Consider the following 144,179-nt stretch of genomic DNA (forward strand, 5'->3'; position numbering starts at 1 on the left):
GCTCTGACTATGGCACATTTGATCTGTAGTTTAAATCCCCTTCAGGAAGAGTTGTGAAGTGTGTATGTTAATACAAAGGAATGATGTACACATGTTTTGTTGTTTGCATTTAAGTGAACATTTATATTGTAAGAGTACAGAGAAATTCAGAGATTAAGAATTTGAAGGAGTCAGAAATGTAAAGGGGAGGAGTTCAGACTAATTGTTAAACTACCCCTGTACCGACCTTTTGTTATGCCTGTGACTTCTAGTTTTCTTATCTGTCACTTAAGTAATTTACCCATATGTACTCTACATCATACCAAAAACTTCTATTATAAACTGACTTTTATCAGCCACTGTGCCTGCAGTAACGCTAAAGTTTCAACTGGGCAAATAGCTTAATCATGCATTGCTGAATATTACTTTACCTGTTGTACTGCTTTTCTCTTTACTTCTGGTTTGCCTACATCTACCTGCTGTGCAATCTTCACAAGTAGCTGAGCAGTTTCACTGATCAAACACAGGTACTACAACTTGTGCCTAATAAACGTGAATCCTCAGGGGTCCCTGAGGACTGGTGTTAAAAACACTGTTTTACATTGACTCAAGTACTCTATACTGCCAAAACAGTTACTGGCCATCCTTGTGTGTTGTCCTGTTGTATCTAGCATATCAGCAAATATTTGTGTCCTGTTGTTGCATTATCTGTCCTTATTCTCGTGGATCCCTGGAGAGTAGTACATCCAAGTCAGTCTATAGATTAAACTAGTATTTCATCCTGCCAACCATCACCTGAAAGAATGGGGCCCAGACGTAGACTGCACATGGGCCCATAGTTGCCTACTCTCCCGCATCCTGCCGGATACTCCCAGATCACTTTCTAGTCCCCCACTACCCAGATTGTAAATCATACATCCTGGATTCTTCACTGTAACTCAACTCAGCCTACCAGGGGACCACCAGGAGCTGCTGAGCAAAGACAGTAATTTTCTGCAGTCACTTTGTCATATGCTTAAAAATTTGAACAAAGGACAGTTCTCTTGATAACAGATGTCCTTTGCGGTGTTCATTATGACCTGGGCACATGCGCGAAATGTGGGGGACCCTGGGAGGGATCCTATTGGATAACCTTGGATAAGAAGCCCATCGGAAAGAAGCCTGGTACATACAGTGATTGCGATCAAACATTTTCAGAGGTTTGACCGTATTTTTAGTGTTGATGCATTCCCCCAGAGACTAAAACTTCCTCACCTGATAGCACTGCACACATATCTTTAGTAAGTGTAGATGTGTGGGTAGCTATTGTGTGATAAGTAAGGAATGTTCAGTAGTGGTGGAATCATATCAAGTGCAACAGTCCAAGTTTCTGTAAACAGGAATTAGCCTGCTGCTGTATTTAAGTTCCCATGTGAACAATGTTGTATGACAGAAAGCAGTAATTTCTTGTAACTGCCCTGGAATACGATGACTGGTATAAATCTGTCAACTTTTGTAATCACACCAATGATATCCAGACAATGTGACTGTAATAATTTTCAGAACTCTATATTTAGATGATAAACACAGTTAATAGTGTTCAGTTATGAGTTGAGTTGATTTGATTACAAGGGTAACTACAGTACATTACAAGAAACTGGGTTACATATTAAGGGTTACATATTACCTTCAGTCTAGTTACAATACTTGACCAATTACCATACTGTACTCTACATCTAGAGAGATAAAAAGTTGTAGATATAAGACTTTTTATAATACTAACAGAAAAGCAAAGTGTCTGCTTTTGTCTATTTTGTCACTTGTAGTCCTGATGAAAGTACAGTAGCTGCTTTCTGCATTTTACATTTTTGTATATTGACTTATATAGACCCTAGAGCTAAGAAGTGTTCAACAATATTAACTCACCATGTGACAAATAGCCCCATGGTAAAATGGTAGACGGGAACCTAATCAAGTCATCATCTGTGATGGATGTCAATAAAACACTAGTTCCTTAAGGAACTGAATGATTGCACCTCTTTCAGATGAAGAACTTGGTTCCCATCTGCTTTCTTCATCATTTCCTAAATAACTCTCCTGTCACTATAATACAAATTACATCCAATACATCAGTCCCAACCTAAATTTGGAGTCTTGAGTATAGTATCTGTCCTTAGACTTATATTTGTCTCAGAACATGATGTCTGACACAAGCTTGCAAATTGCTTCATATACACATTTATAATTATTATTACAGTCAACCAACATATATTTGTGGGAAAATATATGTCAAGAACTCGTGCGGATACAACATTACCGTTTTGTTTTAAAAATACATTCTAATATCAGCAATGTATTGTTCTAATCGTAATAATCCATGAAGCTTGCTTGATGTATTGGTTAGCATTACTGCCTAAGGTCTTGGCTTCATTCCCCACGAAAGCACTAATCGTGTGGAGTTTATATGTTCTCCGCATGTTTTCATGGGATTCCTCCCAGAATCCAAAAACATACTGGTAGGTTAAATAGATTCAGACAATGTGTGTGTGTGTGTGTGTGTGTGTGTGTGTGTGTGCGTGTGCGTGTGCGTGTGCGTGTGTGTGTGTACATGAGGTAGGGAATATAGATTGTAAGCTCCTCTAGGGCAGGGACTGGTGTGAGTTACTGAAATATTCTTTGTAAAGAAATATGTGAGCTTGATAAATAACTGTAAATAAAATAATAAATAATAATCACCCCACCTTCCAATTGTCACCTTGACCTACTGCCGATTCACTAGCCTAGCCTTATATTTTTTTGTTTTCACTTTTTAATTTTTTATTTAGAAATATAAATCCTCTAACTGCTATGGCTGAGTGGGGCTTAAAAGCAAATCCACCAATCACTGGCCACCATGACAAGTGGGTTTCCTATTTGTGCTGCATCAAGAGACCCGCTGCAACATCACAAGGTCGTGTGCACTGAACATGACAGGGATACGGCATGGCCTTTTCAGAACCTCTATCTCCCTGTACCTGGCTCAGAAAAAAATTAGGTGCACTCTCACTTGGAAAGGGAATGTCCTCATTTTTAAATGAAGGTGCAACCGTTATTCTGAATTTGATTATTTTTGTTATAGGACTTAGCCTGCTTTCTATAATGGTGCTAGATAACCTGTTGGTTAAGATCACTATTCACTAAAAGGGCAAAATTTACTAAGCGGCGGGTTCTACACCCGGCGGTTTGTCAGTGGTTTTGCTATCCGCAGATTTATTATGGCCAAAACCGCTGCAAACCCGCAGTCAAAATAAATTTTAGAATAGAATAGAACAGGGCGGTCATTTAGAAACCACCGCCAAATCGCCACCAAACCGCTGGGGTTTAGAACCCGACGCTTAGTAAATTTTGCCCAACATGTCATTGTTTCTGTCTCTTTCCCGTAACCTCCTTATCTTGTCTCACAGCACTACTTTCTTGTGATGATCCTGTTGCGTGGCTTGGCAACGAGAGATAGTTGTGACATAATGCAGGTATGCCATCATTGGGGGAATATCCAGAATATGGCATGGAGCATACACTGTATATATATAAACCTTTATATTTGCTCATATCCTGCACCAACTTTAGTGCTTAAACGATGTCTAACATATACTGTACATTAACCTGTTAGTAACAAATAAATACATTATTTTTTGAGTTTACAGTTCCTGAATAACAGTTAGGATTCACTCATTTTCCATTTAGATGTACAAATTAGCCCTTATACAGATGTTTTTTCCTCATACATCTAGCCTCGATATGCCACACAGCGCGACTTGCCTGGCGTGAGTGAGCTGCGAGGTCCCGTGCTACACTGCTAGCACCGGGCATCATATTTTTTGCATCTTTTTTTGCAGAAAATGCTTATGTCACAGTACGATGCAACTAGGATGCACCAGCAGACTGTGCTGATTAATTTGATATTTGATATTCGAATATATCTGTATAGTGTGCAACTGAGCCTGTATAGGAATTTGGAATGAAAAAAGCTGCGGCCACTACATTGTAGCACTTCGTATACAGGGCCTGATTCAGAGCCGGACGCTATTTGCGCTCGCTCGTTCAGAAAAAAGGTCCGGCTATTTAAATTGAGCGCTCGCTCTTTGCGGTCTGTTGACGCCTCTATGTCTGAGCGAGTGAACGAAACATGCGCTCGCTATTTTGTAAAGATGCCCCCTGGCCGCTCGCATCCTACGTCATCTCCGCTATTTATTTGATTCATCGAGTACATCGAAAGGCGTCTGAACTGCTCGCAGTGCTTGTGGTTGGATTTTCCTACCGCAATCATGCGAACAGTTGAGGCTAAGAAACAACCAAGTGACGTGGTCGATGACGCTGCTTTGTTAATTATGCACACCCTTAAAACGCACGCCTGCGTTCGGATCTCCACTCCCCGTTTTCAAGCACCTTTCCCTGTTACCACCCACAAACGCCTCATCCTGTCACTCAAATTAGCAGGCACTCGCTATTTTTCGAGCGCTCGATTTCCGACCGCAATGACTGGTTGGCGCATGCGCATTACGACCCATACGCATGCGCAGTTGTGCGAACATCGCTCGGAGCGAACGAGCGGCGCTTACGAGCGGCTCTGAATCAGGCCCACAGATTCAGAGACTCAGGTGCACACAGAAATACAAATGTCTCATATCAGATTAATCAGCACAGTCTGCAGGTGCGTACTAGTCACTTTGCTTTGTAACTTATACCACTTTCAGACAGAAAAATCCCTAAAACCTGTGTTTTTCCCGTATCTTTCAACCCGGGAAGGACCCGGGAATTTGCTCCTAACCCCCTTTCACACAGCACATAATTCCTGGGAAATTCCCAGGTCGACCCCTTTCACACAGAACACAGATTATCCCTGCAATATACAGTGTGTCATAATAAATGGACTGCTTTTATGGCACACAGAGATGAGGTCATGAAAAGTGCATCCTGTGCACCGCCATCTCAGCCAATAAGCGCTGCTTACTATGCCCGGAGTAGAAAAACCCGGGTCGGCACCTTTCAGACAGCCGCCAACCCGTGTAAGACCTGGGAAAAACCCAGGTAAATACCTGGGTCGAAGTACCGGGAATCAGGTCCCGTGTTGACCCTTTCAGACAGAAAAAATACCTGTGTCGACCCGGCAAGAGCCGGAAAATTACCGGGTTCTTTTCTCTGTCTGAAAGGGGTATTAGACACATTTTTGGCAAAAAAAATATGCAAAAAAGATGCCCAGTGCTAGCAGTCTCACGGGACCTGGCACGCAAAGAGGGGCTTTTTAGCGCAAATGCAGCAAAGATGTATAAGGACATTTCTGTAATCTGTGTATCGCCAATTTACCTTTGAATTCTTCCAAATTATATTGGTGGGAATCGGTATGAAATTCCCGGCAGCGCCTGGCCGACAGATGAACAGATCCCGGCAGCGGCAGCCCGACAGCGCTGGAAATCCCGATCGTCCTCAGGTAAGTAATAACTAACCTAACCTACCCCCCTAACCCTCCTTAGGGGTACCTAACCCTAACCTCCCCCCCCAAGTGTCTAACCCTAATCCCCCCTCTAAGTGCCTAACCCTAACCCCCCCTTCCCCGCTGCCTAAACCTAAGTCCCCCCCGGTAGTGCCTAACCCTAACCCTCTATCCCCTTAGCCTAACCCTAACCCTCCCGAGGGGTGCCTAACCCTAAGTCCCCCCCGGGTGCGCTAAACCTAACCCTCCCCCCCACGGCTGTCCGCTCGCGGCGCCCGGCATCCCTTTGATCGGGATGACGGGCGTCTGTCTCCCGGCGTCGGGAAAATGACAGGCGTCTAGATATAGACGCCTGTCATTTAACCCAAGTCTGGATAAAGCAGTCGGGAAGCCGGCTGTCGAGATCACGTCAGCCGGTTTCCCGATTGCATCCCTATTGGTGTATATGTTTCATTATCACACTTATGTCCTCAAGAGGCCTCAGACCACGGAGACTATGTAGTCAAACTGAACTTTATACAGCACTATAAATTCAGCATCAGTTTAATTTTTCAACTGGTTTCCACAGTTCCAGTCTACGGGTAATAGTTATCTTGTTCGTGGAAGATTAGTATGTGTAATTTACATCTAAAAAAAAAGATCTCTCTAGTGACAGAAACCCCTTTAAATACCTTACATTTCCATCATTTACAGTTCAGTATACACAGGGCCAGATTAATGGGGGGGGGGGGGGGGGGGGCGGCAGGGACGGTAGTCCCGGGGCCACCACAAATAAGGGGTTCCCACACCCACCAGGGGTTAAAGTGGGCCGGAACTGAAGACGGAACCAGTTCCGCCTCCTCCGGCCCACCTAACCCCGGCAACAGCAGGGAGGCTCCATTTGCCGGGCCCCAGGCTCCTTTCCTGCAGCGGCAGCCAGAGACTGAAACTCACTCCTGAGCTATGGCTTCCGGCTCCCGCAGTGTGCAGTGCACTATGGGAGTGACGTCATGACGTCTCTCCCATAGTTTCGAGGAGCGGCCAGCCGGATGGACGTGCGAGCGGGGCTTAAGGTAAGTAGTGTGTTGTTTTTTTGTGTGTAAGTGTCTTCACTACAGGGGGCACTACTAACAGGAGGCATTACCACAGGGGGCATTACTACTGGGGGCACTACTACAGGGGGTACTACTATTGGGACAACTACTACAGGGGGCATTACTACAGGGGGCACTACTGCAGGGGGCATTTCTACTGGGAGCACTATTTCAGGGGGCACTACTACAGAGGTATTACTACAGGGGGCACTACTACAGGGAGTACTACTTCTGGGGGCATTACTGCTGGGGCACTGCTACAGGGGGCATTACAATTGGGGGCACTACTACAGGCAGCATTACTATTGGGAACACTACTACAGGGGCATTACTACTGGGGACATTACAACAGGGAGCATCACTACTGGGGTAGTACAATTGGGGGCGCTACCACAGAGGACATTACTACTGGGGGCACTACTACTGGGGACACTACTAATGGGGGCATTGCATAAGGGCACCACTACTGGGGGCACTGCATAAGGGGCACTACCACTACTGGGGCCACTGCATAAGGGGCACAACCACTACTGGGGGCATTGTATAAGAGGCACTACTACTGTGGGTATTATGTGTATTTGTATTGGGGCACTACTACTGTGGGCATTGTGTATAAGGGGCACTACTGTGGGCATTGTGTAAAAGGGGCACTGCTGTGTGTCATAACATGAATAAGGGACACTATTATGTGCTGTAATGTGAATCAGCGGCAGTATGGGCTGATTCAGAGCCGGACGCTATTTGCGGTCGTTCGTCCAGAAAATAGGGGTGGCTATTCAAATGAACCGTTCGCTCTTTGCGGTCTGTTCACGCCTCCATGTCTGAACGAGCGAACAAAACTTGCGGTCGTTTTTTGAAAAAATACGCCCCCTGGCTGCTCGCATCCTACGTCATGTCCGCTATTTATTAGATTAATCGAGTACAACGACCAGCGTATGAACTGCTCGCTATTCTTGTGGTTGGTTTTTGCTACCACAATCTTGCGAGCAGTTCTGGCTATAAAATAACCCAGTGACGTGGTCAATGACGCTACTGTATTAATTATGCACACCCTTTTTGACCTTTAAGCACGCCTGCGTTCGGATCTCCACTTCCTCGTTTTCAAGCACCTTCCCCTGTTACCACCCACATAAGCCTCATTCTGTCACTCAAAATAGCAGGCATTCGCTATTTAGCGAACAAACGAATTTCGGCCGCACTGACTGGTTCGCACATGTGTATTGCGATCCTTACGCATGCGCGGTTGGACAAACATCGCTCGGAGCGAACGAGTGGCCGCTTACGAGTGGCTCTGAATCAGGCCCTATATGCGGTGTAATGTGGATAAGATTGCACAACTGGTGACTAATATCTCATGTGTGTGCCTATATGTGTTTTTTTTCCTGTGGGTGTACATTGTGTGTTTTTTTCGTGTGCATCTGTTTTTTTCTTTCATGTGGAACCCATGGGCCCTATTTCACAATGAGACAAAACCCCTTTAGCACTCACTAAAGGGGTTACAGTATGTCCTTCATTCAGTATTTAACAAACAGCGCTAAGCTTAGCTTATTGCTGTTTGTCATTGTACCGCTTATGAGCGATATGGTCCCCATTGCGCATACCCCCATTTCGTCCATATTTATTAGGGGCCACCACAGATCTTAATCCGGCCCTGAGTATACAGCTGTTATTGTTTGCAAAGCACATATATCATCAGTGTCCTTCCATGAGTTAGCGAATACTACCTATAGTTCTTTCTTGAGATAAAACTAAATTATTCTGGCTGTGGTTTGTCATCTGTAAACTTCTGGCTGTTGGGAGCGTGCATGTGAGATCACATGATTATGGGTGCTCCCACAGTCAGTGCAGGCACTGCTTATAGCAATTTGGGAGGCTTTCCACCTAATCTCCATCAGTTCTTGCTAGGTGGCAGTCTCATTCCTTAGATATCAATAAAGTTTGCAGGTCATAGATTCCTACAAACTTCTTTATGATTTGCTCTTGGAATAATTTTTGTTGGATGAATTGTCTCCTTTTTGTACATTATCTCTCTGACAGTGAGTTGGTGAAGGCCAAAGTCTTTAGAAGTCGTTTTGTAACTATGGGGGTCATTCAGACCCACTCGCGATCGGCAGTCCGCTCGCAAGTGGGTCGATGGTCCCCACTGCGCATGCGCACGACGGAGGGAGCTCCGTCGTGCGCATGCGCGAGACCCGGCGAGCGAAGGACTTTCCATCGCTCGGGGTCTCGCACCAAAGGGGGCGTGCTGTCGATGTTGATTGACAGCACGCCCCCTTTGGTGGGCGTTCCGGGGGCGTGCCTGCCAGACGGAGGCGTTCCTATGGGAACGCCTACCGTCTGAAGCCGGCCCCACTGACATCACTAGTGATGTCAGTGGGAGTGATTTTGGCTCTGATAGAGCCAAAATCACTCCTGGCCTTGCGGTTGAGAAACCCGACCACAGGGTTTCTCTCGCAAGTCCGATGGTCGCGATGGTCAAGACCATCGCGACCATCTTGTTGGACGCTCGTATATGCTGTGGGTGGTGACCCACAGCTATACGAGCGTCCGGGAGGACGCTCCATTTTAATGGAGGTGGGCCCTGATTCAGAGCGAGCGCTCTGGTCAGAGCGTCCGGCTCTGAATCAGGGCCTATATCCAGACTGAAATCTCACAGAATACTTCTATCATTGTAGCATGATATGCATTCACAGATCTGTGTGGTGAAGACAGACTTTGGTAGTGAAGACTCTGGTTTTTTAAATAGTCCAAACTCATGACACTAAGGGGTAAATTTACTAAAGTGAGAGTTTTTAAAAGTGGAGATGTTGCCCATAGCAACCAATCAGATTCTAGCTATTATCTTCTAGAAGGTGCTAGTTAAATGTTAAGTAGAATCAGATTGGTTGCTATGGGCAATATCGCCACTTCTAAAAACTCTCACTTTAGTAAATATACCCCTAATAATCACCTTATTTGGACTGACTGAAATTCCTAGTACTTCACATACTTTTCCTGACAATAAAAAACAAATGACAATGAGCGTGGGGAGGAGTGTGGGGAGTCATTGGCTTGGCAGCCATATTGTGAGGACACGTTTTCTGTGGGCTCTGTATGTTCCTGAGCTTTGTCTGCGGCCATCTGGATTTTTCCTGGTCTAAGCAGCTCCCATCGTCCTGTGCTTCCCCTCTGGTGTTGTTTGATGCTAATATCTCACCAGGGCAATTCTTGGGAAACATTGCCTGGGGATTTGGGCCTTCACATTGAGGTTGTTCATCCTTTATCTGAAAACATAAATAAAACAGCAACAGTATTTGTGATCCTATATAATATTGAATTGTGGAAATATGAACTTATTTCACATATATACAATAGAGAGCGATACACTTCAATTTTAACATGTAATTCTGCATGATAAAACATTTGCAATGTAAAGCAAAGTAACGTTAAATGTGTTTAATTATACTAAAGACCTCTAATATGTGTGCAGGTAGTCAATGTACTCCCTAATTTGAGTAAATATAACAAACCACTAGGCCATATGCAGTTAAGTGTTTTAAAAGTTCCTCCTCTCATTAGTTTTGTAGATGTTTTATTTTTTACTGGTACATGTAACATTTGAGTTTTATTAACAGACTGATGTATCTGTTGAATCTGTCTGAGGTAACCCTTGCGGTACACAGCCCTGTTTGAAAGCCCAGGCTTTATATTAATGTGCTTTCACAAGCCCTGGGGCTGGTTGTTATCTTCTAGTAGCAGTGCTTTGCTCACAGCTAAGAGAACCAAAAACATTCTGCTTTTTGGTTTCTGCATCTGGCCTGTTCATAAGACACCTCCATTGTCAGATAAGAGGTATCCCTGAGGCTCAGTGTTAATACATGGATGATGGCTTATGTTCTAGCAGGGTCCTTGATCATGTTTTTTACTGTTTGTTACATCTTAAGAAAAAAAAACATGTTTTGTTTTTGCCCTTCAGTCATGTCAGAGATACAATATCAGCACAATTTTCATGTTGCGAAATAACAAAGCCACTGTATAAACCTTCTAGTCGGATTTGTATGAATAGCAAGAGACTGTATAAGATACTGTATATGTGATGCTGGCGTATTTGGTCCATGTGCACAATTCTTGGTCATATTTGTGCTTAACTTTGGGCCTAATTCAGAGATGTATGCAAACCTGATGGTTTATGTAGTTCTTTGCATACACGCGTGGCCCCTCCCCCCCCGCATTGCAGATATTACCGGCATTGTAAAGCAGGAGGCGGGGCTACAATAATGCTGTTCAGCACAAATCGCGTCATCGCTTCCCCTCTCTCCCCGGATCATCCACTTTTCCGTTTTAAGTGGGTGCAACCAGGGGGTGGCGGCCAATCCAGGAGACTTGCCTTCTTTTGCGTAGGACCGGGAGCATCACACGATTTTTGGGAGCCTCCCAGCCTGTCCTGGTATGTGATCTGCACATGCACAGGTGACACACAGCGCACGTGCAGGTCGCATTGTGCGAGGTCACTTGCAGTGCCCTTTACGCCATTAGGCAAAGGCAGCATAGCAAAAAACACCCGTTTTCTGGTCGTGCAGAAGCCAAGGGCTACGTCTTTGGATGCAGCTTCACTGGCTTCAGCAGCATGAATTCCCTGGTCATCCTCAGTAATCTGAGGGTTACTCAGATGAGCGATGTTGCGTCTTTGGATGCAGCAGTGGATCAGAGAAGCCGACAGGAGGTGTCTATATGCACAAGAGACCTCCTGCAACATTAGTATATTACCACACTGCCGCTACGTACAAAGACACTGCGGTTGTGTAATTAGAGTGCATCTCTGCATCAGGCTCTTTGGGTCTTTCATAGTGATAGTAAACTCCTTGGTCATTACCATAACAAAACTAGATATAAACGAGTCATGTAATCTTTACCGGCCTAAGAAGAATCCTCTCATAATCAGCATCCCCCTCCTTATTAGTAACTCCTGGAGGACACCACCCATGTTTAGTGCCTCCTGACTGTATTTGGGCCACCAGCTGCTCTCCACTATAACTGGCCCAAACATGAAGTGTTGTTTACCATCTTTCTTAAAATACCACTTAAGGCACTTTCAGTAAAATTTTACTCTAAAGCCGCGTATCCACTACACGATAAATAGCTATATCAATTTTTTTTAATTGTTTGAATGCTTAAATAACAGGGCATTCAGGAACACAATTTTAACATAGCTTGTGGCTACATTTATCTCGATATGCGGAATCAATGTAATTTATTTAGGAGTGAATAGGCCATTATTGTATTGTCTGTTGACAAATGAACATGGTAAGAAAATGAATGCATATGATGATAGAGGTGATTCTGTTCCTAATGCACAGATAACGCTCCTTATACTCAGCCATTGCGATATCCCCTACTTTAAATGGCTGAAAGGATCATTTACAATCTGGTACAAAAAGACTGGAATATTTTCAAGCAAGTTAATATTTAGATGGAAATAAATAGAATGTAGGTGCAAAACAGTATCATACATGGTGGTGGTAAATTGCACTCGTCACCGTCTCTTGTACTGTATGCAATTACATAAATCTGTCCATATATATGTGAGAATGTGTGTAGGGACAGCGCACAATAAACTTTTCCTCAAATTAAAATAATGAATAAATAAATAAAGTGCAGCTAGTATAGTGATAAAGTCAAGTGGAATTCACTAGTCCTTGAATTAACAGTCACTGATCCTTGAATAAAAGGCGGCAGCAGTCTTCTTGGGGTTCCGTTTGACCAACGGTTGGAGTGATTCTGGAAAAAGTGTTAAAAATACATGCGCCTGATAGTGTAGTATTATTGATTGGTGAGAATAAGTGCTCAAAATGATTGTGCGTACCAGAAGAAAAAATCTTTAAAGCGTATCTGAATCTCAGAGGTACAGGGCTTCCCCCTGGTTGGGGTGGACAGGATATCATCTGCATCATCACAATTGGGCAAATATTTAAATGTGCCCGTCCAGTTGTGATGTCAGTGTCGGCGGTTCCTGCCGGACCATAGCTAAAAGGTGTGCACAGGCCTCTGTCAGTAGCACTATCACTGCCCCACAGCCCTTACTTCTGGTTACCAGGGTGCCTGGTACAGCACCCTGCAACCAGGATCGCTACTGCAGCGATGCTCCAAGCAAGCACCCTGCAGTGTGCAGCTGCTCTGGAGCGACCTTAGGACGCCCCAAGTCAGTGCTGGACTTACTCGTGCTGCCGGTCCGCCCCCTATATGTGATGTAATGTAATGGCAAAAATACTCACATAGAAACATGGGACAGACAAGGAAGACAGACCGTCCTCAGCTGTGGGCCCCATAGTTATGTCAATTGGTGGTGACACCCGGTGTCGAAGCTACTGACACCTCACGTGTGATGATATTGTGTCCATGCCCTCTGCTTTGCGCCGTTTTGGGGGCATGACCATATGTCACCTCCCGTCCCTCGTCACGCTGGGGGTTTTCCCAGCGCTCTGGGAGCCCTCAGTCTCTCCCTGCACAGTGTGGATGACATGCACATCACTGCTTCAGCTCAGCTATTTTGGTGTCACCCCCTCAGATTGTGTCACCAAGGTGCGGCCTGAACCTTCTTAGTGACGCTACTGCACCTATGGTAGTTACATCCTTGGTTTTGTGCATGTCAAATAAGATTGGTCTTGTGCATATTAGACTAATGAAAGAAAATATCTGGTTGGTTGCTATGGATTACGACACATCTGCTTGCATCCTCATATTAAATGTACCCATTGTCAACATTCAGTGAAGGCAGCCATTTTGTTGGCTAAATTTATATGCATGAGAATGCAGTTTCTAAGCTTAGTAGGCACTACATACATCACTGCGGCCTAATGCTGGGTACACATTGAGATGACAAATCGGTCAGAAGACCGATCCACCGTCAGATCGGCCGATTGGTAAGCTATACACCAGGGGTGGGGAACCTTTTTTCTGCTGAGGGCCATTTTGATATATATAACATTATTTGCGGGCCTGGTCCAGGCCACACCCCCTCCATGTGACATCACATGGGGAGGGGCCACAATTGCCGTTGATTACAGCAATGCCCGAAGCTGTAAGGGCAGTGGTGTGACCAATCTGCTGCATAGATTCTGGCTGCAGGGTACCATTCTAGGCACCCTGCAAGCCAGATGAGGCTAGCAGATAAAAGCTCTGAGGGCCAGACCAAATGATTCCGCGGGCCTTATAAGGCCCCCCATCCCTGCTATACACACTTACCAATCAGCTGCTCAATAAGTCTGAGCTGACAACACAACTGGCCGGATATTTAAATTGCCCGCCCAGTTAAGATGTCAGTGTCGGCGGTCCCTGCAAGTGTGTACCCAGCATTAGACTTCTGTCCTATATGTCATTGGTTCCTAGCTAACTGAATTTAGCAATAACTGGATTAATATTCCGATATATGTGACTGGTGGATTTTACATATCCTTTTATTAATATATGTGCAATTATTATGTGATATTATAGGCTTCAATAATTAGCATAAGGAAAGGCTTTAATAACATGTTTTCAGATTAATATAAAATGTGTATAAAACAAAGCAAAGATAAATAAATAGCCAGCCATACTTAAAGTTCACATAATCTCTTTAATACTGCGTAATACTTTTTCTTTTTAAAATACAGTATTTTTGAGGTAGACCATCACAGCTCAAGAGCATCCCAACATTAAAAAGACATGAAATAAATACTTCATGTACAATACTTTGCAAAATGAGGTAGAAATGGTTACAGAAGGTATGACACGGTCAGATGAGAACCTCTACATTAAACACAGTACCACTTTTTGGGAATACACACTTCGGTTGCTGTAGAGACCTGCAGCTCATTTAGGAGCAATGAAATGCAAAATATTGGAGCAGAGGACAGAGAGTGTGCACAGACGTGGGGAGAGAGGAATTGTTTGTTTGTTTGATTGATCTGATTTAGTTATGAAATGGGAAAGTAGACTTAGGATCTCTTGCAGCCCATTAGGCTACATCTACCTCAGGACTCTGTAACATGCATGTTAGCATTTTTACATGTAGCTGCATCCATGACCCTGCAGAACAAGGCATGCATCATCTTCCGCGCAAGGATGCAGCGACTTTCAAAGACTAGCAAATACAAATGGGAACATTACATAAAGGTTCAGGAAGACATGCTTTGGAACGTATGTAAAATGCTTAAAAAACAAACCAAAAAATGTCCATAGGTATGTAAATTAATCAGTCAGGAAAAAAAAACATGGCTGCTCACAAGCTATGATGATAGTGAAATGTCCTATAGACTGCCTGTAGTGAAGTGTTTTCTATTGACTATTTAATTTTTGTATGAAAAAGGGTATTTACTAAAGGTATCACTTCTAGTGGATCACTCCTGCTGGAGACAGTTAGTTCAAAGAGGCAAAATATTCTCTGACAGAGCGGCATAATTAGCTGCTGGGAAACTTAAGTTAGTAGATACAGCTTACAGGGTGCAGTACACAGCAAGTTCATCATAATTTATTGTACCATGCCAGAGTTCTAATGTAATTCCTATGTATATTTCTATTACTTCATTTTAGAACTATGTGAGTCATATAAACTACTGGGTGCTCTTTGGAGGACAGTTCCATAATTTTGTGAATCCAGGTTTGGACAAAATATCTAATTTTTGATCTACAACCAAGCATGCTGGGAATTGTAGTTCAAAAGAAACAGCAGAGATATTTTACAATCAGTACGCTCCATTAGATATACTGGCTTCAATGGAATACGGTCTGAATTGGTAAATTGTCAGTAAAGTTACAATATATAATGAGTGGTCTCAAGACCATCCACCACTTTGCAACTCAGTGATGCGGCATTCCTGGTATAGATCTAATATTTACCACAATAGAGACATATTACACAATTTCAGAGTCTTAACTTACACATGGTTCAATTAAGCTAGTTCTCTATACAATTGTAGGATATATTAGTATCACAAGGGTGAAAAAATAAGATATGTTGACATCTTCAGATCTTCTGTAACAGATTTTGCTGAAATTTTATTAGCATGACTCAAGAATCCTGTGGGTTAGATTGCCATCAAGCCATTTCAAGTACTGATGGTAATGAATGGCAAGATATGTCCTTTGTCTAGGATATACCACAGTTAGAGCACTTTTGTTAATGTCATTAGCCAGGACGCCATAAACCTAAACAAAAAAAATTAAATACTGAACCATTACAAAAATGTCATCTAGGCAGAAGTGATTCAAACATTCTGTCCCTCTCAGATGTTTGCAGTAAATTATAAAAGGACACTGTAAGGCGCATGATAAGGAACATAACAGTGCCGCAATTCAACTAGGAATATTAGGAAGTGGGGAAAAGCTGAAGACGGTGAGAGTGCATGTCTAAATTTTTATATAGCATCTCCAGTTGCCAGGATTACTATTCAAAATAGTAGGTCAACATTCACGTCATAAAGGGAATGAATTCCCCAAATTTTAAGATGCTAACCAAGCTGAGAACAAACAAGGTAATAATGTCAGAAGGTGGGGGCAGGAGGGACCATATAACAGATTTAGCAGCCTTAGCCCTAAACAGTTGGAAATAATTACATCCACAAAGAGAGTATTGTTTGTAAGTGGTGTGCGTCGCACACTCGCCCCACGAGTAACACAGAAAGCTTGTATTTCAGTGCCAGATAAGCCTTTTTCTGCCGGTGGAGAATTCTTTATTTTGATGCATTCATTTCCTGAGCCAAATCCAAGGCTTGGGACACTATTACAGAGCTAAGTAGAATTTACTGGCTGTGTATTATGCATTTGTTGGTGCTTGTAGAGTGCTGAGGAAATTACTAGAGAGAGATGTATTTGTGTGTGTTGTGCAGGAATCTCAGTTCTAACAAAAGTCATGTTGTATTTCCAAGACTGAAAGGTTACTCTAGAGCATCTGAAGATTTACAGGATGGCTGGGTACCACTACAAAGTTTTAAAAGGCCACATTCTGTTGGTATGTTCTTTTTGTATGCATTATCCTTGTAAGTGTGAACTCTATCTACTTATATTTAAATGCAGCTATATTGGAAAACAAGAAGCTCTACCAAGAAGTATTGTGGGTTATAGGTACTCAGGACCTCATTCAGAGTCGGTCGTTGCGGCCGCATGGTCGTAAGGTAAAAGAGGCCGGATATGCAAATGAAGTGCTCGCAAGTTGCGTAGTTAAGATGGGATCGTTAGCTGGACGAGCGAGGGGAGGATGCAGCCGTAAGACTAAAAATACGCCCCCTTCTCGTTCCCATTACACGTCATCTCCGGGCATATAAGGATTAATCGAGGCAATCGGGAACCATCGGAGCTGGTCGTAGACCTTAAGGTTGACCATACCCTCTCTTAAGCGATACGATCAAGTCAGTGTAAAAACCTCCCATTTCACATGTGCCATGACACTACTTAGTTAATTATGCACTCCCATAAAACGCTGTTTGCATAGTCAGGCAAGCCTGCGTTCGGATCTCCACTCCCCCGTTCACAAGCACCTTCCCCTGTTACCACCCACAAACGCCTCATCCTGTCACTCAAACTAACGACCTGGCCAAGTTGTAGGAGAGAGCAATTTCTGATCGTAATAGCTAGTTTGCGCACGCGCATTGCGAATTTTACGCATGCGCAGTTTAGCGAACATCGGTGGTGTACGACCGTGCAGCCGCAATGACAGACTCTGAATGAGGTCCTCAGTCCTTCTATTTATACTAGATGCCCTGCAGGTTTTTATTTCTAAAAGCCACCTTGTGTTCATTGTATTTCTTTGGTTTGGCAACCCCTGCTTGGAACAAATAGTTTACAATACTCTGACACAGAATCTATAATCGGACAATAGAAGCACAGTTAATGGGATTTTATTTCAATAGCTAATACAGTGAGTACAGTTTACTATACCTAGGCAAATGCCTTACTAAAAAAAGGACCGAATGCAACAGGCTCCCATTTTATCGCATATTAATGTAATTATCTGTGATCAAATATAATCTTACTCCTTTTGTTCCTATTGCTCTAAAATCAATATAGATAATTTGCTAATCCACTAAATTCAGTTTATATTGCTTTTATGGGCAATAAATGGTTAATTATCCACTGTTTATTATAGTAGATTATTAAGAGAGTAGCCAAATAATTGAAAATTGAATGCAATTGGGGTTTAAGAACGTCCTTAGTGAGAGTACACATAAAAACTGAATTACCCAGATACTAAAGTGTACAATTAACAAAATATTTGATCTGGATTATTGATTATCCTTCCATCAGTTTTCATGAACAAAGAATGTGTCCACTGTAATCTCATATGGTCATATAATTCTTTGAACTGCAGATGCATTTGTCAAAGGCTTTTACAAGCCAGGATAAATGGACTGGGCATATTTCATCTGTCTTCTGAATCAGGGGCTCTCCAAAAGGTACCGCTAATGCCCTCAGCTTCTTAATGATTAACTACAACAGCTGTCCCTTGCATGTGAGAAAGACCAGTGTCTTCACTAGAGATCAATGAGACATTAGTAACAGTTGAGGAGTCCCCAGGAACATTCCTTTAGTTGAGGTAGTTAGGACAGGATGAAGAGACTATGGAGCAACATACAAGGGATAGGTTCCATGCGGATGAAGGGCTAGTCAAACTGTGGCACCATAGTGAAAAAACCAGAAGTGTTTGGCAGTGCGAGATTAGCGCTGATGGAGAGGGGCACAATTCATTAGCACAGAGCAATCATAAATATTATATATATTTACCATGCTGTAATTAGGTCATGTGAAAGTGCAAGGAGACATAAATTAACACGATAAGAGGTCTGTGATGGATTTATAGCTGTCTTGGTTTATTTGTGGTTAACCACTGAATTAGGATTGTGTGGTTTTTACTAATGTGTCCCTGGCTGCAAAATAAAAAGAATTAGATTTAAAATATAAAATAACCAGATTACATATAGATATTTGAGAGAAAGTGAACCTCATTACATTCACAAATATACAATTTAAGCCCCTATGCCATAGAAGGTTTTGGAGATTTTCAAATGTGTCCTAATAAATGGAGACTGTGTTAGCTTTGCATTTACCAACTATGTTATTTTGTTGGAGTAGCTACAGTAGGTATAGTATTCTGGTTATAGAAAAACAATCCTTTTTTTCAGGTAAACAGAACAGCTAAATGTGGCTCGCAGGCAGGGCTGCCATCAGAAATTGGGAAATACTGTCAAAACAGTCGTGGCCCCCCTGGGGGGCGCAGAGGTGGGTGGAGCTACACTAGGGGGTGGGACACCAATTCGTGAGTAAACCAGTTTAAATTCTCAAAGTTTCTGATGTAGTTATTATAATAAAATACATTGAAAAGCCAGATCCACATAAAATACACTGAAAAAGCAGGATCCACATAAAATAAATACATTGTAGTAGCCGAATCCACATAAAATACATTGAAAAAGCCACACCCACATACAAAGCTAAGGAAGGCTGGCTAGACTGGGGGGAGAGGTACAGGGCAGAGAAGGCTTGCTGGACTGGTGGGGGGGGACATGGCAGAGAAGGCTGGCTGGACTAGGAGGGGGACAGGGAAGGCTGTCTGAACTAGGGGGGGACAGGGAAGGCTGGCTGAACTAGGGGGGGACAGGGAAGGCTGGCTGAACTAGGGGGGGACAGGGGAGGCAGGCTGGACTAGGAGGGGACAGCGGGCTGGCTGGACTAGTGGGGAAAGCACAGGGCAGAGAAAGCTGGCTGGATTGGATGGGGGCAGGACAGGGAAGGCTGGCTGGACTAGTGGGGAAAGCACAGGACAGGGAAGGCTGGCTGGACTAGGGGGGAGGGAGGAACAGGGCAGGGAAGAATGGCTGGAATGGGGGGGGGACAGGGCTAGGTCAGGGATGTAGTTAGTACCTGGTTTAGGATTTCTTCAGCTGGCAGCGCTGGCGCAGGCAACAGCATCAGCACCGACGGAATTTCAAATATGAAGAGAGCAGTACTGCACTGGCATTTCAAATATGGCGCCGGCTACGAGCCAATCACAGATGGCAGACAAGCAGCCAATCAGGAGTGGCCACTCCTGATTGGCTGCTGTTCCGCGAGCTATGGCTGGCTCGCGACTGGCACTGTAATTGACATGCCACCGGTATTGTATCAATTCTACCTGGCTGCCGGTGCAGCACTGCTGTCATTCGGGTCCAAGACTAGAGGCCCAGCGGTCCTCCCCCTGATGGTGGCCCTGCTTCCAAGTATGCTCTATATTCTAACAGGATGAAGTGTTAAATTGCTTTCTTTGTGAAATACACATATTCCTAGTTAACAAAATATTGTAAATATCAGAGCTGTGTCATAGGTTAAAATAATCGGCTAAAGGGCCAAATCTGGCCACTTGGTCCATGGGTTAAATCTTACTCCAACCTGGCCACACACATGCGTAGCTAGGTTGGACAGATTTGGATGTTCAGCAACCAGGCCATGTAGCCGGAACTAAGGGAGAGATGAGTGCCTACAATGATTGCAATTACAGTTATTTTTTTTTCTGCTAATTTTCATCAAATGTTAGTGGATTTCAGTGTGGTTTCGGTTCTATACATGCAATTATTTGAGGCCAATACTGATTCTGCTACATGTACTATGTTAATAAGTAAGCTATACATGGCTTTGTTTTCTAGTATGATATATGCTTTTTCATTTACTGGTAACACTTTCATGTTAACAATACATTTCCTTTGAGAATGACCCCAGACCACCACCAGTATAATAAATCACGTCATAATGAACAGGAACATTATTTGAGTACAACTAGATGGTATTCCTCGTATTTTACAATACTGCCAATAAACATGGACATTAGTTTGGCATTCTTTACTGCTAATAATATACATACATTACATTAAAACCTATTCAAAAGTTGTACTGTACAAAGTGAAATTATGAGCATCTTTGGTGTAAATCAAAATTAAAACAAAGTATAATTTTAATAATTTTGCCTCCAGATTGTATTACAGAGTAAGCTGGGAGACAAACGATTATGCACTATAAAACTAATAGAACTTTCTATTACAATATTTCAAAATATTATTCACTAACAAACTTTGGTTTAAAGAGAACACATTTTCACATGAAAATGAGGCATACACAAAAAAGACAAACAAGACCACCAGTGATCAGTAAACAGTTTGTAGGCAAGAATGTACACCACATATAGCAAATATGGATGCACACTACTGTGATTTGGCTTTCAGTGTAAGAATGAATGGTAACCTATCCCTAAAGGACTAAACACTTTGGTATATGACATTCTTAATTACTTATACACTAAAGAGTTCTTTGGTCATTTAACAAAATGTTGCTTTTAAACATGTTTCTAGTAAACTAATAAAATGCAACAAGTGATAAATAAATTAAAAAGTTGCACCTTTATTTTTGTGCATAATATGAATCAGCATGATCTTTAATTGTACTAGTTTCCTACACAAAATGGAGGCAGCTAATTTGCTCTCTAAACCGATATTCATGAAAAGGTAGACTACAAACTAGTGGGAACTAGTGACCTTACTTTGTGCCTCGTGTCTCAGTCATACCACTAATTCCCAGTGAGTCAATAGGCTGAATATTGCTCTACCCTGCACAATGGCAGTCTCCAATGTGTGAAGGTGACCAGTACATTTTAATAACAGTTCACCAATAAAGTGTAACTGCATCTTTTTTGAAGTGTAAAAGATAATACTGTTGGGTAGAAGGACATACATTAAATGAGAGGCATATATGAACCTAGAGTAGCTGTGGGTAATATGGAGGTATTACTCTGTGTCCAGTAAGAAAACAAATGTATATCACAGCTGTAAACATTCATAACACAGTAAGGTTGCATGTGAATTTGTGACAAAACTTGAAATGCAGTAACTATCGTCCAAAAAGTGGTACTGACAATGTGTTCCAACCTACCGTGCTATTGACACATTTTGAAATCACATTACGCCATCAACACTACAGTAACAATATAATAGTAATTAAAACAAAAAAACTAAAAAACAGAACAGAACGGTATAATAACCTTTGTGGGACATTTTTTTCTTGATAACTTGAGTGAAACAATTGTGAATACATTCAATCCTGGTAACAACTTCAAGTACTTTTATGGTCTCTAATTCAATTGATCTTCTTGAAAACATTTGAGTCCTATAAACATTCTTTTGAAAATAAACTTTTCCTGAGTATTTAGAAATAAACATGAAAAACATAAAAACAAGTATAATTAAAAAAAAAACACAAATGATTCCTCAACGTAACTAGCAGTGTAGTTTTCTTTCCATCCCTTCTTAGTTGTTGGTTCTTGAGCCTTGTATGATGCAATCCATCGCTGCTCCTGGTCACCTAAGCTATATCAAGTGTGAATAGGGCTCCCCAAAGTGCCATGAAGGGGCTATTACTTTATTCTGTTTAAAAACAAAAATTTACAAATGAGCAAAGAGGCTGAGGTCAACCAGTGGAATCAAGTCCTTGAGATCATGTTGCCCTCACAGAACATCTCAATTTCTGTTTACCAACCTAAAGTTGCACCGCCATTATCTGGCAATAAATAGAAGATATCCTGAGTACAGTGAAGAGCTACTTTTTTCTTACAGGTTTCCAAATGTGAAAAAAAAGAAACTAAACAAAAACGTTGAACTTTTTTTTTCTGAGAAACATTCAATGGAGTGGATATATCTATACAAATATGTATATATATATATTTATATATACACACACATATGTACTGTAAAAAAGATGCCTGTTGCTTGACATCAAATTGTCACATTTAGGTATAAAGGAAAGAAAATCTCTTCTTCTTCTTAAAAATCTCCACTCATGTTGAGGACTCAACACACGCACTCACAAACAAAAAAAAAGAAAAACCCTCAATGCAACAATGCCAGTGTAGTGTCAAAGTGTTCAATCAGTTTCATTCCACAGTTAGTGTCTTGAGCCATACATTTTATTCCATTCCACAAATAAGTCTAATTGCTTTTGAGTGGTACCGGCTCGCAGTTTACAGAACACCCCCTCAAAGTCTTTGTAGGATGTTGGTTGCAGTTGACCTGAAATACCATGGAGATGATTGGCTCCAGCTTGCTGGCAAAGTTGAATCAGCTCATTTCCAGAGTAGCCCTCTGTGTGCTGGACCAGTAGGGCCATTTCCCTTTCACTAAGGCAGTAGTTTTGTTGAGCCAAAGTGTGATGTAGGATTTGCCTTCTTGCAAGATTATCAGGAGGAGCTATGTAAAATCGCTTGGCAAATCTATGGTGAGCAGTTTCATCAAGGTCATCTGGCCTCTGTGAGGTCCCAATAAAGATTATGTTGTCGTCAGATGAGGTAGCTATGTTATCCAAGAAAGAAAGAAGTTGGGACTTAAGATTACTCAGGTGAGCATTTTCCTCACTGATATGAGCAGAAAGTAGCAGATCAATTTCACTAATGAAAATCACAGCAGGCTGATGACAGCTTGCCATGAAAAATACAGTTTGCAAAATCTTTTCACTCTTGTTCTTACATTTGGAGACAAGTACAGCACTGCTAACTTTAAGGAACGTGGAACCTAGCTGGGTTGCAATGCATCTGCTCAGCAGAGTTTTTCCTGCACCTGAGGGGCCAAATAATAAAATACTTTTTGGGGGTCTGTTTGCACCAGTATATGCACCAGGTCTTAAAATTGGCCATACTAATTCTTCTTCAATTACAGCCTTTACAGATACCTGGCCAGCTATGTCAGTCCACTGCACTGGAGGTCCACAGTCCACAATTTCATTATTGACGAGTTCCAGAACTAGGGGATCCATGCTTTTCAATTGATCTTCAGAAGGGCTACAAAATACTGCCGGTTTCAGCCCCGAAATCTGCATTCTGTGTGCAAAAGCGTGACCTTGCTCACTTCTCCTTTCACCATTAATTACAGGTGGTGTGAACTTACCAAATGCTTCGCTGGGTCTCAGGGGCCCCTCTTCATTGTAAGTTGGTGAGATCATTGCTTTAATCGACTGGCTGCTATACTTTCCTACTTGTTCTTCTTCTGTTGTTCGTTTTCCAGGTTTAAATGGGGCCTGAGGGGTTTCACCATTACGATTGAAGCTACTGCCTCTGCATTCATTTGGAACACTATTAGACATCGGAAACGATGAGTCTGAGGTAGTCTTTGGTTGTTCATAGCTGTATTTTCTATATCTGCTCTCACTCTCCTCTGCTGCTGCCATGTCAAATGCTTTCCTTTTCAAGGAACTTGACTCTGTGCTGAGAGGAGTGACTGAAATTGGTGCTAAGTTAGAACTTTGGTAAGTGTAAGCAGGGACCACAGTTGGTCTTGATGATGTTGTATGTGGTGGAAGGGGTGTGGGTGCAGCAATACCCGAAGGCAGATAACCAGAAGGATGTGTTGGATGCATTCCCCCATATCCAGGTTGGTTTGGGTAGCTGCTGGAACTATAGTTGTATATTGTGCCTGAAGAGCTGTATCCATGAACCAATGCTGGTGAAGCATGTGCTGGCTGAAGTCCTGAGCTGTGGAGAGATGATGGGTGGCTTGGTGGAAGTGCTGCAGTGGGTTGACTACAATATCCAGATGGAAGGTATGTACCACTATAAGTTGAGGTATAATCTTGATGTGCCACAAGACCACTTGGTGGATTGGGTGGTCCACAAGTACTGCCAGGGTAAAGCGGATCAGGAAGGTTGCCAGATGCTATAGTTGGGCTACCCAACCCAATATGTCCATTGCCTGATTTGGAACCAGCCAAACTATCATGTAAGGAGTTTACTGTATATGAGCTATCAGACCCATGTGACATCTGCCATGGTTCAATGTCACCCTTCTGCCCGTTAACAGGCCCAAAAGCTCCATCTGTGTAGGTACTTAGTGAAGCTCTCTCATATGTTGAGTCTAACACCCCCGAGTATTTCTCTGCATATCGTTTTAAAAGGTTAGAAGCAGTCAGTGCAGATATATCGTCATTTGCCCAGGCATAGTTTATATTGTGCCGATTACTTTGAAACACATCAGATTTGTGTGCTGGAGATGAAGTAGTTGAAGAGACATCAAGATGCTGCTCTGGCCACTGGTTAAGGGGCTGGGCATGCTCTGGTGTCCAGTGCATCTTCAAGAGAGCTGAAATGCAGAACAAAAAAAACAAAAAACAAATAAAGAAATGGTCTTCCTTCCACTAGCAAGACATGCAGAGTAAGCATCTGCTGGACTTTAATCATGCAATTGGCAACCTATGTTTTTCAGTACTAATAAGAGTAACTACACATATTCATTTTACTAATTACTTATGCAGGTAAAGCAAAATACGCACAATAACAAGAAAAACATACAAATTGGGTGTACATGTGAAAATGTGCATTTAAAAGTCTAATAAAACAGAAAAAAAAAACTTTATAACTGTAAAACTTTTAGCATTTTCTGCATAGTAAATTCAAGCATCACTGTTACACAAAAGTCCAGCAAAATGCATAATTAACATGTCTTAATGGTATAGAAAAAAAATGCGCTTACCCATTAAATCAATATTTATTTATCTGGTTGAAGTGCATTTCCTGAGGTAAACAATCAGCTTCTAAATCAAATGCACTTTGGAGTCAGCTGAAAACCACAGATCTGATGGAGAGAAGAGAGAGGTATTGCAATATTAAAAACCATCTCTAAACACTTTGCCGCTTTTGCAGTGTATTGCACATTTGCCATCATTCATTAAATTGTGCCTAAAACAAGTGTTTTATAAGACTGAACAGTATACAAGCTAACATGAAAAATGATATCACGTTCTGCTTTACCATCTTAAAACCAGAACAGCCCTGTATTAGTGGGATCATACGAAGGGCTCTGCACATTTTCTGAAGGGAAGCAAAAGCATAACAATAGCAGGAAGCACATAATTTATATTTAACAACTTTATATCCTGATCTAGCTTTAGCGATTACTTGTAACTGCAACAGTCAGCCGTAAACAACACACAATACTAATAAAGAAAGAAGTTTCTATGCACAAGGATTCATTCTGAGAAGGTCGAATATTTAAACATTTGTAGCAGTACACACAGTACTGTAATGTTACATAGCTAAGAAATAGGAAGAAAGCGTAGGATTTACACTTTAGCTCACATTCATACGGAATAATATCTATTTTCTCTCAAATCTATTAAAATAAGTCTTTTTTAAAATCTAATAAGTAGATCGGTGTGCTATTAAAATAATAGTAATGCTAATTTATAACATAAGGTACACCGACTACATCATGAATAAAATATAAAAATTAAAGTGGCTCATCCCTTAAGATTGTAAGCTTGCGAGCAGGGCCTTCCTACCTATATATCTGTTTGTTATTACCCAGTATTGTTCTATTAATGTTCCAATTGTAAAGCGCAACGGAATATGCTGCGCTATATAAGAAACTGTTAATAAATAAATAAATAATGGAATTATTAAAACCAAGTTAACAATGTAACTTCACTATTCCCCAAATATTCCAGAACAGTGCGTCAAAATGTAACTTTCCCATCAGTATAAAACAAATTTAGTGTTGGATTTTTGCCCGTGGTGTTTATAGTTGAGTAAGAAATGTGTTTTTGGGGGTTTTTTACACAAAGCCTTTCAAAATGACTCGTGTGCGATCAATTCATACACACTGAACAAAGAGAGTAATGAAAGCAGCATGTAAGAATGTTAATCACACATCAATGTCTGCAGGATAAGTAACTTTAATTGCACAATTTTTCTGCTGATCAGTTTCCCCCCACAACTGATGAACAGAGACAAGATTGAAAGACTTGCTGAGGGCAAAACAAATTCCAAAATTTCAGTGCCTGCAAGAACCTCCCCCCTTCACGTCTGTTGATTATATTACAGGCACACAGATCTTTCCCTCACAAAGTATTTCTTGCCCTCTGGCTACTAGAGCTGGCTTTCCCAACATCTGCATGAACAAGTCCCACTGGAACTATTGTTGTCCTTCTGTGTATTTTCTCTATTCGCCTTTTTCATAAAGACCATGGGGGATAGTCAAACTAAAGGGGGTTGGGAAGCACCCGTGTACTATTCACTGGCAGTGTAGCTTTTAAGCTACTTTGTGGCTACAGCACAATTAGATTACCTAATGCTTTAATTGACTTATACAGCATCACAGCTTCCATTTTGGATATCAAACCTACACAAGAGGATTTAAACAGCAGCTCTGTGAGGCTTTATCCAGAACAGCCGCCGTTTACTTGCCATTATTAAAAGTGCCACGGATAGGTAAACGGTCATTGCTGATGGCAGTCTTAGCCGAAAAGATCTTTTTTCATGAAAATGAGGCCAGGTTTTTCTATTGAAGCTTCCTTCTGAAATGTGTGATGGTTTAAAGCACAGTTAAATCTTTTAGAAAGTGCCGTCAATGGTGCCATAGCCAGAACAGCAGAGACAAGAGAATTGCTTTTAGGAATTGAGGAGAACTGGGGCCTCGCTGCAAATTACAGGGGATCTGCAAGGGGGAAATCATTGGATTTCATTGTATTTGAAAACCTTGCAAAGACCGTAATGTGTTACTCCGATTTCTCCTGAAACGCCACAACAGTATTTAGCCTAGACATGTAATACAGGCAGAAAATAGCAAAGAGTAGTGGTATCTTACTTACAGACAATTAATACGAGATGCTGGCACTTGGGAGCCCAGCGGTCAGAATCCTGACGCCGACATCCCGACAGGGTTAGGATACAGACACCTAGGTATCCTAACCCACCCCCGTCCCTAACCTAACCCTCCCTGGTTCCTGAACCTAACCTCCCCCTCCCCGCACCCTAAACCTAACCCTCCCCCCTTAGCGCCTAACCCTGATCAGTGTTGGGATTCCGGCACCCGCATTCTGACAACCGGAATCCCGTGGTCGGGATACTGACCGCATCCCGGTACAAACACATACAACGTTTGAATCCTGCGATGCCTGTAGGTGGCGTTCTGTGGTTTACTGTGAGTGATTTCAAAAAGCTGTACAAAATTTCTAAAAGACATCTCGATATACATCTCATCTCAATATAGTATGTTGATGCTGGTAATAGCTATACCTTGTCCAAGTCATCGCCCTTTAATCTTCTGGTTGGGCTTTAGTTATGAAAAAAATACTTTTCTGAAAAACATAAGTCATCATAAGAGTTCAAGATGAAAGGAGCTTTCAGTGAGAGTAGAAGCAAAATCAAGAGTCTATAACGCAAAAATCTCAGCTGACAGTACTCCAGAAGATTGGAAGCATATTCATCCTCTATGTAGACGTGTAAAAGTAATGTAATTCTGTACAAAAGACTCTATGGACATTCATGTTCTAGACTTCTAATCATGGCTGAGATCATGCAAGGAGCAACCTCTGATTTTATCTAAAAATACCACTGTGCCTTTAACAGCATTTCCCATTTGCTCCCACTAAAATAAAATTCACTCTCCACTTTGTACTTTTTTAAAATGTTGCTAGGTCAGTCAGTTAAAAACAGCCATGTAAATGACACATACTGCATGGCGTAATTAGTTCACATACATGCTGCATGACTGCACAGCATTAACTACACACCAATAACGAGCAGGATTTTGGCATTCATTCATTCCCTGGCAGCAGACTAGAATATCTTCTAACCACTCATGATTCATGCACTCCAATTAGGAATCTATTCAGCAGATTCCTTCACTTCAAATTGCTACCATTAGCTTGACAGATGACATAGCTTTATAAGTTTATATCTATTAAAAAAGTTTCAGGAGGACATCTATGAAGTGATATAGGAAAGGCAGCTAAAGACATGAAACAGAAGCGAAAGAACAGGGGATAATAACGGACTTGGCTTCCCCCACTCACAACAGGTAATTAAATCAAAGTGTTAAAACCTCGGATGTTATCGTAGAAGAAATTGAAAAACAAATTCCTATATACCAGTATGAGATGCAGAGAATAGTAATTAGTATGTTGCACTAGGGGCTAGTAGTCTACAATATAATAATAATAATAATAATAATAATAATAATAATAATAATAATAATAGAAAAAGGCAAACTGACATTATTAAATTATAACTCTGGCATAGCATTGGAAAGTGGGCAGGGGAATACTGCAATACCCCAAGGACAAAAGAAGGCCCCAAGCTTATGCTGCTTTATCATTAAAAAGTGTCACTTGAAATAAAGAAAAAACATTAACAACTCTTGCTGCCAGTTCTGCCATTCTTTCATTGTGTATGGAGGAAATACATCGATCTCATACTGTAAGTGGCTCCCAGTGTATGCTGAGCTAGCTGCTTGCTGATCCAGAACTAGGAAACGGCTGCGCTGATAGCTCTGGTTCAATGTACATAGAGTATAAGGCAGGCTGAGAGTCAGTGATTTGTGATCTGACCATATCCTGTTAGTGCTGCAAGTTATCCCAACTAAAGGTCTCAATGGGGGTGATTCAATTCAACGTGAATTGAATAGCGCCGGGAGCGAGCTCCCAGAGCTATTCAATTCAGTGCGCTGTGTGGTCGGAGAATGCTATTGCGCCTTAACAAGGGTGTTAAGGCGCGTTAACCGGCATTCTCTGGCCAAAGGGCTGGGCACGCGGCTGTTAGCGCCGCGCTAAGCAGAAAAATAACTGCGCGCCCGGCACTTCGGTCGTATTTCTCCTCGCATCCCCAGGGGGGAGCGAGAAGAAATCCTTAGCCGAAGCACGCCGGACCGAACGAGGCAAGTCCCGGGCGCCCTCAGCGTTAGCTGCGTGGGGGGATTAGAGTTAGGTTTTGGGGTTAGGCACCCCCGGGAAAAGGTCAGGGTTAGGCTAGCATATTGATATATTGATTTATTTAACAGATGTTTATATAGCGCAAACAAAATCTACAGTGTTTTACAGAGAATATTTTGCCATACACATCAGTCCCTGCCCCAGCTAACAATCTATATTCCCTACCACATGTATACACACATACACACTAGGGTTCATTTTTGCAGGGAGCCAATTAACCTATCAGTATTATTTTGGTGGGAATTGAACCATACTTGCCTACTTTTGAAAAAGCATTTCAGGGAGATTGTGAAATCAACACCTACTGTATGAGTGCGGCGTGTCTGATCTACTTGTTGATGAAAACACACTAATGCTTTCCAGGACTTGCTCATGTATTGTGTTTTACAAGTGGTTCTATATAAGTGGCCACCAGAAACATTATTTGAAAATACATATAGCCACAGAGGCATCACTTACCTGGGAGACACATCTTTTGTGAGCCGTAGGTCCGCTCTCTCAAAAGGGGGCATGGCTTCATGGAAGGGGCATGGCTGAGATCCACAAAGTCACGCCCCCTTGAGTGTGTTGATCTTGGGGGCGTTACTGCCTCCTGTTCTCGGCACACAGTGGGCTTCCCCAGCACTCCTGCAGGTGCTGGGGCAGCCCACAGTTTCTCCCCTGCCTCTCTCCGTGTCCTGGTTTCATGGTGACACCATCCGAAGGGGTGACTCCAAAATAGCAGAGCAGCTCTGTTATTTAGTTGTCACCCGCTTGGATGGTGTCACTCAGTGCGACCCGCACCCCCTACTGACGCCAGTGTGTAGCCATAGGGATCATTGTGCCTTATAACCAATGCAGGGAAATGGGACTGATGATCCCATTTGAATGTACATATATCCCTGATTTCTTTTATTTCCAAGTATATAACAGCTAGGGGGTAAGGTGCAATCAGGGGGTAACAGGGGGTAAGGTGCAATCAGGGAGATTGCTAGACTCTTCAGTAAGTCAGGGAGATTTCTACTATTTCAGGGAGTCTCCCTGACATTCAGGGAGAGTTGGTAAGTATAAATTGAACCTAAGACCTCAGTGCTGTGAGGCAGTTATGGCAAACATTACACCAACCATGCACACCCTCTTATAGATGTGTCTTCACTCATCTTTGCTGCAGCTGCACCAAACAGCCCCTCCTGGCACACCTGGTCCCATGAGACTCTGCTAGCACCGCATTGTGACTAGGACGCACCAGGAGACTGTGCTGATTAATTTGATATGCGACACTTGAATATCTGTAAGGGACTGAGCCTCCCAATCAGCATTTGAAGTGCTATGATGCAACGGCCGCAGCCTTTTTCCACACCAAGGGCAACATTTATCAACAAGTTTTAACATTCACGAGTGATAAAAATTTGTTGCGTATGATAAATGGTTCTCCAGCCAATCAGCTCCCAACTGTAATTTTTCAAACAGCTGATTGGCTGGAGCACCATTTATCATACGCACTGAGTTTTATCACTCGCTACGAATTATAAAACTCGTTGATAAATGAGGCCCCAAGTTCAGTTTTCAGTCTCAATTGCACCCAGATATACAAGTGTATCAAATGAATCAGCACAGTCTCCTGGTGCATCGTAGTCGCATCACATTGCGACTTAGACGCAGTCTCGGCAAGAAAAGAAGCAGAGTTTCAACGGGACCAGACGGTTCACTCACGCCAGACTTACTGAGGCTAGGTGAGAAAGGACACATCTGTAGCTCCCACTGGACAAATAGGATCAGTGTACATGGCGATGACATGACACTCCAGCCCCACTCCCCTAAAAACACCCCTCCACATACTTACTTACATTCTAGCAGTCCCCGCTGGGATGGGGATGCCAGGTCAGTGCAACAGGGAGGATGGAGGCGGATTATGTGGGCGGCCCCGCCCCTGCTTTATATTGCCTATATTACCGGCATCACAAAGCAGGGGGCGGGGCTACGATGACCCGATTAAGCGCAAATTGAGTCATCGCCCCAACAAACTGCCCACTTTCACATGCGGGCACAGGGAACAGCAGAAAATCTGGGAGACTTGCCTACTCTTGCAGGGTGCCGGGAGCGGCATCCGATTTTCGGGAGGCTCCCGACAGTCCCGGGAGAGTAGGCAACAAGGGCTGGTACTTGCCACTGAGCGAGCAAACATCTCCCAAAAGTCAGGATGTATGCCCTATATACCAGGGACATGTGGTCAGGGGAGGTCATACTCTTTCCCCTATCATACTACCTATCATGCTCCCGCCATTGACCTCACCGCACGTCACTAGTATATAAGTACAATGAAACAAAAACAAAAATATAAAGAATTCAGGTGCTTGTGCTGTGCTGTATTCAAGGTCAGTATATAGTATTTTTCACATACCTTGAATCTCTTTTCATTACTTTAATGGGATAAAGCATGTTGGTTAGTTTAAGTGAGAAAATGTATTTTACAAAAAGAAAACTTGCAGCTTGCTTTGCCCTCTGCAGTTCATGTTTGTTTGAAGCTGAAAAACAGGTGCAATATGTTATTATTAACCTTTATTTTTTAGGGTCAACATATTAGGCAGCACTTTCGAGAGATTTTTTATTTTTTATTTTACGAATTGGTCTATTGGACAGTAAATATTTAGCCTGTTTCTACAGAAGGAAATTCTCACTGCTTTGAGGAAGGGTCAGCACTGGTTGAGTGAATTTATATCAAGGGGTATATTTACTAAAGTGCGAGTTTTTACAAGTGGAGATGTTGCCCATAGCAACCAATTATATTCTACTTAACATCTATCTAGCACCTTCTAGAAGATAATAGCTAAAATCTGATTCGTTGCTATGGGCAACATCTCCAGTTCTAAAAACCAACACTTTAGTAAATATACACCCTACCAGTGGCGGCTCCAGATAGTGGGGCTGCAGCACAGTCCAAAATTCAAATAGGGGAGCCACACCAACTGTCACCCCAAGCACTGCGAAACATCACCAGGACTCAGTGGCAGTTGGTGTGGCTCCCCTACTTGATTTTGAACTGTACTGCAGCCCCACCCTCTGGAGCCGCCACTGCCCCCTACCCTTTATAATCATCTTTTCCAGCTGGAAATACAACCCTTTTCTGTCTGACCTAGATGGATAACTTATCCCACCCATACTGGAGGTAGAATTTGAGTCACAACTAATGGTTGATCCATCATAAGTAACCAGATTCTTAGCATTTATGTGTTAGTTGTGAGCATCTGAGTATCTTACTCACCTACAACACATTTTGCTGATTCAATTTTCAAGCTACCAGTGCTCTCAGATTGAGTTTATTCCCAGTATGCCGGAATACCCCTGAGAAAGCATAGATATCCTGGTCTATCACCTAGGGGGGTTAAAATGCACATGCACAACCTGAAAGTAACAGGAATTTATTTTTTTTAAAAAGAGGCCCCTTAGGCTTCAATAGCCAATGCCACCCAATTATGGTGTTAGCTGGTGGGCACAAACTTCATGCATGCGGCCACATTGCAGCCCCTAAAAAAAACTATGGGGATTGCTGTGCCACGGGACCACTCTTTGCATACACATGGGGCTCCATATGTATATGAGAAATATCCATAATCATCAGACCTGGCAACAAGGGGGTGTAAAGGGTAAAGGGTACACCCGTGCCGGGCACTGAAGTTCTGAGGGGCCCGAGGTGATCGTGCCGCTGTCCACTCGGGTATGCAAAACAAAAATGGCTTTATATAATTTTTTCGGAGGGATGTGTTTGTTGTGTGGAGGAGAGATCAAGGGGGTTGAAGAGGCAGGGTGCCATAGATATCAGTGTAATGGGCCCCAAGATTTCTGTCCCCTACCCAATCATCAGCAAAGTATATTTACAATTAAATAATTAGTTCTCGTCCAGTTTTATGGATGCACAGCTATGGTGTGTAGTGGCCTAACAATTCCGGACACATCTTACATGAGGATATATCATTGACAGCACTGACACTGTGGGAGCAATTCAATTGTTTTTTAGTCTGCTACTTTTTTAAGTCACTAGAAGGAGCAATTCAATTGTTGCAACATCTGAGCGTGATAGTCGACGGCACCAGTATTTCTGCTTACTGCTTAATGTGTGAGAAACCCTTGGTTAAGGCGCCCAGCAGTTAGGGAACCCTAATCAGGACTTTAGACGTCTTTAGCCATTTTACGAGGCTAAACCCATCTAATAGGGCATGAAGAGGGTTATAATTAATGGGCGCCGTGAACAATTGAATTGCAAAACTGGGTGCTCATGAAGAGGGCAATAATTCATGGGTGCCCAGAACAACTGAATTGCAAAAGAGGGCGCTCATTAATAATTGCCACCCACGTAACAATTTAATTGCCCCATGTGAAGTCTTCAGCACAATGCACAGTAATCTTTTTGAACAGATATGACGGGCTGTCTTAAATTGCCGTTAATCCCCTAGATTCATTATAAACCTTGCACTTGCTATGTTAACCTTTAACTGGGCAGGTGGGTAAAGATCATGTAAGTACATAGGTGGGATGCTCAAAACACCCCCCCCCCCCCAAAAAAAAAAAAAGTTGCATGTGATACTTTTGAAAATAGATGAACTGTACATCATCTATAGATTCACTAGACTTTAAGAAAAAAAAGTTAGAATAATCAATTTTGTAAAATAAAATCTTTATTCTAATGTCTTAGAAATTACAACATTTTTGAGATTATAAAATCACTCAACATAATTAGTTCTTGTTCGTATGACATCGTACTATAACGGGAACTGTAAAGCAAAAATATCAACACATTACACCAAATTATTATAATAATCAGAAAATTTCAATACCAAAAATAGGATAATATACCTATGTACCAGGAGTGTTCACAGCACCCTAATCCTAATTTTACTTCACAGAGAAAAAATTATAGCACGTACAATGGCAAACTATAACCTCTAATTGAAAAATGGACAGTAACATGGCAATCAGTGCTGCCAAACACATTTCAAAATGATCTACAATGTAAGATTGTGAGTTGCCGAGAGCATCCCACATACACAGTTACAGGTTAAAGAATCCATCTAGCAGTCTCTCCTCCTGCACTGCTATGTGTTATATCTAATTGCACAGTGCATGAACAAGATTCATTCATATGGGAGGGTTTTATTGACCAATCACCTTTTTTCTAATTATTAATGTGCACTTATTATTTAACTCATTGTAATAGTCTGATGTGTTTGGGCCCAATTCAGAGTTGTACGCTATGCCGATATTGATGGGTATGAGCGATTATCGTAAACTGCGCATCTGTCACAGTATATTAGATTTGTCACTTTAAGTGACTATGGCCCTGATTCAGAGCCGGACGCTCTGACCAGAGCGCTCGCTCTGAATCAGGGCCCACCTCCATTAATATGGAGCGTCCTCCTGGACGCTCGTATAGCTGTGGGTCACCACCCACAGCATATACGAGCGTGCAAAATGATGGTCGCGATGGTCTTGACCATCGCGACCATCGGAACTGCGAGTGAAAGCCTGCGGTTGGGTTTCTCAACCGCAAGGCCAGGAGTGATTTTGGCTCTATCAGAGCCAAAATCACTCCCACTGATATCACTAGTGATGTCAGTGGGGCCGGCTTCAGACGGTAGGCGTTCCCTTGGGAACGCCTCCGTCTGGCAGGCGCGCCCCCGGCACGCCCACCAAAGGGGGCGTGCCGTCAGTCACCATCGACAGCACGCCCCCTTTGATGAGACACACCAAGCGAAGGAAAGTCCTTTGCGCATGCGCAGTGGGGAACATCGACCCACTTGCGAGCGTACTGCCGCTCGCGAGTGGGTCTGAATGACCCCTAATATGCTCACAGTGTGATTGACAGGCAGTGTTGGGGGGTGGTAACAGGGAGAGTCGGCAAATAATGATGGCGTGTTGCGACCGGTTTTGGTTGGCGTGTCACATCCTGTGTCTGTGATTCCTATATGCAAGAAAATGGCTCCGCCTTCTCATTTCCCTCAGCCATTCTCTGTGACCATAAGATTACTTAGAAGACCGACAATCAAAGGATCTGCAGCCGATGCTGCGTCTTTGTACGCAGATGCTTGGATTTGCAAAGCCGCAGGTGGACGTCTCAATACATTCCTCGTCTGCGACATTTGCATATATTCGCACAGCAGCTGCATACGGTATAGGAATGGCATTAGTGTACAACTCTAAATCAGGCCCACTGTGTCTGCTAAAGGCAAGTTACCAAGTACCAAGTATACTGCAAAAAAGACAGATGTCTCTAGAGATGTTAAAAACATTTTTACAGATGTGTTCTCAATTCGCCATGTGGTTCAAGACGCCTGGCGTGAGTGAGCCGGACAAATGGTGTAGCGTAGTTACTTTTTCTTTACATTTGCAACTTATTTGCACCACAGATGCAGTAAAACATTACCCAATCTGTGCCAGAGACGCCGTGCTGCGACTTTAATCGGACAGGAATTCGTTTTAAATACTGTATGTCCAACGCTACAGATATAGCACATCAGAACTTGGCTTGGATAAAAACAGCGGCCTCTGCATCGTAGCACTATGTATACAGATTCAGACTCACTCGCACATAGATATACTGTATGAGTGTCGCTTAGCAGATTAATCAGTGCAGTCTTGTTAAGCGGTTTTATGCATCACATTGCAACGAAGATGTATATATGACTGAAAAAGGCTGTTTGTCACGACAGCAGCAATAGTGTATGAGGACACATCTGTAGACATCGTTATTAAGATGGAGGCTAACGCTCTAAACTGCATGCTGATTGTGCAATGCAGAAGCATTGAGTTATTATTTCCTCCTGGTAGGCTCTCCTGGTATCGTCAATGGGACAACTAAAAGGGGGTATCCACTTGTAGATGTACAAACGACAGCACAATTACGACATTGCAATCGTGCTGTCGTTTGTATAGCTAATGATGTGCCTAGACTGAACGTTCACTCGTTCAGTCCCGGCACATCCCTCATCCCCGCACATGCTGAACCTGACGAGATCGTCAGGTTGACCTGCATGTACGGGCAATGTCGGATGTCAGAAGCGACCAGCGGGCACGCGCTTCGCTGGTCGCTTCCGACCAAAACATGCCCGATGCATGTACGATGCATGCGCAATTTGCAAGCGATTGCACGATAACGGTGTCGTTATTGTGCAATCGCTTGGCTAAATCGCAAAGTGGATACCCCCCATAAATCAACATTTCATACAAGGCATTACTAATAAATCCATGCAGACAAATAGTGTAAGTGGCTATTGTAGAATGTAGTTAATGGATCGATCAACAATACAAATACAAGACATCTTTTGACTGACTCTTGGTAATAGAGAGAAAAAAAAGAAGTACAAAATTAGAGACAGATTTAAGGTAAGTTTTCAGGGGGGAAATAATAATAATAATAATAATAATAATAATAATAATAATAATAATATATTCTGGAAAAATAAAAATATATTTCATGGTGTGCCTCTAGCTAATAAATGTAAAATAAAGGTAATTTTTCAGTATTATATCAAAAGAAACTCATCTGTCCCATGATAACATATTATTGAAAGTAGAAAATGTATCCCTAACAAAGTATTAAACCATAAATATAGGTTTGCTCATAGAGGTGTACTGTAAACTGACAGTTTTGAAGGGGTTAAAGATGGGTATTGCTCATACTTGCCAACTTTTGAAATAGCATTTCAGGGAGATTGAGAAAGCAGCACCTATGAGAGCGGTGGTAAAGTGGGCGTGTACTGCTACATCTGAGGGGCGTGTCATAATACTGACTTACATCCAAATGTAAATGAGCCCCAAAGCAGTTAGTAAGATCTATTTGTTGATGAAAACACACTGATACTTTTCAGAAAATGCATTTTAGCCATAGGGATCATTATGCCTTAACCTATGCAAGGAAATTATACTACATAATGAGGGTAAGGTGCAATCAGGGAGATTACTGGACTTTTCTGGAAGACTGCTGCTATTAACAGGGAGTCTCCCTGACAATGAGGGAGAGTTGGCAAGTATGGGATTGCTTATATAATACAGTAATTATCCACTGATGATGCAATGATGGTTGTTGTAGTGTTTTTTGAACATGATGCTTACAAAGTCATCCAAATTTCCAAGGGGCATATGTATGAAAATTATTTTTTCTGCATATGTATTATACGAGATCACATTTTTTCAGATTTGTATTGCATTTTTGTATGTGTTATTTGTTTGCATTGTAAGAACGCAGAACAGTTCTGGAACCATGGAAATCAATTGAATTGCGATAATTTTCATATGTATTAAACTATTTTTTTGCCTCATGGGTTCTATAATTATGGACATGATCTCAATGCTTAATCTGGAGCAGGAGGAGGTTTCTTGTAACCGTATCCTATATTGTTAATGTAATTATAAAAAAAAACAAATCTAAAATTGTTAATTACATATTTTATTAATTATATATATATACACACACACACACACACACACACACACACACACACACACACACACACACACACACACACACACACACACACACACACACACACACACAGAGAGGACTGGACACAGCTTAAACAAATACTGCCAAGCATGTGCAGAAATTATACTGTCATGGCAATTTCCTAAAGTCACGTGCCATAAAAATCCAAAAAAATGTGAGAAAAATTTGAATACAGGAAAATAAACCCGCAAAGGCTATAGTTTATCGCATTTTCATTTAAGCCAGCTCAACAATGATATACATATGATGAAAAAAATCTAATTCAGAGACGTGATAAACAGGCGTTAAAAGTCTGAAAAGTACAGGTCTCTTGCAAATAATGATACATATGCCCCCGAGTGTTATTAGAAATTGCTTTCAAATGTTAGCAAAGGGAGGGGCATGGAAGTGCCCTACATGGTTCACACTACGTAACAGAAAGCCAACCAAATTATACACATATTAGAGCTAAGCATTGCAAGGATCACTATAGAGCTGTGGTGATTGTAGACCGTCTGTGCTTACCGTCATTAGCAGTATTTAGACACACAAACACAATGAAAAAAAAACCTGAAATAAATCAGAACAGCAGCCTGACAGGTGGACGAAGAGTTGCAACGCCTGAAAAAAGTGAATGAGTTGTGGAATAGGACAGATGTTTCAATGCTGCTTCTTGGCAGTGTGAGAAAATGCCTGCCCAGTGACCAAATGGCATCTCAGATTCCCACCCTGGCTGCTTGTCCATTATCCGTGGCTGAAGACAAAGGATAGATAGGAGGAGGGGAGGGGTGGATACTATTGTTCCTTGGGGCTCCTAATTATGGAAATCTTGTTAATCTATTCAGCAGCGTCCTAAACTGAGCTTTTGTTCCAGGTTCACTCAACTTGGTGCTACTGCTATATAAGGGGGATATCAACAAATCAGCGGAGAAAGGGAGGACATGTTCTAACCAATCATCTTGCGTCTCCATCCAATGTCCAAAGCATAATTCAGGATACAAATATTTACACAGTTGCATCAAGCAGTAGATATCCCACTGGACCCCAATGCTGTGCGGGAAGTAGTCAGACCTTGTTAGCAGTATGTCTGATGCTGGACAGTCATTTTCAGATGACAATACAATTTGTGAAATGGGATTACTGGATGGAGGCATTTAAGGGTAACAAGGTTAACAAGACATGACAGAAACCATGGACATCCAATCGTGCCACTTGCCAAATTGGTTTTCTAAAATGAAAGGATCCAAAAACAAAGCTCTTATTGTAGTGTTATTCTCTGCATATTCAATGATCATTTGTACATAGGTATATACCACTAACATTCTATTTTATATATGTGTGTATATATATATATATATATATATATATACACACACACACACACACACATACATACACACACGCACACGTACACACATATATATTATATAAATATATGAGCAAGGAAAGATGGCGCCACTCAGCTTCCTGTGAACAAAATCATCTCAATTTATTCGGACGTTTTATAAAGGATATGACCGAAACGTTTGAATAAACTGAGTTGATTTTGTTCATAAGACGCTGAGTGCCGCCATCTTTCATTGTTCCTATATTGGGGATTTTATCCCATGGAGAGCACCAAAGCACTAATCGGACTTTATTTTTAAAGGAGTGCCGGGAACTTGCTACATATATATATTAACCAGCACTCATAGGGGGCGATTTGATTGTTTTTTGGTGCCCAAACTAAATGGGCGCCTAATGGAGCAATTCAATTGTTGCTCCGTTTGGGCGCCTGTGTCGCATGTGTGAGGCCAAAAGCTGTGTATAGCAGCTAACCCCGTCTAACGTCCTGCTTGATTGCACATTTTTGTTTGCTACCTCAGGAGACTGCGAACAGTAATGTGTCTAATAGCGCCTGTGGTCTGAATGGAGCAAATTGTGAATCCCTCCATCGGGTGTCCATTCATTTAGGCACCCTATAATTTAAATAAATTGCCCCCATATAGTATAAAATAAGATGCACACGTGCCCTCCACACTATAAAAGAATGAAAATATAGAACACAGAACGGCGGCACTCACGTGACTTGTTGGATGTTACATGTCCTGTGAGGGCTGCCATGTGTTATGTATGTATTTATGTATGTAATTTATATATGAATATATGTATAAAACAAAACCACAGGGCGCTGGACACTTTGTCGAAACACTTTGATCATTTTAAATGTTAGTCAAAGTCCGTGTCCCAAATTTGATGTGGATTCGCTTCTTAGATGGGTACAATTAAAATTGATAATGAAAAGCTCTTGTTCTTAAATCAGTAGTAATGTCCCAGATATGGAATGAAGTTCTCTGGAAAAAAAACCTGCTCACCAAAGAATCACCCAGACAGACGGCCAAATGGCCATGTATTAGTGTATATAAGAATAATTTAATTCTTTAAAATTGTGCACAAATAAAACAAATAAAACATTGCTTACATCATATAAAAAAGGTATATAAAAAAGGTATGTTAAGCATCAACCCACCAACACCCTTATTGGTGTGAGCTCAATGGCAGGGACCTCTTGAATGGTGACTGGGTATGACACTCTTAGTCCGTCGCAGAGGACTTCTTCAAGGGTATTATCAGAATGCATAAATATACAATGATACCAGACAGTAATTATTTGCACGTTTCACTGGAAATAATAAATATAGTCCAGCACATATAGCCAACTAAGTGATTCCGGTGCAATCGTCTATTATATATGCACACACACATATGTACACAGTGTATATATATCCACACACATACATGCACACATGCTACAGTAGATCAGGCACACACACACACATACAGTATATATATATATATATACATATATTATACATACATACACACACATATACACACGTCCTAAAAGGAGCGCATGCTTTATAGTTTTGATTACTTCTTGCTCTAGCCATGACCACAAGAACATGGTTAGTAAACAAACATTGGATTTTAAGGGCCAAATTCAATTAATTACGACATTGCCACAAATTGCTCAACTTGGATACAAATAACCGTGTTAACTGCTCGCGCAATGTAATTGTCCTTTTTCCATGTCTTAGCACGTTACTGAAAAAAATTATAAATTTTTTTTTAAAAGATATGAGAGAAACAGGATAGAGATAGGAGGGTATGTAGGATGGAGATGTGTTGTGTGCTCGTAGTGTGGTCTGTTTATACAGTATATGCATTTGTAATGAGAGTGGTGTATGTTTATGTTAGGTTGTGTGCCAATGTATGTCCAGAAGCACAGATGTTCAAATCAGGTCCAAACTGCTCCAAATCAGCAATAATCTGCTTCACAGCAGCCGAATCTGCACCAAGGGCCGGACTGGGACTAAAAATAGGCCCTGCAATTAAAGCACACAGGTCCACCTCGTGTCAGCATCTGGCTCATGGCATAAACTCCTCCCCTTACTATTCCTGACTCCTCCCACTTTTAGTCTATGCTCTTACAAATATAATTCATATTAGAACAACATACAAGTGAAAATCATTCTCTGTATTAAAATACACACAACACACATCCTGCAGGGGATTCAAATATGTGCCATAGTCAGACATTTAGTATTTGGTTGGTTCTGTTAGGTAAAGCTAGCACTACATTGGTGAAGGTCACAGACAAAGAAACAGCGTTTCCAAATGACCAAGCCCTAGCTTAGCAATTGTAGAAGATTAGTGTTCACTGTAGGAATTTTTTAGGGCAGGGGTGCTGAACACAGAGGATGACATCTGAGCACACCGAAGCAGAGCCATAACTACACATTTTGGTGCCTCCACCCATAACTGTAGCAGGGAGAGCGCGTTCCGAAAAAAACAGGTGTGGTCTTGCTGGGAAGGGGCATGACCACATAATAGTACCCCCAATTCAAATGACGCCACACAGCAGTGCCCCTTTGTCACATTACACCGCACAGTAGTGTCCCTTATTTACATGACGTCACATAGTAGTGCCCTTTTTTCACATTACACCACACAGTAGAGCCCATCAAGGGTGTCGGAACAAGTGGGGGGGGGCAGCTCGCACCCCCCTAAACATTTGAAAGGCACCAGGGAGCAGACTGGTGCAGTGGCCGAGGACCGAGCTGTTCCACCCGGTCCCCTGTGTACTCTGCACTGTCTGCAGCATCCAATGCCCACAGCCCTGAGCTCCCACACTCAGGGCAGCAGCAGCCTCCGCTCAATCAGAGAGCAGCGTCAGCGATAGGCAGGAGTCTCATTGGGGTGGCAGTTGGGAAGCCAACGGACGTAATCCCGACCGCCGACTTCCGGACTGTCTAATCCCGGCAAATGTCTAATGACAGGCATCGAAATCCCAACGCCTGTCATTAGACATGACGCCGGGAGCCCGACGCCCGGCATCCCGATCGAAGGGACGCCAGGCGCGGATAGCCGCGAGGGGGGTGGGTTAGGTTTAGGGCTCCCGGGAGGGACTTAGGGTTAGGCACCCCCCTGGGAGGTTAGGGTTAGGCTAAGGGAAGGGGGGGTTAGGGTTAGGCACCCCGGGGGGAGGTTAGGGTTAGGCACCCCCCTGGGGGCCTTAGGTTTAGGCGGCAGGGAAGGGGGGTTAGGTTTAGGCACTTAGTGGGGGGATTAGGGTTAGGCACCCCTAAGGGAGGGTTGGGGAAGGGGATAGAATAGGTTAGCAAATACTTACTTTAGGACGATCGGGATTTTCACTGCTGCCAGGATGCTGGTGTCGGGCCGGACATGCGTACAGCGGTTAATGATACCAATTCCATCTCATTGTGGGCTGCTGGGACTCCTGGACAGCCATGTCACCAGAAGGTGTGAGGGACTGCATCACGATGTGGACACAGCTCAGTTGCAGCAGCCGGTAGCGTTGCGTCGTCCACCCAGTAGGTGCCATGGCGGCCCAGCAACAGTAAGTTGGAAGGAAGGAGGGGAGGGGAGCGGAGGGGGGGGCTTTCGGAACAAATGTATTGCCTCCCCTCATAAAACTGTTCCGACGCCCCTGGAGTACATTCACATTATGCCACACAGAGCCCATTCCCGTTATGCGACACAGAGCCCATTCCTGTTATGCCACACAGTAGTACTCCATTATGCCACAGATTAGTAGTACCCCTTCTAACACATTATGCCACACACAGTAATGCCCCTTCTAACACATTATGCCACACAGTAAAGTCCCATGCACATTAAGTCACACATAGTAATGCCTCAAAACATTATCCCACAAAGTAACATTATTCCACTCCCCTTCCCCTGGTGTCCTGCCTGCAGCCGCTTACCTCTCTCTTTGTGCAGCAGCCTCAGTCTGTGTTCCCCCTGTGTGCTAGATCAACAGGTGCTGGGCCACCAGCCAGCTCCCCAACTTGCAGAGTAAGTCCAACCGTGTCACAGCCATGAAAGACAGCGCCGTTGTCATTCAAATTCTGGCAGGCACTGTTGATTGGCTGCCAGAGCCAGATTATAATGAAGGGTGCACTGTGTATAAAGGGCTGCGGCTGCATTCCCACTAAATTCGTGCTGATATGGGCTGCCCCCCCTCGGCGGCACTGGCTAGACAAGCCCATCTGGCCATCGGCTGTTCTGGCATTTGCCAGAACTGCCAGATGGCCAGTCCGGCCCTGTACTACTCACTCAATGCTGATCCACTGCAAATGGTTGCTCTCTAGAGGCGGGAATAGCAGGAACACCCATAATAGCAGGAACACCCACAACAGCATGAACACCCACGACAAGTACAGTACAAGTCTCGCTGAGTTGGGCTGGTGACGCGTGACTGGATTGTGACTTGAATTTAATTGTCCGGGAATCTAGTGCACACATCATGAATTTAAGCCACAATGTGCACTAATTGACTTTGGCCCTTAGTGTTAATCCATTTTTTATTGGTAAAGGTGGCTAAGGGAGGATGAATATAGTCAACAGCTGCAAAAGTTGAGCTCAGGGTTTGGAAGTATTTGAGATGAATAGTCTGAGTAACACCTAGTGCCGATGATGATTTTGATGGTGCGCTGATGGTGGAGTGTTTACAATCACTGTCGCACAGTCCATGTGGTCTAAAAGTGGCCATCTCAGCGCTTGTGCTCTGCGTCGCACGCTGGTGCACAAGGGAAAGGCTGAGATTAGCATTTGCATATTTCTGCAAACACTGTTAAGACAGTAGTTGTATAAGCGAATGCATTAGCGTCAGTCTCTGAATCAGGCCCTAGGTACTTAGGTTTAGTATTTGGTGCAAAGTCTGTAACATGCTAAACAAGCTATTTGGTGCAATTTGAGGACACTTCTGTATGAAGCAGACAGCCTGTTGCAACTTCAGTGTGACAGTTATAGTAAAGACATAACATCAATTAAGTTAGTTAACATTTTCACAGGTACTGGTGCAAACTATACCTTGTGTAACTACGGTCTTGCACAGCGCTACTTTATATAACGGAGAATATGATCTAGTGCAGATATGATTAGAGACAGTTTGATTACTGCAACTACAAAACAAATTCATTCTATGAAGCATTGGTCAATACTTTACAGATTTAACCAATTTTCGCGTAACAACAGCAGTGATTATTTTTCTTCTATAAACATCATTTTTGAAGTCAGAATGTATTGTTTAAATTCACAACTTTCAGAAATCTGCACGAACCAGAGTTTAATTTATTGATGGTGTGACCACACAGATTTTACCCTCATCATAGCGATGTATGGGTTAATACAAGAAGGACAAAATGATTATCCATATGGCATCTGGCTGACGTATGCATTGTCCAAAATATACGGGCTGGCAGGATGCAGCTTACTAAGAGCATGCATTTACAAACAGGTGACAGTGCCTGGACGTCAAGCCTCTGACAAGAGTAGCTCGCCCATCGCTCTCCTTTCCAATGACCAGGGGAAATAGAAGGGCTGTCATTTAATTGACTAAGAAGTGACCTTTTTTTTTATTTTATCAAGGATCCACTGTATCAGACAGAAAGACACCCTCGTTATAACACTCCTCTTTGGAGAACATCCAGACAACACAGTCCAATGATTAAAAGGTAGAAAAGCTAAGAGCTTGTTTATACAGCCTCTGAATCTAGACTGATTAAATCCCATTTCCCAAGAGGAACGGTAAGAGGGAAATCGCATCTTTAACCCACATACTTAATCTTCTTGATAGCATGCATCCGTGGAGTCATGCACAACCATCTGATTCTTTGACAATTTGTCTCCGCAGTATGGCCAGAGTCACGGACGCCTGGGATATGAGATCACCCCTGCTGGGTGTACTTGTAGAGACAGAGCCAGAGGGAGCCACCAGGGTGAGAGGGAGCACCAAGCCACAGCTGGGAAAATTATAACCCTTTAACAACTGCAGCATGGGCACAACAGATATATTACATGTATTACAGCCCACCAGGAACAGCAACAAGTTATTAAACAGCAGTCTTTATATATAAATACAAATATTACACAGGTTCTCAAACCCGGATCTCAGGACCCCAAACAGTGCATGTTTTCCAGGTCTCCTCACAGAATCACAAGTTAAATAATTATCTCCACCTGTGGATCTCTTAAAATGTGTCAGTGAGTAATGAATCCACCTGTGCACCTGCTAGGTGAACTGGAAAATGTGAACTGTTTGGGGTCCTGAGGACAGAGTTTGACAACCACTGAAATATTCCATTCTCCAGGCATAAATTAGGTAACGCACCGTAACTCCACAATGCATGAAGGCTGCAATGATACTTACTGCTGGCTTGGTGCTATATTAATTTATTAATTACCTCTCTTTAGTTTGTATCCAGTGAAGTAATGAGCACAACATCCACTTTCCGGGAAGTAGCAAGTACAGGCTACTAGAGTTCAGCAAGTATTGAGAGTAACAGGACAGACAAACAGTCTGGTTCCAAACAAAATACTGAGTTATAAAATAATCTACTCAAGTGATTTTTGTTATATAATTTTACAAAAAAAAAAAACAATCATTTTTTTTAATATTTATTCACAAACACACACTCAGGGAAAGAACGACATGGAATGTAGTCTGAACCAATGATTATATGTACTGTAAACATTTTCATCAGGGTGCTCATTAATGTGGCCCCCCGGTCAGGCTATGAAGGGGAATAGGGTACAGTTATTCAACTTATTGAAGTAAGTACACAGTCTCACTTGCTCTCTCTCTCTCTATATATACATATATATATACATATACATATATATATATATATATATATATATATATATATATGCCATTGTTTTGTACTGATATATTTTGTTGCAAGGGAAATCCAGTCTAATTTAGCTGAAGGCATGATGTAGATCTTGGAAGTCACTAGTAGTGAAACTAGAAATGCCTACTTATATGATTTACTGTTATTTGTGTCACCTCCCTTATACTGTATACTACAAGTTTCTACTGCCAGTGGTTCCATTTTCTACTGCCAGTTGTTACATCACTTTTATCGCTATTCCCTGCTGTTCTTTCATACCCACTGTCCATGGCACCAGCATGCATATGAAATAGCTAGCATGCCAATGTATTAGTATAACATTTATTTATATAGTACCAACACACTGCAGATCTGTACAATTGGGGAACAAACAATATAAACCAGTGTTTTGTTTCCCTATGAAAAAGATGCCAGTAGACACCTAAAGTTATCATTTGGTACAAGATTTATAGAGCGTCCATAATCTGTACTCGTACTCAGATGCTTATTTTATTCATTTTTTAGATTATTTCACAGATTTGTTCCTGCTGCTTTATCTACTGTAGTTATAAGATTAAAAAAAGTATACAAAAAAGAACATGGTCAGGTACAGTGTACTGCTGAGTACCATGAGAAATAAACAGCACAGGATATAACAGAAATAGTATTACTGTACAGATAAAGTGTTAAGAGGGACCTGATTGCAAGCTTACATTCTAAAGATTATACATTTTAATATATGACATTAACAATAGGTCAAATTATTTTAATATTAGTTTTTAATTTTCCGCTAATAGTAAGCATCCACGTAACTTGAAATTAATGTCTTTCTTTGACAAGAGTTGAATGATTATGGACTATAATGGGATAGGCCAGCTAGATGATTACTGTATGTAATATTCTGCACACCACCTATAGCTAGCTTATGGACATGTGTCTATTGTAGAGATGAGTGGGTTCGGATTTACTCGGATATACTCGGTTTTCAAAATGGCATTTTATCGGCTATCATGTGTGTTTTGGATAGCCAATAAAATAAATCAGAACAACTAATCCGAACTTGCGGTAATGTGGCGATAAGAACCGAATAAATCCGAACGCGCTCATCTCACTCTATTCACACTGCGCTGCCCTACAAACGATAAGAACGGAGTTAGAAAAACTGAGCAAATATAACAAAATTTGATTAGGAAGAAAGTGTGTGGCTCATTCACTGAGGCAGAACAACATTTCAATCTTGTGTCAGGATTGAATTCATGTTTCCCCTTGGGTGTCATATACTGTCGTATAACAAAGTAAGCATGCTGTTTGAAGAGCCCAGCATGCAGCACTTCTGCATTTAAGAAACCAGAGATCTGGAATTTTGAAACAATTCTGAATGGAGGATCAGCTATGTATCATTGTTACAAATCAGCAGAACCAAGAATAGAGATCTGTCGACCGATAATAAATACCGGTAATCCTCGTTTGAGAAGCGTGTAACTAGAAAAAAAAATTATACATAAATTGAAAAGGCAAAACAAAACTATAAAACATTTATAGCATGCCGTGTTGTAAAATATGCAGCAAAGTTTTGTATTACTGTATAAATAACAATGTGTGAACAAAGTGATTATTAATATTACGAGGAATAATATATGCAGTAAAACTGCAATAATCAGAATAGGGTCTTTTCTGAAAAAGGAAGGGTTTATAATAGTAAGACAAATAAAAGAAACTGATGAAGAACGCAATTAATGTACAAAGCATCATACATGATAAATGTAATAACCCAGTACGGTAAAATGAGAAGAATACACCCTAACACTTTTATATGGTTACGGAACTTCTCATGGCTTCTATGATTCTTATGAATGAAGAGAGACACTTATTTGTTTTTTGTACAGAAAAACTGATTTGCACAATTTGCATTGAAAGCTCCAATGGGACAGTGATCTACTGTAATTAATATTATCTGATAAGTGCTGCATAATAGGCTGGTGTTATACAAATAATAATAATAATTTGACAGATATCATCACAGCTAGCAAAGGCTGTGATTATAGAGCTACTAAAATTCACAATGGTTAATGAGTGAGTATGTGTACGTACAGTAAGAGAGGGTTATTGTAATAACTGCATTAAACACAAGTCTGTACTTTCAAACGGACTATACTTTGAATTCAGACTATTCTTTGGCTGTCTGACCCTCCAGCACAGGAGGTGTGAACCTTGGTTAACACACACCACCATTACCACTTTCAAATTCTATAGTATAAGAGACTTTGTACATGTCACGCTTGCTCATTGCTCTAGAAAAGCTTACTTTTTCCGTTATTTCTCTGTATTCAAACGGTCTCCTGCTTTTTTGATATAGTCCCAGAGACTCCAGTATGCAAATGAAAGGTAACAGAGCAGCATTCTAGAACAAAAAAAAATAGAGAAGGTTAATTGTCGTGGGGAGAAAATAGAAAAAGTAAGAACAAAGTTGTTTTTTGGGGGTTTTTTTGAAGACACAGACAGCAAGACAGATTTAAGTGTTATTATGAAGAGAGCAGTGTATTTGTATATAGTGATAGATGTTTGCTTCCAGAATCTCCTGTTCCTCACTCAAGAATAGATAACTCAATAACCACAAACCTTATGCTCACATAAACAAAGGTGATCGTCCTATTTTTGTATGCATTAATAAGCAACATATTAAACAGGTTTAAATTCACAAGCATTAAACATACACTTCTGTACTATATTTACATTTATTTCCATCATATGTTTAATGTTTATTCCAGAAGTCAGGTGGTCTTTTCACGTAGAAGATTGCCGAGCATCAAGATATCGGACGCAGATAATTGGGCAGCATATGCTTCGGAGCTAGAGATTTTAAAATCAAAATTCAGCTTGAAAAATTGTTGGTGGAATTTTAAATCATAAAGAAAAGTCAATGAACAAACACTCAAAAGAAAAAAAAAGGCATTACACAAAACATAAGAGGAGATAGTATTCCCACAGCAAAACATAAGTCCCTCAACCTATTCCCAAAGCAAGACCCTAAAGCCAAATCAGCGCTGTCTATGTCCACTCATATATCAAATAGGGAGCAGCTGGACATCACTAGGAAATAGAGACCAGCCAACAGGCCATTCTCCATCTGTGCTCTTTTAGGAGCCATAGTCCAGGGATGGGAAAATTAATATGTATCAGCACTGATTGAAGACAGCTGAGCATCCCCCATCTGTTCTCCCTGACAGGGAAGATACAGGGAGACTAACATCACTCATAAAAGAGACTTGCAGTGCTGATCTTACAGAATATCCATAAATGTAACTCAGTGTTACACACTCTGCTCAGAAGCCATGAGTGTTTCATTTGATTCCCATCTATTTCACAGAACCAATTAGAATGATTTACAGTAGTTCGCTATTAAATCATCTTTAAATCAATTCTGTAATTTTTAAAAATATATAACAGCTAAAATAATATAAAAGTTTATTTAAGAAAAATAATATATACTTAGTTGTATGTAGCCACTGTGTAGAGTTAGAACTTTAAAAAACAATTGCTGGTGGAACAAGACAGGAGTAAGTCATGAAGCTCCATTCTGACAAACATGAAAGACAATATGAAAACAAAGAAAACAACATATTGTATTGTAAATATAAAAGTACGACTGTAAAAACAAAAAGAAACATAATTTGTTTTAAAAATTTTTATTCATTGCAAAACTAAAAACACATTTGTTATAGTCAAAAAGTAAATAAATATTCACTCTGTAAAACAACTTTGGAAAAATAAAAATAGAGTTTATGATTTATGAAAATGGCTTTCAGGCACAACTTACTAATCATGTATGACCAGATGAAAATATTACACTTCTGCTTGTCAATCAAGTGTTTCTTATCTGAGACATAATAAAGACAGGACACAAAGGAAAAGGGGATTGTACAGTTTGCAAATCACTTAAAATATTAAATACAACCAGGCAGGGCAAGTGCTAGGTTGTTCAGCTACCCCCCTGAAAACTATAAATTTGCACACTCCCATTCCATTTTTATATAAAGCAGTGTTCTCCCCAGAAAAAAATTCCAGCCGGGTGGTATCAAGAAGTAGCCAGGTGGGGCCTTCGCAATAATAAAATGTTGTAAACCCTGCTATAATGATTTAAACAGTGTCCCCAGACTGGCCCCTTATTCAGTGCCCCCAGACTGGCCCCATATGCAGTGCCCCCAGACTTTCCCCATATGCAGTGCCCCCAGACTGGCCCCATATGCAGTGCCCCCAGACTGGCCTCATATGCAGTGCCCCCAGACCTTCCCCATATGCAGTGCCCCCAGACCTTCCCCATATGCAGTGCCCCCAGACTGGCCCCATATGCAGTGCCCCCAGACTGGCCCCATATGCAGTGCCCCCAGACTGGTCCCAGCCCCAGCCCAGAACTTACCTGAACATGATCGGCGGTGGCGCTCCCACTCCCTCGCTGTGACTGGATCTAGCAGGCATGCAGAGTAAGCTCTTCACGTCGCGGGTGACGTCATGACGTCACCCGCGCAGTGCATCACTGGGAACGCTGGCCTCTGAAGCGACCGGAGGCTTCTTTAGCCTCCAGTCGCTTCAGAGGCCAGCGTGCCGCACCAGGAGGTGGAGGGTGACCGGGAATGCAATGAGGGTAAGTGCCGGGCGGTGGGCTGTTTCTGCCGTGCGATGAGCCTGGGGAGATGAGCCTGGGGAGAACACTGTAAAGGGACAGTGCATGCCGAAGGTGTGGTCTTACAAGGGTGGGCTGTGGCACAATAGTACCCCAATTCAAATTACACCACACAGTAGCACAATCTTATTCACATTACACCGCACATAGTGCCCCTTGTTCATGTTATTTGTTACAACATACAGTAGTGCCCCTTATTCACATTACGTAATGCCCCTTATTCACATTACACCACACAGTAGTGCCCCTTATTCATGTTACGCCACACAGTAGTTGTGCCCCTTATACACACACAATGCCACAGTGGTAGTGCCACTTATACACACACACTACCCACAGTAGTACCCCTTATACACATAATGCCCACAGTACTGCCCCTTATACACATAATGCCCACAGTAGTGCCCCTTATACACATAATGCCCACAGTAGTGCCCCTTATACACATAATGCCCACAGTAGTAGTGCCCCTTATACAATGTCCACAGTAGTAGTGTCCTTGATACAATGCCTACAGTAGCACCCCTTATACAATGCCCACAGTAGTAGTGCCCCTTACACATAATGTCCACAGTAGTAATGCCCCTTACAAATTATGCCACACAGACACATAGCACTGTACTTACCTAAAGCCCAGCTCCTGCCCTGCCGCCATCCGACAGCTCCTAGTGCTCGACACTATGGGAGAGATGCCATGAAGTCTCTCCCTAGAAACACTACGGTGGGAGCCAGAAGGCAGAGCTCCAACCTTCACATACAGGGAAGGAGCCGCCGGGTGCCCTTTCATAACAAAATCTCAGCGGGTAACTGGCAAACGGAGAAGGAGGCAGCACTGGCGCCTCTCCAGCCTGGTGCCTCCCTACTGCGCAGGGCCAGCTTACCGCATCGCACCGGCCCTGAAAACAAAGTACATTTCCTAAACCTTTAACACAATATGAAAATAATTATCAGTTACCCACATAGAGCAAGCACCATTTTATAATACCCACATAGAGCATTAGCACACTGTCAGCCACTTGTTCACTTCAGTGCTACAAACCCTTTAAAAGTTTTCATATCAAGATATGAAGATAATGATCCCTCCAGAGGCATCTGATAATCTGACACGAGATGCAGAAATCAGTTCATGCGTTTAATAAAATGTCCTCATTACTCTCTATATAAATTGTCTAGGGGTCAAATCTGCAGGGTGACATATTTTTATTTTTAAACAGACTAAGAATAATGTGTGTGTGTGTGTATTTGTGTAGTGTTTGATGCAATGTTAAGCGAATCCATCATTGATTCTTTGCTATTTTAGTCATGCTCTGAAATTACTGGATGGAAATTCCACTGTTCCCCATTCTAACTTCATGTGGTATTTCAATGATTCTCCCTAGGAGAGAAGCTGTCTGTCAATGGGGGCCTTATGGACCGCATCAAGGGATTAGCTGGTCGTAACTTCACTACTACGCTATGACATGGTTGTAAAAGCCAGTGTGAAGGGGATGAGGACTGGTTTACGTTTAAGAAACAAGTATAACTGGAATTCCGAATATGTATACAACATATGGTAAATTCCTTTAAAACCTCCACATAGTGGCTTCTACATTCTCTGCTTGGTGACCCCTACAGGCCCCTATTATAACAACAAATGGAAAAATCTGCCCAGAGCTAAAGCTCTATGTTTTCAGCTAGTTTATGAGCTGGAAAGGACAGTGAGTCTGAAACTATCAATGACCTTACACATCTCACACAGCTCAACTTGCCTCACGGTTGGTGCATCTTTAATATAAAGATCTATTATGTATGAATAGGAAAGGCATTATGATTACTTTTATTAGGATTTAGGCCTTTGCAAAGGGCCTGATTCAGAGATGTACGTTAATCAGATGATTAACGTACATCTCCGATGTTGAGGGGTCTGCGCCTGCGCAGGACCAGTTCTGCGCATGTGTAGAACAAGTTTTGCAGTCTCACTCGTAGAACCCCCAAGCCGCAGCATGATTGACATGCCACGGCGTTTCGAGGGCGTACCTGGGGCGTGGCTGGTCACTCAGGGTCGTAACTAGGGTAGTGCGGCCTGTGCCATGGCACAGGGCACCGCAGGGCATGGGGAGCTGTTTGGGGCTGTCAATTTTCCTGTTTATTATAATTCTTACTTGTAGCTTCCTCTTCTTTTATCCCCACCATCTTCTGGCTGCCCCAGGAGTACCCCTATCTCTTCCCTGGCCCTTCCCCATGAGGCCATGGCCCTTTTTCAGGTGCACTATCTTATGTCCCTATTTAAAAAATCGGGGGGGCGCCAATGCTCTCTAAAAAATCTAGTTACGGCTCTGTGGTCACCGTTCCAGGAAACAGGGGCGATGAGGCCAGGGTCTGCATTTATGGACACAGATTCCTGGCCTCTTAAGTGATCAGCACCCAGTCAGGCTGTGAGAAGCTTCAGCTCCCACAGCCTGACCAAAGGAGCAATGGTGATCCCAGCCTGCGATATCCGTTGCAGTGCTGGGATCGTAAATGCAGCAAGGAGGTGTCTGACATCTCCTTCAGCATTTGCATCTGAGAAAGTTGGAATTGCACAGATGCTTGTGTGCGGCTTTGCAAATCCGTTCATCTTTGAATCAGATCCAAAGTCCGCTAATGTCTGAATGCATTAAATTTGAAAATTCCAGCTTTGAAGCGGCATTCTCTTAGCATAGCAGTGTTCCAGGGATACATTCAGAACTATACTTCCTAAGCATGCAAGATGGCTAAATTTCAAACCTACCGACATTTTACCCAAGGTGGCCCAGATGATGCCAGAAGGGGAGGCCCCAGGTGGGTGGTGCGGGGGCATGGCGATGTGAATTTCATCCACTCTGCCCCAATTTCCAACTGTACGATACTGCAATTCACAGCCTTGTGCAGTGTGGGGAGGGGTCCACAATTCTCTAGGGAAATGGGCGGATCTGAGAGGCTGCTTTACTCTCTGACTGGAAGAGCTCCTCGAAATGTGTGAGTCTCCTGGACATTCTGGTATTATGTATAGTGAACCACGAGCACCAGTGTGGAGGTAAAACCAATACTCATGAGAGTGCTGCCTATCAATTCACTAGGAACCAACATTGGTGACATATCCAGAAAAACAGTATCATCTGTAAATATAGAAGGCTATGTATTGGGCCATTGCCCATGCTGGCAAATAAGCTGTCTTGTAAGAAAGAATTACGTTTGCAGCTGCTCTATACAAAACAAAAAGGAAACATTGGGAGACAACTAGAGATGAGCGGTTCGGATTCTGTGGAATCCGAACCGCTCCGAACATTGGGGATCCGAGTCCACCCGAACCCTGTTCGGGTGTTCACCGCCTGACTCGGATCCCCGTTCGGGGCCGAACGGCGGCCGCCTGATGTCGGATTCTCACTAGAGAATCCGACATCAGGTCTCCTCGCGTGTAGGGCAGAGCGCAGTGATAGCGCTCTGCCCTACACAGACACAGACACACAGCCGCCAGCGGCAGCTGTGTGTTTGTTACAGCAGCCAATGAGAGTCACACAGACTCTCATTGGCTGCTGCACGGAGGGAGCCGGCTGGAGCTCACACATGAGCTCCGTCTTCCGGCTCCCTCCTCAGCGTGTGACAGAGCGGACGGCGCGGGAGCGGGGATACAGGTAAGTTTTATTTATTTTTTATTTTTTTACTTGTCAAAGGTCCGGGGGCGCTACTGGGGGGGGGGGTCTGCACTACTGGGGGGGTCTGCTACTGGGGGGGGCTATACTACTGGGGGGGCCATACTACAGAGGGGCCTGCTACTGGGGGGGCTATACTACTGGGGGGGGTCTGCACTACTGGGGGGGTCTGCTACTGGGGGAGGCAATACTACTGGGGGGGCCATACTACAGAGGGGCCTGCTACTGGGGGGGGCTATACTACTGGGGGGGGTCTGCTACTGGGGGGGCCATACTACTGGGGGGGATCTGCACTATTGGGGGGCCATACTACAGAGGGGCCTGCTACTGGGGGGGGGCTATACTACTGGGGGGGTCTGCACTACTGGGGGGGGTCTGCTACTGGGCAGGGCTATACTACTGGGGGGGCCATACTACAGAGGGGCCTGCTACTGGGGGGGGCTATACTACTGTGGGGGGTCTGCTACTGGGGGGGCCATACTACTGAGGGGCCTGCTACTGGGGGGGCCTACTACAGGGGGGGCCATACTACAGGGGGGGGCCCATACTACAGGGGGGGCTACTACTGGAGCAGCCTACTACTGGGGGGGCCTGCTACTGGGGCAGCCTACTACTGGGGGAGCCATACTACTGGGGGGGCATACTACTGGGTGGCATGCTAATGGGGGGCATACTACTGGGGGGGCCTGCTAATGGGGGACATACTACTGGGGGGGCCTGCTAATGGGGGGCATACTACTGGGGAGCATTCAACTGGGGGCACTGCATAGTGGACCGTACTACTAAGGGGACTGCATAGGGGGCACCACTGCTGGGGGACATTGTGTAAGGGACACCGCTACTGTGGGCATTGTGTAAAAGGGTCACTACTGTGGGCATTGTGTAAAAGGGGCACTACTGTGTGTCGTAACATAAATAAGAGACACTACTTTATGGTGTAATGTGAATCAGGCCCTATGTGCGGTGTAATGCTAATAAGATTGTGCACTGTGACTCCTAGGGCCGTAGCCCACTTTGTAAACAAGTACTGTGACTCTGCTGGCCGTACCCCACTGGGTGGGTGCACTACTTTTCATTTCTGCCACTGCTGTGTGGCAATGTGTCATAGATGTGCTTTATACTGTGGTGTCTGTGTCGTTGTGCCGCTGCTTTGTCGCTTAGTAACCAGTCAGCTCACTGCAACCTTTGGCCAATAATGTTGAAAACAATATTATAAGCTGTGATATGGTCTAAATTGACTGGAAATTAATGTTATTGAGGTTAATAATACTCTAGGAAGAAAAAAAAAGACCAATTTATGTGATTTTAGCTTTTTTTGTCAATTTTTGTAAAAAAATCCAAATCCAAATCCAAATCCAAAGCCAGTCACCGCAGTTTGGCAAATCCAAATCCAAATCCAAAGCCGGACGACGAATTAGAACCAAATCCAAATCCGGCAAAAATGGTCCGGCGCACATCCCTAGAGACAACCATTATCTGCAATCATCTATCTGGTCTGGAATTAAACTTCTGCAAGTTTCACATGGGAGATCCAGAATACAAAGCTTTGGATCTGTAGGTATTACTGTGACTTGAGATCATACAAGAAAGTAAAAACTGCAGGGGTGCAGTTCATGAAGTGGAGAAAAAGATTGCAGGGAGTACGATTGTTTAGAGGTGAACATGTAGGGAGGAATATGTAGGTAACCTAGGAGTGGGGTAATAAGAGCACTCAGCAGAGCATGGAATTTTAAAAGCTGTAATGTAGGTAGTGCAATGTAGGTAGTGTAATGTAGGTAGTGTAATGTAATGTAGGTGTAATGTATGAAGGTAGTGGAATGTAATGTAGGTAGTGCAATGTAGGTAGTGTAATGTAATGTAGGTGTAATGTAATGAAGGTAGTGGAATGTAATGTAGGTAGTGCAATGTAGGTAGTGTAATGTAATGTAGGTAGTGTAATGTAGGTAGTGCAATGTAGGTAGTGTAATGTAGGTAGTGTAATGTAGGTAGTGTAATGTAATGTAGGTAGTGTAATGTAATGTAGGTAGTGCAATGTAGGTAGTGTAATGTAATGTAGGTAGTGCAATGTAGGTAGTGCAATGTAGGTAATGCAATGTAGGTAGTGTAATATAGCTAGTGTAATGTAATATAGGTAGTGCAATGTAGGCAGTGTAATGTAATGTAGGTAGTGCAATGTAGGTAGTGTAATGTAGGTAGTGAAATGTAGGTAGTGCTATGTAGGTAGTGTAATGTAGGTAGTGTAATATAGCTAGTGTAATGTAGGTGTAATGTAGGTAGTGTAATGTAGGTAGTGCGATGTAGGTAGTGTAATATAGCTAGTGTAATGTAGGTGTAATGTAGGTAGTGTAATGTAGGTAGTGCGATGTAGGTAGTGTAATATAGCTAGTGTAATGTAGGTGTAATGTAGGTAGTGTAGTGTAATGTAGGTAGTGCAATGTAGGTAGTGTAATGTAATGTAGGTAGTGCAATGTAGGTAGTGCAATGTAGGTAGTGCAATGTAGGTAGTGTAATATAGCTAGTGTAATGTAATGTAGGTAGTGCAATGTAGGCAGTGTAATGTAGGTAGTGTAATGTAATGTAGGTAGTGCAATGTAAGTAGTGTAATGTAGGTAGTGAAATGTAGGTAGTGTAATGTAGGTAGTGCTATGTAGGTAGTGCTATGTAGGTAGTGTAATGTAGGTAGTGTAATATAGCTAGTGTAATGTAGGTGTAATGTAGGTGTAATGTAGGTAGTGTAATGTAGGTTGTGCGATGTAGGTAGTGTAATATAGCTAGTGTAATGTAGGTAGTGTAATGTAGGTGTAATGTAGGTAGTGTAATGTAGGTGTAATGTAGGTAGTGCGATGTAGGTAGTGTAATGTAGGTAGTGTAGGTAGTGTAATATAGCTAGTGTAATGTGGCTAGTGTAATGTAGGTAGTGTAATGTAGGTAGTGTAATATAGCTAGTGTAATATAGCTAGTGTAATGTAGGTAGTGTAATGTAGGTAGTGTAATGTAGGTGTAATGTAGGTAGTGCGATGTAGGTAGTGTAATGTAGGTAGTGTAATGTAGGTAGTGTAGGTAGTGTAATATAGCTAGTGTAATGTGGCTAGTGTAATGTAGGTAGTGTAATATAGCTAGTGTAATGTAGGTAGTGCAATGTAGGTAGTGTAATGTAATGAAGGTAGTGTAATGTAGGTAGTGTAATGTAGGTAGTGTATTATCGCTAGTGTAATGTAGGTAGTGCAATGTAGGTAGTGTAATGTAGGTAGTTTAATGTAATGTAGGTAGTGTAATGTAGGTAGTGTAATGTAGCTAGTGTAATGTAGGTAGTGCAATGTAGGTAGTGCAATGTAGGTAGTGCAATGTAGGTAGTGTAATGTAGGTAGTGTAATGTAGGTAGTGCAATGTAGGTAGTGTAATGTAGGTAGCCATGGTCGCTAAACTACGGATTTTCTGGACATCCTACAACACTTCCACTTTAAATGCATTTGCTTATAAATGTATCACATATATGAGTATGAGACTAAACATAAATAATCATACCCAGATATTATGTATCAAGCAGAGAAATCTAGACATTTTTATTTGTTTAATGAATGCCTCCCTCGTCCTCCCTACAGCAGTGTCCCAATGATGTCATGGTAAGAAATGCCAGCTGGGCAGGGTCTATAGAAACTATAAAAATGACGACTGCCCATTGTCAGTTCTCAAACTACGTCTGATCACATATACATATGTGTAGCACGTTTCCTCTACACACAAACACAACTATATACAGTATGTAAACTAACCACTGCAAATGGTTGAGATGAATGTAACAAATGCCGCCCTCACCCTTCCCATGCAGTTGTGGTGCAGTTTCTTTAGTATAGAATATTTAGAATGATATTAACCTAAAAACGTCCCCTATTAGTAAGTCTACTAGCAAAACTAGAGTACGCCAGGCTCAGAAAAGGGCATTGCTGTGCACCATAGTAAAATTTCGGGGAGGGCCCGGGGAATGTTGGCTTATCTTCCAGAGTCCTGGCGATGAAAATTTACAGTCCAGAAGCCCATGCCAATACAGGCTTCTAACTAAATTATCTCCTGTAGTGTCTGTGCTAGGGAATATAGATTGTAAGCTCCACTGGGACAGGCATCATTCTCTGTCCAGTGCTGAGTAGTATGTTGATATAATAGTATAATAAAATATTTCATTATTTCCAGTGGCCAAATTAATGATGTAAAAATAGCTGGTGCTGTATTCCCCTTAAAGACAAGACATTGTGAATATATTAAAACATACTGTAAACCCTTTTCTCTCCTTTACAAGAGATTTATGGCTACCATTCTCAGTATTATTGTATGCCGCTTCCCACTGGAAACACATAACTACATGTTCAATAACATTACTACACATTATAACAGAAAAACCTCTCTCTATATCGGCTCATGATAAACAAATGATAAAATAACAGAAACCATGGCCTAACCTCTACTCAATAACATGCACATGACATCTTGATCCATTGGGAACAGTAGCAGGGAATGGATACATTTTATTAAACCTAGGATAGGGAAAGTTCTATTTCATGCTATAAAATAAGGAACACATGTGTTGCTAATATTGTATCATTTATCTTACATGGAGCATAATGTCCTCCCCTGTAAAACTGGTCCGGAAGGAATTAAGGGCTTGTAATAAAGAGTTCTGCTATTAGATCCATGCATCACTGTAGTAGGTCTTGGTGGTATGTGGAATGAAATTGTCCTTGAAGAGGACGGCCAACGTATTACACCACCATCGACATTAAATTTGTTTGAGGCAGGCTACAACTCACAAGTTTAAATACTAATGATCTAAAATAGTATTAGTAACAAACTGCCACACACTACAAGACTAACAAAAGAAACTGCAATACCACATCATGCTACTGATGTCTAATTGCAGGTAACATATAAAGGAGAGCTGGTTCTCCAACTGATGTTGAATAACAATTAATAGGTTTTATTTGTGTGTTAATAAATAACACCATCTAGATGCAAGTTCATTAATAGCACGTTTTTACATATTAAATATTCTTTAATAATTGAAGTAACTATATTCTAGTTGTGGGTCCAGAGGTTAAGGCTTATTTAATATACTGCTAAGCCTGCTCTTGAAATACTGTAAAAAGAACCTTTCAAGCACAATTTACAAGAACACGCACTAAAGCAATCTGGTAGCTCTGGGTGCTTGAAAAAAAACTGTATATAAGCCTTTGTGATACATGAAAAATAAGCACAAAAGTCAGAATTTTATGATGTGACAAAACTTTCGTAATAGTAAAAGAAAAAAAAAACTCAGAACATGGCAATGAAATTCCGCATAGAGGCAGTGGTGATGACTGATCGTTAAATAACTAGAGGCATGGGTGTAGTTACTGCTGAGCCGAAAGACATAAAAAGACATAGACAATCAAAACTATATCTCAGTTATAAGTAGTCCAAATAGGTTCCAGTCAACTCTGGTGCCTCCAGAATCATTTGCATAATGCACTCCGATAGCGGCAGCCAGCAGAGTGTGTTCATGTCTATTCATTGATAGGTGATTAATAAGCCAGAGGATGACAATTCAGAAAGATGTATTAAACAATAACATGATATAACAAATAAAGCAGTTCAGATAATAACGAATTAAATAAGTCAAATACAACCTGCCTTTTACAGAGAGGCAAATATCTGGATGCTATCTAAAATGCTGATCACCGCAACACAGTGATTCCACATTAATGTGACCATACTAAACAGGTGTGTATATTAGTAAACCAAAGAAAATATAAATGATCAACATGTACAAGGAAGGGCACATGCTCAGACTCCATGTGGAATGTCAAATATCCCAATTATTTAAAATGTACCTGTCCCCCTCTGTGTTTATGCCTCTGGCACTGAAAAAAACAAGCCACCCTGCATTACTGTTTATGCATCTTGAAAACAATATGTCATTATAATCCTGTTAGTTATGTCTGTCCTGGAAGAAAGTGCAGGCACTTGCTTGTAAAACTTCCATATTAAAAAAGGCAACATGAATTAAATAAAATTACTGGCCAGTATTTTGCAGGTACTATGATGTAACTTACATTACACGTGCAAGAGTATAATGCGAAGCACAGTGCAATACCTCATCTCAACAAGAAAATCACATCAGAGGAGACTCTACATACAGTATAAGACAAACACTGGAGCCAGCTCTGAGGTAGGTATGAACAGCGCTAGAAAACCTATCAATATATGCAAATGATACCTAAAAATACATATACAATTAATCAATACATATCAAAATCTACTATATGACTCTATACGGCTTGATTGAAACGAATAGTTTAATATATTATACACAATAGGAAAACATCTAATACATTATTGTCGATAAAAGGACAATCGAAAAATCCAATATAAATAATAAAAAAGTACAAATATATTAAATGAAATATATAATGTCCAAATCAAAAAAAGAAGAAAAAAATGTCCATGAGATAAATGGTATAAATCAATCCTGAGAAATAGCAGTGTAAAAAAATGTGTGTCTCATTCACATTATTGTTGAAAGTTTAAAAGAATATAGCAACAGTCATTGGCCTACACAGGTGGATCCGGAATATTATCCAGCTAATATATTTACCAGACTTTGTTAGATGTCCACAGCCTACAGATGGTGCAAAGATTCCTGCACTGGCATGCTGATGTGTTGTAAAAAACTGGAGCTGGAAAGTGATGAATAACGCTGATCTGGAGGGTGTAATCCACATAGGAATCCAAGTGCTGTACAATACATAGGGGTTCCAAACGCGTTTCGCTGTGGTAGATCCCACAGCTTCCTCAGTAGCATGAATACCTGGATACGCGGGTTTAGAGTTAGTTTTCCTACAACAACGCTTAGTAGTACTGGAACATTCCCATGAACAGGTCTGTTTGGAATGACATACACATAGTTGTGTCTCACAATTGCCTACCTAGAGAAAACAAGTGATAATATGCGTGATAACATTAACACACAAGTAAATATTCTTTTTGGGAAAAGATCTTAATACTCACTACCCAATGTTATATGCTGGATCGTGTATTACAAGTTTTATGCTAATAAAAATAATTCTCTCAATCCTTAAGTTCTTCAGTATAAGTTTTATATTCCATTCACTCAAATTGCTCCTATGTTTGTAGTGCAGAATAAAAATAAATGATTAGAACATAAACAATAATTATTACTGAAGAACCGGCAGAATACAAACTCTTAAAGGTTATTCATTTTGGGATGTGATGTTGGGCCTCCACAAAAGTACATTGGCAGGCAGACTCAGGAGAAGGTGGGCCTCATTTTTAGTAATACTGTTTCCTCCACCTCTGTGCAGGTCCAATTTCAACAAAAAGGGGCCTCATCTGCGCAGAGGAAGGAAGTATCAGGAGAGCGGCCTCATTGTTCATAACAGGGGGCCCCATCTGCGCAGAGGAAGAGCGTCTCATGAGAGTTCTCCCAGTATTCCCCATCTGCGCAGAGAAAGGACGCCCCAGGAGAGTAACCCCACTACACCATAAAGGAGGGCGATTACTTCTTAAAACCTTTTTTCCCTCCAAGTGAAGATAGCTGTTTGTTTTATTATGTATAGAAGTACATAATTTTGGCATTAAATCATGCTTTGTTTTTTTTGCCGTTCTAATTAATAAATTGGTCTGTGCTGCACAAAAGCAGCATTTGTGCTTTACTTCACTCTATTGAATCATACTGTATGCCAAATGACCAGCTGCAAAAAATATATATTTTAGATTTGAATCTTAGTAACAAAAGTCCTCCATACTTACAGGGCAGTCATATTATTGCTCATTAAGGCACAATGTTAGGCAGACTTGCACTTTGTAGGAAGAGGTTAAACGCCTCACTCCAGGCTTCACTATAAAAGGGATTAACTGCTGCTGTGCTTGTCTTGTTCAGGCAAAAGAGGTTAATCGTGTCACTGCATGTCTTTCTTCTCTGAACAGCGAAAGGGTTAATACGGGACCCATGGATCTTAGACAAAGTAAAGAACATGCCAACTTTGCTTCTGTGGCAAATAATAACAATAATTGAGCTCTACTGTATATAAAAATGTTTTTACTTAACACTCCAAGGGCCAAATGTAATAGGGTGAGAGTTTAGAAAAGTGAGAGTTTCTGACACTTTTTAAACTTTGCCAATGTAATAGAGTCCAAAAACAAAGTAACAGAGCGAACTCGCATGTTTTTTTAGACTAGAAAACTCTCACGATTTAAAATCTCATCCAGATGTTTTCCCATTTTGAAGATAAATCTCGACCAATGTGAGAGTTTACTGCTAAACTCTCACAGTTTCTAAACTCTCACCCTATTACATTTGGCCCCATATCTTATATTGGTAGCTAGGAAAAATATACATCCTAATTTACTTCAAAGTACTCTTACTCATTGCATTACACACATATACTGCAATCTAATTAAACATTCAAAGTCACTTTCTCTAACTGCTCCTCCTTATCAATCAGTCTATGAAGGTGTTCCCACAGATCTGACCTGGGGCTAGTCCCTTCTTATGCTCTCGTCTCTTTAGGTAATCCAATTAAAGCCTTTCTGTTCCAAATTTACCTCTCTTCCTCTGCAGTCTGCGTCATTCTGATGATGCCAAAAAAATGTGATGGGTATCTAGTTTGGTCATACATATGTAAGGCCAACTTAGACCAGATGTGTGAGGTGCTTTGTATCCACTGGCTGATGTCATCATCATCCGACAGGTCTTCATTTACCAAGATTCTATTTGATCCAATTATGATTGGACCAGACAATAATTTTGTACCGAACAAAACTGATGGTTTCAATGTGTGGCCAATATTACAGGCACAGTATAAATTAGTGTAACAAAAGTATAATTGTTTATTGGCCACAAATAATACTCAAACCCTTTTTTCTATTGCAAGCCTGGTCAACCTGTAGCTCTACAACTGTCGAGAAACTACAAGTCCCAGCATGCTTTATCAGCTGATCAGTGGGAGGGTATGCTATGACTTGTAGTTTCACAACAGCTGGAGAGCCACAGGTTGGCCAGTCCTGTTCTAGTGTCTGAATGTCACATTACTAGATTATCCAGAATCTAATGTAAGATGAAGAAAATAGTCATATGGGACCATTCACATTAAATGCATTCTTCCCAATCGCCCTATATGAGGGCTCTTTCCCACTATCATGATCAAGGGAGAGATGTATCAAGCCTTGGAGAGAGAGAAAGTATTTGTAATATGGTTTCTATCCTTGCATAGAGTTTTGAATCCTTTTGGAGAAAATAACTATTTAAACATCATCATTATTATTATTACAATTATGCTTGCTTTTATAGCGTGTAGCAGTCGGGAAGCCGATGGACGTAATCCCGACCGCCGGCTTCCCGACTTTCTAAGCCCTGCAGGGGTCTAATGACAGGTGTCGAAATCCCGATGCCTGTCATTAGACCTACGCCGGGAGCCCGACACCCGGCTTACCGATCGAAGGTAAGCCGGGCGCGGACAGCCGCTTGTGGGGGAGGGTTAGGGGCTCCTGGGAGGGACTTAGGGTTAGGCACCCCACCCCGGTTAGAGTTAGGCTAGGGGAAGGGTGGGTTAGGATTAGGAACCTCCAGGGGGAGGTTAGGGTTAGGCACCCCCCCGGGGGCCTTAGGTTTAGGCGGCGGGGAAGGGGGGGTTAGGTTTAGGCACTGAGAGTGGGGATTAGGGATAGGCACTTGGGGGGACGTTAGGGTTAGGCACCCCTAATGGAGGGTTAGTGTTCGGGGGTAGAATAGAGTTAGTAAATACTTACTTTTGGACGATCGGGATTTTCACCCATGTCGGGCTGCCGCTGTTGGGATTTGAGCCGCCGGCCATACCTACTACACCTAACCTTACATACTGATTCCTTTTATAGCTGCCTTTATCATTAGAACTGCACACTTGCACCAGACCCATACGGCATAAAACAGGAATATAATACATACACACACAACTTGGCTTAGCCCGCAATTTAGTCAACACAGATTCTCTATACGTAAAGTGAAAATGCTCCATTACAGACCAGTTCAGCCAACTCCGAGTGGATATGTGCCTGACATGAGTGTAGATCTATGCATTGTCCAAAGATGAGCGCACTTGCTTCTATGGGCCTAATTCAGAGATGTGCGTAAAATTCTAATTTTCCAATGTTTGCAGATCTGTGCATGCGCAGGAGCTGCACTGGGCATGTGCAGATCTGTTTCTGCAATGTCGGTCGCGGTGCCCCAAAGCTGTAGAATGATTGACATGCTGCTGGAGTTTAGGGGCAGTGATGGGGCGGTGTTCCAGAAAACGGAGGCGTGTCGGAGCCATTCTGTGGCTGCGTCCTTGGATGCAACTTCACTGGCGCCAGCAGCGTGATTTCACCAGACATTCTGGGTAACCTGAGGGTTTCTCAGATGTCGGATGTTCACGCAGACGCCTCCTGCGGCTTTTGCAGAGCTGCGGCGTACAAAGAGGAGGAGCTCCGGATGGGGAATGCACATGGGCCCCCTCCTCTCTTAATATGCCCCTGATTCTACACTAACTTTATGTAACTTTGCTGTACTTAATATGTTTTAATTGGAAAAATAAAACGATTATTCCTTATATTAAAAAAAGCAAGAAACTGCATAACATTAATAGGAAAATGGCAGCTGAAAGGGAAGCACATAATAAAATAGAAAAGTGATAGGCTGAGTATGACTAGTCTCTAAATTCATAGGGCAAATGTTCATTTCCTGTATTTCCACGTCTGATAGCTGTGTCTTAGTAGAAAAGTGGAGGAATTGAGATGCTGTAAGTGGGCGTCTCTATACAAATCCCCATGGTTACGTCATTTGCATATTTTCACAATGCCGCTGCGTACGGGATCGTAGCAGCAGCAGCATTTGCATCCTTCTCGGAAACAGGCCCTAAATCCAAATCCAGACCAAATGATTAAGAAACAGGAACATATGTCCCAAATTCCCAATTCAACTGTGAACATAGCCTAGTTGTGGGCAGTGGCGTCCCTCCCTGCGGTATCACCTGGTGCGGGGAGGAATGCTGTGCTCGCGGTGTAGCCGCTAAAAAGGGGTTGTGGCTTCACAGAGAGGGCGTGGCCTCATGGCCCAAACCCCATAGTCCCGACTCCCTGGGAGGGCCAGGGGAGTGCAGGAGGTGTGGACTGCCTTGTATGCAGTGCCGGCACCCTCACAGTGTCAGGAGCCGAGTGTTGCACTTAATACTACAGTGCAGCACCCGGCTCCTGTCACTGAGGTGGAGTCTGAACCTTCGTGTCACCCCTTGGCGGGTGACACCCGGGTGCGGCCCGCACCCCTCTTGTGACGCCACTGGTTGTGGGTATGTTACATCAACATGTATAGTGAAAACATGGGATTGGTGGCAGTGTCGCTAAGAGATCTGTCGCTGAGAGGCTTCGATACTAGGGTACTTGACCAAGTATGTGGTGCGTGGGTACACACTGTTGTGCATACCTAGGCTGGGCCCCCTTTAGAAGCGGTGTGCCACAAAAAAAAGTGGGCGTCTCTGCAACGTAACACATCCATCCACCCATGATGAACTAGGATAGTGCAACCTGTAAGTACTCTTACAGTCCAGGTACTCATATGTGATCTATTATAAAGAGCACTCTTAGCGCTGCTAGACGACAGCTCATCCCAACTGCCCCACATCCCTACACCACGCCCACACCACACTAGCAAAGCATAACCGGTCCATCTTACCTCCATCCCTCCTCACTTCCTTTTCTGCACAGCTAATGCACCTTAATATTCCCAGCACAAGAGCAACCATGCCCATCTTCCCTCCTTCCTCACCACCTTTCCATACAGCCAGTGCTCCACCATATCCCTGCCCACAAGCCTCTCTGCCCCACCTCACCTAATTTCCATTTGTTAATGCACCACAATACGTCGGCTAACAGCCCGCCCACAAGCCAATATGTCTCGCCTCCTTTCCATATGACCATCTGCGGTTCGACACTGAACCCCATTCTCCGCCACTATAAAATGATGGGGAGCTGCTCTGGTGCAGAAGCACAGAGACCATATAGAAAAATTATAATATTGATACCTGCATTGAACTGTGATAATGGCCAGAGAGAGATACAGTATATCTGTGTAGATTGGAACAAAGACAGAAGGGATGAGAGAAAAGAGTGGAAGAGGGACATAGTGAGGGGAGAGAGAGGAAGGAAAGATGGGCAAGAGGGGAAGAGAGATAAGGGAAAATGAATAACGAGAGAGCTGCAGCGAGAAAAGTAGATGGAGTGGAGAGAGGAGGAGGGACAGAAAAGATGGAGGGAAGAGAGGAGGAGAGACAGAAAAGATGGAGGGGTGAGAGGAGGAGGGACAGAAAAGATGGAGGGAAGAGAGGAGGAGAGACAGAAAAGATGGAGGGGTGAGAGGAGGAGGGACAGAAAAGATGGAGGGGTGAGAGGAGGAGAGACAGAAAAGATGGAGGGAAGAGAGGAGGAGAGACAGAAAAGATGGAGGGGTGAGAGGAGGAGGGACAGAAAAGATGGAGGGGTGAGAGGAGGAGAGACAGAAAAGATGGAGGGGTGAGAGGAGGAGGGATAGAAAAAATGGAGGGGTGAGAGGAGGAGGGACAGAAAAAATGGAGGGGTGAGAGGAGGAGGGACAGAAAAGATGGAGGGAAGAGAGGAGGAGGGACAGAAAAGATGGAGGGAAGAGAGGAGGAGAGACAGAATAGATGGAGGGAAGAGAGGAGGAGAGACAGAATAGATGGAGGGAAGAGAGGAGGAGAGACAGAAAAGATGGAGGGAAGAGAGGAGGAGGGACAGAAAAGATGGAGGGAAGAGAGGAGGAGGGACAGAAAAGATGGAGGGAAGAGAGGAGGAGGGACAGAAAAGATGGAAGGGAGAGAGGAGGAGGGACAGAAAAGATGGAAGGGAGAGAGGAGGAGGGACAGAAAAGATGGAGGGAAGAGAGGAGGAGGGACAGAAAAGATGGAGGGGAGAGAGGAGAATGACACCAAATGAGGTAAGAAAAGCAAGGAAACAGTAGTGAAACAAATAAAGCAGCAGGGGAGGAATAGGGAAGAAAATTGAGAATTGGGGAAGAATAGTTGTAAGAATAGGGACAAGAATGGGGGGATAATAAGGGGAGATGGGAGGAATAGAAGTAAGAATAGGGGGAGATGGGAGGAATAGGAGCATGAATAAGGGAAGACAGGAGGAAATCGTAGAAGAATAGGAGAATACAGGAGGAATAGGTGGAATGATAATGGGAGAGGGGAAAAAAAACCCCGCATAATAGCTACCAACCCAGCAAATAATTGGTCCAAAATACTAGTAAAATATATAACCAAATATAAATACAGAATAATCCATTTAGAAATTTTAGTTTACAGTATCTTCAAGAGTAACCCAGTGCTGAACTCAGCATTCTGCCTTGTAACTAATGTATAGAAAATCTTCCAATACTGGGTGGGAAAAAGAATTATTGTCAAAAAATCAAATGAAGGAAAACAAAACACAACACAACACAACAGCTATATTGATAGGAAGAGGGGAGGGAAGAATATCCTGAAAGAAAATAGAAACAAAGATAAACATATTTAGCTCTGTACACGCAATGTTCAACTCTGCGTCAGCACCAAAGTATGTTGCTATAGTTAATAACAGGCATGTATTTATCAATATATAAAATAAATGTAGAAGTTAAACAAAGAAATACAAAACTGAAAGACAGATTTAAAGCTTTTTTCCCTCCCACATTTGTACTAGTATTGCAGAGGCAAGCTACTATATACATTTACAGGACCAGCACATCTGACATTTATTGTAGTATCCCCATATCAAATAATGTTTTTACAATATTGTACAAGTCACAACTTTCAAGCCACAAATGTTCATTAAAACACTGATCCAACAATGGGTTATTACTGAATAATAAAAAGAAGGGCAATGCAGGTGAGTGGAAGACTGAACGGCAGCCTAGGGAAGGATTTCAATCAGCCTGCAAATCTGACCAGTACAACCCTGTCACTGCTCCTGAGACCTGGAGGGAGCGGTGAGCAGAATTGGTAGCGGTGGAGCAGAAAACGCTCAAATAAGCCAATTTTACGGAAATCAAGTCAGCAGGAATGCTTACACTTCAACCACCACAACCCCTCGCGGTGTAAGCCTCTATGCAAAACTTGCAATGCAGCCAAGTGCAGAATGGAGATAAGGAAAGTGCGGTTTTATATTTAAATGTGCAAACTGTAAAATAAAGAGGTGAGCTAAGAGTAAACCATTACAAAAAGGTGTTTGTGCTATCAGATGTGGTTCATTTTGCAAACAGCTCTGTAAACTCCCTATTTCTTTTGCTGGCTTTGCTGGTTTCTTTTGGACAGACAAAGCAAAGATGTATTTACATCATACTTGCCTACTCTACTGAAATGGCCAGGAGGCTCCCGAAAATCGGGAAGTGCTCCCAGCAACCTGGAAAAGTAGTCCCATTATCCCCCTCCAGCCACTCACCCCCTCCCGAACCACCCCCGCCCAGACTCCCCTGCAGCCGCCCACTTACAGAGCACAAGTGGGCAATCTGCGGTGGCCGAAGACGCGATTTGTGGTGAATTGCATCATCGTAGCCAGGTCCTCCGCTGTAGGATGCCTGTTTTCTCAGCACTGTACAGCGTGGCCACAATTACGTAATTGTGCCACCATGCCCACTGCTCAGCCGACTTTCCGCCCACCACACCCCCTCTCTACCGACCTGGCTACTCCTTCCCGGAGGAGGGTGCATGAAAGTCGGTAAGTATGAATTACATTGAATGAATATCCTGGAAATTTGGTTTATGGTAAGGACACGCCTGATGGCGCCCGTTTCCCCAAAGCATTTGTTTAGTCTGAACAAAAATCCGATCAGGTGGGGCAGAATCTCAGCTGGGTCGGGAGATAGAACCTGTTGAATGCTAACCAACGCCAGCCAACAGGAACCATTGTGCCGGTATAGGTATGAAATACCGATTCCCGGCAGCGCCTGGCCGACAGATGAGCAGAGCCCGGCAGCGGAAGCCCGACAGAGCTGGAAATCCCGATCGTCGCTAAGGTAAGTATATACTAACCTAGCCTAACCCTCTAACCCTCCTTAGGGCTGCCTAACCCTAATCTCCCCCCCAAGTGCCTAACCCTAATCCCGTCTCTAAGTGCCTAACCCTAACCCCCCCTTCCCCGCTGCCTTAACCTAAGTCCCCCGGGGGTGCCTAACCTAAAGTTCCCCCCGGGGGTGCCTAACCCTAACCCTCCCTCCTCCTAGCCTAACCCTCCCGGGGGTGTGCCTAACCCTAAGTTCCCCCCGGGTGCTCTAAACCTAACCATCCCCCCCGCGGCTGTCTGCTCGCGGCGCCCGGCATCCCTTCGATCGGGATGCCGGGCACCGGTCTCCCGGCGTCGGGGAAATGTCAGGCGTCTACATCTAGACGCCCGTCAATTCACCCTCGCCGGGATATGACAGTCGGGAAGCCGGCTGCCGGTATGAAGGCAGCCGGTTTCCCGATTGTATACCATTGTGCCTCTTACGATCTTTCCAATCCATGAGCTGAACAAACGAATTACAACATGTATGTACATTTACTTTCTGCATGGCTGGAAAATCTGTTGGAATGGCAGTTTCCACACACAAATGCTCCTCAAATGAAATTCTCATTCTCTCGTCATTTCTTTAGAGAACTTTTCAATTAGCCTCTATACATTTCACTTTCAGCACTGAGCCACAATGAGTAGCTGTGTTGTCTGTCACTAGTGAACAGTGCAAAGAATGCTTTTGTGTGTTCTCAGAAACAATGTGCTTTCATTAGTAGGAAACAGAATCAAAGTACATCCCTAAAAGGAAGACATTCCTGGATAATAAAAGTTTACAAAAAGAAAAAAAAAGTTAATTAATTACATATTTTTATGCAAGAGTACATAAATATGTTTGCAATTACTATATAGTCATAATGGAAAAGTATATTATATTAAAATAATGAACAAAATATATTGTACAAAAGAAATAGCAAAAACTAGCTATTTTGCAAGCCACGTTCTATGTAATACTTCCTGCAGAATAAAGAGGGATCATCTCTTATCAGCCATAAGCTTTGTTCAAATGTCAAAAAAGTCAACAATCATTTTGCTATTTACCTGCTGTTAATACCATTTCATTTCATGTGAAGTTCATTTAATCTTAACACAGAATAATAAGTGTGGCAGCTTTCATTCATATGATTTAATATTCATTTGATTTTCTGAAAACAGTAAAGTGAAAGTCAATGGTACTAATAATATGTGTAGGTTTCAATTGTAAGGCACACATCCATACTACAATAGCGCTCAGGGCAATGCACGAATGTCAGTGACAATATTGATTCAAGTGTTGGTCACATAATTATACCACGTCATTGTTTAAGATGTAACCTATAAGACTATTATATATTGTTTGTTATAGGTTTGTAATACAGTCTTGTTTCCTATCCATAGAGCTAAAACATATCCACAACACTACTTCAGGGACTTGAAATAAATGGTCTCTTAGGCTAAATATGGGAACGGCTGAAGGAATGGCTTGCACATCGGGCTCTGAAAAAATCCTATCTGCAACAATTCCATAGAGGAGTTTGAGATACCCCAACATAGATTACCGGTGAATCCTTGTATTTACAATGCCATGAACGCATGGTTTTGTGGATTCATTTCTTACACTGCAAACAAAGTGGTCAGGCAGCTTGTGAACGACATTAGCCATGACGGCACCCTCTGGAGTAACAATACTGTCTGTAGGCACAATCCCAAGTAGAGATGTTTAAATTGTTCACGAAAGCTCAACATTTGATTGTACTGAGCTGCATTGATGGCCTCAAAACAGGTTTGCGGTCTCATTTGATTTGGGGTGCATTCTTCCCAGATGGACCTAAATTTCTAAGTTGCTCTAGAACGGATTTTAAATGCCTTATGTCAAATACACACAGCGGCAGCTGTGTGTTTGTCATAGCAGCGCAGCCAGCCAATGAGAGTCATACAGACTCTGATTGGCTGCTGCGGCCACAGAGGGAGCCTGCTGGAGCTCACTCATGAGCTCCCATTCCAGCTCCCCCCGCAGCGGTTGATGGGAGAAACGTCATGACGTCTCTCCCATAGTGCAGAGCGGGCCGGGAGCAGCGGACATTGTATAGGGGGCTGCTACTGGGGGCACTGTATAAAGGGGGCTGTTACTGGGGGCACTGTATAGGGGGTTGCTAATGGGGGCACTGTATAGGGGAGCTGCTACTGGGGACACTGTATAGGGGGGCTGCTACTGGGGACACTGTATAGGGGACTGCTACTGGGGGCACTGCATCTGGGGGCACTACATAGGGGCACTACTTCAGCCTGGGGGCACTGCATAAGGGCAAAGCTAAACTACAGGGGACAATGCATAAAGGGGAAAACTACAGGGGGCACTGCATAAAGGGCACAAATACAGGGGGCACTGCATAATGGGCACTTTTGACTGAGAGCCAGTGGATGAGCAGTCTGAGACCTGTCGGGCTGAATTGGTAACGCGCATAATTAATTAATTAATCGGCACGCGCATAATTACGAAGGCCCCCACCTGGCTACTTTTAAAAATTTCTGGGGAGAACACTGATATATATATATATATATATATATCAGTGAGGACCCTCAGTGCCGCCGTATTTTCCGATCCTTATATATGTATATATATAAAAATATTTACCAATTAGTAGGAAGGACTAGTGTTCTCTGTTCTTTCTCCAGATCAGTGTTTTTAACAGGAATTTATTACAGAATCAGAGTTTCTAAGAGCTGGAGCAAGGTTTTAAACCTGCCAGGGCCCAGACTAACACAGCAAACAAATGATTTATAGATGTAATGAAGCACTTACAAACCCTATTACTGCTGTGTTGCGCTTATCATGATAATAAGAAGCTGCAGCTAAGGCACTGACCTATGAAGCTGGAGATCCAGCTATGTGATCAGCACTAATCTCTGTAACCTATTTTATCCAATGATCTAAAAACATGACAGTGTCTTGTTTGCATTACTAGCCAGGTTCCTACACAAAGCGTGCAGCCCTAGTAAAATAAGGAAAGTTATTTGGAAATTATCTGAAACAGGAATCTTTCATTCTCCAACTACTAGAAGCTAAAGGTCCCCATACACGGTACGATATGCAAGGGTCGGCGCCACAGTGGGTCTGACCCGGCATGGAACAGTGTTCCAAATCCCAGGATAGAGCCGGGATTTTGGTGGAAAAGGGGTATAAGAAAGAATACATTTGGAAAAGTGAAACTTCTAGCAGTCTTCATATATAATTCTCACCTGTACCATGTATGTTCCAGCAGATGATCTCTGCTTCATTCAGATTGCATTTTATTCTGTTTCCTTGGTTGTGTAGGTGCCAAAATACTCTGGGCCTGATTCATACATGTACATAAACTCTGATATTTTTAGATCTGCACAAGCACAGAAGCCTCACTGCATATGTGCAGATCCAGGGTTGCGATGTCGCTCGCGGTGCCCCAAACGCAGCAGGATGATTGACATGCTGCTGGCGTTTGGGGGTGGCGACAGGCAGCGTTGCAGAAAATGGGGGCATGTCTGCCCCATTTTCTGGGAGTGCAGAAGCCAGTGGCTGTGTCCTTGGATACAGCTTCACTAGCTTCAGCAGCATGTTTTCCCGGTCATCCTGAAGGTTACTCAGATGTCCAATGTTCACACAGATATTCCGACACTGCATCCTCAGATGCAGCAGCGGATCAGAGAAGCCAACAGGAGGTATCTATTTACGCAAAAAACCTCCTGCGTCATCAGCATATTATCACACAGCCGCTGTGTACAGAGATGCAGTGGCTGTGTGATTAGCGTACAACTCTGAATCAGGCACTCATTGGAGTTGGTCAGCACAGTAGGTGTAGTGGTTAGCATTATTGCCTCACAGCTCTGAGGTCTTGTGTTTGATTCCTACAAAGGCCCTGTGTGGAACTTGTATGTTCCCCCATGCTTGCGCGGGTGTCCTCCTACAAACCAAAAACATACTGGTAGGTTCATTGGATTCTTTAAAAAAATGTAAATAACCAGGGCAGGGACTGATGTAAAGCAATGTGTAGTATGTGGGTGCTATATAAAGAACTGGTAATGAATAAATAGGAGTGCATCTCAAGGCCTTTCTTATTAAGCATATGGTTATAATTAAAGTTCATCTTGTCACATACAATACTGATGTCAGGGGAATTTGATTTAAAAATAAATAATAAACTACCTGTCATTATCGTTCAGTGTGTTTCTATCAATATGGAGTCTGTTGTCATAACCACCAATTACATGTGGTCATAAGCCAGAATGTTCAGAATGACCTCTTGTGTGAATCTATGTATTTGACATCTGACACAAGTGTCACAGATGGACAACAGAAAAAGACTCAACAACATGATTAGATCTGTGCACCAAAATAATGCAGGGGGCAGACTGAGTAACTCTTATCACATGTCAGGAAAGTACTGCTCACTGAGCACTTGAAGGAAATTATTGCCGTCTCCCCCAGACATAAGGGATTTCTATTATTATTTATATAACATACTTTCCATCTTAACACGCTACAATATCAACAGTGATATTTGGCATTTGGACCAATATTTAATCAAGGGCCTTTAAAACAAGGCCATATACTTGCCTACTTTTGCAAAAGCTTTCCAGGGAGATTGTGAGAGCAGCACCTATGAGCGTGGTGGTCAAGTGGGCGTGTACTGCTACATCTGAGAGGCGTGTCATAAAGTTTACTTACATCCAAATTCAAATTAGCCTCTAAGCCGTTAGTAAGATCTATTTGTTGAATAAAACACACTAAGGGCTCTATTTATAACATTATTTTTACTAAAATAAAGTGAAAAAGGGTGTTTTCACACCTTTTTCACATTATTTTAGTTTCACCTGTAGTTATTACAGGGCAATTGGAGTAGAATTAGTAAAATTCTACTCCAACCCGGAGAAGATCACCGGAGGCCAGGAGGATGCAGGTAAGTGTAATGAAGGGAGGGGGGGTTGCAGGGGGGGGGGGAAGGGGGGAGGGGGGTCATGGGGGTCCGCGGTCGCAGTGGGCGGGGCTTAGCGTCGGTGGGGGGTAGCAGCGACGGTGGGTTGGCGCATGCGCGGGCTCTTAGTCGCGGTATTTTTTCCGAAAATACAGCGACTAGAGTGCGGATGGGATCCGGAGGGACAGAGCTTTATCACAAGCTCTGTCCCTGCAAGGGATTTATAGTAAATCCCTGTGATATTGCCTGAATTCGCAATGCGAATTCACTCGGTAATATCACACTACAATCCGCATTCAATATGCGGATTGTAGTAAATAGAGCCCAAAGACTTTATAGAAAATGCATGTAGCCATAGGGATCATTGTGCCTTATAACCACTGCAGGAAATTATACTAATGATCCCATTGGAATGTATATATCTCTTCTTTTTTTTTTTTTAAATATAACAGCTTCATGATGGAGTAAGATGCAATCAGGGAGATTGCTAGATTCTTCTTTGAATGAGGGAGAATTGCTGCTATATCAGGGAGTCTCCCTGACAATCATGGAGAGTTGGCAAGCATGAACAAGGCTGATGCTGCATAACAAGCAATTACAATACTATTATATTATTATTATTATTATTATCATTATGGCCGGGAGATGACAGCTATTTGTCTTTGGGGTAAATTTACTAAGCAGCGTTTTCTAAGCCACCGGGACTTCGGCAGTTTTGGCTGCTGGATTTAAAGAGAAAGTAACATCAATACAAAACAAGCCTGGTTTTACATTTAATATAATCACTCCTTTAAATCCAGGTGCCAAAACCTCAGAAGACACAGCTGCTTTGAAAAGTGCTGCTTAGTAAAATGTTCATACTAAAGGGCCCCATACACGGTGCAATGATAAGTTGGTAAGATGTGCAGTACGATTTCCCTTGAAATACTTCATACTATGTGGTCAAATGCTGTACGATTGATCGTTACAATCTTCCAGTACGATGCATAGAAGTGTACTAAAATTGTACTCCAGATCGTAGATAGGGGACGCGCATCAGCATCGTATGCACACTGAAGCAACACACGGTGTGTATGATTGATCGCCACGATTGTTCGAAATCGTGCACATCGTGTAAAAAAAAAAATCGCACCCTGTATGGGCCGCATAACAGGCTGAAAAAGATCTTGCTCTAGCACAGGGGTGCGGCATTCCATCTCTAGCGCAGGGGTACGGCATTCCATCTCTAGCGCACAGGTGCGGCATTCCGGCTGCTACAGAGCTACACATTCAGTTTGTCCTGCCACAATTTTGTGTAAGGACATGCTAAAACTGTGACAAGGCATGCAGTGTTGCGTAGTGCCACAGGTTGCCCACTCCTTCTCTAGCGTAAATATCAGCCCACGTGTGACCAGGATTAGGACTTGTCCAGGCTCGTGGGGTCTCTTGTTGCATTTCAAACCTAATTCAGTAAAAGAGAAATATAGTGCAGGACAGAGCTCAACTGTCTGACTCAATTTCTAGTGGACGCCTCTGACGTATCTTTGTGGTTATAAAGATCAATGTATCCCTTTACTGCACTATTTCTCTTGTAATTATTTCTGTTGCTTTCCAAAGAGCTAGCCCGTACAAGCCCTAAAATGATTTCTCTACCTGCAATCAACATAATTCTATCCCCTCCACTCTTTCATTTCATAACTATTATAGTCATGTTTTTATTCCTGATACTTGTCTAATCTCCGCTTCCTGTGCTAACCGCAACATCAGCCTGGCCTGAACACAGCCGACTCCCTACCACATACAACCCATTTTATGGTTTCATAGAACTGCGCTTCTAAGGTTCCCCATTGACTTCTATACTGAACAATAATGTACTTTATGTGATGGCAGACCACAGTACTTGACTTAACTACAAGGTTCAATTATATGTAACATCAGTGACAGGGCTGTAACTAGGGTAGTCCGACCAGTGCCATGGCACAGGGCACCACAGGACAGGGGGCGCTGTTTGGGCTGTTAATTTTCCTGTTTATTATCATTCTCACTTGTAGCTTCCTCTTCTTTTATCCCCAGCATCTCTTGGCCTCCCCTATCTCTTCCCTGTCCCTTTCCTATGAGGCCATGGCCCTTTATCAGGTGCACTATCTTATGTCCCTATTTAAAAAAGGTAGGGGGCGATGCTCTCTCTGGCACTGGGCACAAAAAGTCTAGTTACGGCTCTGATCAGTGGTGTCATGAAGGGGGTGCAGGCCACACCAAGGTGTCACCCTCGGAGGGGTGACACCAAAATACTGGCTCCTCTGTAGTGACAGGAGCCGGGTGCTGCAGCGTGACATTCTCCTTCAGCAGAACACGGCTCCTGTCATAGAAGAGGAGTAGACAGTGCTGACAGCCCAGTCTCCGGGGGCAGCCCAGCATCTCCAGCGATGCTGGGCTGCCCACGGAGTGGAGTCATCGGGATCATGCCCCTATATTTATTATAGGCCCCTTTATCGCTCTAAAAGCTTTGATACATTTCCCCCTTAGTCACACCATCCAACTGTCCTGGTCTATGCAGAACAGCCCTGATTTGACATGTGTGTCCTGTGGTGGAAAGTCTCTTCATTGCACAGCCGCGGTGACCGAATGCTGTAAGAACATTCTACTGGTGTGCTTTGCAATGAATGAGTGGCTATGGCTATAGCCTAGTGCTTCACAGAGGGCTAGGTACGAAAATTGTAGGCGTAATTCTCTTCCTGGTTTGGCCATGCTCCCATCATTACTTAGTCACACCCCCTTTCCAGATTCCTGGATCTCAAATTTTGGGGCTTAGTAGCGGAAATTTGTAATTTCAGATAATATTGCATAGTGTTCAATCTAGCACCCTGCATCTGTCACAACCCGTGCAGTTCCTCTTTTCTGCCTGGGGAGTCGCTCTCTGCTCTGGTGCTTCTAGCACATTCAGCTGATGCAACAAACTGCTGAGATACAAACCACAGAAGCATCAGAGTAGAGAGAGACACCCCGGGCAGAAAGAGGAACTGCATGGGTTGTGACAGATGCAGGATGCTACAATGAATATTATTGCACATGTAAGATGGAATAGACTATATACCTGTATGAAAGTTGCTACATACTTGCGACATCCAGGGCAAGCATTCCGGGAGGGGGAAGCCGGTCTTCTTCGGCAGGGGTCATGGAGCAGCATAAAGGGGGGGTGTCGAGGGAGATGATGTGGCACTGTGGGCGGAGCAAGGGCGTGACCGCACGATCGAGTCATTTTGCCTACCCTCCCGATTTTCGGGAGGCTCCCGGCCGAATCGGGAGGGTAGGCAAGTATGAGTTGCTCATTTCAGTGCATATGACACATTAGGGATGATTGATGGACAGCATGGTGGCACAATGATTCGTTTTCTGCCTCATAGTTCCAGGGGTTCAATTCCCACCAAGGCTCTGTGTGGAGTTTGTATGAACTCCTCATGTTTGCATGGGTTTCCGCCCACAGTCCAAAATCATGTTGGTTGATTAACTAGCTTCTATCTAAAGGGGAGATGTAGCAAAGCTTTGATTGAGAAAAAGTGGAGAAGTTGCCCATAACAACCAATCAGTTTAGAGCTTTCATTTATCTAACACGGTTTATGAAATGACAGTTGGAGGCTGATTAGTTGCTATAAGCAACTTCTCTACTTTATCTCTCTCATAGGTTTGATACTTCTCCTCCCCAATATTAACCCTAGTGTATATGTGTGTGTGTGTGTATCCATATTGTAGGGAATATAGATTGTAAGCTCCACTGGCGCAGTGACTGATGTGAATTAATAAATATTCTCTTAAAAGCGTTGCGTAATGGCACTAACTTTCACTGTCACTTCAAAACCGGTCTATGCCACTGACTGGCCATATGTGCAAAGCTGCAAATCATGGACTTTACAATATCTAAAAGCAGTGATAATATTCACTAATACCAGTATTAGCCTAGGGATCACTTAGACACAAGGCAAAATGATTGCCATAGAGCATGAAGAAACATCTGAGAATAATTGCACAGGTCTTTCATGTGGATGCATGCCACACAGTTATAGAATAGCTAAATTACTTCACACAATTTACATGTCTCTTCACAGTCACATTATGACAAGTAGGAATATGCCCATTTTCAGAATAACATGCTGCAGAAATTCAATTAAATGTGTGAATGAGAGAACATGAGCCAGCACATCAGGCACCGTTACACATATCAAACAAATGACATTTCATAAAGGACCATTAATGCGATCAGTCCTATTCAAGTGGCACTTTTAGTTCTTGATCAGCTGTAGGCCCTTGTATGGTACGTGAGGAGTGTAGGTTTGATGCACTTTAATTGGTCGCCATCGACACTTGTCAGACAGAGCCTTATTTCTTATTTTATTCCAGGGGAAAATGCTGAATTGTGACAGGGAAAGGAGGGGGTGGCAGATTTATTCATTCAAGTTCACTGAAATACTCACTGAAATATTGATATGTACAAGTAATACAAACAGATCATGCCAAACATTATATATGCATGCTGCTCTGGAAAGCTTAGGTGTTACAAAAATGAGACAAGTGTTTATCTGGGATAGAAATAGCAGTGCAAGTTTTACTCTTCATGTTTTAATCATTACGGGGCCCATTACGAGTTGGGAGCAAAGCAAAAAAAAAGAAGCAAGTAACTTTGTATCTAGACAAAACCATGTTGTAACGGAAGGAGTGCATTAGCTGTGGGTGGTCTGTCCATGGGCGTATCTATAATGGGTGCAGGGTGTGTTGGGCACTCGGGCCCCAGAGTCCAGGGGGACCCACACCACACACCCTGCACCCATACTTCTAAATACTACTTCTTCAAGTCCCACATCGGCTGGAGATGCGCTACACATAACTCCTGGAAAGTGGCCCGCCCCTGGGTCTGTCCCTTACCCAATCAGCGGGCTGGCCATTTATTAGTTAAGAGACAGACCACCACAGCCAATCAGCTGCCTGTTGCCATGGAAGTGAAGGAACACACATGAGTTCAATCACTTTCAGGTGAAGAGATATATGATTGTATACACATACAGCTCTTCTATGTCTGCATAGATCAGGGTACCATTGTTCTATTTTCACACACCCAGACATGTAACTGGAGATGAGGGCCGACCGATGCCCTAGGATGCATACGTCATTTTTTATTATTTAACCATTTAATTGCTGTTTTACACTCAGAAGCATGCACAAATCACACTGATCTGTGTATGCTTCTGCTAAATACGATACTGAGGATGGAGTCTATTTTTAAACTTATTCTATTATTTTATTTTGTCCCGAGTTTGCTCCATTTACGATCATGTTAGCAGACACGATTCTTGGTAATTGCCTGTGTTGTATTGCTCTCTATGGAAAGTACTTGCAAGTTGGGCCGATGGTGTATTTAATTCACCCGTGTTTTTCAGAAATATTCGTGTTTTGTTATCTGTGTTTGCCTTTAGTAAATCTCTGTGCTTGAAAAGCAGGGCAAACACGCCCATGAATGGCATCTCTCCCAAACACGATTCTTAGTAAATTATCCCCTAGCGTGTACTCGCATGCTAGACTCTCCGGTCAAAGATGGGGTAAAGATACACACCGAAAAGATATATCTGCAGATGATGGTTGTTCATACACCCCATACTTGCCTACTTTTGAAAATGCCTTTCAGGGAGACTGTGAAAGCAGCACCTATGAGCATGCGTAAAAGTGTGAAAGTACTGCTACATCTGAGAGCCGTCCCATAAAATTTACTTACATCCAAATGTAAATGAGCCCTAAAGCTGTTACAGTGTTTCCCCGATAATAAGACCTACCCCGAAAATAAGCCCTACCCTTAATTTTGTAACCCAGTCCAAATTAAGCCCTACCCCGAAAATAAGACCTACCTGAATCTCATTTTGAGCTGGGAACGTTGCAGAGACCAGCGTTCCCAGTCATGCAGTGCGCGGGTGACGTCATGAGGTTGAGGGTTAGGGATGTGAAACACTTCACTGGCACCTGAACTTTACACATTCCTGTACTGTCACATGCTGTATCACAGTGATAAGGATATGTCTTAAGCTGGATACACACTGACAGATATATTGGGCGATCAATTGATTGGCCAATATATCTGCTGCACGTCGGCCAGTGTGTACCAGCGAACGGTGTCGTTCACAGACATATTGCATTGGCTGTGCTGCACAGCCGATGGACAGATATGTCTACAGACATATCTGTCCATCGGCAGGTGTGTACGGGCCTACGAGGTACACACACACAGAGGCAGCTGCGGGGTTAGGTACAGGACACGCCCCCCGCCGGGACACGCCCTGACTCGCCCCTGGGACCCACTGCAGCATGCAGATGATGGTTGTTCAGTGTGTATGAACGACCATCATCTGCAGATATATCGCTTTGGTGTGTATCCACCATTAAGCTGGGTACACACTTTGGCAACAGATCGTTCAGCAGACTGATCTGTCGTCAGAGTGGCCGTTTAGTAAGCTATACACACTAACCAATCAGCCACTCGATGTGTCACAACTGGGCGGACTTTTAAATTTGCCCGCCCACTTAAGATGCCAGTGTCGGCGGGTTCTGCAGCCAGCATACAAGCAGTCGGCGGGTCGACCGTGCACACAGCCAGATGCTCAGCTATATCTTTCAGTTATATTGGCATCGGCTGTGCTGCAGAGCTGACCAGATATGACTGTGAACGACATCGTTCACAGACATATTGGGTGCACACAACCATCTATGCACTCACAATATATTGATCGATACATCACCAAGAGCGTACCCAGCATTAGTGCTGAGATAACTCAGCGAATTATACATTTCCTCCATAATCTTATGGGCAGTGCCGGATTAAACCCTGTGGAGGCCCCTAGGCAGTCGAAATCCTGGAGTCCCCCTTGCAAATTATCTCACAGAAAGCCTCGTTTCTCCAGGTTTCTTATGTGCGCTCTCGTGGGATAATATAGAACTAAGTAGTGTGCACATCGGCCTCTAGATGGAGATGACCATCACTACTGTACATTACACGTACGTATGTTGCACTGAAATTTTTTACAAACTGACAGCAGATGATATCTATGGTTTATGTACTTTAAGTTGTTAATGGGTACATTACAGTAATACAGTATTTTCACTATTTAGTCTTTAATGTAAAAATTTTGAGTTGATTCATTTTTTCTATCCTTTGGGAACAATTTAAGAAAGATTGATCGTAATTTTCTTTCAAGATCAAATCAATATTATTTTGATCCGTTGTCATGGGGCCCCTGAAAGGCGTGGGCCCCATAGGCCGGTACCTACTCTGCCTATTTGGTAATCCGGCCCTGCTTATTAATACTATTAACATATATCTTATGTAATACACTGTTGAAATAATAAAATGTTGGGTCATACTTGCCTACTTTTGAAAAAGCATTTCAGGGAGATTGTGAAAGCAGCACCTATGAGCGCGGCGGTAAAGTGGGCGTGTACTGCTACATCTGAGAGGTGTGCCATAAATTTGATTTACATCCAAATGTAAATGAGCCCCAAAGCAGTTAGTAAGATCTATTTGTTGATGAAAACACACTGATACTTTTCAAAAAAATACACCGTACCTTATAACCAATGCAGGGAAATTATACTAATAATCACATTTGAATTAATAGGTCTCTGCATTTTAAATATATAACAGCTACATAATGGGGGGTAAGGTGCAATCAGGGAGATTACTACTATTTCAGGGAATCGCCCTGACAATCAGGGAGAGTTGGCAAGTATGTGTTGGGTGCTACATCCAGAAACTTTAGAGTCTAGTTATAAACTGAACTATAGGTTTGAATGTCTTAAGAAACAACCTTTCCTAAATTTCAAGATTGTATTACACAATTCATTCATCTTAAACGTATCGTCCACACTACACAAACATAACAATGATAAACGTTACCCTCCTTTTAACAATATACAGGGAGGGAAGGGGGTAAAAAATGTGTGTATGCAATTAATGTCCACAACTAATACCCCTCCCCCTCCTCTCTCCGGCATGCCTGTTTACGAGTTCAGATGTTTCACATAAAAAGGAAAATACTAGAAGATAAGCAAATGTTAAGTTGATCCATATGGTGTGCCACTGGCATTGCCATTTAGCTGGAATGATACAGAGTAGAAATAAAACAAAGCCGGGAGTGTTCTGTGCAGGGGGCAGGACAAAGCTCTGTGGCTGAGGCATGCCCCGAAGCTGCATACAGAAGAGGGACAAAAATTGGGGAAAAAGAATAGAAGGGAGGGGGGCGCTAAACAGGCAAATGGAGGAAAAGCTGGGGGTTGGGACAGAAGGTAAAAAAAAAAAAAAAAGTTGCTTTCCACATGGCTGCACCCTGTCTAAAGGTATTCTACTCTGCTTTCCCACAGCCTGGGTGCTGCTATATGTCCACTTTACTGTCACTGCAAGAAAATAAACAGCAATAAAACAGGGGCAACAGAACATGTGGTAAATAGATAGTCCTGCAAGTTCCATCCTTCTATTGAAACCATCCAATTCCTTGGAAAAGTAGGACATCAATGAGAAAACTTTTAGCAATCAGTGCAGTGACTGTGAAACACAACAGCAGTGTCACACAGGACCTTACACATCTACAGGGGGAAAGCTACACACAGGGTTCCAGAGACTGTGCTATTCAGTTTGATATAATAGATCACTGTAAAAAACAAACAAACTGCTTATATGTGGTGGGAATTACAGAATTGTAATGAAGTAGCTGAGGAAACACCCTTATTTATGCATAGATTTTGTCAATGTTGACGACAAACAAAAATAGACATGCTCATAGGATTTAATGACAGCAGGACAAAATGTGTCTTCCACTTTAAAGGGCCTGGATGTGCATGCAAGAGCCAGTTCATTTCTATAGGGGGTCAGACTTAATGGGACTTATCAGCAGGGCCAATAAAGCCATTGATGATATGAGTAACTGATAAATGACTTCTCATAATCAGCCAAAAGGAGGAGATGGAAATGAAACAATCATCCTCTCATGTGTGATCTCATTACGGAGGCCTGCTCATTTCTGCTCTATCACTCCATAACAAATTGCTGCCATAAATTGTTTATGAGCTTTGGATGGAGAGGACAAAAAAAAAAAAAAAACAACAGTAAAAACAAAATAAATCCTCTGTTATAACATGGCAATAAGCACAGATTTATGTATCAACCTAGCACAAGTATTTAATATATGGGGACACATATATATGTAAATAAATATGTTTGTTATGCCATTACAAAAGTTATCATGCTGTTCATAAAAAGATACTAAATGGGTTTATTACAGAAAAAAAATACATTTATCAATTTGGTCGTCTTTGATGATCAAAAAAAGAAAAACGTTTTGTGATGAAGTTATATTCCTGCATATAGTTCCTGCTTCACTACGTTATCTAGGCAGCTGCTGTTATTCAATTTTATAAAGTCTGATGTCAGCAGCTTTATAACCAATAGTGTTGATAACTATATAAAAATTTGTATCACTTTCTTTTTTCTTCTGTATTATACATAATGGGACGTATTTAGACTTACGGGTCTATTTCTCAATCTGTTTTTTACATAAAATTTTGTTTCTGCATAATTTTATGTATTGTTCCTATGTACTAAAAGCACAATGCAGGATATTTCACAGAAATCTCTGGAAAAGTGCTAATTAGCGCTGCAGATCGCAGTTATTATCAATGGGGACTACGATCTGACTCCTATGTACTAAACTCCAAAATGCTAAGCTTTTTGGAGATTAGCACCAGTAGTTTACACCATCTTCAGATGGTGTAAACTAATGTGAGCCTACGGGGGGCTCCAGGGGCAGGAGAGAGATCTTTTGATTTCTTCCCCACAGCCGCCAGCTGGCTCTGGAAGCTGACACTATGCGCATGGTCAGCTTCCCCCGAAGAAGTCTTCTCCTAAATGCTGGGGATATAACTCGCAGGGACAGTGGTTACTGCTGTCCCTGCAAGTTCATCTGTGTTCATAGCAGAGATATTTTTATTAAAAATTAAAATATCCCCGGCGAGTTGGATAGATAATAATCACGGCTAGTCTGCGATTATTATTACCTAGACCCATTAGAGATAAGGGTGAAATGCACAAACTCATAATTATCCTTACATACATACTACATGCAGAATCGACTAATCTGTAACAAAGGAAGTTTGGAAAATATAAAACATACATGAATATATATATTTATATATAGTTTATAGGCATGGCTAGATCATTTCCATATAACAGAATACATTTGGTATTCCAATTCAACTACTTAACGAACAATAACTCATCTGCATTATTGGAGCTCTCTGGTAATTGCAGCTACTGACCCAGGCAAGCTGGCCCCAATAACATTGCAACCAGCTCAGTGACAGGGATCATGTAATAACTGCACAGCACATCAACAAAATGGTTTCTTTATTTACTACATTGCAATTAGGAATTCATTTTATGGGACGATGATTCTAATGTATTTGTGGTAAGATGTAGATTTGTATACAATGTATAAACATTACAGTATGTAAGAAAACAAGTCATTACACATACAGATAACATATGGCATAATGAACTTGGTTCTGAAAATAACATGGATATTAGAAATCGCTGAGGAATTCTGTTACTATAAAGCACAAGTTCGAAGACCAGTTGTCAACGTTGTTACAAATGTTATAACTGACCACATAGAAAAGAGCCACGTACGCTCACTGAGACCTAGGTCACGATTTCCACTTATAAAAAATATTTTATTTCTTTCAGACAGCAATTTTTATGCAGTTTAATGTGTTAAAGTATGCATAATCCAGTCCAACAGGGTAAAATAATAATTATATTGAAAGTAGGGGTGTTGCACACATACCAATCTGTGTTTGCCCCTTATGACATCACTCAATAGCAGTAAAATAATACTGTACCTCAAGTAATGTTGCAGTTATGATTTTGCCAATTAACTCTGTGCCTGTATAAAGATACAAGACTGCAAATCAAATACTTTTATAGACTTCCAGAAATACTATGGAGGAGATGTACTAAGCCTTGAAGAGAGATAAAGTATCAACCAATCAGCTTCTAACTGCCTTTTTACAGGCTAGTTTGAAAATTGACAGAAACTGATTGGTTGGTATTTTATCTCTCTCCACTTTATCTCTCTCATAGGTTTGATACATCTCTCCCTGACTGTACAAAAAATTCAGATCCTCAACAAAATTAGTTTTTACATTTATATTAAAAAAAAAGAGAGACAGCAAAGGTACAACCTGCATATCTATTATGTTCCACATATTTTCTATGCAAGACTAATACCCATTACCCCTTTTCCACCAAAAGCAGGTTTCCAACCCGTGTTAGAGCTGGGTCAGACCCAGTTTACACTTCACCTTAGACCCGGGTTATTCCCGGGTCAGACCCCACTTACACTGCACCTTAGAATCAGGTTATTCCTGGGTCGGCCTCGTTTACAATGAACCCGAGTCTGCCCTGCAAAATCTTTGTATATCATTACAAATGGCCTTTTTCAGACTCACAAAGATGAGGTCATAAAAAGTGGGTTGGGACTGCTGACAAGCTCCAATCAGCAGCTTTTTCGCATGAGTCAGGTTGGATAACCCAGGTAGCGCTGTTTACACTGCACCGTTACCCGGGTCCTTCCTGGGTTCAACCTTGGTAGCTATAAGGGTCGGATTCCCTGGTCACGCGACCTGGGTTATTTTTTAAGAACTTTTTTACACCAAGCCGTGACCTGGGTAGACCCGGCAATAACTCGGGTTATTTGGGCAGTGGAAAAGGGGTATAAATTAGCTGATATAAGGTATTTAGAAAAAAATTAAAGCTCTAAATAACGGTTTGCATAAAAAAAAAACCATTCTGGAACAGTGAGGAGTCTATAAAAAAAAGTTACATTTAGTGTAATTTCAAAATATTTCTGAAAATCAAATGAAATATCACAATAGTCTTTCTAGAGAACATGGGAATTAGCATCTCAGTAGTTTTGATAAGGAATCACCTCCCCCCTCCCTGTCAGTGCTCACAGGCTGCTCCTGAGTAGAACCAGAACTAGCAGCTCTCCATCCAGTCTGACAAGACCACGTTTAACCCTTCCTGCTGCCTAATTCAAGCTAAACCGAGAAAACAAAAAAGGGCTGGGGGTTTGAGTTTGGTGACAGCCAGAAGGCCAGGCACTAATTACTACAGTTTTTAGAATTAAACCTTTTCCTTGTGTTTATTTTTCCATTAAAAATCTTTCATCACTATAATTATATTTATAACATATTATATTGCTGTCCTCTTTCAAGATGAGCGGGCTTAGGTAACAACCCTTTCCATAAGAGAGCTCATCAAGTGAACTAGATGGTTTCTGCTTTATTGAGACAAATAATTGCAATAAAATAAAAGGAGCTATAAATGATCAGGCTGCAGCCAGTGGTGTCTTAGTGGTCTTTTAATCATGTTTCTCACACCTCTAATCCACAGATACTTCTACATTGCTTTAAAGTAATGAATGAGTGAAAGATTGAGGCATCTTATTACCTATAATTTCTAATATTTGAAAAATTATTAAGAATAGATTTGCAATCCATAGGATGGACCAAGCATTGCTCAGGGCTATACGCTATAATGTGCATAGTTTTACACAACCTTCTACTTTCTGCCACCTTTATTTTCAACTGCTTTCAAGGCATACATGCCTACTCTCCCGGGAATCGCGGGAGGCTCCCGATTTTTCGGGTAACCCCCCGCGATCCCGGAAGGGCAGGCATATCTCCCGCATCCAGCCCACTTCCTAGTGAAGTGGGCAGGATGGGGAGATTTTACCTGAAATTATCGGGTCCGTCGGGAAGGGGCGGGGCTAAATTAGGCAAATCGCGTCATTTAGCCCCGCCCCCTCCTCACGGACCCGCGAATCACGGAGGTTTTCTGTAAAGGGGGCGGGGCCTAATGCCGTCTATCGTCTGGCCCCGCCCCCCGAAGAGGAGAGCAGCAGGTCCCCCTCCTGCTGCTCCCGGAAAGCTGCTCAGCAAAGTAGGTAAGTATGTTTCAAGGGCAACGACTACCTAGACGACCTAGCAGTTGCACTGGCCCTTTTTTTATCACAAGTGACCACAAAACAATAAACAAGGTGACCAATGCATTCACCAGGCTACAAAAACCACAGTATACAAAACACATTGACAAATGCTTATTAATACGTAGTGCATTGAGATACACTATTACGCAATAGACGCAGCAAGTGTACCGGTACACTATTGTACTTGGCTAATGAGACTGTGGCTATAAATATCTGAGTTGGGAATAGATTGAGAAAGAGCAAAGAACCATGCATGTTGGTATAAACATGCTGCACTGCAGGTTGGACTGATTTAAAATGTGCAGAGATTTAAGGGCCCCATACATCTGCGTCCGATTCACGTTTCACCAAATCCCCAATCGGATTCGAACCACCAATCGGAAATGCTGACTGACGGCCATCGATGGTCGCCGTTCTGTGAGAGAATCAGTGAAATTATACATATTAATACTCCCCAATTTGCTGATCATGGGCTTATATGATAGGGTGCTATCTGGTGTCGCTGCGGAAACTACTGAAAGTATTTCCGTATTTTTAAAGCGACAATCATTTTAAAGGCAAAACCAAGTTGGCTTTGCTTTTAAAATGATTGCCGCTTTAAAAATATGGGAAGACACGCAGGAGTTCCAGCAGTGGCACCAGATCACACTCTATTACATAAGCCACTATGGGACTGATTCAGAAAGGAACGCAGTTGCTAATACGCATGCAATTGGCAGATTGTTTTGCACTGCGCATGCATGGCAGTCCACGTGCGCAAACTGGCTGCTGCGATGGGGACTGAGATCGCAGTGACCACGCAGACCCATTGCAAAGTAACTGACAGGAAGTGCCTTTGTTGGTGGTAACGGGGGAGGTTAGGCGAATGCAGGCGTGCCAGTGCGTTTCAACGGCGTTGCAGGGGCGTGCATAAATTAGCCACTGCGATACCATACGCAGCCTGAGGCCTCATAGCGTGCACTGTAGTAAGCAATTCCTGAGTGAGGTCTGACCTGCCTTAACTGTGCGTATCGGTTCGATGTTACTCAATTGTACCGATGTTTTTGCAGTCTTGCTAACCATTACGGATGTGCGTGTAAGGTAAAGTGGGAGCGTCCTTGTGTAGTGCTGTGGCGGTATTACGGTCGCAATAGATTAGCTTACAATCGCACTGAACTGCGTGCGTATGCTATATTGCGATCCGAAATGAATCAGGCCCTCTGTCTGTTATGTAATTCGGATCCACATGTAAGTAGACACCAACAATTTTGCACAATATCCACAGTAATTTGCAAGAGCACCACATTAGCTTTTCAGTTCTATATAACCACATAAAAGTGCTGTGAAAATGTCACACAATGTTTCTCTACTGCAAATGTTGGCTTTTAGCTGCCAGAAATGATGGGATGGAGTCGAGCAATGCCTTGCAGGACAATTGATAGAAAGCTTCACACTGCGTATGGGATTTGCAGCACAGCGGTTACAAAAATCCCTCTGATGCCTATGTCAAGCACAAGCATGTCACTGGAAGCTGAACTCGGAGTCACACGCTGACACTGTAAGGTACCATACCCCCCGAGACACTATTCCGCTACTTCCTACAGTACAAAGCTGTGAAACATTGCATTAAGTGTATAGTCTTCTGCTCATTTCAGGGGGGGGATACGATGCTGAGTTTTTATCCGCTGATGTGGAAACATGAAGAGAAAATGAGCCCAGACTGTGGCTTTGAGATGCTGTCTCAGGTTATTTTTAACGCTGGGGTGATTACGTGTATTCAGAATAACAGCCCGCAAAACAAAAGATCCTCATTAACGGTCATTACTGAAATAACTCAGATGTGGAAGTGCCCACATTAGAGCTCCTTACATATTAAAGGCAGCTTTCACTAGTAAATCAATCCTCCCATGCCACTGTATTCAGTTTAGTGAGCGTTTAGTGCTGAAATTAGTTTTGGTCATATAAGTTTCCAACCAAGCTTATGGTTTATTATTTGCTCAAGTACACTATGCAGAAACGGGTAATCTAATTTGCAAGTGGTGAATACGCTAGTGCACCCTTAAAAGTTTAGTTTTTCATATGCAGCACTTAGTAGAACACACAGGGGCACTTCTCTAATCTCCCACATTCCCAGTGCTGAACAAGGAGGACTGGAACAGATTTGGAGATAAAAGACCCTAAGGAACAGGAAGACAAGGCTGACACATGCCATGAAGTGTAGGGAAGTGTGACTAGTAACTGCAATGTAAAGCAAATAATAAAATAGAAGGAAGAAGAAATGCAGACAATCTAAAATATATTTAACTGATTCTCGGTTATCCTCCCAACACATAAAATATCTGGAATCCTAAAGTGCAATTCTCACCTTCCTGTTAAGAGGCAAACAGGAAGATAAAACCAAAATCCCCCATGCTCATTCAGGCACATTTTAAGTTACTGAATGGAATTTAGGTAAATACTGTATTTTTCCTGTGTAATGTGTGTTAAAACTGTTTTGTCCACCTCTGCGGCTCTTATGATGTATTTACACTGCGAGCAGAAAGCAGGAGCCACCTCTGCCTGTGCGTCTGCTTTCCTGCTCCCCCTCTATCCACTCACAATCACCTCTGCCTTCTGTTCAGCTTTACTCACACACCTAGTTTTCATTCACAGTGTTAGTCCTGGAGGTGTGGCCATTATGGTGTTTTAGTGAGTAGGTGTAGGGTGAGACTTTACAATGAGTACGGTGTTTAAAATTTTTTTTTTTTTTTCCAGGAGTCTTTTCCGTCTTTATTTGGAGAGCAGCGTTTACACAAGAACATATGGAACATAACTACATATTGGTCTTTGTTACATACGTGCCCACTCTCCAAAAACTTCCAGAAGTCTCTAGGCTCCTGAAAAAGTGGGCAACTTTCCCGCAACATGTTGGCCACCACTACTCCTTAGGTGAAGTGGGCAGGGCAAAGGGCATGAAAACGCAATTTGCTATGAATTGCATTAATGTGGCCTTTAATTAGCAACGCAAAACGGGAATTACTCCAAAATGTCACCGGGGAGGAAGGCAGCCCCACAATAATTTGAGGAGTTCGCCCCCCATCCCACCCACATTGACCTTCGTCTCCATGGACCTCCCAGTGAGGGACTTGCCGAAGTCAACAAGCTTTGTTAATCAGTTATAAAGACACAATAATTGGAAGGTGCACATCGACTCGAGAGCTGGCCACAAATGCTATGGTGTAGATTAGCAAATGTTTTTTGTTTTGTTTTTTAATTTTAGCCAAATAGGCCTGCCATTCCTAAGGGTGTGAGACCCAAATAGTCATCAAATGCCCTTTTTGTCTAAATCAAAATCCAGGTTGGAAAATCTGGGTGACCATTCACCACATACTCAGGATAGCTTTATCCAACAATGTCGAAATGTTATTCAGGGAGTACCAACCATACATCAATTCTAATATTCTCCATATAAAAAATGATGAAACAAATTTTGTGACACAATGGCTTAAACTGCATTATAGTCAAACAATTACAATTGTTAAAAAATATATTTTTTTTTCGCATCTGCAGTTGAATTGGATGTCTCTTTCACTATATTCTTTTTATTAATTCCTGATGCTTAAAGAAACCACACTCACACTTTCCAATGATTTTGTTTTTCTACATTCCCCCCCAGGACAGGCTGGCTGTAATTTTCTGTTATAACACATACCTCCTTTGAGAAAAGCACAAATAACACATCTGCCAGCCTTCACTAGTAGCTTGTTTCCAGGGTGAATTAAAATCATTCTGCAAAGCTAGGTTGCATAAGGCACGTAAGTCACAACAGTGACCGTCACTACATTAGAACACGCATACTAGTGTTACACAAGTTCACAAAGATAGTATTCTGTGGGGTGTACTAAACATATTATTTATATAGCATCGAAACGTTATGCGGCACTTTGCAGCAAGTGTTTAATAATTCACATTGCATACTTTAGTTTTCCAACCTATCTTCATATAATACCCAAAGCTTGACACATTGTGGGTTACAGAGTTTGTGTTATGTAGAGCTGTGTTTCTTCGCTGCAAACTACATATTATAATAATTGCACTGAAAATTAATTATCTTGTTCGTTAAAAACAAACGTACTCCCATTGCTTGGAATACAGGAAAATTATATTTTTACTCACGAAAATAAATCAATATAATCCTACAGCAAAATATACTACTGTAATTTTTTAGATACTGTGTACAGAATGTATGTGAAACACAACAGAAATAGGAATTATTTAAAATAAAATTGTTAAGCAGCAAATATAAGGAATTGTAAATGGTTTAGTCCTGGGAAACGTAACAATGTACTGCACCAATTGTGCAAACTACCAATGTGACTGAAGTGCTACGAAAGCAATAGTGCCATAAATGACATTAACAGTATACAGGCAAACCCACACTTTCTGCAGAACTATAACATTTCACAACCATTAAATATTACTGTACTTTCTATGTATGCACTGATGTAATCTAACACAAAATTATAATCAGAACTGAGCCTCCAGTCCCAGAGGAGATAGTCTTACACTGAACTCAAATGTCATTAGTGATGTACACATATTTATGTACACAAACTTCAATCAGCCTGGCTATGTCACATCTAGTAGATCATGTCTGTACTGCAGTTGTTACTTAACACTGATGACAGCAGAGCAGTGTATGAATAAACCATAGCAGGAGAGATGCAGAGGATAGAGTGAATGCAGAGCAACACCGCAGATCACATGCCCCCTCTACAGCCTAATTCCACTTTAACTTGTCTATTATACTTAGGATTGGTTCTCTGTAGCCCAGGTGGCATCTATGAAACACATGGCAAATACTGTAAAGGCCGGGAAGTAATTAGCTTCACTCTTCCAATGTCTGTATAAACCAATGGCCAGAGGGTTTTCACCTTAGAGATTCATTTGAATAAATACATTATCTACAGTACTTAAGAACAGTGTTTTGATAGAGGTCCCACTCCCTACCCTGATAGTATAGTACTAGCATTTGCTGTCTTCAGGGGTCCGTCTGATCACTTGCGTATAGTCTGGGCCTCTTGTGATCACATTCAGATATAGTCAAAGTACTATTATCTGTTCAGTAAGTTATCTTTTAATATTAATTGTGAAAGAGTAGAACCTAAATAATAATAATAATAATAATAAAAACTGAAATGTACTGCACAAGATGGGCTAAGTTTACAGGGTAAAAGCTTTTTTTTTCCTGCACAAAAACAAAAAATGTGAATGATAAATATGCAATCACTAAAGCCAATAACAAAGTACCAAGTGTCCCACGTGAACAAAAAGAAAATCTGCACAATGTGTTGCAGCCATAGATAGACTAAAATAGTCATCTGAAACATGTCAGCATGAAGGCTATGTTTTATGCAGGGCAACAGACCTAAATCAGAGACAATATCCCAACACAGGGATTCCACCGGTATCCCGACATTGGTATCCCGACCACCTAAATCCCGAAGGTAAGTAACATGGTTAGGGGGATGGTTAGGCACTAGGCGGAGGTTAGGGTTAGGCATTAAGTTCAGGCACCGGGGAGGGTTATGGTAGGGAGAGGGTATTAGGATTCCTACCGACACGTGTCGGTATCCTAACCCTGTCGGAATCCTGGCATCAGGATTCGGACCGCCGGGATCCTGTACCAATAACCTATAAGAAAACTCCCATTCTGTGTTCATGGTCAAATTAATAGACTCCGCCATACGCACACTTGTAAATCATACTTCCATTAAAGGCTTGTACTATACTGTAAATGAGTTGTAGAATAAGTTATACACAGATAATGAAGGCATTTCTGCTGTGTAAGGTGCTTCCAGCTGACATGATCCCTCTACTGGACATAGTTATGCAATGTAGATTTAGTTGCAAGCTGCATAGTAATACAGAAACTATCACAGTAACCTGAGCGGAACATCTGTGATGTAAACTCATACATATCATAGATTAAGGGTAGCACGCTGTGCAGTCCTAGGCTGGCAATGGAAGTCATCACCCGCAGCCTTTCATACATCAAATAATCCAGCAGGAGGTGTGGAATCTGCGTAATCTGTGACACGGTGCCTCAGAATTCCAACAGGACTTGTCTAACAGAGCTTGATATAAATAGATTTTACCATGTGTGCAATAATTGGAAACCCCAGTACTCGCAGCAGAATGAAAGGGATTTCTTCCGGGGTGGTGAAATTATATTGGATTTTCTCCAATAAATTCTATAAAACCAAACAATTTTACATTGAAATTTGTTACTTTTCATTAAGAAAATGGTTCATTTACTGTCTGTAGGGCTTGTCTTAAAGAATGAAAGGAGGTCGTTGACATATACCCATTGTAGCCACTGCCTGTAGAGATCACTCTACCCCACAGCAGAGAAAGGGTTAAATACAATGTAAACGGCAGCCACACGTGTCAAGTGTCTTTGGGCAAAGTGGAATGATGAAGTGACAATATTTTACCAACTACAAAAATAATCAAATTCTCATGACATTCATAAGTCTAAATCCATATTGAATAACAGGTTAGGGGAGAGGTCTAAAACTGGATTTAAAGGCTATGCCCTATTGAATCGGTATTATATATCTGTGCATACACAGCCTTCGTACAGTACTCACATTATGGCCAATGCTGAGCTGAATATCAGTCAGCGGAGCGTATCTTGCGTGTTTTTGCTCTGTACATGCTTAGGACTGAAGCGTAAGCAACAATATGAGATGCGGAGATATACATTTTTGTGTCTATGGAATTGCAGGCTATGCTAAATTGTGTGGATGCATTGTGTGGATGCATAAATAAGCCGGTTTGCAGACGGATCTTTGGCACATACACAAACATAACACACAGCTACACTCCGCCATGTCATTGTGAGCATACTGCAATTCTACCAAGTACAAAATATTTACAGCTAAGGATGTATTACAGCAGATCACCAGCTCTGAGCTACTTCTGCTGTACATTGTGTACTGTAACTAGCAGCGACACTTGGAGACTGGAAATAAAAAGGATAAGGTTTCTTACTGTAAACTGCATCATGTAATTACTGTCCCTGTGCTGTATTGTACTATGATGAATGAGAGTCTTTTTTCTAAGCAGAAAACTTCTCTGCCATATCCCATTGTTTTCAGAAGACACAATATGGCAAATCAGTTGTATTAGTTATTTTATATGATCCTTTGCAGAATATTTGAATGCAGAAACAGAGAAACCCATCTCATCCCACATGAGGCTACTGGTGTGAGAGGGCAGATTCCTGGAGCTATGCCGCTTTCCAATAATTTAATGTACAAGTACGTTTATCTATTTAAGAAGAATCCAGGCTGATTACAATATCTGAATATGACCATACATAGGAAACTGAGCTAAAAAATGAAATGCGTCCACCTCCAAATACAAAACACCTTCTATGTAACCTGAATCACTGCAATCACTCCTGTAGCCTTAGTAATTCCATATCTCATATTTGTAGCACCAGCTATTCATTGGTTGGGTCACAATGGAGGGAGCTAAACCACTATAAAGTGGGCTGTTTACTAAAAATGCTCCCAGGGAGGAAAGCAATGTGATAAGAGACCTATGGTCTTGGAACCATGCGTTGGGTTATATTTTCTCTCCCAAAGGCCTTATACACATGGGCAATCGTACCAGGTATTCAGAGCGCATTCTTAAAGCATTATGGTCTTAGAAAATAATGCAAACAATTGGCCCTGTAAATATACTTTCTGGCAACCGTTTGCTTTGTGCCAATTTCCATGTTGCTCAAGAGTTCATCATGAGCAGCACGGCTTGGTAAATTAAGCTGCAGGGAAGTTTTCAGAACATGCTTTAAATGTTCTGTTAAAATAGAGGACAAAGTACAATGCTCTGTCAATGCTTTTAACAGACATTGTTTTTGAAAGCGCTGGTAGATGAGTCCTTTGGAATTTTATTGGCAACGGGGTGTTTTCACCTTCGCCTTGCTTCGCTGTACTAATGACTGTTAAAGTTCATCTCATAAAAAGCAAATCCATCCAAAACCAGGGCAGCATCTAGCACACCGAGCCTTGGACTGCTGTTCCTTATGCAGACACAGCAGAAGGCATTATCAATGAATGAGTGGAAGGCGCAGAGTCAGCTTAATGTCATTCAAACACAATATATATAAATATATATATATAAAGAATGATATAAAATGCTTTTGTTGGTGCCTAATGCAGATCGGCTGTATTACCGCAGAACAGTCCAAAAATTACTGCAAAGTAAATATTTCAAAATGATCCACATTAAAACTACTTATAATATATTAACTACATCTACATTACAATGTACAGTGAGCAATATGGTGCCACCCCTCTTAGGTATTGCCAACCCCCCCATTCATAAAATCCAAACATACATGTTCACAGTCCAGCCTACTACAGAATTGCAACAAAGTCTTACATTTCTATTGGACACACTGGGCAAAGAGGAGGTTTACATGTTCACGTTGTAGAGATAAACACGAAAACCTACATACCAGGGATTAAGATAATGCCAAGTGAAAGTTACAATACCGCAAAATACAAAATTTCAAAAATACATGTAGCCAGCAATGGAAAAAACACAAGTCACATATACAGGATAGTTGAACATGCACACAGCACAACAAAAACTAGAGGCTAGAATCTGACCTTTGTTAATTCCTAAAATCCTGGGGTAGCCACAACTGCTATCATGCCTATTGACCTCTCTAGTAGGATTTGTGTGGTAAACCACTGCTAGCCCCTTTGGCAACAAAAGGGTTGAAGGCAGATCATGCTGATGCAGGACAGCTGCTGCTGCTTCCGCATTAAAGCTATAAGGAACATTCAGCCCTTTCCATGAAAAAGACCAATTTTACTTCCAAATGCCATCTGTACAAAGCTGTGCCTTACCTCCTGGTTCTGGGAACATTCTCCTTCAGATGGGCGGTTTAGTAATCCAGACTGGGCAAAGCGTAGCTGTGTGTGGGACTCACCATTCTTACTGTGACAATGTGTGTGTGAGAGAGAGGGAGAGTGTGACAGCAGGCTGCCTGGACTGCAAGCACTAGGGGCATCCCCCTGCTTCCCCTCCCCCTACCACAGCCCTTCAGCCTTTGACTCCTTCCAAAACTATATTAGCCAGCAGGGGAGAAAAGGTGACCAATCCTGCATTCATTGCTACAGTATGTTCATGTGTGTCCTAAAGGCAGCACATGAGGCTAGTCAGAATGTATCTGGAAAGTCTTACTGAACACTGGACTAAGGGGAAGGAGCAGCAGGACTCTGGAACAGAGAGAGCAAGAGCATTATGGAAGAATGGGAGGGGGGTAATTCAGCATCTTGGTTCATGTAGAACTTGAAGTGGTCAGTGTTGATTTTTTTTTTTAACTGTAATACATCAGAAATCAATGAGTTCTCAATTTTTAAGTTACAACAAATCAAAGCTCCGATCAAGTACTTGAAAGAATTCCTTAAGCAAGAAGGCCAGTCATCATAGACGGAACAAAAACAAAGACAAATATTGTGGACAGTAATGATCATTCATATCTGTGAATTTGGTAAACAACGTCCCATATTAATCTCCAATAAAAATGATTACATTTAAAAAACAAAAACATGGTGTCGATTTCAAATATTTTGATTGAAAAAGATGATACAAATGGCAAACGTGTACCGAATGTATTGCATACATGAGAATGATACACATTTTGGGGTCTGTATAACAGGGTGAGATAAAAGCGGTAGATTAAAGCTGCAATAATTTAAGAGGCCAAAACATGTTGTTTTGCTTTTTAAATTATTGCTGCTTTAAACAGCAGCTCTGAGCACTGAGATTGTACCGGTTCATGGAAATTACACACAATTGCATATACCCCCTTTGCAGGAGGTAACGTAAGATCTTGGCAAAACTAGCAACAGAGTCCTGTGATCAATTGGCAGGAAATACTGGGCCTGATTCACAAATGGATGCTGCTGCGTCCGGAGTAACGGCTGTGATAATATGCAAATACTAGCTTCTTCCTTCCCCTTGTGCACTAGCGTGTGCCAAAATGTACATGTCTGAGACGCCCATTTTGTGCATCCCTGTCTCTCATTGCGTCCAGCATTGACACTTGCACTTGCCATAGGGTGTCTCCGTCTGAACATGGCTTCTGTTGCAAGCAGCTGTGATTCTAAGAACGCAGTCCGCTTGCAGTGACAAACCGGTGGCACTCCCAGGCAATAGATTGTGCATCCTTCAGGCCACACCCACACACATCCCAGGAACGCTCATCGCTTTGCTCCGCTGTCTCTTATGCTAGGACTCAACTGTGCATACAGTCTGGGTAACGCATGCGCTGTAGGGGTTTACAGACAAATTTTTCATGTCCAGTAGCAAATAATTGCTAAACTGCACAAAAATCTGCATTGCGTTCAGTTAGTGTGCACCTCTGAAACAGGCCCACTATCTTATTCATGTCCTGCTTATAACTGATGGCCTCTATGGGACAGGCTACACTATGTAACCAACTCCACAGTACTTAATGTAGTTAAGCTAGGCTGGGTACACACGTAAAGATTTTCTGTCCAACCATCCAATTAGTTGATTGTTTGGAATGAAAATCTGGTAAGGTATGAAAGCAAATAACAATCAGCAATTTGCTCCCAAACGCTGGAAAATGGACAAAAACTGAACAAATTGTTTAGATCAAACATTTAACAAACTTGTCTGACCGACCATTTTCATCTGTTTTCTGGCATTTAGGAGCAAATTGCTGATCATCAGTTACTCCCATACCTTACCAGATTTTCATTCCAACCAATCAACTAGTTGGATGGTTGGACAGAAAATCTTTAGGTGTATATGCAGCTTGAGCTTGTAAATAGAAAATACTGTATATTTACTTTAAGTATTTCAAATCCAGTGGTCTATAAATAATCAGTGAAGCCAGAGCACTCTATTAGCTTATCATATTAATGGTGGGAGTGTAGATCCAATGTTACCCAAAATCAAATCCTGATGTTATTGGGTGCTCTAATTTAGGGAAATATACCCATTTAATATTCTGACATTCACTCTAGAGGTGCCGGCCAAAACACTCTCTAAGATTATATATTTAATGCAACTGAAAATACAGTGAAAGTCAATAACAATATTGAGGGCATTTTCACAACCACCAGCATTTGTCTTATAAATACCCATTCTTTTCATCTGGCAGAAAGTTCTGAAAAAAGACAAACAGAAAGGGGAGCTCCATAATGCACAGGAGTGGCATCACAAGGGGGGTGCAGGCTGCACCTGGGTGCAACACCAAAGTGCCGACTCCTCCTCAGTGACAGGAGCCGGGTGCTGCACTGTAGCATTACATGCATACTCAGCTCCTGACACAGTGAGGGAACCGGCACTGCAAATACACTGGTCTCTGGGGGCAGTCCGTATATCCAGGACACCCAGGGTGACAAAAACAGGGGTTCAGACAGCAAGGCCACAGCTCCACCCACAATGCCACACATCCTGTCTGATAGCGCACGGCTTTGATGCGCACACTATAAGTCCACCCATCCCTACCCGCACCCAGGCCCGCCAAGAGCCGTGGTGGGCCCCGGTAATAGGGGGGCATGGCCTAATTGCGGGAGGCGTGGCCACGCCCCCCATGCGATTAAAAAAAGAAAGATTTGCAGCGCCGCGAAGCGGTGCTGCGCGCTGGGGAGGGGGGCGCTCTGAGTCCCCTCAGCCCGGCGCAAAGCCAGGGGGGGCACGATCAGTGTGATCGCTCCCCCCCACAGGCATAGGAGACTGCTGTGGCTGCTGCTCAGCAGCCACGAGCAGTCTCCAACTGCAGCTCAAAGGCTGCTGTGAGGGGGGGAGCGGCGCCGGACCCGGGCTCCCACCGGGCCCCTCAGGTGGCCCGGGCCCGGGTAATCTGTACCCGCTCCACCCCCTAGCGGTGCCCCTGCCCGCACCAGGTGTCAAAAGAGGTAGGGACGCCACTCATGCACAGTAATCTATTTACTTCTATGGTGAAATTGTCCATACCAGGTTTAAAACAATAGCAGTATGTAAAAGCAAGGCATAAGCATGTACACTTCCTGTAACAAGCTAGGATCTGGGGGTAATTTTACTAAAGTGCGTTTTTTTAGAAGTAGAGATGTTGCCCATAGCAACCAATCAGATTCTCTATTATCTTCTAGAAGGTGCTAGACAAATGTTAAGTAGAATCTAATTGGTTGCTATAGGCAACATCTCCACTTCTAAAATCCTGCACTTTAGTAAATATACCCCTAGGAGTCAACAATGTCTTTACTCCATCCTTGCAAGTTGTGTGGACTGAATAAAGGCCCTCATTCAGAGCCCCTCACCTATTTGCGGTCGTTCGTTCTAAAACAAGGGGTGGCTATTCAAATGAACCGTTCGCTAATTGCGGTCTGTTCACGCCTCTAAGTCTGAACGAGCTAGCAAAACTTGCGGTTGTAATTTTGAAAAATACGCCCCCTTGCCGCTTGCACCATACGTCATGTCCGCTATTTATTAGATTAATCGAGTACATCGAACAGCGTATGAACTGCTCGCTATTCTTGTGGCTGGTTTTTTCAACCGCTATTTTGCAAGCAGTTCTGAGTAAAAAAAAACCAAGTGACGTGGTCAATGACGCTGCTGTATTAATTATGCACTCCCTTAAAACGCCCGTTTTGACCTTTAAGCACGCCTGCGTTCGAATTCCACACCCCCGTTTTCAAGTACCTTCCCCTGTTACCACCCACATACGCCTCCTTCTGTCACTCAAAATAGCAGGCATTCGCTATATAGCGAACAAACGATTTTCGGCCGCACTGACTGGTTCGCGCATGCGTATTAAATCCGTACGCATGCGCAGATGTGCGAACATCGGTCAGAACGAACGAGCGGCCACTTACGAGCGGCTCTGAATCTGGGCCAAAGTGTGAATTTGAAAATTGAGGACTACAAGTACTAGGTTGCGATTTGCTAGTCCTGGCGTGATCTTGGTGAGATCGCTGCTAGATTTAAAGCGACAATTAGTTTTAAAGGCAGACACAACCTGGTTTTGCTTTAAAATGAATTGCAGCATTAAAACTAGCGGCTATCTAGACTTCAAGCACTCAAAATTTAGATCCAGTAGTGATGGGCTAGAATAACCATCAAAGAGGTGTCACAATGATAAAAAGTAATTATCCAATCATAACAGTTGAAAGTATGAGTGACATGTTACAGGTAGTCTCCAACTTTAAAAAAAAAGTAAATACTTAGATATAAAAACTGAAATTCAGGTTCATTATGCATATTATACATTAAGAAACTTTCTAATTTTACAATGCTCATCTTCAGCAAGGGCTGCTACCTGTAACCTCTGCTGCTCTCTGCCGGTCTGCGCAGTCGGGATGTAGTCAGCATCCCGACACCAGTATCCCAACCGCCGGCATCCCGAAGGTAAGTATCGGGGTGCTAGGGGGAGGTTAGGGTGTAGGGTTAGGCACTACGGGGAGGGTTAAGCATCGGGGAGGGAGGATTAGAGTGCGGGGAGGTTAGGTTTAGGCACTAGGGGGGGGTTGGTTAGGTTTAGGCACCGAAGAGGGGGTGTTTGGTTTAGGGTGTAGGGATGGGGAGGTTAGACTTAGGCACTAGGGGGGGAGGTTAGGGTTAGGCACCGGGGAGGGAGGGTTAGGATTAGGGTAGGGGTTAGGTTAGGGGTTAGGAAAACACTTACCTTTCTTCCCTATGGGTGTCGGGATTCTGGATGTCAGGATGCCGCTGTTGGTATTCTGACCAACGGCATCCCGACAGCCGGAATTTCATACCCAACCCATGCAGCCGGCTTGTGGGCATGAGTGGGATCATGTGATTGGACACAGGGTGAATTCAGCCCCACCCACAGTGATGGAATTGGAGGTGTGGATGTCTGGTGAGAGTCCCGGGGGTGGCAGTGGGAGAGAGCGTATACTCCCTGCTCTGTACCACACTGTGGGCTGCCTGACTGTAAGCAGGCTCAGTGGGAGCAGGTGGATGTGGAACCAAGAAAGAAACGTAAGAGTTGTGTGGTTGACATGATGACCTGAGTTGCTGGCAAAGCCTCCAATGTGATCCCCGGACACACATTCTGTGTGTTACATGCATGTTTTATTTGCACAGCATGTATGTTCCATGTACAATGTAACACCATGCTCTGTGTGTGTGTGTGTTTTTTTGTACAATGTAGCACATGTATTTTCTCTGTGCAGCAGGTGTGTTCTATGTATGTTCTTTGTGGGAGCCATGTTACTGTATTCTCTGAGTTCCATGCATGTTCTATGTGTAATAATCACTAGGCATCATTGAATAAATTAATAATCACATAGCAATGACGGGCAAGCACTGCTAGTGTTTTTAAATGATGTAATTATGCTGATTTGTAATATTGAATGGTATCTAGACAAAAACATTGCCCACTTGTGTTCTATTTGATTTTACTGTGTGTATACCTTAAACACTGGTCCAACACTGTGTCTGTGGGAAGGTATGCTACAAATCCAGGTCTGTGTTATGTCAGAGCAGCCTCTCTCTATGGTATCTATAAGACACTGACACGTACACACCAATGAATATAATATATGTTATATTCTTATCACAAAAAATCTTTGACCTTTTTTAAATATACTGTATTGTCTTTTTTTTATAATATAAACTATGTGTCTGATTCCTAGATTTACACTAATGCAATACAACTGCAATCTCTTACGGATCGCAGTTGCTAAAATATGCAAATGCCTTCCAAGACTTAGCTGAGAATAGGGATGCCCACTGCTGCCTTCTCATATCCGCCTGATGACGTGCAACGGCGTAAACATCTGTAACATTGACATAGATCAGGAAGCCATTCACCATGTAAGTCTGACCCAGGCTTGCTGACTGTATGGCTGCCCCCTGGGAGGAGGCATCCAGGTCGGCATTGCAGGGGTCGTGGTGGCAACAATGGTGGGTGGTTCTGGGGCATGATCGCATCATCATGGCCCTCCTGACACGCAGAGAGCACCGATGCTGTGAAGGAGATCGCAATGGCTAATTTATGAAACGGCGTGTAAATGGTGAGATATGCCTGCTTATTGTAACCCCCCATTATCCCCCCCAAACTTAATACCAAAATCATTGGTTTGAATTGGAACCTCTCCCTTATCAATCTTGAGAATCTCCTGCCTGCCAAAAAGTTAATTTTTGCCTCCCTTACTGCCTGTGACAATACAAAATGTGATAATGTATATAATTAAAGTTTTGGCAAACAAAAATATATGTTAAACAATAGTATTGTACAGTGGTTCCCAAACTTTTTTGAATCACGGCGCATGAGAGTATAATATATTTTTTCACGCCACCCTTCGACCGAAAGTTTCTTATTGAGATAGTCAGAAAAAATTGATGATGTAAATTGTTCTTACTTGTCATCCTTAGGTTCAGTTATGTTGTGCTGGACAAGGTTACACTTCTGTTTGTCCACATACTTTATGATTGACATGGCAGCCTCCACCACATAGACCATAAATAATTTGATTTAGTCCTGGAACACCCCTACAATTTCCCTGCAGCACCCAGTTTGGGAACCACTGGTATTGTACATGAAAGAAAAGTATTAAGGGGTAGATTCAAATTGCCACGAGTTTGTATCTGAACCTTGTGTGCTGCTAAAACGTGGGTTATCAGGACAGGATAACCATTCGTGCACAGCCCTAAGCAGACATGAGCCTATGGGATGAATGACCGCCGGGTCTATGCCCGGCGGTTCAAGTCCCGACACCAGAAGACTGGCAGGCATCAAGATCCCGATTGGTAAGTACACTACCTATGCCTAATCCTCTCCCTCCCTAACCCTCCCTTAGAGGTGCCTAACCCTAATTTCCCCCCCTAGTGCCTAACCCTAACCCCCCCGTAAGTGCCTAAATCTAACCCCCCATCCCCGCAGCCTAAACCTCACCCTCCAGGGGGGGTGCCTAACCCTAACCTCCCCCCGGGGGTGCCTGACCCTAACCCCCCCTTCCACTAGCCTAACCCTAACTCTCCCACAGGGGTGCCTAACCCTAAGTCCCCCCAGGAGCCCTGAAACCTAACTCTTCCTCTCCCCCCGCAGCTGTCCGCGCCTGCCACCCGGCTTACCTTTGTTCGGTATGCCCGGCGTCGCGCTCCCAGCGTAGGGATAATGATAGGCATCGGGATTTCAACGCCTATCATTAGTCCTCATCCCGAGCCTACAATCCTACTAAATGATGTGATATGATCACTGGACATTACTCACAATAAAATGTTAGTGTTCTGAATATTCCACTTTATTAAAATGTGGCTTGCATGGTACAGCATACATACCATATCATTCACTTGTTAGCTGCTATCAGCATTAGATGAATATGGAATATGTACACAGATGTTTATAACTGGTCCCTATTAAAAAACTAGGAAACAATTCAAAACCTGGAACTGTCCCTCGAAAACAAGAATAGTTGTTAGTGGTAACTGTGCACCAGCGCTGAATGCTGATATCAGCAAGGCATGATTCCAATGTTTTGTGAAATCTATGTTCAGATGTGGTGTTGTTGGTTTCATGGATGGAGACACATAAAGCACATTGTTCAGCTCCCCAGCACTAGCAGAGTGCTAATGTATTCTGCCTATTCAGGAATCCAGCGGACAGTCCCCCTGCAGCTACTTTCCAAAACTGGACATGTTTTGTTAGGAGGGGCTGTGCTGGGAGCTGAGCAAACCAGAGGAATAGCATGGGAGGAGGGGTAGCAGTAAGAGGTAAAGCTGCAAAAATGAGAGTAACCTTAAACCACTATCCAGAGGCTGCCTTATGCTGTAGGCAAGAAATGAGCTCCCTGGCTTTCTAATTTGGCTGCCAATAGGACCCCTGCTACTCAATGATGCCTCTGAGAATTGTGGGACAATAGACCAAATTGAGGCACTGTTTTAGGAAAGAGCATTGAAGGATGGACAGTTAACCGCTTGGAGGAGTAGAGAAAAGAGTGTTGCACCAGGCAGTGCTAAATTAATTCAAATGCTTGCTGGGCATTGCTAAAATGCTGGAACAAGGAAAAATACTCAATATTTTCAGGATTAGCGGAAAAACCTCCCTCTACTTTCTAGTTTTATTACGGTGTTTGCTCCAAATTGAAAAGTGCAACATAATATGCTGACACCATATAAATACATTTTAGTAAATAAATCAATAAAACCTTTTTCATAAAGGAATACACATTGCGTTGTGTCAAATAATTTTGGCTACATACAGTACATGTAAATACATGTATGACTGCAAACTAAGGCTAGCACATATATTATGCTTAATATGGTATTATTTTTTGTATGTATTATTTTTTGCATGTACAAGTGTATTTATTTAATCTATGAAGACTATTTCAGAGGTGACAGGAATACAGGGCTTCAAGTTAAATGTAATACAGAAGAACCTGCAAGGGATAGTTATACAGCCATGCAGATTATATACTGTAAATAACAATAAAAATATTAAATTAGAGCCATAAAAGTTACATATTCAACTAATAATGAGCTATGTGGATTTCATGCATAAATACATGGAATTTGAAAACATATTTATTTATATATGGTATTTATGTCCTTGTAATAAATTAAAAGCTAATGTTTTTAATAATAAGCATAGATAACTCACTAAACATATTGAAAACAGTAAAACTTCTGTAAAACCAATAGCAGATTGCAGCAGCTTTTCAATGGGTACTTCTTGATAACATGTAAATTAGGGGACTGCCTGTAATGGGTCAACCGATGCACCAGAATAATAACATTTACAAAAGCAAATAAAATGTTATAAATTATTATTATTATTATCATTATTATATTTTCCTGCACATGTTGTTATTGAAGATAATGATGAAGTTATAGTAATGATGTGTTGTTATAGTATATATTACAGTCAAATAATGATATGGTTTGTGAGATGGGTGACCCAATAGTAATGAAAGTGAATTCCAAATGAGAAGAGCTTATTCAATTTGGCTACCTACATGTATGGCCAAATGGGACATTGATTCTGTCATTTGGTGCTTTCCTGCTTAGAGGTCTGTCCTCAAAGTGCAAGTATTACAAAGATCCTTAGTGATGCATTGGGGTACACACCCACTACAATAATAAAAAAATTTGTTGGGCCCTGTGCATGCTGCCATATATCCTGTATTATCACCCTGTGTGCCGGGCACACTAAGGCATACATTAGGCATACATAAGGCATGTATTAACTCTAGTGTGTGTAAGCATGTGGTAGGGAATATAGATTGTAAGCTCCACTGGGGCAGGGACTGATGCGAATGGCCAAATATTCTCTGTAAAGCGCTGCGGAATATGTGTTCGCTGTATAAATAACTGGTAATAATAATAATAATAAAATAATACATAAAATGTATTGCGCTGTATAAACATGTCTTTGGCAATGGTGAAAGTCTTATAAAAGAAGAAAATAACTGCACCAGTGCGTGACCTGCTATTTAATATTACATAAAGCTAGTGTTCATTTTTTAATAAAGAGGTACTACCTACTATAAAGGTCAGATCATATATATTTATATGGGAAAAAGAAATAGTATAATGGTGCACTGGTCACATCAATATATTAAAATATAACTTTTATTCACTTATTTAAGACAGTTATAACCAATTCATCAATATCTGCATATTCATATACCCTAAATATGATATATCATATTTACAAGAGTAGGGTGAGAAAATATTACTAAAAGGCATGACAGGAAATAATAGAAAACACACATAAAAATATACAATTTTTTAAAATAAATATAACTAGCAGTTCTGTACTCATTTCCAGAAACTATTTAGCAACTTAATCAATATTTGGCTGTTTTTGTCACAATAGTTGCACTTTGCAAATGTATAATGTTGTCAATCTCTCAATATGAACCTCCACTGAAAAGAACTGCATGGAGATGGAGATTTAATAAATGGTGAAAGTTTTGTAAGGAATTCCTTCCTCTTATATGCACTTACCTGCAGAGCCGGCCCAAGGCATAGATAAACTAGGCAAATGCCTAGGGGCATGCATTTCAAGTCTAGGGCCAGCTCAGCTAAACAGCGGGCAATGGTGGGACTGGGACAGGTGGACGGCACCTCTGCTCTTGCTGTCCTACCACGATTGGAGCTCTCAGCATCTCTCTGATTGGGTGGCAGCTCATACAGCCTGCAGCAGCAGGACCGGGGAGCAGAGACAGTGAGGGCAGCGGGCAGTAACAAAAATCGCAGCTGGAGGAGGGCTGGTGGGCATGCCCAGCCACAGTAGCTCCTCCTCCCATGGACCTTTGTGGAGTCTAGCAGGCTGGGCCTGTCTGCAGGGAGACAAACGGGGTGGTGGCGCCAATGCTCTTGCTGGCACAGGGCACCAAAATGTCTAGTTACAGCTCTGTGGATGAGCATTGCAATGGGTGAGGGGTGATGGATGTTGCTGGCTGCTGCTGTGATCTGTGCTGCTGGTTGATTGGTGCTGTGCTGGGAGAAGGGTGCTGGGTCACAGGCAGAACTAGGGATGGTGCTAGTGGGCACCACCCAAAATCTTGCCTAGGGCATCAAACTGGTTAGGGCCGGCTCTGCTTACCTGCCCCTAAGATCAATCTAGCAACATAATCATCTAGACAAGGAGTAAGTACACAGAATCCCAAGTGGGTTTCTGGGGTCCCTTGATTGCCAGACACATAATATAATTTATTTGGAAGAGCCACCTCTGGGGGACAGAGTAAGGTCAATCCCTCCATTTGGGGTCCCAGAATAATGGTGTATGAGATTCTGTTAAGCACCCCTTCTCCAGCACACTCTGTGGGCGGTATTCAATTGTTATAGTGCACCTGATCTCCCGTCTAAAGTAATGGGAGATCGCGGGACGCTATTCAATTGTTCCAGATTTTTGCGCTGATTGTGCCAATAGAGGTTGGGTTTAGCTGCATAAAACAGCTACCCCCGACCAAAGTGCTGGTTGCGATTGCAAAAAGTGCCGTTTGGGTGCCCAAACAGGTCACTTTTCGCCCTTTTCAGCTTGTACCCCCCTGGGGCTGCGAGCATCAAATGGTGCACCGGCAGCTAATCGCACCCAACAGGAGCAACAATCTAATAGCTCCTGTTGGGCGCATAGGGGGGCGATGCAGAATACTGCCCTGTGAGACTTACTGCACTTTGGCATGGCGGACTGCTTTCTTTGCATGGTAACAATAAATACAGTGAAAGTTACACTATGCTCCTAGTGCAATTTATTTATCCCTGGATATGGGAGGGCTTGACAGCTTCTACCCAGTAACTATTTTCTCAGGATTAACTGCAAGAGGCAAATTTATTAAATAGTATTTGTGGGATATCCTCCGCATAACATACCCACAAACATCAAGGATCCCCAGGATGTACCATGGAGAGTACATAATATCTTCAATATCAGCCATGGTCTCTCCATTTCCAACAGCAGAAGCATCCCCTATTCTATGAGGGCTGCTAGGTTGTCAGATTTAGAAATCTTCGCATTCCAGAGCTTGGCCCCAGCAGTTAACACCATCTTTAGATGTGTTAACCCGTTGTTGTAGCCTATGGGCTATATTCACAAAATTAACTGGGAGTGGGATCCATAGGATCCCTCCCTGCTGCTGCAAATTCACAAATGCGCTGCCGGAATCCACGCTTGAGCAGTAGCTGGCCAAAGTAGAAAGTAAAGTGATTGCATCGACTCAGTAATAATACATTCAAGCAAATTGAGGCAATAAGGAATCCTTAATATCGGGGGCACACTGCAAGAAATAATAAATATGGCCCCTACAGCTGCCCAGTGGTAACATCCTAATTGATGGGTTTTCTCATTCTACACATTGAAGTTAAGTATATCTGCCTCACTGTGTGGCATAATGTGTAAGGGGCACTGCTATTGTGTGGAACAATGTGTTATATGGGGCACTACTATGTGGCATAATCTGTAAAGTGCATTACTGTGTTGTATAATGTGTAAGGGGTATTACTGTGTGGCATAACCTGAATGGGCTATGTGTAGCATAACCTGAATGGACTCTGTGTGTGGGCAAATGTATGTGTATTTTTTTTTACCTTGGGGATGGGGGGGGTTAAGATCTCGCTATGTGGCCTACAAAGTAATAGTTATGCCCTTGCATGCAAACACAGAGGGCTGACTAACATATATGGTCACTTTAATAAGTACTAATTGGATTTAATACGAACTTGCATGAGTCATAAAGTTTGACACTTGCTCAGTCGGTGAGGTTGATAGGGTACTTTTGTAGCTTTCACACAGGTATTTGGAAGATTTCCAACTTCCACTGGAGCCAGCGCTGGAACCTGTGTAACTTAAGAGTGTCCCCATTTTTAGGGATTGTGTGACAGTGTGTGACCCTGGTGATGTTCAGACCTAGGCAAAAACCTAATCCTGGTGAAACTACACCACGTGCCAAATTTGGTGGGGCTAGGTCCTATACTGTGGCTGTGCATAAAGGATAAACAGACACAGACAGACACTTTTTCGCTTATTATATACAGTAGATAGTACTTTTTCTTGAATTATTATTGAATTATTGATTATATTTGTATTTTTAGAAAATATTTTTCTTTGTTACCCCATATGATATCTGTTTTAAGGGGTACTTTTTAATCCTTAATAAGTGGGATAGTTAATTTTTCCGGACGCCTTTTTGAATTGGTTTCTAGCAGAAAACCAAGTGTGACATGTTGTGTTATACACATTTTGTGATAATTTTTTGCTATTCTTGAGGTATGTAAAATGGATTTTATTGTGTTTTTAATGTCTTTTTTACAAATGTCAAATAGATTTTGTGTATTTTAGATTGTCCTCTCTCAATATCGTATGTAAAATAATTTTTATGTTTAGTCTGATGTATAGTTTGATGCCTTTCATTCGATGCTTTCTCTTATGATTGTTCAAAGGTATGGTTTTCATTTTTATATTCATATTTAAATTGTTCTGTATATATGTGATCCTTACAACATTGAGACACTCTAATTTTCTCATTTTATATTAAGATAACCCCTCAGCTAATTGTGTAAACTGTATTCTGAGAGATTGTATTTTAATAAAATATATGTATCTAAATTAAAGTGTTTTTATTTTATATTAAGGCCTTCTTTTTGTGTGTTGACATTAAATGGTAGTGTTTAAGTATTTACATAACACTTTTTACATTTTTGGCATCAGTATATTATTGAGATTAGAGAATCATTTCACCATTATCTATAACCTTGCTCCTTCAAGATATTCCTTTTGTTGTAGTATAATTGGTAATAACATCACTATTTTGCGTGCCCTCTCAGTTGCTTTTTATATATGTGTGTGTGTGTACACGCACACACGATCTCTGTCCGAATCTGCAGCAAGCCCTTAATTACTTTTTTTAAAGTAGCCAGTCATGATACAACCATTCAAATATACAAAAACAAATCATACATATTATTAGGAGAGTAGTAAAAACATTACAAGATTTGAACTACACATGGTGTACGCAGTCCATGCATAATACTGCAAATAGATAGGGGAGGTGTACTAAGCTTTGAAAAGTGATAAAGTGGAGAGTGATAAACCACCAGCCACTCAGCTCCTAACTGTCATGTTACAGGCTGTGTTTCAAAAATGACAGTTGGGAGCTGATTGGCTGGTGGTTTATCACTCTCCAGTTCATCACTTTTCAGAGCTTAGTACATCACAGACACATATTAGGGTAACACATGCATCTTTGCTCGTGTTGATAGACACAAACATTGGCAAAGATTTGCATGCAAAATCTGAATACACCAGTTCAAAAACAAACATCATAAGATGCTGAAACTCAATATACATGAATTTGCCTTATTGCATTTAGTATCCAGGCATAGATCTAAATGTAATAGCCTGTGAGTGTGGGCAGTGCCGAGATTTTGGCAATGTATCCTCTAGGTTTATGGTAAAACAAACCTGGTATTACTATTAACATTAAAATAAAGCGCAGCTTTCTAGTGGCTACATCACAGAAGTTTCACTAGTGCCACATTTTGGCCATAATGTTTGGGAGCCATTTGAGGCATTTCCTCAAAGGAGTGAGCATGCCGGGGCAACTGCATTGTAGAAACCAACAAGTGAGAGACAAGTACTTCTCTGTCATGCAGTTTGTAAATAAGGCCATTGTCAGTATATTAAGTTATATGAAGGTCTTATAAAATAATCTAGATTTGAAAACAAACCGAAAAAAAAACTATTATTTATAGGAAGCGTGACCACAAGGCAAATTCAAATGGAGTGTAATAATGTACCATGTGCTGGACAAACAAATGATGTTTTCTGAAGTAGAAAGTGGAGACTGTTTTCAAACAGGAAGTCATTAATGCTATGAAGCTGTAACAACAAATTGAAACGGCACTAAACAAACCTACAATGAATGGGTTACCATTAGGACATAAGGATGTTGGATTAGTTGCAGCAAACATTAGACATTCCCTTTAACTAAACTCATTTGATGCACTCTCAATCTTTTTCAACCCCATGGTAGACGAGCCACAATTCTAAAACCAAATGGATGGAGCAACGCCCAAAAGCCCTAAACCTGGAAGCAGAAGGCAATGGCTAATTGGCTCCTGACAAAAATATAAATAACCCTAGTGCAGAGGTTCTCAAACTCAGTACTCAGGACCCCACACAGGTCACATTTTGCAGGTCATCCAGCAGGTGCACAGGTGTATTCATTACCCCTGACACATTTTAAAATTTCCACTGGTGCAGCTAATTATTTCACTTGTGATTCTGTGAAGAGACCTGGAAAACATGCACTGTTTGGGGTCCTGAGGACCGAGTTTGAGAACCTGTGCCCTAGTGTATAAGTGTGTACACTTGGTAGATTGTAAGCCCTACTAAAGCAGGGACTGATGTTTATGATATATTTACTAAAGTGCGGGTTTGCAAAAGTGGAGATGTTGCCCATAGCAACTAGTCAGATTCTACTTAGCATTTATCAGGTATCTAAAAAATGAAAGGTAGAATCTGATTGGTTGCTATGGGCAACATCTCCACTTTTGTAAACCTGCACTTTAGTAAATATACCCGTCCCTGTAAAAGCAATGTGGAATATGCGTACACTATATAAATAAATGTTAATAAATATGTATTTATTTTTATATATGTGGTGAGTAGTTGGTCGCTCTGCTCAGCAGGTACATCAAGTTTTTGGTGCCAGAGAAGTCAATAATATATGGTTTAAAGATGCACGGCACTCAAACATTTGTTTTGGGCATTGCATACTGTATCTGCTTGATAAAGGGCAAAGCTATGCCTGAAAATGTTGGTGCTATTTTTGGCTATGCTTTAAGCCTAATAAACACATTGCTGTTTTTCTTCAAACATTGGAGTGTTCTGCATCTTTACATTAAAACAAAGATCAGCATTGTTTTTCTTATGAAATTCTGAAATCTGTTTGATGTCACATGCATCTGTTTGATGTCACATGACTACCTTGCCAATTAAAAAATTAGACTTGCATCCAAGATGGCCGACTTCAAGATGCCCGCCATACTGGAGACATACAGTAGCCAAAAAACTCTTCCCTGCTTCCATATCATATGCGTAGACACTGGATTAATATTTCCTTACTCATTTCCTTTTTATAAGGGTGTTTCCACACACTTAGCGGTATATTTACTAAGGTTCAGATTCTACTTAACATTTATCTAGCACCTTATAGAAGGTAATAGCTAGACTTTGATTGGTTGCTATGGGCAACATCTCTAGTTCCTGCACTTTAGTAAATATACTCCTTATGGACCACTAGATAGATAGATAGATAGATAGATAGATAGATAGATAGATAGATAGATAGATAGACACACATACAAATCTGCAGAATCAGCACTAACCCTTCCTGAATAATGGGCCCAGGTGCACAACCAGCAGCAATAGATAAATGATCCCCAAAACACAGCGGTACTCCATAACTTTCAGTAATCATAAAGAAACTCCACAGCTTTGCAATGTTTCGGTTTAATGTTTAGGCCAGTGGTTCCCAAACTTTTTTGAATCACGGCGCCCTAGTGGATCAGAATTGTTTTTACGGCACCCCTAAGCCATAAGTTTTTTATTGAGAAATTCAGAAAAAAATGTAGTGAAGTAGTAAAGTGAAGTAAATTGTGCTTACCTGTCATCCTTAGGTTCATTTATGGGTGACAGGTTTGCGCTTCTGTTTGTCCACATATTTACATTACACTGACCATAAATAATTTGATTTAGTGCTGGACCACCTACCTGAGGCACCCCTGCACATGTCCCGAGGCACCCCAGGGTGGGAACCACTGGTTTAGGCAATTTTATGCCTGATGATGGTTTGAACATTAAACCCAAAATGTTGCAAAGCTGTGCAGTTTCATTTCGATTAATGAAAATCCTGGAGTGCCGCCGTGTTTTGGGGATCATATATAATATATATATAGCGCCATGTTTTGGGGATCATATACAGTCAGGTGCATAAATATTGGGACATTGACAGAAATTTCATGGACAGGTGTGGGCTATTCCCTCATTATTTCATTATCAATTAAGCAGGTAAAAGGTCTGGAGTTGATTCTAGGTGTGACATTTGCATTTGGAATCAGTTGCTGTCAACTCTCAATATGAGATCCAAAGAGCTGTCACTATCAGTGAAGCAAGCCATCATTAGGCTGAAAAATCAAAACAAACCCATCAGAGAGATAGCAAAAACATTAGGTGTGGCCAAATCACCTGTTTGGAACATTCTTAAAAAGAAAGAACGCACTGGAGAGCTCAGCAACACCAAAAGACCCGGAAGACCATGGAAAACAACTGTGGTGGATGACAGAAGAATTATTTCCCTGGTGAAAAAAACCCCTTCAAAACAGTTGGCCAAATCAAGAACACTCTCCAGGAGGTAGGTGTATATGTGTCAAAGTCAACAATCAAGAGAAGACTTCACAAGGGTGAATATAGAGGGTTCACCACAAGATGTAAACCATTGGTGAGCCTCAAAAACAGGAAGACCAGATTAGAGTTTGCCAAACAACATCTAAAAAAACCATTACAGTTCTGGAACATCCTATGGACAGATGAGACAAAGATCAACTTGTACCAGAGTGATGGGAAGAGAAGAGTATGGAGCAGGAAAGGAACTGCTCATGATCCAAAACATACCACCTCATCAGTGAAGCATGGTGGTGGTAGTGTCATGGCGTGGGCATGTATGGCTGCCAATGGAACTGGTTCCTTTGTATTTATTGATGATGTGACTGCTGACAAAAGCAGCAGAATGAATTCTGAAGTGTTTCGGGCAATATTATATGCTCATATTCAGTCAAATGCTTCAGAACTCATTGGAAGGCGCTTCACAGTGCAGATGGACAATGACTCGAAGCATACTGCAAAAGCAACCAAAGAGTTTTTTAAGGCTAAAAAGTGGAATGTTATGCAATGGCCAAGTCAATCCCCTGACCTGAATCCGATTGAGCATGCATTTCACTTGATGAAGACAAAACTGAAGGGAAAATGCCCCAAGAACAAGCAGGAACTGAATATATTTGCAGTAGAGGCCTGGCAGAGCATCACCAGGGATGAAACCCAGCGTCTGGTGATGTCTATGCGTTCCAGACTTCAGGCTGTAATTGCCTGCAAAGGATTTGCAACAAAGTATTAAAAAGTGAAAGTTAGATTTAGGATTGTTTAGTTTGTCCCATTACTTTTGGCCCCTTAAAAAGTGGGAGGCACATATAGTAATCGTTGTAATTCCTACACCGTTCACCTGATTTGGATGTAATTACCCTCAAATTAAATCTGAAAGTCTGCAGTTAAAGCACATCTTGCATGTTTCATTTCAAAGCCATTGTGGTGGTGAATAGAGGCCAAAATATGAAAATTCTGTCAATGTCCCAATATTTATGCACCTGACTGTATATGATCCCCAAAACACGGCAGCACTCCAGGACTTTAATTAATTAAAAGAGACTGCACAGCTTTGCAACATTTTGGTTTAATGTTCAAACCGTCATCAGGCATAAAATTGCCTAAACATTAAACCGAAACGTTGCAAAGCTGTGTAGTTAGTGCCGCCGTATTTTGGGGATTCTCTCTCTCTCTCTCTCTCTCTCTCTCTCTCTCTCTCGTACACAAATTAAACATATTGTATAAAATTACCTTCAGGCTTTGTGTATAAGGTGTATGTGAACATAAATGAATTTCATGTATGTACACAAACTTTGTTTAAGGCACAAATCTATTACAAATATTGTATAAAATGACCTGCAGGTTGTGTGTATAAGGTGTATATAACACATAAATGCATTCTGTGTGTATATTGGGGTCCCATTCCAAAATACAGTATCTCATTATGGAATGCAAATATTCCAAAATACAGAATATTCCGATATCCAAAATACCCCTGGTCCCAAGCATTTTGGATATGGGAGATTCAACCTATATATATTTATACACACACACACACACACACACACACACACACACACACACACACACACGCTAATCTGAGTCTTTGAGCTGATAATGCAAATATACTAGGCCTATTCCTGATAACATTGCTCTTCAAGCTCAATGTAAATAAGAAGCACAGCAGGAAAGATTAGATTCTTATTCTGTTCTGGGCAGAGTTCTGTACAATAATAGGAGCTGTGGAGGACAGGGTGAGGAATTGGCAGCCAGCATTCTCAGGCTACAGTGAAATTTGCTGTGTGTGCTAGCGGAGGTAGGAACATTTTCAGAAGGTGAACGAAGCTCTGTGTGAAGAATACCAATGTATAAAATGTGGAACCTTGATTAAGATGAGAGCAACAAGGATGAGGTCACCTTGTCATTTAGCCTGTTCCCTAAATCACACAACCTCTACTGTCATCATGGGCAAGGGGGAAAAAAGTTATTTTTCCCAGCAGAAATCTCGAGAGCCATAAATATTCTCTATGCCTGGACTTAACACTGCGTGTCATAGAACAGAAAGAAATATAGATAGGGCCAAAAAATGAACTGCTTCCGAGCATCACAAGATCAGAATGAATGCCTGTACTGCTAATCAAAAATAACAGGATTAAAAATTTAGCAGACAAAATACAGTTGTCTAAACAGGTTTACCTAAAAATGCATTTGTAATTATTAAAAACATCAGTACAGAACATACACTAGCTGGAGAGCTGTATGATGTGTGTGTACACAGGAGACAAATGCTGATCATTTGTAACATAATTAAGACTCAGCTTCAGTACTAGAGTGAATAAGACAAGAGTACCACCATTTATTAAACTAAAGCTACGCAGGGCACATTTGTTCCCTGTGCCAGTCATCCTACTGTGAATAAAGCACATTTGCCAATATCTTCTAAAGACTTACAGGAGATCCCAGAGGGCAGGCGCAGGTGGGAGCAGTGTGGTGAGGAGAATTGCATCAACGCAACCCCTCACCCTGCCACTCAATAGCGCAATGTGCGGGGTCATGGTGACGCGTTTCACTGCAAATAGCATTATCATGCTCCACCCAAAATTAGGCAACAATGGAATCAGAGTAGTTCATTATGACCAGCTAGTTGGGATCATACACCTAAAGCTTTCCTATCATTAGACCAGTGGTCAAACTAAAGACAAATAATAGAGGTACGGGGCTTAGTCAGACATATGTCAGTGCATGGACAAAAATGATGAGTTTCAGCATACGGAGCATGTACAGAGATGCGTATTTATGCATTTTTGCATATGTCCATCCTATTTGGAGCAGGACGGAACTGTACCGGATCTGTCTCTTTGTGAACTGGGCATTTCAGGGTTGGAACTTGGAAGGCAGCAATGTGATTGCAAGTAACTGTCCTGACTTATGGGAATGCTGTGGGCATACGTTTGTGGGTCGCACACATAGCGAGGGGAAGCCTGTTTTTCACAGATGTCTGGCACCAAGCATGGGAGTGGGACCGATGCAAGTGCCGATACTAATGATGATGGTGGGCAAACGACTTGCAGATGCACTCATTGCTCTACGGAATCTTGCATTAGCATAAAGTAGTATATCTGTCTTCCGTGGCTACCCACATATACAGCCACTGTGCGTCTGACTCAGAAGCAGCCCCACAAGCACTGCACTTATTATATAATGTGATTACATGAGACTGCCTACTAAACTGATATAATGAATGCCAGGTACTTTGCAAGCCTTTGCTGTCCCACTGAGAAGTTGTGAATGGTACCATAGCATAACTCCCCACTGGTGTCATAGCTACACAGTCAGACAATGAGGGAAATTCACAATACCAGATTAAATAGACCTCCTTACTGAAGTCCTGAATTTGTCTTGATAATATAAATAGCGATAAGCACACAGAGAAACAAACCGGCTTCTAAGACCCTAGAAGTCAGGTAGAGTTGGTGGTAGGCAGGGTTAATCGCAGCCTGGACTAACAGTCCCAAGGGAAGAAATCACCTCCTCCTGGGACTGCCCGTCTGGTGTTGGATTAGCAATGGGAAGCCAGTGCATTCATTGGGGGGCAGATCTGACTGTGTGGGCTGCAGCCCCTAGGTAAAATCCTCCAATGAAAGCTACACTTATGTGCTGCAAATTAGAATAAAAGAAAATTATGTCAGAAACTGTACTAGGTTTTCTACCTTCTGTTCCTACAATCTCCATGTACAAAAGTCTACCATGCTCAATTGTTGGTACTATACAAATCCTAGGAGAGAGGCAGTCATGTCATTTGAATATTTACTGAAAGTGCTAGGTCTAGTTGGCTATTAAATATGGGTAATTTACTTTTTGCAAACACATACAAAAGTCCTTTTTTCTATCCTCACTTTCCAATGTAAATATTATATATATATATATATATATATATATATATATATCGCAATCCATGGTCTGGCACTCCAGAGAAATGAAGAAATAGCAGAGATGCCCTCATAGAAGGGTTAAATTAACAATCAAAGGTGCGGCACTCCCTTGTAGAAAAATCACACAAACCACAGCAGTGATAATAGAACATCTCAGTACTTTAAGTACTGTCTACAGCTAGCTAGTATAGCTGAAGATAGTACTTAAAGTACTGAAACATTCTATTGTCACTGCTGTGGTTTGTGTGATTTTTTACAAGGGAGTGCCGCACCTTTGATTGTTTATATATATATTAGGGGTGAGCGGGTTCGGTTTTACTCGGTTTTACCCGGATCTTTTTATTGGCTGTCGCCGAACATGTGTTTTGGATAGCGAATAAAATCGAGCCAAATTTGCGGTAAAGTGGCGATAAGAACCGAGTAAAACCGAGTAAAACCGAACCCGCTCACCCCTAATATATATATATATATATATATATATATATATAAACAATCTCATGTAGATGGGCACTCCAGAATAATGTTAAACTGCCATGCTGCCTTCCTATGTAACGTATATATATATATATATATATATATATATATATATAGAGTAGGGGTGTGCACCGTCCACTTTTCGTGTTTTGTGTTTTGGTTTTGGATCTGGATCTTTCTTCGTGTTTTGGAACTGGACTGGTTTTGCTAAAACCACCCTTCGGTGTTTTGGGTTCTGGGTTTTGTGTTTTGGATCTGTATTTTTTTTAAAAAAGCATAAAAACAGCTAAAATCACAGAATGTGTTGATTTTTCTGCTCCTATGCTATTATTAACCTCAAAAACCTTAATTTCCACTCATTTCCAGTTTATTCTGAACACCTCACACCTCACAATAGTGTTTTTATGTATAAAAAGGTTGCACCGAGGTAGATGGATGACTATGCTAAGCGACACGAGTGGGCGGCACAAACACGTGGCCCATCTAGGAGTGACACTGCAGTGGCAGACAGGATGGCAGTTTGAAAAACTAGGCCCCAAACAGTACATAATGCAAAGAAAAACAGAGGTGCAAGATGGAATTGTGCTTGGGCCCTCCCACCCACCCTTATGTTGTATAAACAGGACATGCACACTTTAACAAACCAATCATTTCAGCGCCAGGGTCGGCCACACGACTGTGGCTGAAATGATTGGTTCGTTTGGGCCCCCACAAAACAAGCTGGCAATTAATCTGGCCCTGCACAAACTGGCTCTACAGAGGCAAGATGTCGTCCTCATCCTCCTCATTCACCGATTCCTCACCCTCTTCAGTGTTGTGTACATCCTCATCCTCACAGAGTATTAATTCGTCCTCGCTGGAATCCACCACCACAGGTCCCTCTGTACGTTCTGGAGGCTGGTCTCCCTGGAAAAGTTGATAATTCATTTTTATGAACATCATCTTCTCCACATTTTGTGGAAGCAACCTCCTACGCCTTTTGCTGACAAGGTTCCCGGCTGCACTAAACACTCTTTCGGAGTGCACACTGCAGGGGGGGCAACTCAGGTAAAATAGAGCCAGTTTGTACAGGGGCCTCCAAATTGCCTCTTTTTCCTGCCAGTACATGTACAGACTGTCTGACATGCCTACTTGGATGCTGTCACCGATGTAATCCTTTAACAGACAGACGCAGGATGCAGGTGCGGCTACAGCCCACACAATTCACAAAGACAGGAAAAAAAAGAAGAATTTTTTTATTGTTTGTGGAGTGCACTTTGAGGGTTACACCACCCTTTAACAGACAGACGCACGCTTGTCGCTGCTGCTTTAAGGATGCAGGTGCGGCTACAGCCCACACATTTCACAAAGACAGAAAAAAAAAGAAGACATTTTTTATTGTTTGTGGAGCACACTTTGAGGGTGTCACCACCCTTTAACAGACAGACACACATTTGTCGCTGCTGCTTTGAGGACAGTATCATATGCAGTGACAGTAGACTTGTCAGAAATTGTTGGCACATCCTTCAGTCCGGACCCAGATGTCCAAACCGGCCCTTGACTGTTGATGCACGTGCGGCTACATCGCACACAAGTCACAAACACATAAAAAAAATAGTTTTTTATTTTTTGGAGCACTTTGAGGGTTACACCACCCTTTAACAGACAGACGCACGCTTGTCGCTGCTGCTTTAAGGATGCAGGTGCGGCTACAGCCCACACAATTCACAAAGACAGAAAAAAAGAAGACATTTTTTATTGTTTGTGGAGCACACTTTGAGGGTGTCACCACCCTTTAACAGACAGACACACATTTGTCGCTGCTGCTTTGAGGACAGTATCATATGCAGTGACAGTAGACTTGTCAGAAATTGTTGGCACATCCTTCAGTCCGGACCCAGATGTCCAAACCGGCCCTTGACTGTTGATGCACGTGCGGCTACATCGCACACAAGTCACAAACACATAAAAAAAATAGTTTTTTATTTTTTGGAGCACTTTGAGGGTTACACCACCCTTTAACAGACAGACGCACGCTTGTCGCTGCTGCTTTAAGGATGCAGGTGCGGCTACAGCCCACACAATTCACAAAGACAGAAAAAAAAAGAAGAATTTTTTTATTGTTTGTGGAGCGCACTTTGAGGGTTACACCACCCTTCAACAGACAGACACACGCTTGTTGCTGCTGCTTTGAGGATGCAGGTGGAATCTAGACGGGATTTGGAACTGGGGACACACTACCTCCATCAATTGTCTAAATCCCACTGCACTAATGGCGGATACCGGACGCACGTCTAACACCAACATAGCAGTCAAGGCCTCAGTTATATGTTTTGCTGTCGTACTTCATCCTCCTCGCTAGGGACTGTTGGAGGGTCAATTGTTTAGTAAAAGTAGTGGTGTTCCTACTTCCTCTCTGGGATGATGAACAACTCCCAGCAGCAGCAACAGCACTAGGAGGAAGTGGTTCTTGATCTTTCCCTATTTTATTTTTATCGGAGAAAGTTTGGTCCTCCATTTATGTTATATTGATATATACGTGCGGCTAAGGTGCACACAAACGCAGAAAATATTTTTTTATTTTTGCTGGAGAGTAGTGCACTTTGTGGGTTACACCACCCTTTAAGAAATTAGCCAGCCGGCCCTTTACTTATGGGACACAGGCGCACGCTTGGCGCTGCTCCTTTGTTGATGCACGTGCAGCCACAGTGCACACAATTCACAAACACAGAAAACATTTTTTTATTTTGTTTGGAGTGCCCTTTGGGGGTTATAGCACCCTTTAGCGGTCAATCCAGCCGGCCCTTTATTTATGGGACACAGGCACATGCTTGGCACTACTTTGTTGATGCACGTGCGGCTACTGCGCACACAATTCACAAACACAAAAAAATATATTTTTTTATTTTGTTTGGAGTGTACTTTGGGGGTTACAGCACCCTTTAATGGTCAAGCCAGCCGGCCCTTTACTTATGACACAGGCGCACGCTTGGCACTACTTTGTTGATGCACGTGCGGCTACTGCGCACACAATTCACAACCACAGAAAATATTTTTTTATTTGGTTTGGAGTGTACTTTGGGGGTTACAGCACCCTTTAACGGTCAAGCCAGCCGGCCCTTTACTTATGACACAGGCGCACGCTTGGCACTACTTTGTTGATGCACGTGCGGCTACTGCGCACACAATTCGCAAACACAGAAAATATATTTTTTTTTTGTTTGGAGTGTACTTTGGGGGTTACAGCACCCTTTAACGGACAAGCCAGCTGGCCCTTTACTAATGGGACACAGGCGCATGCTTGGCGCTGCTCCTTTGTTGATGCACGTGCAGCCACAGTGCACACAATTCACAAACACAGAAAAAATATTTTTTTTTTAGCACTTGGGGGGAGCACCCCTGATGGACAGAGCACCCCCTGGACAACACTACAGCACCCCTTTAGGACTGGGACACTGCACAGGACTTTGGAGTGGACACAGCCCCTATGGACAACTGACTGCACAACACAGTCCAGCCAGCCCCTATGGACTTTGAAGTAGCAGCACAGCACAGCACAACACTACACTGCACTACACTACACTACACTACACAGCCCAGCCAGCCCTAACTCCCACCCTTCCTCTTCACTGTCCACAGTCGAGTGAGAAAATGGCGCCGACGCGGGTACCTTATATAGGATCCAAACCCGCGAGACCCGGAAGGCGTGATGATGAAGTTTTGACTCGATTCAGATCCGAGTCAGGCGAGAAAAGTCGAGCCTGACTCGGACCGGCCTCGGATCGGGGGGGCTCGGGGGGTTCGGATTTCAGGAATCCGAACCCGCTCACCCCTAATATATAGTCACAAGTCGGAGCATGGGTTGTGCTTACCGGTTGCGGTGTACTAGACACCTTCTGTTCTGGGTGCTGCTGGATGGTCTTCTTGTGTGTGCTTAAAGAGGTCAGATGCAGGTCACAATTGCTCTCTATAGTTCCAGGTGGCTTAGTCAGTCCCTCTTTTGTAAACTCCAATCATGAGGCCACTCCAGCCAATGACCAAGTTTCCCGCTAACTGGTGGCCTATTTAAAGCTGTTCTGCTGGAAGCTCAGGGCCAGATCTTCATCCAATGTTCCCAGGTCTCAGACACACTGGACTCTTTGTGTCTCCTTTGCCACTTAGCTTTCTGGTATTCAGTACCACAGCGTAACAACTGCACTATCGCAGGTGTCACGTGTTTCAGAGCTACAGCCAGGGTCGGACTGGCCCACAGGGTTACAGGGGAAATCCCCAATGGGCCCTACTGCCTGAGGGCTCCATCTGTATCTCTAGGAGTCAGGTTCAAGACCATGCACTTAAGACATACATTGTTACTATGCTATTAGAGGGTCAGACACTTGGTGGAGCAGTATCATGGATGAACTTGGATGCTTGGTTTGTTTCCGTAGAAACTACACCAAGATTCACCCTCCTGTCACTCAAAGTGAGTGGTCCTAAAACAGTCCTGTCCCTCTTTTATAAAAAGGCCTTGTTCTTTGCATGTCCCCTCTAATGGTTGGCCAAGTCCCTTTATGGTGGCTGGCCACAACCCCTCTGGCAGCTGGCCACACCTCTTCAATTCCCTGGTGGGCCCTTCATGCCCCAGTCCAACACTGGCTACAGCTCTATTATTTTTGCAACATGGTTTCTTGTGCCTCAGTACTACATTTCTACTGCAAAAGTCCTCCAATATATAGTGGTTCTGGTGTCAGTCCACTATAAAGCTGTATACTCCGAATCTCGCTTTGCTACTAATCTCAGTCCGGTTCACTTCCATCTCTTCGGTTTCTCGTACCTCCTTGTCAACTCCCTAACTGTAGTTCCTGTCACGATTGGAGCTATGTAGTACGGAGAAGCCAAATTGTGGGGTCTCAGCAGCTAGCGCAAAGCACCTGTTGAAGTCCCTGTTGAAGACCTGAGCCCATTTATACTCTGCGACTCCAGGGAAGTAGTACCAAACCAGATGACTGAAATTAATCCTTAATATTTCTCTGAATCTGTGAAATATATGAATTTATTTTCCATGGATATAAACAAACCCATCAATTCCAAAATAAAACACTAGACCTATATACAAGAATATTCCACAAAGTTAAATTATTATTGTGATTTTTATATTGTGTTATATTTGTGTGGCAAATTGCATTTATAATAGTTTGACTTTAGTCACTAAATACAGTTTTAACCAGCAAAAAAACAAAAGGGGCAGGTCAATGCAAATCAACGTAGAGTATTCATAAGCAATCCACATAACAAATTGTTAATTGTATAGCTCTAACTCTGAATTATTGCTGTATCAGTTTGTACTGCATGCTTATTATGAAAACTAAACACTAATGTTTTTTGTTAATTTATTCACATTTATTTATATAACAGTGCACAGATATTACACAGTACTTTACAAAGAATATTTATTCAAATCAGTGGCGTTTACAATCTATAGTCCCTACCACATTACCTACTGGTTAATTCTTATCAGAAGCCAATTAACCTACCAGTATGTTTTTGGAATGTGGGAGGAAATCGGAGCATACATATGAAACCCACACAAACATGGAAAGAACATATAAACACCACAAACATTGAGTCCTGGGGGAAAATGTAATACCCTACGCAAGGTTGGTTTTGCTTTTGAAATGATTGCCACTTTAAAACATCAGGCGGTGGAGGACGGACGGTGGACCTGCTAACAAATGCTAGTAGAAAGCATCTATGAAGTGTCAAAAATGTTAAAATTTTATTTAAAACAATTTTTCCTTCAAGATGTCTGCCTTGAAAATGTGTTATACCTTCATAAGATACTGCTTGCTAACAGTTTAGTTCTGTATAGCAAAAAAATATATATAATAGCATAAAGAGACAGGAAACGTCTTAATGACAATATGTATTTTATCGATTTCATATCCTTAGTGACTGGGCCAATATTTGAATGTTTTGTGATGTGTTGTTTTCACTGGGAATTACCTATTTCACAGTGTTTATTTTTGTATTTATTTTATTAACCAAAACTTAACTTCATTTTACTCTGCTCATGTTATCCTACAGCTTTGACAGAGGTGAAACTCTTGGAGGCAATGGAAGTTGGGAGGGAGGCTAAAAGAAGGAGGAATGCCTGCAGGTCTGGGACATGATCTGGCTGTAGCATAGAGTTGGACATCGGAAACCAATGGTTAGTAACCATTGATGTTCCCGATCCGATGGAAGTACTTTTTCCATCGAATAGTCGGCAGCATGCTACCATTTGTTAACTGGGAAGGAGGAGGAGGGTGCCTCGTGAGGGGATGCTCTAATGCTTTATCTGCGGAGGAGGGGTGACCCAGGGATGTTAGATCTGACTGCCTGTCCTCTTTCTTATAATTTCTACAGCAGAAGGAAGAGCCTGCATCTAGGGCAGAGATGATGTGCATAGTTTGCCAGTGCTTCCTGGTGGCACAAATGACCACTGGAGAAGTGCATGTACTTGCTGAAGAGGCTCTATCAGTGCGGGGTGGTGAGTCTCTTCTACGGGATGGACGGAGGGACTATCAGGGTTTTAGGGTGGTGGAGGATCTTACCTCTGGGCACTGGGGAAAGAGTACTGCCACTGGACCTTGAGGTGTCTTAGACACCTTTAAAGCTATATGTTCCAGAAGACGTTTACCTGTTTAGATCAGGAGTTATTTTCTGTGCAGAAAATGCTTCTGTTGAAGGATTGGGATAGAGATGTGTTTGAAGTCAATGGATACACTTTGAAGTTAAAGATGGCCCTGTTACTCCTGTATATGATTCATACTTCCCTACTCTCTTGGTATGTCTGTGAGACACACAAAATTTGAGGAGCTTCCCTGGACTCCTGAGAGAGTAGACCAGCCTCCTGAATATCCCAAGCAAAGTGGGCTGTGCGTAGATTGATGACGTGATTTGCAGCTCAATCACGGCATTGACCAGTGGGGAGCAGGGCCACAATGACACACGCCGCACCCTCTGCACCTATTATCCGGAATATCGCCATGTATGATTTCATTAGTTCCAAAAAAAATTATTTTCTATTTTTGCCCAATAATATTTTTGTTGAAAATACACCAGTATCGCCTTATTTTCATTGTTGCACTGATTTTCTGCCATGAAAAATTGGCTATACAACACTAAAATCTTTTTAAGTAGGGCCTGGTCTCATCCCATTTCTCGTCACGCTGGGGCGAGCCCAGCAGTCCGGCGGCTCCTGGGCTACTCCCATCCTCTCCCGGCACTAACCACCCGACCGCTCTTGGGACACTGCAGGCCACGGGTGGGACAGCGGGACAGTGCCTGAAAAGCAGGACTGTCCCTCCGAAATGCACCTTGCATGTAAGTTTAGCTGTCTTTTAGAGCTTTGACACTAGAACGCCTATATTGTTTTCATTGCTAAGTGCTGGAGTTTTTCAAATGTTGATATCCCAGAATCTGTGAGAGACATCTTATGTACATCAAACTAAAGAAGTGTTAGACACAATTGTTTTGAATTTTATTTACTTATTAATCATACTTAGGGTGGGATGTACTAAAGGCTGAAATACGGTCAAAAGTTTTCCAAAAGAAGAATACTGCATTTCTGGGCAGACAGTTATACCATAGCTTCTACACTAACTTTGTACTACTATTAAATTACATATCAATTATTCAAAGATAAAAAGCCAAATAATTTACAGACAATACCCAGTTTACGCCTCAAGATAGGACACTTCATGTATGTATACATGATCCCGTTAGTCTGAATCATACATTGACTTTTACCACATTTTGGACGGGATGTACTAAAGGCTGAAATTTGGTAAAAACTCAGAAAAACCCCTGTTTTCAGAGTTTTGGCCGCATTTCCATACAGTAAGTATCAAGCTCTTGAATGCGATACATTCTGGAGCTTGTACCCGGAGGGTAACGCCATCTAAAGATGGCGTTACCCAATAAAAGCCTATGGGTTGAGAGATGGATTCCCTGAGAGGTATCCATCGCGGATGCGATGCTTAGTAATCCCGGCCTTCAGCTGCTTATACGACAGGAGTGATCCGCAAAGTGAGTACGATGCAGATGAGTGTTGTAGTATTGGGGTTGAATTTTGGGTAGGAGTTCACCTATGTTGCCATTAATGCAAGGAAAGTGACAGTGTAAGCATTGTGGCAAGGGTCGGACACTACAGACAACACAGGGTTAATGGTTACTTACAAGAGAATGAATGAGAATGCAAGAACTCTTTTCTCTCTCCCTCCGCAATTAACACAAATATAAAAACAAATATTTGCAATTGGACATGCAGAAACGCAATTGCAAACTAAAACATCATCAAGGTACAATGTTAACATGTGATGGGAGATTTTTTGTCCTCTGGGGCCGTGTAATAATTGGTCCCATTTACTGAATTGGCCTGCCTCATGACGGGCAGAGGACACCTATGTCGGTGTATAACACCTGTGCAGCGGCACTGCTGGTAGGGTCATGGCCCCCAAGGAGAATGATGAATTGTGAAGGTTTCTTCAAAACTAATCGACAGTAAGGCATTGGCTTAGATTCGACTATGGCACCACTAGTGAGGGAGGAGTTTCTGACTTCGTCCAGTCTGATTGGACAAACCCAATCTATTGAGTTCAGTGAGTACATCAGTACCTGTGGAGGGTGGGGTAAGTAGGATTACCCACTCCGATGACCAAATTTGAATCAGATGTTTGCAATTGGTTTTCCTGTGACACCAATTTTATTGAAGTATTAAGTAAAATTGGGCCTTGTTACGCGAGTTATGGTGTGTAGCATCTTTATTTACTTGGGTTTATATGCTGATATCTGAAAGACATTATAAGGGTTTAGTGAATGACCAGGCTGCAATGGCACACAATAGGCCCATCATGAAATTCAGCTCCAGGCCCATGTGGACATTAATCTGGCACTGACCATACTTAAGAGGCCTAAACTTTCAACCAGGAATGTATGCTGACGCGTCTCAAAATGTGGCTCTGCATGTGGGCGGAAATAACAAAAACATTTTTGTGCTTTTTTTTGTTTAGGTTTACACCCATTTTGCCACCAATATTGCCCCAATGTTAACAATTACATGCACCTTTACAGACAACCACTTTCTGTTTATGATAATAATTAAAGTCAGCATTTAAGAAACATTTCAAGTGGAACTCATTTTTTTTTTTTTAAACTACTCAAATGCTCATTAACCTGTACCCCAACATAATACCAGTTGTGGGCAGAATGTGATCAGGATCACCACAACATATTATGACATGTACTGTACTGTATGCTAGATATATTCACAAGATTCCAGTCTTCGCTGACTTGACCTCAATAAGATGAAACAACAAAATGTATAACCTGCACACAACTTAATTTTATATATAATATTACTGCTAATATTATAATATGTCCAGAACAAAGTGATGGGTACTCAGTGTTCTATTTAAAAATCTTTTAGGTCTTTCAACAATTTTGTAGCTTGTATAACTGCTATGTATTATAGTGGAAGAATGGTACACGGTACATAGTACTATCAAATCAACATCCAGTCTTAGTCATATTTCCAGCACTTGTCATATGATCCAAGGAAAGATTTAAAACAGTTGCACTACAGCAGACAGGAAAAGGAAAGGAGTCTAACAGCATGGAAATACATGGAACACTTTAACAATACTCAGTTCCTCCACACAAATACATCATCACTTAATATCAGTCCAGCACACTCCACACATGCAAAAATAATAATAAAGATGCATGACTGAGTGTCACACAACAGGATATTATAGGCTGCATCCTGTCGTTTTCCTGAAGTTTATTACGCACTAATTAACTAGAGAGGAACTCCCGAAATGTATTATGTTTTTACAGCATTATATATTGCTTTCTATTTATTAAACCATTGTTTATTTAGTGAGTATATTGCTTATGTAAGCACAGAGATGACAATGGACCCATATGTCATTAAAGGGTAAGTAATGCATGACAAATAAATGTATACCTTAAAGCAACAACAATAGGTTGAATTGAAAATAAAAAACAAATGCTGGAAACAAAAAAGAAAATGTGCTATTGGACATATAATATTGCCTATTATATTTTTAGTTAAATAATTAGAGCTACTTATATTATATTACTGGTATAATGGTACTGGCTTATTTCAATGTCCAACCCCATTCCTTCCTCTATAGCTGTCCCACCCCCTTTTTGCTGCTCCCTGCAGCACCCCCCTCTCTCCGTCATGGCTCCGCCCTGACTCTCCATCCCTGTCGCTCCGTCCCATCCCAGCCAGCTCCCATACCCATACCATGCCACCCACCCTGCACTGACCATCTTCATGAGGAGAAAGGATCAGTGCTGTTTTTGGCTCCGCCTCCGATGATCAAACTGTCACTCCAGCTATCTCTTCCTACACCTGGAATTGATCTAGAGACAGTAGGTAGTGGACCTAAAAGGCTCCTGTGCTGCTCCACCTCCCCCTACTGTCACATTGGGTCCACGAGTGGGGGGGTTGCTAATGGGCCTTGCACTTAAACCCACTAGCTTAAAACGGCACAAGCTACCCAACCTGATCTATAGAGTAATTGTTTTGTGCCAGGTCTGTGGTCTTGTTTTATGTATAAAATAATTGTAGCCAAATGTCAGAGATGCAAAAACTATGAAAAAGTAGTACATCACATTTTCTGAATATTTACCTATTTTGATGTAGAAAGATCTTGGAGTGGGAGGTCCAAAGTGCTAATGCTGCAACTCATGGCTTAATGTAATGGGCATGGGCCTTAATGATGCAAATCAGCATGAATACACCGAAGTTTGGGCATTGTCTGACAGTCAGAGTAGTAGGCAATCAGAGTAGTAGGCAGAGTAGTAGGCAATCAGTGTAGTAGGCAATCAGAGTAGTAGGCAAGCAGTGTAGTAGGCAATCAGAGTAGTAGGCAATCAGAGTAGTAGGCAAGCAGTGTAGTAGGCAATCAGAGTAGTAAGCAATCAGAGTAGTAAGCAATCAGAGTAGTAGGCAATCAGTGTCATTTTCGGATACTGCAATTCTGGTCATTGTGGGCACTTTCCATAAGTAATTTTAGTTAAAAAGTACCAGACACATTCCATAGTGCTGAATAGGTAGAAAGGTTACAATCCAACTTGCGAGCTCATTCATGCTAATAGGAGCTGGCATTCATGCTAATAAATGCAAATATATAGATGAAATCACTTTCACAGCAGAATGACAAAGCTCATATGTTCAGTGAACATTTACAGAAAAAATAAAGTCAAAATAAAGCACACATATATACGGTGGTACCCAGTGTTATTAAAACTATTTATTTCCTCTCTTGTGAGTAAATCTGCCCACAAGGTTTAACCATCCCTAAAAAGTGACACTTCACTCCATTACTCCAAAGCCCAATGGGAGTCACAATGGCGTCTTGTTTCTGGTAACCCGAGAGGCTCCTCTACTCTTTAATTTTAGACTTCAAGATGCTGCATTCCTGAGCAATACAATGCTTGATATTTATACTGTGGAATGCTGCATTCAGGCCTCAGCTTCTGACTCACTAACTGATTTTTAGTTTCCCTGTTTAGAATAAGGTGTGGATGTTGGTTCATCTATGTATGGCTTTACATGAATTAATTGGAGATGGGAGGCAAGTCTGCCTTTAATCTGATATCAGTAGGTTGGCAAACAAGTATTAGCTTCTAGTCAGCTATGATCTGTTTGGTTCAGACGTAGGGCCTGACTCAGTGGTGGATGCAGATATTTGCATAGCTGAGCAATTATTTGCCACTGCAGTCCTGAAATCCCCTCTGCGCATGCATTCACTTTAGTGCACGCAGAGTCCGCTGTTGCGTACAGATGTGCTGGCATCATACATGCTTACTCTCCCGAAATGGCAGGGAGGCTTCAGAAAATCTGGTGGTGCTCCTGGCCGCAGGGAAAAGCAGGCAAGTCATCTTGGCATGGTGTAGTGGGGGCAGGGCCACGATGACGCAATTGCGTGGTGACTCCGCCCTAATGACAGGAAATGACCCTGGCCATACACCACCCATGACATGCCACGCCCCACACTGCCAGGCAGAATGTCAGCAAGCATGGCTGACAGTAGTACTGGCGAGGCAAAGCCATGGGCATTCCTGGTAGGAGGCCTGAAGTGAACACAAGAAAAGGCCACCTCATGGGCGTGTTATAGGAGTGTCACGGAAGTGTCTGTGAACACTGCTGCAGACAGAGCACAGCCACAGAGGCCATGTTTAGCCAGAGTTTGGAAGGAGACACTGCGCCAGCCATAGGCTGGCGTAAGTGTTGATGGTGGACGTGATGGTGTGCCGATTGTGGAGTGTCCAGAAGCACCGGCAGAGTTGCACAGTCCACGGTTATTTAAAGTGGGTGCCGCAAACAGGGGCTGGCAACTTTCAGCCTGGGGGGCAAACCAGAGCAAGTGGCCCAGCTTTTCTACCGGCGAATGCAATTTTAAAAATGGGCATGACAATAATGTTGGGGGTGTGTACCACGGACTGATGACAAAGTAAACTACTACATGCCTGATTTTTTAACCTATATGGTACACATAATAATTACCTTTTTTATTTCAATGACTTTGAATTTATTACACTATAAGGCGCTTGTTTTCCACCTTCTGTCAAATATGTATATATATAGTCCCAATGCCGGTCAACAAGCGTTGCTCTCTGCTTGTTTAAATTTATCTCCGGCTGCGAATCAATCATGGCTCGCGGAGAGGGAGCCAATCAGGGGAGGCCGGCGCTGGGACTATCACTGTCACAGCGCCGGTCACCAAGCAGCTGCATGTTTAAATTTGGCTCCGGCCGTGAGCCAATCACTGTTAATGGACTGGCAGCCCCTAATTGGCTGCTGGTCCGCGAGCTGTCATTTGTTCACAGCTGGTGCTGAATTCAAAATGCCAGTGCCACCAAGGAGAAAGATTGGGGAAGGGCCCAGGGAAGGGAGCGCAGCGACCGCAGTCACCAGATCACAGCAGGGTGAGGTGGGCAGTGTGCTGTGGTGTGAAGTATGCTATGAGCTATGGTGTGTGGTGTGGTGTGCTGTGACTGTGAAGGAAGGTGTGCTGTGTTTAGGAGGAAGTGGGGGTATGGAAATATCAGGGGGCTCAGGATTTGGGCCTACCTAAGTAAAGCCCCCCTGATATTTCCATTCACCCACTTCAAAATGTCTTCTTCGACCACATTTTATGTATATATAGATATATATAACATGTGGACGAAGAAGACATTTTGAAGTCATTTTGAAGACATTTTGAAGTATACATACATACACACACACACACACACAGACACACAGACATACAGTCACACACATATTTTGAATAACAAAACAACGCAAAGTTTATGCCACTGTGACACACTACATATATATGCCCCACTCCACCCTCCACTTACCTGGTATGGGTGTAGAAGACATGAAGCAGGCACTCCTCATCGCTGCCCTCTCTCCTCCATGGGTGTGATAAAAAATGTATTTTATCATTCAGCTCCTCTTAGGCTCTTCCCACTCCCCCGATAGGCCACGCCCCCTTTTACATTCTCAAGCCTCTTGAAATTAGGGGTAGTGAAACCTGGCTCCCCATTGGTCGACAGTGGCCATCTGTTTGTAGCCTGATATGGGGGCAGCCTATTTATTTTAGCCCCTGTTACTTGAATCGGATCTCTCTCTGGGCAGCAGCACGGGAGCCAGAACATCGCATCCTCTGCCTGCCTGCCAGTGCCTTCCGCAGCCTTGCGGCCCGGAAACACTAGAATTGTACTGGCCCGGGGGGCAGATGGCACCCTTCCCCACGGCCCAGCCCACCACTGGCCTCAAAGATTGCACAGTCTGGCACACACTAGTGCACAAGGAGAGGCTGAAACTAGCATTTGCATAGTACCGTCGTTGCGAATCCGCAACCACGGCTGCAACTGCATCCCCCTCTGAAGCAGGCCCAAAGTAGCATATACTGAACCCCATGCAAAGCTAAACCATTGGATTAAAGAGATAAAGAGCACATTCTAATGAATATGTCCAAGAAGTAACTCTGGAACATCAATCACTATGAAGGACATTGTATAGCGGTTTGTAGAGAATTGCAGGCATTAATCTAATTATTAAGGGTAACCCAACTTTACCGTTTTGGTCAGTACTAATCATTATTTATCTGTTTACACAGCATGCTGCTCAGGGGCATATTAAGAGAGGAGAGGGCCCATGTTCACTCCATGTCCGGTCCCCCTCCCCTCTCTCCCTGGCTGCCGTCAGTGAACTGATAGCAGCAGTAGACTCTGGGCTGTACAGTGTGCCCAACTTCCTACTGCGCATGAGCTAGACGCTAGGAGAATGGCCACGTCAGCCATTTTCCAAGCGTTTTCAGTAGTGCTACTCCGTGGGACATCGGAGAGGTAAGTATGAATAGAAAGTATGGGTGCATGGTGTACGGTGCGGGCCCCCTTAGACCGCACACCCTGCACCCATTATAAATTTGCCTCTGATGCTGCTGTTTACATGGATATAAGGAGTTTTTCACTCTTATTTTTTCATTCAAACCCTGTAATAGATAATAAGGTGAGTTTAAAAAGTGATTATTAAAATTTCTGCTGTTTTTATCATCTACTCTGCAGGAGCATTGGTTAGCTGCTTTGCAGAATGTAGCAACATAGGGCCAGATGCAGAGGTGTACAGTAATCCCATAATGACTATGACTATTGTGATAGGATCACTGGTAAAGTGGTCTGTGGCAGGGACATTTATCCCAGATTCCTGTCCTATGTGTTTAAAATCCCCAGGAGAAAGTCTGCAGTGTAGCAGGCTTGAGTTTCGGCTTTTTGAAAAGCCGGTTTGGGACCTGAGGGTTGTGGGTGAGAGGAGAGGGAGGGCTCCACCCACGGCCACTCCAGGTTTTGGTTCTCGCAGCCTGTTATCAGGCTTGTTAGTTTTCCACCTGAGAGTGGCCAATATAAGCCTAGTGTGTTGAGGGCTGATTGTCTCACCTGGGAGAGCAGACAGGGAGTTTGCTCAGAGACACTTGGAAACCTAACTGTGAGTGTTGTGCTGTGCTTTGTTGCTGGCGAGGGTATTAGGCCCTGCCAGGTTCTGGTAGTGAGGGAACTACCTGTGAAGTTAGTGCCCCGACAGGGCTAGGATTTATATTTATGTTTTCTTTATGTTTCTGACATTGTACAATAAAGACTGGCGCCGACCAGCTTGTACTTGCATCCAGACTGGTGTGCTGCTTCCCTGCTGCTGTGTGTGTGTGTAAGGAAGGAGTCCTCTACCCAGGAGAGGGACCCCCTAACCTAACTGTGTCACAATATGGTGGAGAATGCGGGCACCCACACACACTGAAGTTGCAGCAAGAGGAAAACTTTCCGTTTAAAAATTAAAGGGACAGACACCCAATTTGTGAGTGTGGAAATAACGCTGTGTCCTTGGAGTCCCATAGAGGAGGCGTCAGCCAATGCTTAGAGAGGCAAGGTTCAGCTGCCAACCTACACCCCAGGACAAAATGGAGGACATTATTAAGGCCTTGCTCCAAGCTACAGCAGCTCAGCAGGAATCTACCAGGGCTCAGCAGGAAGCTACAGCAGCTCAGCAGGAGACTAACAGACTTCAACAGGTCGCCATTGAGGAAAACAGCCAGGCCATAAGAGAGGTTGTACAGCACCTGGTCGCCCGGCCCAGAGATGTTAATACTGGTCCTCCCACCACCACTCACTCCGTACGAGCCAGTCACTTCCTCCAAAAGATGACTTCGGGCGATGATGTGGAGGTCTATCTCGCCGCATTTGAAAGAACGGCCGAAAGGGAGAGTTGGCCCAAGGAGCAGTGGGCAAGTCTGGTGGCACCTTTTTTGTCTGGGGAGCCACAAAAAGCATATTTCGACTTATGCCTGGCTGATGCCAAGGACTATAAAAAACTGAAACAGGAGATCCTAACTCGCTTGGGAGTCACCACCTTTGTTCGTGCCCAACGGGTCCACCGCTGGGAGTTCCATATGGACAAGCCTCCACGTTCACAGATGTATGACCTCGTCCATCTGTCCTCAAAATGGCTACAGCCCGAGACGCTGACGGGACCACAGATCGTGGAAAGGGTCGTGATGGACCGGTACCTGCGATCATTACCCGCGACTCTGCGCAAGTGGGTGAGCCATGCAGACCCTAAGACCACGGACCAGTTGGTCGAGCTAGTGGAGAGGTACGTGGCGGCTGAGGAGCTGAGGAGTATGCCCCACCAAGCCCCGATGGCGCACTGGCTAACTCCCACAGACACTGGTAAGATTGTTCCAGGGGAGAAGGGTGCTGGGCGGTGGGATGTACCTAAGACTGAGGGTGTAGAACCTGGAGACAGGCCTGCCAGGCCAGGAAGGTTCTTGCCCCGTAAACGACTAGACATTAATATGATTCAGTGTTTCCGGTGTGGTGACTTTGGACATATTTCCGCTAATTGTTCACTTACAACTGAACCTATGCAATGTGATACTGCTCATGTCTACCGCAGGGGGTCTTTCTTTGCACAGACAGCCTGTACGGCTGACCGGCAGGCTGAGACTGATAAGCACATGTGTGTACTCACTGTAGATGGCAACCGAGTAGAGGCACTGTTAGACTCTGGTAGCTTGGTGACACTTATAAAAGCTGAGCAGGTGAACCCCTTGAGGCATACAGGGAAAACTGTTGGTGTGACCTGCATACATGGGGATACTCGATATTATGTTACGGCCGAGGTGAACATCGAGACACCATGTGGCTCTGCTATAGTTTCTGTGGGTTTGGTGCCTGGTCTGATGTACGATGCAATATTGGGGAGAGACTTTGCTCACTTCTGGAAATTGTGGGAAAGCCGTTTTGTTCCAGAAGTGAACAACCCCGGTCCACTTGAGAAGGTTGTCGATATAGTGGAGGAGGGAGTTTCTTCTGAGTCAGAGTTATTCCCTTTTCCTACTATGGTTGGCGAACTAGAGAATGCGGAGCGTGACGGTGGCCCGCCAACTGATGTACCCCCCATTGAGGTGGGAAGTGTTGTTGGGCCAGTGGGTCATCTGCCTGATTTAGAGGTCAGAAGAGAGGTCTTTGCCGTGGAGCAGTTGAATGACCCTACTTTGGTAAAAGCCAGGGAGAATGTAAAAGTAGTTGATGGTAAACCCATAGACCCTGATAGTCCTTTGTCCTATCCCCACATGGTAATGTGTCAGGATTTGTTATATCAGGTGACTAAGAAGGGGGAAGATGTTGTGGAACAACTAATAGTTCCATTGCCTATTATAGAGGTGCCGATAGTGAGAGAGCACCTGAAACAGGCTCAACAGGCACAGCAGAGGGTATACAACCGTAATACTCGGTTACGCAGCTTTGCTCCTGGGGACAGAGTGTTAGTGTTGGTTCCCACTGTGGAAAATAAACTTTTGCCTAAATGGCAAGGACCCTTTGAAATCTTAGAAAGAGTGGGACAGGTCAATTACAAAGTTTACCAGCCGGGGAAAAGAAAGCCGGAACAGATATACCATATAAATCTGTTAAAGCCCTGGAAAGATAGAACGGTACTGTCGGCCGTCCGAGTCCCTCCAGTAAATCCCGGGCCCTTAGTTCCCGAAGTGACAGTGGCAAAAACCCTGTCGGCAATTCAACAACGAGAGGTCAAGGAGTTTCTGGTCAGAAATAGGGTGCTGTTCTCTGACGTACCTGGGAAAACCTCGGTCGTTAAACATGACATCATCACTGACCCAGGGGTTAAAGTTAATCTAAAGCCCTATAGGTTACCAGAAGCACCAAGAGCATCGGTGTCGAAAGAAATTAACAATATGCTAGAGTTAGGGGTTATTGAAGTATCACACAGTGAATGGTCAAAGTCCCATTGTGTTGATTCCAAAGCCCGACGGGAGTGTGCGTTTCTGCAATGACTTCCGAAGGTTGAACAGTGTTTCAGAATTCGATGCCTACCCGATGCCACAGTGGAGAAGGAGGCGTTGGCCATAAAGTGGATGTCCGAAAGTAAGGACAGTAATACGAGATGGTTCTTGGCGTTACAAACTTTTAAATTTTCAGTGGAACACAGGCCAGGGGGCCTGTTGTTTAAAGCAGACGCGTTGTCACGCGTTCATTGTTTGGGGGCTTCAGTTGTTCCACCCCATAGGTCGAAACAAAGGGGGGGGATATGTGATAGGATCACTGGTAAAGTGGTCTGTGGCAGGGACATTTATCCCAGATTCCTGTTCTATGTGTTTAAAATCCCCAGGAGAAAGTCTGCAGTGTAGCAGGCTTGAGTTTCGGCTTTTTGAAAAGCCGGTTTGGGACCTGAGGGTTGTGGGTGAGAGGAGAGGGAGGGCTCCACCCACGGCCACTCCAGGTTTTGGTTCTCGCAGCCTGGTATCAGGCTTGTTAGTTTTCCACCTGAGAGTGGCCAATATAAGCCTAGTGTGTTGAGGGCTGATTGTCTCACCTGGGAGAGCAGACAGGGAGTTTGCTCAGAGACACTTGGAAACCTAACTGTGAGTGTTGTGCTATGCTTTGTTGCTGGCGAGGGTATTAGGCCCTGCCAGGATCTGGTAGTGAGGGAACTACCTGTGAAGTTAGTGCCCCGACAGGGCTAGGATTTATATTTATGTTTTCTTTATGTTTCTGACATTGTACAATAAAGACTGGCGCCGACCAGCTTGTACTTGCATCCAGACTGGTGTGCTGCTTCCCTGCTGCTGTGTGTGTGTGTAAGGAATGAGTCCTCTACCCAGGAGAGGGACCCCCTAACCTAACTGTGTCACAATATGGTGGAGAATGCAGGCACCCACACACACTGAAGTTGCAGCAAGAGGAAAACTTTCCGTTTAAAAATGAAAGGGACAGACACCCAATTTGTGAGTGTGGAAATAACGCTGTGTCCTTGGAGTCCCATAGAGGAGGCGTCAGCCAATGCTTAGAGAGGCAAGGTTCAGCTTCCAACCGACACCCCAGGACAAAATGGAGGACATTATTAAGGCCTTGCTCCAAGCTACAGCAGCTCAGCAGGAATCTACCAGGGCTCAGCAGGAAGCTACAGCAGCTCAGCAGGAGACTAACAGACTTCAACAGGTCGCCATTGAGGAAAACAGCCAGGCCATAAGAGAGGTTGTACAGCACCTGGACGCCCGGCCCAGAGATGTTAATACTGGTCCTCCCACCACCACTCACTCCGTACGAGCCAGTCACTTCCTCCAAAAGATGACTTCGGGCGATGATGTGGAGGCCTATCTCGCCGCATTTGAAAGAACGGCCGAAAGGGAGAGTTGGCCCAAGGAGCAGTGGGCAAGTCTGGTGGCACCTTTTTTGTCTGGGGAGCCACAAAAAGCATATTTCGACTTATGCCTGGCTGATGCCAAGGACTATAAAAAACTAAAACAGAAGATCCTAACTCGCTTGGGAGTCACCACCTTTGTTCGTGCCCAACGGGTCCACCGCTGGGAGTTCCATATGGACAAGCCTCCACGTTCACAGATGCATGACCTCGTCCATCTGTCCTCAAAATGGCTACAGCCCGAGACGCTGACGGGACCACAGATCGTGGAAAGGGTCGTGATGGACCGGTACCTGTGATCATTAACCGCGACTCTGCGCAAGTGGGTGAGCCATGCAGACCCTAAGACCGTGGACCAGTTGGTCGAGCTAGTGGAGAGGTACGTGGCGGCTGAGGAGTATGCCCCACCAAGCCCCGATGGCGCACTGGCGAACTCCCACAGACACTGGTAAGACTGTTCCAGGGGAGAAGGGTGCTGGGCGGTGGGATGTACCTAAGACTGAGGGTGTAGAACCTGGAGACAGGCCTGCCAGGCCAGGAAGGTTCTTGCCCCGTAAACGACTAGACATTAATATGATTCAGTGTTTCCGGTGTGGTGACTTCGGCCATATTTCCGCTAATTGTTCACTTACAACTGAACCTATGCAATGTGATACTGCTCATGTTTACCGCAGGGGGTCTTTCTTTGCACAGACAGCCTGTACGGCTGACCGGCAGGCTGAGACTGATAAGCACATGTGTGTACTCACTGTAGATGGCAACCGAGTAGAGGCACTGTTAGACTCTGGTAGCTTGGTGACACTTATAAAAGCTGAGCTGGTGAACCCCTTGAGGCATACAGGGAAAACTGTTGGTGTGACCTGCATACATGGGGATACTCGATATTATGTTACGGCCGAGGTGAACATCGAGACACCATGTGGCTCTGCTATAGTTTCTGTGGGTTTGGTGCCTGGTCTGATGTACGATGCAATATTGGGGAGAGACTTTGCTCACTTCTGGAAATTGTGGGAAAGCCGTTTTGTTCCAGAAGTGAACAACCCCGGTCCACTTGAGAAGGTTGTCGATATAGTGGAGGAGGGAGTTTCTTCTGAGTCAGAGTTATTCCCTTTTCCTACTATGGTTGGCGAACTAGAGAATGCGGAGCGTGACGGTGGCCCGCCAACTGATGTACCCCCCATTGAGGTGGGAAGTGTTGTTGGGCCAGTGGGTCATCTGCCTGATTTAGAGGTCAGAAGAGAGGTCTTTGCCATGGAGCAGTTGAATGACCCTACTTTGGTAAAAGCCAGGGAGAATGTAAAAGTAGTTGATGGTAAACCCATAGACCCTGATAGTCCTTTGTCCTATCCCCACATGGTAATGTGTCAGGATTTGTTATATCAGGTGACTAAGAAGGGGGAAGATGTTGTGGAACAACTAATAGTTCCATTGCCTATTATAGAGGTTCCGATAGTGAGAGACACCTGAAACAGGCTCAACAGGCACAGCAGAGGGTATACAACTGTAATACTCGGTTACGCAGCTTTGCTTTTGTTAGTGTTGGTTCCCACTGTGGAAAATAAACTTTTGGCTAAATGGCAAGGGCCCTTTGAAATCTTAGAAAGAGTGGGACAGGTCAATTACAAAGTTTGCTCAGAGACACTTGGAAACCTAACTGTGAGTGTTGTGCTGTGCTTTGTTGCTGGCAAGGGTATTAGGCCCTGCCAGGTTCTGGTAGTGAGGGAACTACCTGTGAAGTTAGTGCCCCGACAGGGCTAGGATTTATATTTATGTTTTCTTTATGTTTCTGACATTGTACAATAAAGACTGGCGCCGACCAGCTTGTACTTGCATCCAGACTTGTGTGCTGCTTCCCTGCTGCTGTGTGTGGGTGTAAGGAAGGAGTCCTCTACCCAGGAGAGGGACCCCCTAACCTAACTGTGTCACACTATTTACGCAGCTGCAATGCAAAAATATGCAAATGTCATAGCCGCCGGGAGATGTATTGAGCCGCTCACCTGCAGCTTTGCAAAGCCAAACATTTGTGTAAAAAGTTGCAGTATCTGTGAAAAATGTCACAGCAAAGGCAGCACATCCGTCGAGTTAGCCTATGGTCCCGCAGAATGGCTACCGGAACTAAGACGCCACCACCAATAAAATTACGTACTGTATCCGACATGCCTATGAAACGTTTGCGACATGCCCACGTTTTTGTAACAACCCCTCCATTACCACCCGTTATTACCCACAAACTGTGATCCTGGCTGCATGATCCATTCCAGGCACCCTGCTAGCCAGAAACAAGTGATGTGGGGCGGCGACGGTGTTGCCCGCAGAACCCTGTGCTCTGTGTGGCGGCATCGGTCACACACCTCTACTTACGGCCCTGGCTCTAATGAAAAACATTGGCCAACTGCATAAAAATATCAGCATAGCGTAGACAACTCTGAATCAAGCCCATAGTTAACTAAGTTACAATGCAAACACCTACCGAAGCATGGCTCTGACTTTCTGCATGTCCTGATGCAGTAAATAAGCAAGGAAGAGCGATGTAAGTGTCAAGCTACCATTTTTTCAAAGTCATATGATACATACTGTACTTGACTGAAATCTCCATCACACAAGTACTGTAGATAGCATAGAGACACAACTTTAGCATATGCAACATAAAAACAACACATTGCAAATCATCTCATCAACTGGAGAATACTTAAATAGATTGTTTCCTTTTAACGTGTCAGGTTCAAGTGTATATGCTGTAATTATAAAATTATATGGAGACTATTTCAGATACAGGGCTGTCAGCAGATATCTTGGGGCCCAGCACATTCATGTTTTTGGGGCCCCCCACCCCTCCTGGGAAGGTGCAGGCCGGTCACCCATTGGCTCATTCCCACCTGTATCTCTCAGCCTTATCCCCTCATCTCTCTCTAGTCTCAACCTTGCCTGTGTCTCTCCATAACCAACCTTGTGTCTCTTCAGCACCATCTCTGTGTCACCAACCTCATCCCTCCGACTTCTCCCCATCTCCAGCCATCGGCTCACCTAGCCTGTGTCTCTCACCCAACCCTGCCATGTCTCACCCCCTGTCTCTCAGCCTCATCCTTCTGTGTATTTCAACCTCACCTCCTTTATGTATCTCAGCCTCATCCCACAGTGTCTTAAATCTTATACCCCTGTCTTACAGCATCATTCTACCCCTTTATCTCTGAGCCCCATCATCTTGTTTCTTCGGTCCATCCCTCTTTGTCTCCCCGGAACCATGTCTTAAGCTCCATCCCCTGTGACACTTCATCTGCAACCTCCTAACCGCCACCCGACCTGTGTCTCTGCAGCCCTACCTGTGTCTCTGCAGCCTACCCCACACTTACCACCTGCTGCCCCTCTTCGCGGACAGCTCAGCTCTGACCAAATGGTACAATATCATGATACCACACGTGCAGCGCCAGCAGAAAAAAACCTTTAATGAGCCTGCCGCTGGGCTTTTTCTTTCTGCCTGTGTCTTGATGAACATACTGCAGCAGCACAGGCAAGGGGGACTCATGAACTGGACTCAGAATCTCAGGGCCCAGTACAAGTGTCCCCCTTATGCCCCAATGTCACTGGGCCTGTTCAGATACGGTAATATAGGTGGATCACCTATAAAATCTTTATAAACATAAACAATAAAGCTATAAAACGGGTCCTGCTATACCGCATGGAGTTCCCGCAAGCCTCTGCCTGATTGACAGGCAGAAGTATTTAAGGAAGCGGCGCGGGGGCGTCCTGCATTTCCAGAAATGAGAACATGTCGCCCCCATTTTCTGGGAGTGCTGAGGCCAGGGTCTGCGTCCATGAACTCAGACTTCCTGGCCTCACAAGCTGCCAGGACCCAGTCAGGCTGCAGTAAGCTTCAGCTACCACATCCTGGCCAGAGGGACAGCAATTGCGACGGATGACCCGCAGCACTGGCACCACGCACATGCAGCAAGGAGGTGTCTGTTTCCTAAAGACACCTTCACTAGATTTGCATTCGAGGAGATGGATGGAATTTCACAGTCACTTGTGTGAGGCTCTGCAATTCCATCCATCTCTGAATCAGCCCACATTTAACAATAATTATGTTATTCTGATGAATGTAACACACTTTATGGCTCTGTCAAGTAGTAGGACCATCGCTCAATTTGGTCACACAAGTGGGTGGACAAATAAATTAAGATCTGCTCATGTGATGATAAGGTCATGGGTCCAAATCACTTCAAACGGATAATGAGGCTCATAAAGAACATCTTCTGACCACATTTTCCCAAGGTGTCCAAAAATAATCTGATCAGATGATAATTGACCGTGACGCTCATTTTCTAACAACACTGTTACAGTTCTGCTGCAGTCTGTCGGGGTTGGGTACAGGATGCCGGCGCTCGGTATCCCGGCAGTCAGAATCCCCTTCTCCCTCCCCTAACCTCCCCCCTAGTGCCTAAACCTAACCTCCCCCTCCCTGCACCCTAAACCTAACCCTCCCCCTTAGTGCCTAACACTAACCCTCTCCCTAGTCCCTAACCACTATCACTAACCCTCCCTCTAACCCCGCTACTTACATTCGGTATTCCGGCACCGGCATTCTGAACATCGGAATCCCTGAGGTCTGGGTAATAACCACATCCCGCCTGTCCATCAGGGTCTCAGATTTGCTTAATGTATGCCATCAAGCCCAGTCATTAAAATGACTAGCTAGCAGATATCTCCCTGACTTTTTTGTGAAAGTAGCTTTTGGTCTTTGTCACAGGCAGGGGCACCGAGGTGGGGGGGGGCAGGTACAGATTACCAGGGCCCGGGCTTCCTGAGGGGCCCGGGTCCGGCGCCGCTTCCCCTCCCTCACAGCAGCCCAGCACACAGCGGTCTCCTAAGCCTGCAAATCTATTTTTTCCCCGGAAGGGGGCGTGGCCATGCCTCCAGCGATTAGGCCACGCCCCTATTACCCGGGCCCGCTGCGACTCTCAGCGGGCCTGGTCACAGGAGCACTACTGACAACAGAAGTTACTTTTATCTTTTCAGGTATGCAGACATCCGCTGTGCAGGTTAAATACAGTCTTTCTGCAACAAGGTTGCCAAAAGGTACATTACATAGGCTTAGCTAGGTTATTGTGTCCCATATCCTTGCTCTCTGACTTATGCTCTTTGGATTTGCTGTGTACTGAATCTCTGGCTCTGCTACTGATTCTGGCTGTGCGACTTTCATGAGCGCAGGGGCGGATAGGGAATTTAAAGTGGCCCTGGAAAAAAAATCACAAAAGTGGCCCTATGTGCGCATTGATGCACGCCCGAAAGGTGGGTGTGGCCTTGTTGCAGGGGGCGAGGCCTCGTGTCAAGTGCCATGTCCGCAAGCCACTGCCCCCCATTTTCGTCATGCTGATAGCCATACCCTAAGTCTCCCTCTCCAATGAATATACACAGCCAGCATGTGAATGGGTATTTCTTACTTATATGATTGCTCTGCAACGGGGAACTAAAGAAATTGATCTTTCCTGGACAGGCAGTATCTTGAGTCGGTATCCATTATTCATGAAGGAGATCACATGGTCTGGAAGCCGCCTGTTTGCGCAGGAATAAAGCCAATGTCATCAACATGAAACAGAGGTTAAATCAAATAATACATAGTAACATGAGTTTTGGTGCATGGCAAAATGGGAGTTTCCGTGATTAAATAATTTTATATTAATAAAATATATTTGCTAATTTGTTACCTTTTATATCAGTTTGTTTTTTTAATTTGCATCTTTTACTGAAGATTACTGTCCCCCCTTTTTCTCTAATCCTACCAGTGGTCCTACCTGTGTCTCTCCTGCATCATCCCCCTGTGTATCTCTCCAGTTCCATCTCCCTTATATCCCCCGACACCATCTCCTCTGTTACCCCCCTACTTCTCTCTGTGCCAACCCCCCAGGGTTTCAGTGGAGGGGGCTACCCTAATGATGATGTGGGGTGTTAAGTGGTGGCTGCATTGTTCCCAGTTAGGGATGTAGAGACTTGGGAAGGAGGACACTGGACTGAATGCTAAATGAGGTGGGAAAGCCGGGGGGGTGATATATGAGGGGGACACTGGGCTGAATGGGGGGAAAGTGCAATGAGACAGAGGGCTGGATGGGAAGGAGGGCAATGAGCTGGGGTTGAGAGAGGGAAAGGTAGGCTGGAGAAGGGGGGATCCTGGGCTGAACTGGGGGACACTGTGCCTAGGCTGGCTGGGTGGTCCTAGGTGGGGGGCAGTGGGCTGGTTAGGGAGGGAAGGGGAAGACACTGAGCTGGCTGTATGGGAGACACTGAGATGGAGGGGTCAGTGAGATGGTGGGGGACACAGCGTTGGAGAAGAGATACACTGGGATAGGGGACATTGGGCTTGGGGGGATGGAAGCACTTGCCTTGAATTGTTCCTGTTCGAGTCGACAGCATGCCTGGCCCAGCACACGCCCCGAAGCCTCCTGAGCAGCTCCTCAGCCTCCATCGCTGCTCTGAGCTAGTCGCGGCCACTGCTGCTGCTGCTGCGAATCATTGTCTCTGCCAGCATCACCCACAAGTGCCTCAGAGGACCCCAGAGCGGCCTGCCAAGCCGAGCTGCTGACATGTGCTGGCCAGCCGCCTCTCATACAGATGGCACAACAGTCAGACCGGCCCCACAGTCCCCTCGGCCCAGCGGGAAACGTACCGGTAAAATATACAGCCAATCCGCGCCTGCATGAGCGGATGGATTATTATTATTATCCTTTATTTATATGGTGCCACAAAGGTTCTGCAGCACCTTACATAGTACATAAATGAGCACACAAGAAAAACAGTTAATAGTAATACAAAACAATACAGGACAAGGCAAGGACATGGTTTATAAACAAAGCTGCATTACACAAGCAGCAGAGCCTAAGCAACCAAATGTTAGGTGCCAATTGGAGAGTTAGAAGTACAATATACTATGAGTAGGGGGAGGAGAAGCAGTGAGGAATGAGGGCCCTGCTCTTGAGAGCTTACATTCTAAAGGGGAGGGACAGACAGACAGGAGCGACACAGATGGGTAGATAGTGAGGAAGGAGCATGGAGCAGTGGGTTAGGATATGTACTACGGAATGTGGACCTCATTCAGAGTCGGTCGAAGCGGCCGCACGGTCGTACGGGAATAGGGCCGAATATGCAAATGTACGTTTTCAAGCACCTTCCCCTGTTACCACCCACAAACGCCTCAATCTGTCACTCAAACTACCGACCTGGCTGTGTTCAAGGAGAGAGAAATTTCTGATTGTAGCGGCTAGTTTGCGCACGCGCATTGCGAACTTTACGCATGCGCAGTATAGCGAACATCGGTGGCGTACGACCGTGCGGCCGCTTCGACCGACTCTGAATGAGGTTCTGTGTGTGTATAAGATGACCTGATGTAAT

General features: G+C 43.0%; 1 protein-coding gene across 1 annotated transcript; it reads right to left on the bottom strand.

The window, feature by feature from the left end:
• Positions 1–22,283: 22,283 nt before the first annotated feature.
• On the bottom strand, positions 22,284–95,980 carry LOC148534691 (fidgetin-like). Its single transcript, XM_088466379.1, has 4 exons — positions 95,917–95,980; positions 48,164–48,259; positions 24,987–25,088; positions 22,284–24,596 (listed from the first exon to the last, which is right to left on the bottom strand). The coding sequence occupies exons 3-4, from the start codon at positions 24,988–24,990 to the stop codon at positions 22,414–22,416; spliced, it is 2,187 nt and encodes a 728-aa protein (XP_088322505.1). The 5' UTR covers positions 24,991–25,088; positions 48,164–48,259; positions 95,917–95,980; the 3' UTR covers positions 22,284–22,413.
• Between the last annotated feature and the right edge of the window lie 48,199 nt (positions 95,981–144,179).

The sequence above is a fragment of the Taudactylus pleione genome, unplaced genomic scaffold (genome assembly GCF_031769625.1).
Source record: "Taudactylus pleione unplaced genomic scaffold, aTauple2 ptg000065l, whole genome shotgun sequence".
In the NCBI taxonomy this organism is placed as follows: Eukaryota; Metazoa; Chordata; class Amphibia; order Anura; family Myobatrachidae; genus Taudactylus; species Taudactylus pleione.